The sequence below is a fragment of the Tubulanus polymorphus genome, chromosome 7 (assembly GCF_964204645.1).
Source record: "Tubulanus polymorphus chromosome 7, tnTubPoly1.2, whole genome shotgun sequence".
Lineage (NCBI taxonomy): Eukaryota > Metazoa > Nemertea > Palaeonemertea > Tubulaniformes > Tubulanidae > Tubulanus > Tubulanus polymorphus.
Window position 1 is genome coordinate 4,871,843 of NC_134031.1, and position 115,014 is coordinate 4,986,856.

General features: G+C 40.3%; 5 protein-coding genes and 3 non-coding genes across 10 annotated transcripts in view; 3 read left to right on the forward strand and 5 right to left on the reverse strand.

Annotated features, from left to right (window-relative positions):
* The first annotated feature begins 497 nt into the window (after nt 1-497).
* Nucleotides 498-23,393, forward strand: LOC141908535 (uncharacterized). The gene is made up of 8 exons (XM_074798630.1): nt 498-568; nt 13,992-15,291; nt 15,764-15,857; nt 19,646-19,795; nt 20,431-21,365; nt 21,489-21,624; nt 21,843-22,094; nt 22,203-23,393. Exons 1-8 carry the CDS (start codon nt 545-547, stop codon nt 22,669-22,671), a joined length of 3,360 nt encoding a protein of 1,119 aa, XP_074654731.1. The 5' UTR covers nt 498-544; the 3' UTR covers nt 22,672-23,393.
* Nucleotides 23,394-24,204: 811 nt separating this feature from the next.
* LOC141908769 (uncharacterized) lies at nt 24,205-27,979 on the reverse strand. Of its 2 annotated transcripts, XM_074798962.1 has the most exons (6): nt 27,799-27,979; nt 27,516-27,613; nt 26,180-26,249; nt 25,460-25,658; nt 25,137-25,252; nt 24,205-24,767 (listed from the first exon to the last, which is right to left on the reverse strand). In XM_074798962.1, exons 3-6 carry the CDS (start codon nt 26,247-26,249, stop codon nt 24,634-24,636), a joined length of 519 nt encoding a protein of 172 aa, XP_074655063.1. In that variant the 5' UTR covers nt 27,516-27,613; nt 27,799-27,979; the 3' UTR covers nt 24,205-24,633. The 2 variants fall into 2 exon arrangements, with proteins under 2 accessions (XP_074655063.1, XP_074655062.1); XM_074798961.1 differs by lacking the exon at nt 27,516-27,613.
* Nucleotides 27,980-28,557: 578 nt separating this feature from the next.
* On the reverse strand, nt 28,558-72,060 carry LOC141909383 (uncharacterized). Of its 2 annotated transcripts, none has more exons than XM_074799831.1 (34): nt 71,919-72,060; nt 70,248-70,565; nt 68,346-68,470; nt 67,771-68,083; nt 66,985-67,235; nt 66,057-66,319; nt 65,596-65,637; nt 65,314-65,506; nt 64,309-64,809; nt 63,393-63,593; nt 62,671-62,959; nt 61,667-62,039; nt 61,000-61,167; nt 59,472-59,674; nt 58,047-58,270; nt 57,404-57,477; nt 56,280-57,325; nt 55,588-55,750; nt 48,279-48,947; nt 47,843-47,955; nt 47,042-47,256; nt 46,368-46,614; nt 45,848-46,062; nt 45,326-45,457; nt 45,108-45,239; nt 44,328-44,566; nt 36,793-37,171; nt 35,861-36,133; nt 35,005-35,290; nt 34,193-34,406; nt 33,961-34,066; nt 33,692-33,886; nt 32,907-33,156; nt 28,558-32,395 (listed from the first exon to the last, which is right to left on the reverse strand). In XM_074799831.1, the coding sequence occupies exons 2-34, from the start codon at nt 70,504-70,506 to the stop codon at nt 31,854-31,856; spliced, it is 8,895 nt and encodes a 2,964-aa protein (XP_074655932.1). In that variant the 5' UTR covers nt 70,507-70,565; nt 71,919-72,060; the 3' UTR covers nt 28,558-31,853. The 2 variants fall into 2 exon arrangements, with proteins under 2 accessions (XP_074655932.1, XP_074655931.1); XM_074799830.1 differs by having other exon boundaries at nt 68,346-68,473.
* On the reverse strand, nt 33,242-33,315 carry LOC141909414 (small nucleolar RNA SNORD36). The gene has a single exon (XR_012619728.1). It is a non-coding gene; the product is annotated as a small nucleolar RNA SNORD36 (small nucleolar RNA).
* LOC141909412 (small nucleolar RNA SNORD36) lies at nt 34,779-34,853 on the reverse strand. Its single transcript, XR_012619726.1, has one exon. It is a non-coding gene; the product is annotated as a small nucleolar RNA SNORD36 (small nucleolar RNA).
* Nucleotides 61,305-61,374, reverse strand: LOC141909420 (small nucleolar RNA sn3071). The gene has a single exon (XR_012619733.1). It is a non-coding gene; the product is annotated as a small nucleolar RNA sn3071 (small nucleolar RNA).
* Nucleotides 72,061-75,339: 3,279 nt separating the features above from the next.
* Nucleotides 75,340-76,431, forward strand: LOC141908536 (uncharacterized). Its single transcript, XM_074798631.1, has one exon. The coding sequence runs from the start codon at nt 75,340-75,342 to the stop codon at nt 76,429-76,431; it is 1,092 nt and encodes a 363-aa protein (XP_074654732.1).
* Nucleotides 76,432-103,196: 26,765 nt separating this feature from the next.
* LOC141908539 (glutamate receptor 2-like) overlaps nt 103,197-115,014 on the forward strand; it is a 14,554-nt gene continuing 2,736 nt past the window's right edge. Inside the window, exons 1-14 of the mRNA XM_074798633.1 lie at nt 103,197-103,464; nt 105,131-105,287; nt 105,835-105,947; nt 106,145-106,282; nt 106,999-107,123; nt 107,879-108,034; nt 108,657-108,824; nt 109,211-109,315; nt 111,832-111,969; nt 112,053-112,265; nt 112,651-112,891; nt 113,303-113,374; nt 113,702-113,902; nt 114,166-114,376. Coding sequence (XP_074654734.1) covers nt 103,197-103,464; nt 105,131-105,287; nt 105,835-105,947; nt 106,145-106,282; nt 106,999-107,123; nt 107,879-108,034; nt 108,657-108,824; nt 109,211-109,315; nt 111,832-111,969; nt 112,053-112,265; nt 112,651-112,891; nt 113,303-113,374; nt 113,702-113,902; nt 114,166-114,376 — 2,306 coding nt within the window. The remainder of the gene's footprint in view (nt 103,465-105,130; nt 105,288-105,834; nt 105,948-106,144; nt 106,283-106,998; nt 107,124-107,878; nt 108,035-108,656; nt 108,825-109,210; nt 109,316-111,831; nt 111,970-112,052; nt 112,266-112,650; nt 112,892-113,302; nt 113,375-113,701; nt 113,903-114,165; nt 114,377-115,014) is intronic.

Below are 115,014 nucleotides of genomic sequence, written 5' to 3' on the forward strand. Positions count from 1 at the left end.
AATCGCAGGTTGATCCGATGAAAAGAAGTAGCGGAATTCTCATCGTGTAAACCACCTGTTCTGGGAGAATATATTATGTGTATTTTTTGAAATGAAGATACGGTCTCTCGATGCATCCAGGGTCGAGCAATCATAGAGAGACACAATTTAGTCACTAAATCAGAATCATGTCAGTGCGAAGGCGTTGCCTATGGTGACATCCTAAAAGGGTAATATCTTCGACTAATTCAGATGATTACTCCAAGATAATACGAACTGATATTTCAATACCATCTCCCTTAGTTATCACCTGCTATCTGACTGGATGGCTTTGGTAGGGATTATCTCTGCTCTTGGGATGGGTGTATTCTGGCCAATGTTTGAACAGGCTTTAGAAATTCTTTTGACAAGATTCATAAATCTGTGTCTTATGTTATCTTATCTTAGAGCTAGATTATAAGCGCTGTGTATATTAAAAACAAAGTTGATTGCCATTTGATCACAGTTGTACGAGCAAAATGTAGACACGAACAATGCCCGAAAACTGATTAAATCATGGAAGACGATGGATTCCATGGCAAAAACAGAGGTACGGAATTAAGTTATTTTGATAGTTGGTCGATGTGCTTGGTAACCGTCGAATTTGATATTATAATAATAAAATGATTAGTGATTAAACAGATAGTTGATCATTTTGGTGGCCATATGGCAACTAGCAGTTATCTAGCTGTCTACCTGTTAGTAACAGACAGTTAGAAGCCCGCAAATTACCCTCAATTTTTACACCCTCCATTCATAACTAATTATACGGCTCATTACATTCATAAATATTCCCCTTTGTCTAAGGCAATTACGCCTTTATTCCCTCGTTTAAACTAGGACAGTTTACTACCGTAGACGGTGCCACTTCATTGGTATAAGTGCGAGGTTGCCTGCTGTTCCGATGATTTCGGTGATTAGAAAATAGATGCCAAATAATTTGGGAACCGGTGAAAAGTATTATAATATAAGTAAGCATATGTCGAGGTCAAAACCACTGCTACTGTGGATACTGTAGGTCAGTTGAAGTTCGAATCAACACGTGGCTGATCTAGTCGTATATACGTGCGTTCCATCAGTGGATGCAGGTCACGCTTTTCTTGGATATTCTTGCGATGATTTTCAACATTGAAGTATTGAGGTGAGGCTTTTTTGTGTAATCATATCACCATGAAGGCAGGGATTTTTGTTTCTTTACAATTGTTTCTAAGTGGTTGGACACATTATGTGTACCGGACCAGGCTCGTATCAAGAGTTGTCAGGTTGTAGGTCTAGCCCTAGGTACTGTAAAAACGAGTATCTGTTTGCAAAAATGAAATGGTTTGTCCAGTACTATTTGGATCTGACACTTGTATTCAGCACCTTAATGTAATCATTGTCTTAAGAAAAGCATTTGAAATCTTAAGAGTATGTCACTCATATTATTAGGTCAAAGTTAGATTAGGGCAATCGAACAGTTATATCGTTGTGCATAAAATGGTGCTGGATGTTTATTTTCATCAGCAAATAACTCAGATTGACATGATCGCAAATTCAAAGTCTCTTCCAAGTACTCAATAGTTCTTGGATAGTTCTTCGTTTTTCCATTGAAACGTATATTTCAAAAATAGTCATTCATTGTTTCAAAGTCATGTTTTCTAGTCAGCTGTCACTTCATATTCCACCATAGACAGTTGGCCTATAAAAAATCGCAGACGTGCCATAAAAACTCCCAAGCTTTTTTAATGAACCTGGCGTTTTATAATACCCCTTTTGTGATCAGATTCACGAATACAAGACTACATATATTGCAGGTTTGTGGGGATTCAAAAGGGAAGTTTCAGTTCGATTGACAGGAAACTGGTATAATAATTATTGCATGGTTGGATTGAGCTAATTGCTATGTATTGAACAAACAATAAATGGCAAGTTGAAATCTGTGAAATGTTCTAAATCCTTGATTCAATCAAATTTTCACGAATGTAATCCCTAAATTGCATGTTTTAAGGTATCAGTTCACAGATTTTAGATCAAATTATCGAATAATTTGTAAGTTTGAAATAACCTGCGTAGATAGCATATATGATAATACAATGCTTCTTTCATTTGACCTCTGATTGCTTTCTGAGGCCTTTACACAAATCTACATTGCGAATGCAACTTAGTAAATAGGTTTCATAAATGATACAATCCCTCCTTTGTTTCTGAAAAATCCCTCGAACTTCTAATTCAGTTAAATCATATTCAATTTTAAGTTCGGATTTCAATTTCCCATCGAAAATTTAAACCATCTCAGAAGTGGAGATGTTATATCACTACACCATCTTGAGTAGCCCATTAAGATTTAGTGTTCACAGTTCGAGTGTTATTCTTCACAAATTATGGGCAGGTGAATTGTGGAAACTTCATGAACGATATGCTTACATGGGAAGGGCTTCTGTGTTTTTAGTGAAAGAATTATTATTATGATTGTCAAGTCCATGAGTTTATACAGAGACTGATGCTTCTGCAGATAAGGCAATAATTTCAATAATATCCTAAGGCAGTTTACATATGCAACCCGCAGTTGCTAGCATCATTTTCACCTATATATGGAAAGATGATGCTCAAGTGGGGTAATCATATTTTTATGATAAGGTCGAACAGGTATAACTTGCCACTGAGGTGAATGAGTATGTCCTGTGGCATGGTTGTACTGTTGCAAAATTGGATCTTATAATATTTTCTGTTATATTTATTAATATCTCTTGAAGAAAAAAAAAGCTATACTTTTTTCAGTCGAATGGTATGATATAAGCTTTCAATTATGTACAGTAAATGAAAATGAGCTCAATTGGTAGAGTTATTAAGTTTTATTCCATTTTCTACATATTCCAAATTAGGACGTTTATATCAACCTGGGGAATTTCATGAGTTAAATCCTGACATGACAGATCTTTCTAGAAATCTAGCAAATGATCGCTCGACATGATAACAAACCGCAAACATATTCTCACGGGATTGAGTAGGGGATTGAGTAGGGGATCCACGGAGATTATCTAGATTGTTACCTACTTCAGTTGGTTGAATAATCTGGTTTATAAATTACTCCACACTTTGAAGAGGCTCAGTGTTATCCATCTCATCTGCCAGCAGGTTCTGCCCCTCTGATCTCGAGTCTTTTGTGCGAATTAGTTCAGTTATCCAATTACGCTATTCAAAGCTATTCTACTAAGTTTTAATTTGTTAAAATAGATTTTGAATCGAGTGGTGTAAAGTTTTTTGCCCCCCTGACCAGGCTAACGATTCATCGAGCTTGTGGCCTCTTTTATTTGTTACCTAACTGTTGATAGTATCTTACAAACAGCCCCACCCATCTTTTTCCTGAATGACCAGCTAAGCTCCTTCTAGTCAGGAGCAAGTTGCTGTGGAAACTTTGAGCTATGAGTTCACGTTTTCAGTTATTTACTCAAAAGATAATTCATACAATTGGCAGACATAATAATGACTGTAGTGAAATTCTTCAGTTGAATGAAAATCTCCTAAAGTTGTTTAACCTTCTTTTGTTAAACAGTAGACTATTTATTGATAGATTAACAGATTATTCAGCAATGAATTTGAGCAAATCATTCTAATGAAAAGTTCTCTGCGTTCTGATTTATCATGTAATTCATTAATAAGAAAATAAGTCGAGGAAAGCAATTCTGGAAATATAGGGTAGGAATATTTAGTTAAAGATTATTTTGTTGTTGTCCATTTTTGATTGGTATATTTCAAAACGTGTAGGCAGGCAAGGCATCTTTTCTTTAACAAAAACGAATTATGAATGCATCATTTATTAGAATGACTTATTAGTTTATATTATTAGTTTCACTCTATCAATCATCCCTTCAGGTATAGGCCTAATGAGTAACTGATAATTAGCAGGCTTGGTATAGCTCCAGGCATTTCTTATTGAATACTGAGATATTTTCATGTTCTTGTGTACAAAATATTTTCATTTGACAATCAGAACGTATTGTTCTTAGTTCAAAAACCCATGTTCTTGTGTAATAAACATGGTCGCTCATAGTATGGATTCCTTTTTCTTTTTCAATTAGATGGGTTGTTATTGAAAATACATAGAACAACAAATCATTGACATTGATTATTCGTGTTTGTCAGTGGTGTATATCTACTAATCACATCTTTTCATTCCTGTCAATTTGTTGGGGCAAGAAAATGTAAAATGATCATGTTTTCTGGTGTTAAACAAGTTGATTTACAATGTAAGATGATTAGATATTGTACATCGAATAAAAGGAATCGAATGATTCGAGCTATAAAAATGACAGCAGAGGTCTTGTCTTGTTACATTTGAGGATCAGTTCCCGAGGATTTCACATGTTAGGTACTACAAAGTCTCGAGTCTCCGTTTTAAGGTAAATTGGCTTCCTACACTCTACTGTCATTTTTAAAGTCCCTTCATTTTTGTTTTCGTAGTGCATGGGCGTCAGTTCCTTACTTAGACAATCTTGGCTATTTCCATCACGTTTCTCGCATCGACGGAAATTAGATTTGATCTTTTTCTGACAACTTCGAACGAAGGCAATTTTCATGTCATTTCTAGTACCCTTATTCCATGCAGTGTCTTTTCTATGAAGTGTTATCTCATTCTCTTAGGCAGTAATTGATTGCCTGCGCGTGAAGGAGTCGAATTGGTAATTTCCATGTCACTCATTTTCATGTCACTTGGTTTCCTGTTATAACTTGTAGAACGTGTTTGGTATTTTAGTCTCAAGTGCATCAACTATTAAACACTTATCTCAAGAGGAGGGATTGGAATTGGAGGGGGCCTTTGACTTAAGATTTTGATTTAACTGTGTCCGGTGCGTCCAACCTTTAACTCTGAAATGACAGTCACATGGATTGAATAGGCAACTGTTTGGGGTCTTACAGTGATTGCGCTTAATTGCAGCACCAGGTATAAATTACCCTGTCTGCTATGATCGTCTGTTGTATTTTCCTGGCCTCAGACGAATAATTGATTGATTAGGTTAATTGGGTGATTAATCGTTTTGTGAGTGGACTGCAGGAATACAGCTCCGATCTGCTGAAAATATTTGAGAGTTTAAGTATAGAAATTTTTAAATCAAATGAAGTCTAATGAAGTAATTCATCAAATATTAAAACCGAACAGCCGTCGCTACGAGATAAACCAAATACTGTCCACTCAAAGTTCACTCGGGGACAGGAAGTTTGGGTTTTCTTGAGTTTTGACTTATGATTTAAGAATATTCGTCCCCAATTAATGAATTATGTGGGAGCATTATATATCAAGTTAGTTTGACTATTGTCCGACGATTAAGGATGGCACCAGCAGGTAACATATTTGATAATTAAGTTTTAATGGGCCCCTATATCGCACGTGTGTGTTAGGTTTTCAAAGTGCATAGGGGTCATTTTCCATCTGTTGACATTGCCGTCGAAATAGTCGGAATCCAAATAGCTATAGAATCCCGGGCAGAATTATCTAGATGTTGTCATAATTTTTGATGTTACATCTACGTTTTGCTAGATGGTTTGAAATGATGCCTGTAGTTTAAGCAGGTGTTCGGGTGTCATCGCGTTCTGCATTCGCGGCGTGTCACTTGTCAACAGATTTCGACGATTTCCAGATATTAATTACATCCCAATACTTCTTAGCACAAGTTGATGAAGCGGCTCTCCGCTGAGAAAATCTCTTTGGGCTTGTTGAAACAGGAAGAAATACTTCCACTGCGTGCCACATACCAAAGTTTGCCAAATTACCTGTCTTGCTATTTGTCTGGCTGGTGTTTAATGGGCTAATTTCTCAGTTGGGCTTTGTTTTGAGCCCATTAACCCACCATGTCTTACTATGTTATAGTCGCCTCATAGAGAGTTCACACTTTGCGTCTCTCAGAAATGACCATTGGCCCTGCACATCCTATTGTTTGCTTTGTATACCTGTGAAGCGCTTACAAGGCCCCATCGAACCATATGCTTTCTTGAAGGCACATCCTATTGTCATCTCTGATACTTGCATAAATAATCAGATAACAAGTGTTGAAATTATTGAACCGACTTCAAGATGTGGCCATTTGAGCGAAGACCTCATCATGAGTAACATGCATCTCCAGCTCTTGGTCAAACTTTAAGTGTTTCTGTTGATTTGATAGTTCCTGATTTGAAAATCGCTCGCTGGACCTACGGTTTTATGACTGTTTAACAACTCGCCATATGTTAAGTTGGCGATTCTGTTGTCGTTGTCGTTGTTGTTAAAGTGATTCGAACTTTTGAAATGGAAGTAATGGAAATGGAAGGCATCGAGACTGTTTATACTGTCGATCACAGCGGTACATCTCGAATCGGAATCTATTGTGGGATTAGTGTCGTTAGGGTAAGTAGGATAAGTTAGACGGGATAAGATAGGTTTTTGCATGGGTATGCTTACATTCTGGGGACATTTTTAGATTACCATACCATATTTATAAGTATTCCATTCAATATGGAGGCAATTACCTTGACCATTTTTTCCTTGGCCATTTTTTTCCTACAATCGGCTAATATCTGGTATATTAATTTTATTCTGGCTTGATATTTCATGGATGACTTCATCGTTTGTCTAGCTTTTTCTAGCGGTTTCTAAACTCAATTTCCTTAATCTCATTTTCACTATAATGTCTTGTTTGCTATAGGGTCTATAGAGTTAGATCAAGTGGCCAATATAAAACATCCTTTGATCAATTTCTAAATCTTACTGAAATGCTACAGAGGCAAATATCTCCTGGGCCTGTGGGTCATCAATATTTGTGTGGATATGTGCATTGTTTTGTTGTCATTTTCAAGCATCCATGATTTCATTATCGCAAGGTGCACCTAAATTGCACAAAGTTATCAGGTTATTGTGGACAGTGTAAGAACTACACAGGTGCCCCAGGCTGGACGATCTCTATGCATATTTGATGATCTTATATATATATATATATATGTTCGTGAAATTATTGCCACTTTCTGACTAGTACGTCTAGACAATTTGACAGCTTTTTATTATAGAATATGTCATACATATTGATATAACAATGACAGTTGCATCAGTTGAGAATTAAGTCAACTAGATATTGATATTCCTTCTTCAATGTTACAATTTTTAGCTTTTCAGATTTTAATTCTATTCCATTATTAAGAAAAAGATAAATATGAATTTTGAATAGAAATGTGAACAGCAAGTTTTTTGGCGTTTCATTACCCAACTCTGGCCAGGCCCATAAGTTCTTAGTTTCGCTACAGAACTAAGAGTCATAGACTGGTCTTGAGTGCGCCCTGTTGCTTAAGATGTTTTTAGTGTGATAAATAAAAGAGTTTTGAAATGTTTGTATAAGAAAACAACTTTTCAAAAGTCTCTTTTAGAAGTTTGAAAATGTGAATTGGCCTTTTCGTGACGTAGATGCTTTAACTTAAATGCCTTAGAAACCAGGGGCGTCATCAGTTTTACAACCTCCAAAAATTGAAAATCTCAGCTCAATTCAGGAAATCGGAATTAGTAAAGCAGGAAATTGCTTCCTTGTTCTGTGAATTAAGAGTTGACACTTGTAAGTTATATTGTAAATCAAGAGCTACAGGATGGAGTAAAGGATAATTTCTGTGAAACTCATTTCGGCCTCGGGCAACACAACATAGAGGACCTCCTAACATTAGAATCCCTTGAGTAAACGGAACGAACATCAATAACTGAATCAGGTGTAAAACACCTAAAATAAGAGACACAGGTCTTGATGTTGTTACCATGCACGAGAATGTAGAACATGATTTAGCTTCCTTATCCTCTATTCTATAAATAAAAACTTCCACTCCTGGAAGATTATAGAAAATGGAATTCATCCCTTTTTGATACAAATGTATTTTAGGTTATGGAACCATATTTGATATGATGGAAAAAAATGCTATATTAAGATTCAACCTATTCTAGTGAAAATCACAGTATCATAGTTTAGTAGTGGCTGATACCATAAATTGATTATCATATTTTTTGATCAAGCCAAAGACTAGAGGAAAGAAACTTAGCTATCGTATGTTGAGAACTGATTGAGATTTCAGTGTCACATTAAAATGGTTATTTTGTTTTCCGTTAGATTATAATGAAAGTTTTTGTGCAAAGAAATATGTTTTATGTGAAAAAATGCCAAGGCCATGTAAAGAATCTGAAAATTTTCCCTGGCAACCATTTCACTTGCAATTTTCATTGAACTGTTGTGAAAAATCTATCAAAGATTTGAATTGGTACAAATAGAGCGTATTGTCATCGAAAGTGATACGAAGGAAATTAGGTATTAACACTGAATGAGAGGCATTATCCTTCATGGGTTTCAATTCATAGGTCCATAAGATAAATAGTGTTTGAAACCGTTCATGTGTAAGATTAATGAACACAGGATTAACGGGCTACTAATCCTCGGGTTAATCCTGTCGTACACTGGTTTTACATCACATTCAGAGAATCAAATTGGTCCTAATATTTTCTTTCAATTTGCGATTGAGATTAAGAAAGTGTAAAAAATAATACCGAAGGCAATGGATTCTTTTTCGCGTTTCTTGACCTTCCAGTTGAAGCAGCTCAGTTCATATCTCATTTTCACTTTTGCTTTACGATTATAAAAGATGAACACAAAAAAATACAATTGTTTCATTAACAAAGTTAAAGCATTGATATGTACATGAATTTTCCACATAATATTCCCTTCAAAAAGCCATACTACTGCACTGTAGTATATAGACAGTATCTTTGATATTCTGGTTCTATTGATCAGCTTAATTGATAATGCTAATTAGTTAAGTGCATTTAGCAAATTAGTCAATTAGCAGGCTAGTCTATCAGACATTGGGTGTGTTGAAATGCTGACAAATTTATGCTTTGTAAGGATGATAAATGTTTGTAAACTTTTGACCAACATTTATTTAGTAAATATTGAATTTTCGTAATACGCATATTTTGCCAATTTATCAATTTATCCTAGGAAAATAGTGCTGTATTTTACGATGAAATCATGAAGTACTATTGCAGGGTTGATTAGTTAGGTTGTTAATTAGTCCGGGTCCATCATTAGTTAAGAGACTGGCTAATTACTTAGGGCTTGTATTACATCTAGACATATTTTACTGCCAGTCCAGTTATAGTCTACATTACTGAACAATGCATTTCTTAATTTGATTAAATTAATCAACAATACGCTGATAAACTTGTCTATCAAGAAATGACTGAAATTCGCTAATTACGGTAATTTTAAACGAAGCAATTAGGACAGACCAGGTAACTGTTCATCTTTCTGTCTGGACAGTTAGTAGGGTGAAAAAACCGGTGGCCAGTGTCTGAAGTGGTCAGACATAGCTCTGAAATTTCACACGAAAGTCGTTAGATTCCATTGAATTCATTGTCGGGTCGAAGAACTTGGCTAAGTTACAATGGCAGGAGGGTATATAACTGTAAGACCGAGGGCTGTTTCGTGTAATCTACTCCGTGTCACGGTCACGTCATCATCTACGTCTTCAAGGATTCTCTGTCATCAAAACAGATATACTCAGATATACAAAGTCATCATCATTCTGTTATTACTTATAAGGAATTTAATAAGGACTCGTCATTCAAATCGTTCAAACGCGTTCCTCTGCGACGAGAAATGATACTTCCGCTGCTGTTGTTGTGAGTATGAATTCAGCAACTATTCTTAGTTAACGATATCTTGTCATTTTCAGATTCTCCCTAAAGCGAAGATACTTAGTTTATTTACGCTGAATATCTATGCCATTTCATGCTAAACTATTTTCCACTTGGTTGCTACTATTTTTGTCGTAATATTTCCAAAAGTCTTTCATGTGGTAGGCAATTATTCAATACATTCTAAGCAGCTCGGATAATAATAGGGGCGATATTTTAGCAGCCCATTATGGCTATAATTGCTGTGATTTGTATTAATAATTTCTCAATGTTTTGGCATAACTTTTCTAGCTCGAGGGTAAATCATGTCTCCATGCGATATTTTTCCCACTTCTTTTCATCAGTAGATCAATTATTGCGAAATAAAGGTTATGCCTGACTGAAATGATTTCGTTTCACCTCAGCACACTTTTTAGCAAGTTAGATGTGTAGTCATGAGAACTTTTTAGTTTATTTTGAGGACATTCAATTACCAATACCTGCCACACTGATATAACGAGAAAGATGGAGTCCGAAAAGTTTCCTTTAAGCTAATAATTTGTTGATTTGACATTTCATCTATAACCTAATACAGTAATTATTGATCAATAACATATTAGCTTTAAAGAATCTTTTTGGACTTCATTTTTCTTGTTATATCAGTGTTGAATGTGCCTTATAAAAAATGTATGCTTGAGAATTAAGGGGCTGTAAATCTTTTTTTAGTTATCGGTGTAGAATTTTCCCATTTTATTTTAAATGAAAATTTTAATCAATTCGTTGTATCGAATTAGTGTTTATATAGGTAAACGTATTTAGTATCATAGTGGCAGACACCGAGTAAATTAGGCGTCTCACTTAGATAACTGTCACAGTCGCTTGTGATTATTACAGTACATTCATAACTGTAATGAACTAGTAATAAAGTTATTTATTCAAAAACCAACAACTGAACTTATCCCCTATAGAACTTGAACCCGGTGCTGACAGAAATCTATTTTAAAAAAGGCTTACTGAAAATCGTTTTAATGATTGTGGATTTCGACTAACATAGATTCTAGTTCTTCTCTAAAAGAAAAGTCTTCTCTAAAAGAAATATTCTAATTTCATCTGAAAATTAACTTTCGTTTGGATGAAGTGAAATCACTTGACACATTATCAGGCCTCCTCTTTCTAAAGTCCTTTTGAAATGATAGTTTACGGGTAGTTAGTTTGGCATAGAAACCTTTGATTAATAGACAGTTTAGCTTTGGGGTATTTTTCCTGGGCAAAGATGGAAGCTTTTTGAGGCTACCAACCTGTTGAGTGTTTAATCATTAATAAACATGATGACTTAGGCTTGTTCTCGTGTTTGTACAGCAACTTAAAACCCAATTGCATGGTTTTCATTAGCCGTATTTGTACAAGGTTAAATCCTAATGAATTACTCAGCTACCCTGATTTTCTATGACTTTTTTGTCTGGCGAGATGCTTTAAATTGTCGGTCGATGCGACGTTCTGGTCATAAGGCGAATGTCCAGCGAGCGAGTTCGACCGCTCGGCATCAGAAGTTTATAGCATCTAGAAACTTGAAAGCAGTCTTTTAAAGATATGATTATTTACGGAGAGATAGGTAAGAGAAATGAAAGTGTTTTTGCAGGATTCACCGTTCATCTTTTAAATTTCAATTGTTTGTATAAGACGTTCCTGAGAGTCTAGCGAGGGCTTGCAGTACCATTCATACGAAGGATTAACTTTAAGTACCGGTTGTTAATTAGCGTTTAACAAGTAGATTAGGTTAAAACCATTAATCAGATTGATAATTAGATTACCTAATTCGGTTATGCTGAAAAGTTAGTTCAATAAACGGAGGGAATTGATTTGTTATGAAAGTGAAACGTTTTACCGATATATAGAATACTAGAATACTAGGGAATATCGGGTGAACTCCCAGTAATCCGTCAAGTTCGTTTTACCGCTGCCTGCGTTTTGTCTGCGAAGCAGTTGCTACGGTTACGCGGCAAATGAAGCACCGGTGGAGAGTAACAATGCTATGATGGATGTAAACCGTGGCAAAACGGATAAGGTACTCTAGATATTTTTACTAGCCTTGAGATTCGTGTTCGGTGGTGACTGTTTTCTTTATGTATGGTAGTTATTTCAGTTGATTTCTAAGAAATTCATTTTTTTTCAAAGATTTTACTAACATTACGATAGATTATAAAAAGGGCTCTAAGAAAAATATCTAAATATTTGTCATGTTCGTGTACGTACTCGAGTTTGAAAGAATTTTAGGCGGTTGATTACCAGTTTTCGGTCGTTTGCCTTCTCGATGAACCGGGATACAAGCGATCGATCGGTATTTTAACTGGATCCGTGATTGGTTATTGATTATTGTTTTGATTGATGAAATGCTGAGTGAGTGTTACCAGCGCAGTCAGAGATAAACTGTAATCGGAAAATGATTAGCGCATAAAAAAGATTCCAAGGTTACTCCATGTATAAGCGCGATTCCCGTACATGTGTCCTCATATTTCAATCACAGCCTCATATTTCTATAACTGCCTGTATATAAATCTTCGGAATATTTTTTTTGTCCGATGTTCGAACGGGATTATGATCATTTTTATGGCCGATTATATAACATCTCGATTTTCTAAATTCGTATTGTCTAAATTTTCTGGCTGCTTGCACCTATTCTCTCGATGCGCTCATAATACATCGAGAAAAGGGATATCATATCTTACTATTAGTGCTAACTGTTTTTTAATTGGTCGGCTCCCACTGTCATAAATGCATGGTAACTTAGAGTGGGTGTTCTGTCTTTAATTCACCTGTCCTAGTCAGTTCATCCAACAATGGCTCTATGGTATCATTAGGCGCAATCAATTAAACTCATATCATTACTTCCTTGAGGGGTTCAACGAATATGTATATATATATATTTATTATATGATTGCTCATAACATATCTTTCCCTTATTTCGAAAATGATATTTCGAGTGGCAGTAGTGTCCTCGTCTGACTCAGTTATGGATATGGTTCGGACTAACTAGTAAGTTATTTTCATACAGTTTTGATCAATGATTATGTATAAGGATAACTGTAATCACATTAGTAATATATATGAAGGAAATGAGGAATGATTATTTCCTTCAAAACTTGTAAAACTTGTAAAAATGTCATGGCTAAAACGTGATCGGGCTGGACATGGCGTGCCTTGTTTTTCTACTGTTTATTTTATACTGGCTTACTTTTACTTGATAATCACTTCGTTCAATATTTCACTGTATACTGCCTTTTGCAGGCAAAACAACACAAATTTCTGTCAGTAGGATATTTTCGGGATTGACCAGACAAGCTAATGCATTGATTTTATGTTTATTCCAACTTGATTATTTCTAGGCTCTTAAAGCTGGATGCACGTTCTTTCCAAATTATTCTTTGTTTATCCTGATTACTTCATGATTTTAATTGACTAGTTTAATCGCACTTTGTTGTTTTGAACAAGTACTGTTATAGTGAAATATGATAACTCTTTCTGGCTGGTAATAATTATGGGAGTATAAAGTGTGATACATAGTTACATATCGCACCTGTCTTTATTTATTATCGTGCTGTATATTATTTGTATCAAAGTAATTAAAACAGAATTCAAGTTTTTAGTAACTGTTTTCATAATGTAGAAACAAAAGCTCTGCTCGCTAATGCCAAAACGCATCATTTCATTAACTTAGTTAGGAATTAACAAACTTTTCTGACCAGCGAAAATAAATGGTGCTAATAATATATCAGTCACAGATTTCACAGCCAGTCCTGCGATTGTTTTTAAGCAGCAAGGACATGTTCATTCCGTCTTCAGTGCTGATTGCAATTAAACCAACCACTATTGGATAATTATGCGAATGTTTACAAACATTTGCATTCTGGGGATATTCAAAATACCTTTTCTAATCCGTTCTACAGATTGCTGAACACTGGCTTAATTAAAGCTGTGTGTGGAATTATTAGTGTCTATAGCCAGTGTAGTGGGCAGTGTTTTGATATGGACAGTTCGGCCGCTACGTGAACTATAAACTTTTCTATCTTCTACCTGGCGTGTTGGTTTTAACATATTTTGCCTAGTATCTGCGAGGTTTTATTCTCAAAATGATTACTATATCGGAGTATGACGAGGTGGTCAGTATTTCTTGGTCATAGGATTTTTTATCAGGATTTTGAGTGTGTGGTATATGCAGAATTTCTGCTCAGACGACTAGAACTCCGACCAAAATTGGACCTCTCTCTCAGTTCTGAATTGATACATTAACATATCACTAATTATGTTGTATTTTTGTGTTTTTCAGATATCTCATGACAGTTCATTTTACCGCAGTGAACAGCTGGATAACGGCGACCTAAGTTCGATCGTCGAATATCCTCGTTTATCGTCTCCGTTCTTCGCCGAAATTCGCCGACGTTTTCCGCACGTTTTCAAACAAGTATCCGATACTGCGTCGTCGTCGGTAAACGAAGTATCTTCTGATACATTCACGAACTTCTTCGAACGCGCGAAATCGTCGGATACCACCGCATCGTCGTCGCTTCGACGTTATAGATCTTTAGAAAATTTCAGTGCGTCGGATTTGTTCGATAACGCTGAAACAATGGGTTACAAGAAGACCGTCAAACCGAGCAGGGAATCTCAACGACAGCCGTCGACTTTGCTGAAAATGGACTCGGCGCTTTCGTTGAAAGAACGCCTGCGTCACAATCAGGAACTGATGAAAAAACTGCTCGAAGAGGAATCGCCGTTTCGCAACCGCGGGAACGGAAAAACGATCAGCGGCCCGCTTCAGGTGCCCGACTCCCCTGAACGCGACGACGAAGTCAAATACGGCACGCTCGATAAGATCGTCGGACTGAAATACATGACGCGCAATCGAAGCGACGGCTTCTTCGCGTACAACGAAACAAAAGACTGTGCTATGATCATGCCGCCGTCGGGAACCCGGGTCGAGACGCCGGAAATTTCTGAACATTGCGAAACTGCCGTCGAGGACACGCCGAAAACGGCGCCGCCCATCGACTGGTACAAACGTCCGTCGAGTACTCAACGACCTCGTATGGGGCTCGCGATTACGCCGCGTAGTATGCATAGGGGGCGCCGTGACAAGCGACCGGCGTCGCTGCCCGGCGGCATTCTGAAATCTCAAAACGAATTCTGTGATAGTGACTCGAATAAAGAAAACGATATTCCATTCGGTGACGTTAAGATGGCGCTGAATTACGAGAAGGAAAGCGATTCGTCGACGTCCAGCGCGAAGTCGCTGTCGAACGTGCAATGCAGTCGTCGACGTCGGTCGTTGTGTACGCCGCGCGAATACTCCGCGCACGACTCGGACTTTCAGAACTTCGACTCGATCGAAATCGAAATGCTCGACTTGTCATCGTTGGAGAGCGAGCGACGCGATAAACTATCCCGCGATCAGGTCGTGCCCGATCTCGGCTCGACGGACGAGCGTAGCCTGTTGTTCGCGCTCGGTCAGGATTTGCTGGCGTCCAGCGATAGTGATGAAACTGCCTCCTCCGACGGTAGCTACGACAACAACGAACAATCGGTGAAAGCTAACGATTCTACCTTGAAAAATTCATCGATTCTCAAAGGTAAGAATATAAACTCCGCTCCGATAGTTACGGAGCTGCTCCGTGTTGATTTATGCAAATTACGATATGTTTTTTCTCGTCGATGGTTCGTATCAAATGGGGAATTTTCGTGACGTTATTACACATGACTGAAGCAGTTACCAATAGCAACTAATGAACATAATAGGGGCAATTAAGTCGCACAAAGGACTTCATCCACTGTATATCTATCGCATTCACTTGTTTTAGTACTTCAGTTCCCTATTACCATAAATTTTGAAATAACACTTGATACAAGTGAAAGGTATATCTACAGATACGTGTAAATATGTCATGTGTTGCTCTAATAACCTACAAATTATCAAAACTCGAATAAAAAAAAAAATTCCATTAGACTAGGTCTGCAACTTCAAATACTTAGAATTTAATCTACATTATTTAGGGAAAAAATTTGTTTCTAAATATGAAAATATAATCTTTCTATATTTTACAGATTCAGATGTTGATTCAGGGATCGCGCAGACTCCTCAGGAATCGTCCTCGTCCAACGAAGGTGCTGAATCTCGAAGCCTCACTAGATATTTACAGTAAGTGTGACACCATCTTCGCTCTTTTGAAATTAACGCGCTGCTTGTGCTGCCACATCTATGCAAATCTAGGAACTACGATACCAAAATTAATGACGATCTTCTCCAGTAGATGGCGACAAAATGTTTGTTTGGCACTGACATATGGCATGAATGCTTGTATTGTTAGAGGCTATGGGGTGTATCTATTATTGTTTGACAATTTGATTGGGACATCAGTGTCACTAATAGTCCTTCATTCTGGGCATCTAGTTTCAATAAAGTGTGCCACCCCCACTTCAGAAATTTAAACAATTTTAAATAATTCAGATTTTAATTAGTATCATAAAACTGGATTAAGATTTTCCAGTCAATTTCAGCAATAGAATAGAGAAAATTCAAAAAATCAGATCATTTCAGATCAGATCATTTTTCACAAATAATTCCTCATATATTATTGATATGCTCATCTTGTGATAAACTCAGGGCATTTGCTGACATGAAAAAACCAATCTACAGTTTAGCAATTATAATAGTTATTAACAGTTATTGAGTTGGATTAAGGCAGCACATTGCATTTGTTTGTGGCATTTGAGCAGTTATGAAAACAATTAGGCATTATACAACAGTGATTATAGCAATAAATAGTTGATCAGTTATGTTCATTGGTTACAACTCTGCTGGATTTGAATCTAACAATAAAACCAAAGACAGAAATAGGTGCTAAGGAAGAAAAGGCTTAATCCACCCAGCCGTTTATTTGTAAAGGAAGGTAATTTTCGTGATTTTGAATAACAGATTTCGTTTTAGCTTTTGTTATTGTATGTAAAAGTACTTCTGTAGCTATTTCTATTGAAAGTTTAGTTCAGATACATTTGCTTATTCCAATATTTTTGGATCGATAAAGTTGGTTTTTGCTAGAAAGGTCAGGTGAAAATAGGGAGCATTTTAGTCAAAATAACTGCAGGGCACTAGTATGGACCACTGATTTCACACCTGTCCACAAATTTTGGGTTCTCTCAGGGTCCTCACTCCATCCTCACTTCATGACAAAGTAAGGCACAAGCCACAAGCAGAAGAGCATCACGCCAAGAAAATAAACCAGCAATTATGCATAAGTAAGTTTTCAACTTAAATCCGCTATAGGCAGTGTACCTTATCTCAAAAAAATTTCTTAGGGAAAATATCTGCACGCTTTTCTCATTGGTTAGTTTAAAGTAGATGCTTCTTTTTGAATTTTTTGCTTTTAAAAATCCAGTTATCAAGAGACGCTATACAAACAAACTTGTGCGTTCTAGTTACGAATAAAGCAAGAGGAAGTGATCTCTTCATGAGACTTGTTTTTCGACGCACAAGAGCTTTAAAAAATTGGTTCAATAGAAATAGTAACTACATTATATGAGAAAACCAGCGCCTATAGCAGCTAACTATACCATCTCGCACACAGTCAGGTGTCTAGTAAAATGAGAGATCTGAAGCTTTAGAACGATGGATAATATTTCCTACGTAATTATCAGATCATATTTTCATGAGAGTTGAAAGAATGGATTCGGTGTGACAATCACGAGGGCAATTATAGCATTTAGTAACATATATTGTATCTACAGAGGTCTTTATAATCACACATAGCAACAAATATTGAAGATGCTATCTCAAAGAGTCTGAATTGGATATAGATGTATAATTAAGGGATGAAATATGATAGATAGATAACTAGATAACTTGTATCATTGTTTGTAAAACTTAGAGGTATCTCCTTGTGCCCGTGCTTGGAGACTGAATTTGACGAAATTCAAGTGTGATTCATCTAGGTACAGGATGACTCATTTGCCATTTGAATGGAAGCATCCTCTTCAAAAATTAGTTGACAAAATTAGCACCATAGTACGCCCTGATTGATTCAATTTTTTTGAAAAGATTGAAGTAAAGTGGCATGTTCAGATCAGAATTATTAGTGTCAAGTTGTGCTTACTGTGTCAAAACCGTATCGGGATGTATATACATAGCTTTAATAATTTAGAAATTTCTGAGGGCTTAAATGAATAGATAGCTATTGGGATGGATACCATGGTATGTAAAATTTGTTAGGACCTTGAGAGTGTGTTCCCACTATGGACACGTGTTTGAATTTTCAAATTTCAACTGGTATCGCCATTTTGAATTCCATTTGCTTTTGTGCCCATTCAAAAAATCATCAGGTGGACTTGTGCGCGGCAACTGGGTTAGTGAATGTGCATACATTTCATCTTTTGTCATTTCAAACGAGTTTTGGGACCTCATATTTTCTATATGCGGGCAACATCAATATTAGGAGCGCTAGTGAGAAAGAATTGTCCCATTTTCAATGAATAATTGGTGCAATTCGAAAGCAATATCTATCACAATATTATTGTCGGGAGTTCCTTGCACAATCGGAGAATGCGTTATCAGGCAATCAGCTGTATAGAGGGCAGGTCATTAGCATAAACTGATTGGGCTAATCGAAAGCACGGGAGGGAAGTTTGAATACGAACCGCGGTCGTCAGCAGCGGAATTCCTAACCTATAGCTGGTTATTCATAAAGCGAGGGAAAGTTTCCGGGATTCATAATAAGTGCCACTTATTTGAGATTTGAGAGTCTGACCCGTTAATTGTGTGTCAAGCTCAGCAGCTGTTTTGACAAACCGCATAGGAGGTTTAGGAAGTTTAATAGCACATCCGCCTGTCTGATATATATTTGCGACTTGAAAAAATGATGAACGCTAGACTAGTACGGGAGCCTAGGTAAGTGACGGGTATTCTAAGATAGATCTGAAATCTTTTTGATTATAGTATTTAATAGTGGATAATTGATGATGTAAAGTTAGGATTATGTATTATGAAACATTATTAAAGATTAGAGATTACTTATTTACAGGCTTAAGTAATTTTTCAGAGGGATTTATCTGAGAGTAGGTTGGAAACTGTAATTCAAACAGTCATATTATGTGATCAATGAAGATTCTATTGTTTATTGTATTAATTAACATTGATTAACAATGAGCATTATGTCTCTCATGCTGTTTCAATAATCCATATACTCAAGTCTCCCATGAAGTGTATTGTCTTTCTGCATGGCACCTTTATGTTGTTGGGCTGTGGGGAGACATATTAAAAGGTGATTACTTGCGGGGCACAGGGGGCCATCTGCTTCATAGATCGGTTTATAAACACGACTTGACATGTATGATTATCACTAATGTCACCAGTCTCTGAGCAGTTTACATCCGAGAAGGAACTTTTTTCGAAAGATTCAACTTGTTGTTAGATTGCGCAAATTCAAGGACTAATAGGAGCATAGTTTAATTGTGCGAATGTTTGCCGATTTTATTGGGATACACAAAATAGATCGAGTTTAGGAGCCTCATGAGCCACATACATCAACTGATTCTTGTATGGATTGTTTGATCAGTTGGACTTCCATTTCAAAAGTCATCAATGTCATGTTTAACTGTAGCCCTTTAGAAACATCTAACAACATTGCTCGGTGAATACATTCGCCTTATCGATTCATTTTGGGTCAAGCAATCGAGGTTGGAGTACCTGGAAAATTCGTGAGACTTGAGGAAGGGCAATATATCAGGGACATTGAAATGAAGTGGTATGAATTAGGTAGTGATAATTTTGTCTTAGTTGTGGCGAGTCCAAGCGCAATGATACGTAGGGAAAGCAAAGTAAAATTGCCTGATTCTGTCGAAGAAAGGTTTGTCATCATCTTGTTCATTTCAGGTAAAATTTTAATCATTTTCCATATTTCATGCTATAATTTTATGTTTCCTTATATTCTTCAGGTCGTCTAAACGAGCCCCGACCCCGAATACCCTAGAATATTTAAGAGGAGCTCAAATGAAGCGACGTCAACCCGTCGACTGTTCCGGTAAAAAGGGACCTCTGAAAGCCGATCATAGTTTGAAACCACTCAGCGGACCGAACAGCCAACGGTAAGTTTGTTTTAACCTCCGGCGAATTTCGAATTTGAAATTGAATCGCATTGTAGTTGATGATAGATTTGGAATCGACTTCGAGAAATTACGTAATAAAATTTTTACGACTCTGTTTATAGCGACAGAATCTTGAAAAATCCATTAAACTTCATGATTGCGGGTGTTACATTACGGTTAACAATGCGCACAATTCAAACTGCTTTTAACTTGTTGCAATCGTAGTGCAACGACTGAATTCCTCTATTAATGACACGTGGCTTGAATGCCGAGATACAATCTACTACAAGCCACATCTGTCTTTATGCTGCCGATTGTTGTTCATTCAAATTAGCAACTTTGAATAAGATATTCCCAAAATCTACAACAATCTACTGAATAAGAAGTCCCAAAATCTACAACAAATTTGTAATTTTTCTTACTGAACTTATCTAGCTACTCTGTTGACCAAATAAACAGCTGAAATATAATTTATGCGTTCTGTTCTCATTCTAATGTTGAACCATAAAAAAATCCACACAAGCGACCTGCCAAATATGACGGGCACTAAGCTTTGCTAGAAGTGGCATGGTTTAATCAGCTTCTTCCTTCCATAGAATTGATGTATAATCGTATTTTTTGTTTGTATTTTGCAGGCCAGTTTCCGTGGACGCCGAAGTAGCTAAGTGGAATTCACGCGGCGCTCGTCCGAAATTCTATCCGTCGCTCGACAAAGAAAATCAACCGCAATTACGCTCGAAACGGCGCGACTCTCCGTCCTCGCAACGCGTCCGATTCCAGGACGATAACTCCGATTCGTCGTGCAGCCAGAGATCGACGCCGGTCAGCTCCGATTCGGAGTCGAGTCGAAAATGTAAAACGCCTCGTTGTCTGGACGGCGGTGATAGTCGCGACAGCAAACGTTGTAAGATCGACGATATTCCGACGCAGGCCGAATTCGAGAACGGAATCGTGAAACATCGCGCGACGCCGGTTCTCGCGTTACCCACGCCGGACGTCGAGAAGAATCAATACGCCGAACAGTTACGACGTCAGTGGACGAAATTCGAGCGACAACAATCCGTTCAATCTCGACGCGGCAGCGATTGCGGCGCGAACTTCGAGAAGCGTTTAACGGCAGCCGATCGGTCGACGTCGGTTCCGTCCGCTTTGGATCGACGCATATCGTCGTGCGGTTACGTGAATCCGGTCACCGATAAACTGTTGAAAACGAAATTGAAACGCGCTCCGATGCCGCCGCGCGGGCCGATCGTCGCGGATCATAGCGTGGCCGTCAAAACGAGTTCCGAATCGGAGAATTATTCAACGGATGAACAGAACAATGAACGATCTAACGTAGACGATGAGAACGCAGATCAGAATGTATCCGAGCTGATAAGTGATTTCTCCGAGAAGTCTCACACATATTTACCGACAGGCGCGATAGACACTTATGCTTTGACCATGCCCAGTAATACGGCTGAGGCGCCCGCTAGTGGTAAACAAACCGAAGAAGAAAACACTACCCCAGTAGTCTCGAGTATCTCGCGTGAAAAGTCTGCCAGCGAAGAAAATATAAGCAACAAAACAAGTAAGATGAACACTTTTCTTTTGATAACTAAATCATTCTGATCATTATTGAAAGGAAACTCAACATTTGAAACTGTTATTATTACTTCGAAACTAATTTCTTTACTCTTTCTTGTATTTCCAGTTTGCAGTCCTCCACGTGTGCGGGCATCGTCCGTTAGTGAAGTGTCAACTCCGCAACAATGCATTATTAACAGAGATATCAGCGTGACTGAATTACCTTTCGATTCTCCCGATAGACGCACCTCTGGCTGTTTCAGGTATGTAGTGGAAAACTCGTTTTTAAAGGAATTCGAAATCATTCATGTCTTGACGGAAATTAGAAAGAAATACTAAAGTAGAATTATTTCATTCACTACTGGTTTTATACGCTACTGTATGATCCGGTAGTTCACTTCCTTATTGATCTGTTCATTACCTTACGAGATTTATATTCGGGATGATATTTTAAACCATGAATTTCAATCGTATTTTGCAGCAATTTACAGTCGACGAAGGGATTAAGCAGTTCTCGCACCTCGATCGGCGAGGCTATGGACAATATCAAATCGTCGGTGAAAAAGAAGTTCACGTCTCTACGCCGCGCGATGAGTGTCGACAGCATCGACCGTAAGAGCAAACAGAGCATCAAGTTCGAGGCAGATGGAAGCGTCAAGGTGAAAAAGGCGCCGTCCGTCACTTCGTTATTCAAGAAGAAGCACAAACGTGCCGGATCCGTTGACCCTAAGAGGTAAGCATTACGCCGAGTAACAATTAATTCAGTTCGATTGATTTAACTTGACTGCCTATTTTTTTGTCGAAAAAAAAAACTAAATATCATGTCGATTTTCTCTTGTAGACTGGAAGCTATGACTCAGGCTGTCTCTCAACAAGGAGCTATACAACACGCCGGATCGTACACATCGCTGAGCGATACGTTGTCCTATACTCCCGACGCGAAAACTACCAGCACCACGTCCGTCGATAATCCGCGTCATTTCCGACCGATCGGTACGCTGAAAGGACTCAATTCGGACGGCACGCAAATCGTCCAGCTACAGAAACCGCCTCACGGTCCGTTCGGTTTCTACGTGTCGCGCGGCAATGGAAAACTGAAAACTCACGTGTTCATTTCACGCATGAGCGACGGCTACCCGGAAAAATTCTTCGCCGGCCTACTGAGCATCGGCGACGAAATACTCGAGATCAACGGCAAACCGGCGAAGAAGATGTCCGTCGACGAAATCTACGACGTCATGGCGACGAACGATACCGTAATGCTGAAAACTCTACCGCTGATGTCTCGAGATTTATACACGAAGAAATAACTTTTATCGTGACTGAGAATATACGGGAATCTCATTGGTGCTTCAAATGACAGTTCGAAGAGTTTGAAACTCTTCTTCTCTGTATTTTATTTCTTTGTATGTATTTTAAACATTTATTGCGTCACAAAAGCCGAAAAAAACTTTCGATTACGAGGTATTCTGGCATAATTCGAATTGCTGGTTACGTGTGAATGTTGGGTTTGTGAATGTTGTTCGTTATGAATGAGTTTATAAGACTGTACTCTGTGCTATTCGATATAAATAGTCTTTCGTGTGAATGAAGATTAACCTGTACATATTGTAAATAGCAAGAATTTATCAGTATTCGCAGATAACGACTTCCAAAATCAAACGATTTGCATTTTAGCGGCTATAACGGCAAAAATTCAGTTTTTGAAAATAGTCACGCTAAATCATTATAACTAGAACGTTTCTTGTAAAGTTAATAGTTAACAAAGTTAATATTTTAGTGTAAATAGTGTAAATAGGTTATAGTGTACAGCTGTAAAACTTCAGGTGTGTGAAAAAACGATATTATTAATTTATTGTAGTGTAAATTAACAATGTTTGAAATTTAGTGAGAAATATTTGACAAAATTGTAGCAATAACCAGCATTTTCGATTATCTCCTTATGGCTTTCAATTGTTTTGCATCGTTGATGAGAATAGTAATACCGGTATTTTTTTTTAGTATGAAAATTTTTGTTGAATGTTCGGAAAATAACTTATTAATTTTTCGTTTCAAATTCTCATCTTTTCTGAATAATCAATCATAAGGAGATATAATAGGTTTTCAATAATTCAGTTCATCGAGTTAAAGTTAATAGCAATTCATTTTCTGTTCCAAAAATATGTAGAAATAACCAGCATTTTCGATTATCTCCTTATGGCTTTCAATTATTTTACATCTTCGATGAGAATAGTAATACCAGTATTTTATTTGTTTAGTATGAAAATTTTTAAAGAATTTTCCTAAAAATAACTTATTAATTTTTCGCTTCAAATTCTCATCTTTTCTGAATAATCAATCATCAGGAGATATTTATTTCAATTTTAAAAAAGTTTTCAATAATTTAGTTCATTGAGTTAAGAGCTTAATTTCCTAATTTAATAATACTAGAACCACTAAATTGTTATGCAATTAAAAGAATAGCCCCAATGGGTTCTTCGTTTACCAGACTACTCATTAATATAAGTTTATGAAAATATATATATATATATATATGCAATAAAATAATTGAAATCATCATATATCGAAATCTTGTCAAATTCCTAGTATATCTAAAGGTCTGTGCAGTCAGGACTTGACAGATGTCAAAATGCTGAATAGGGCTGGCCAAGGTTTGCACGCGATTTGGATGCTGAGACGATCAACAGGGGTGTCCTAGGTTCGAATCTAATAGATTACAAGAAGGCAACGATTTTAATGAACAGGGTGTCTCCGGTTCGAATCCAGTGCTGAATTTGCAGTGGTCCATCTCTGAGGAATTGATTAAAATGGGTTGTTAACAACAAACTATTGAAATACCATATGACTATATATTTTCCATTCGGATACATACATACAAAAATCAATCACAGAATTTAAAGAGACAATTAACTTCATAAATGAAAAATCACAGATTAATTTCAACAGTTAAACAAATTAAAGGATATTCTGGCTTAACATCTTTACCACTATTACAGGTAATGAACTTATCTGTTTAAGTGTATGGCCTCAGCATAGATGTTATAGAAATGCGTACATGTATAAACTTATAAAAACATGCAGTTCGGAAATATATATTTTACCATAGAAATGATATACACGGGCTATTATTCCACCAAACTTATCGCATGCTTTATCTATACATATATACAATTGCACCATTGAATACAATCCATCCATTTTGCAATACTGGACCACATCAGCACTTCAAAGACCATTCTCAGTTTCTGAGAGAAATGTTATCAGCCCAACATTCAAATCTCTTTAGGTTTTAGGCTACTGTAGCCAGTATTGCTTAATTTTTGAGTCCGCTCGGCTTCCCGTTCGGGAAAAAAGTCTATAAATGCTCTTTGTATCGCTGAAAATATGAAATATCCAATCGCGGACCCTGGAAAAATAAAAATACGCATTGTCAGAAGTAATTGCAATGAACAATTTCAGTGATGACTACATATCCAGCGGGTGCTGGAGACCTAGTTGATTATATCACTCGCGAGCATCTAAACTGAACACCATGCATTCAAATACCAGCGGTATTGATAATTGCTCTAACACGTGGTATATATACGGCACTAGCCGGTTATTAATGAAACGAGCCAGCCACAATTAAAACTAAGACTACAATTACACAGCTGTCGCCAACTGTAAACTGATGAAGATTGCAAATATTTAATCGTGTGGTGCAGGGTGGTCATATATATATTCCTCGTGTCAACTGACGATAAAGAAAGATTTCACCGGTTCGTATTCGGCTTACCTAGTACAATGCTGATAGCTATAGCCGCGTTATATGACATTATAGCCAACATAGCTAGGTATCCCATCAACAGCGTCAATACATTCACTAATGTTACAGCAATATGATAGTAAATCCTGGAAAAATACCAAAAAAATAGCTCTCAAGAAATGTATGCTGGTTTCAAAATACTAATAATAAACACTAGCAATATTGCTAACAAAGACAATAACATTTAGGTATTATTAATCTACTTGAAAAAACGTTTTTGACCGTAAACAGCACTTTTGAGTTAATGAATGTAAGGCCAGCGATTTGTCTATAAAAAGAAAAACAATTCTTACTTTCTGCGTTTAATATGATCGACGCTGGGTGGAATGATGAGAGGACGGAGTAGTTGAGAACGTTCGTTCACATTGTGTTCTGTTTTAGCGTATGTCAACGGGTTCAGGTCGGCTCTCATCTGCAGAAACGCCCGAAAAACTTTCAAAGCTTCCATCACAATTGCCAACGTAAAAAACACGGCGCACATCTTCATCAGATCTGTACGAATTGTGAATACCGGCATGAATGAATGGAATGAAATTTTCAACTGGATTGTTGATTTATGAAGATCAAGCCAGGGCCAAGATCTTTAGTTTTAAAATGATCCAAAGGTCATCTTGCAGGGACGGGTGCAAGCTATAAACCACTGTATTCCAGAATATAGTCAGAAAAATGTGACTAACATATTTTCTTGAAGTTACCTATAATCTTACAGATCTAAAATGCCGTAGATACAAGGAAAATGAGTTGCCTTTCAAAACTTGCTTTTGATGAGCTTCACCTTCAGCAGATCGTAAAGCAATAATTTCAAAAATATAGTCAAATCCTCCCACTGGCTCCGCCCCTGCTGGTTTTCTACCCTATTTCAACAACAGAAAACTAATCTCACGAGATATTAAGAGGGTATCGATATAAGACACTCTTGGTCACAGGTCTCGTTACCAGTAAATAACTGGCTTCATAGACCATTCTTTCAAAAGTTGTAAATCCAGAAATAACAAGCATCACATATTTCTTACCTCCAGTCGATGATGAATTCCATCCTTCAAATAAGAGATTGGTGACATTATCACCGATGTAGAAAGTCATCTGAAATTACAAAAACGTGCGTAACAAATTGCTGAAAAATTAGATCCGTTCGGGTAGAGAAACAACCATCCAAAAAGATATGTGACCTAACCTCGGCTTGAATTCAGCCAGCTGCACTGAAGCCTGAATGAACTAGAACTAATATATGAGCTCAAGCCGGTACCTAGTAATGATAGTCACGCGAACAGCTGTTTAGATGTTTCACATATCGACACACTTAAGGTTAAGCTTTCACATTACGATAGCTCTGTCGAAAACAATTTTATTCATTTATTCAATTTATACTCAAACCCTTTGCAAATACTTTCATGTAGGCATCAGAGGGACAACAAAGAATAACACAAAAATAGACCTGTTTAGACATGGACGTATAAACTAGATAATCATTATAGATCTAGGTCCAGTTCCACAGTTCTGAGTTAAGATTTGACCCTGGGTTAAAACACTGAAAATGAACTAACTTTAACTCAGAGTTAACTCTAACTCACAACTGTGGAACTGGGTCCTAGTTTATAAGTCCATGGTTTAAATAAATCAAGACCGAAGTTGGTAATGAGGGATATAGGCTATTCAGGCATACAAATAAACAATCCTGATCAGTTAAAATCCAGATTATGATCTAATCCAGATTATATTGACTGTCCATCATATAGATAAATGTATGTAAAATATGATATCTAAAAAAATAATCCAGATTTCTCATGAAACTAATTTATTCTATCGGCCCCCAAAGTATCCGAATTACACAGGTTATAATGTACACATACTATGGAAAAATACTAATGAATAGTGCACCAGAAATATTGTGACTCTCCATCATACGACAAAGTGATCCAATGAAAATTCTACATTTAACAAAACACAACCAGTCCTAATTGAACAAGTCCCACAAGAAGTCATTCGACTACCAACCAGTCCTCTCTAGGTAGGCCTACATATGCTGAGGTACATACGCCAATCTAGAGCTCACTTTCAAATCCCCTTCCCATTATTGTAGTATTATCATGAAGGTCTGCAATTAATTTAATACCTAATTGTTGGTGCTAAGCTTTTGTAATCGGATGGGCTTATATCAATGTGGATTAATATATTATCATACCAACGATTAGGTAACTAATAGTCTAGTACCTAGCCGTTGTTCCCAAACAACCGTTGTAGGGAACCCGTCACAACGACTGGTATTCAGACTAGGTAACTATATACTCTTACCTCTTACAGGCCTAACTAAATTCTATTGTACAGTGACTCGGTGTACTTCTTGCTTACCTACAACTTCAGTGCAGCGGATTTTGGTCTAATCCGGACAATATTTGCAGTCCATTTGTTCATTGATACACAAGAAAATTACTTTTGATCAGGATTTCCTGTAAACCAGATGAATTTTGTAGGTCTCAAATCATCCGAATTTTAACATAGGGCCTAATAAGCCAACAAGCAAGGATTCTACTGTGTGGGGGGTAGTCTAGTACCGTCGTTATTCAGACCTTGGAGTTGCGGGGATGTTCCCCGTGTGACCAGGTGACTGTGTATCAATTTCAAATTCACTTACATGCATCATTCTGGCATCTCAACATCAACATCCACGTTATCTATTTTCAATTGATTCACCGAGCCACCCTTCCTTTCACCACTTGCATGAATCAAACGTATACCCGATGATATTAAAGCAAGAAAACAGAGAAAAAATTTCTAAAATGTTCTAGATCTTTGACATCCGCCATTTTGCAGGGTCACATGACTCGCACTGGGAAATAGTGCTGCCACATGAGTGTAGCGAATACAGCCAGAACTAAGGCAACGTTTCATACGTCACGGTTATCTCTGCATACTAGCCTCCACTTCAACGGGTTCTAGGGTTATTTAGAGTGATTATCCTTGAAACTGGTTTTTTTTTCTGATACTGTGGAAACCTCTTCGATTAGACAGGGTGGTCATTTTCCACCATTTACAAGTTGCCTGGTTTTTTCCATATGATCACACAAAATTCCCTGTGGTCAGAGAAATTTTGCACGAAATGTTCGAATTCATTCATTTTTCATTGAATCACGTATTGATGACACGTGTTTCTTCATCAATAGTGATAATCGGCATTCCCTGAATTTTCCAGGTTTTGGTTAGTTTGTCGTAAGATTTTTTCAACATTTTTCTGATTTCCAGTTTTCCTGGTCAGTGGTCATCATCCTGTTGTAAGAAATACCCGCACACGGTTTGCTCGCTGCTGCAAAAATATCCTTCTGTCAAAAGGTCGATTGTCCTTCGAGTTCATTCCTTCTACCGCAAAGACATAGAAAACACTACGAACATGACATTTTTTTAAAACATATAAATAGTTTTATTCCTTCAGACTGAAGTGAACTGGTAAAATGAACAAGGAAAGAACGTTGACAAGGAGCTCTCTCGGCGGAGAGCGGAACCTGTGTATACGTTGCTTAATTACATGTAAAACCACGCATTTAAACTAAACATCAAAACTACACCAAGCCATGGACACAGTCACCATAGAATGACTACTTTTATATGACCAATCTTTTCTCATTCATTCAGTTTAGAACCTTTTTCTTTTCAATATTTGTTTTCTTTTTTCACCCACCACAAACAACGAGTCATTTCGGAAAACATTTTCTCTATAACAGAACTACACTTGCATTTCAATCATTCTCGTCAGTCAGTTTGATATTCGCGTTTGTTAGGGTCATCTCCCGCTCGTGTTTTGACAACAATATTATACTTTTTTTCGGTTTTACAGTCCAAAAATTACTACTGAAATTGGTTTCAGCTATAAATACTACATAGTCATTTTATTAAATAATTATACCTATAAAAGTGCGATGTCCAGGCGAAGGCACCTGCAGACTAAAGATAATATCGAATACACAAACTGCCCGCGTGAGTCTAGTCCGTTATCGAACCACCAGGGGGCATCGGCGGCTCGTAACGGACGTCGACCCACTATTCAAGTGGCAGACACTATAAACGCTTGAAATTCATCAGTTTGTTTAGTATGATTATGATTATTATATTTATTATTAAGAGTAAAATGCAGCCGCGGCCGGCGTTTGCGCGGGGCAATACGAAACGCCAGGCGTCGGCTGGAAATCGTTTTTTTGTTTTAAAGATTAATAATATGAGTTACAATTACATGGAGCCGATACATAATCGCGTGTGTAACTACGGAGCACATTATTTGACACGAATATACAATCAATATCCGGTCAGACACGACAACTCATCGTTTGATTCCGCGACCGTCCGAACTTCGGGGCAAAAGTATCGGACGGTCTCAAAAATTCATGTTAACTATCGCCGACTACTCAAAATATTCATATCCGTCGCGACCCTCTCGCGGGGCGACTAAATTCCTACATTTTACGCCGGTACAAAACCGCGCGTAAACAAAATCCTCTCGCTCTCTATCGAGATCAATCAGTGCTTCAGTTCTATGAGCAAAGCTTTTTTGTTTGTTTCGTCAATTTCTAATTCACGACCGTACGATACATTTTTCTTTCTTAAATCACTATACTTTTCAATGATGTAAACAGTTGCTAGCGAACGAATCACCCGAATCGCTATCAGTTAAATATAACATTCGTCAAGATTTTCACTAATACGTCAAAGACTTCGATACGTTTCGTAATGTTCGACACTCCTGTAGTACACGTTATATTCAGAGAAGTTACATATTCATGACATACAAGAAATCAAGTGTACAGAAAGTTATGTATCTGCTATATTAGTTCAGTAGTTGTCTCTGCCACTGCTCGACTGTTTTCTTCCGACAGGAAAAAAAAACAGGAGCAGTTGGAAATTGGGTTTCGGTCGCTTCTAGCGAGAACTTCGAGCTCATCGACGACTCAGCGGTTCGTTTCCGAGCGAAGCGTCTTCACCAGTTTCGTGAGGATCGGATCTACAGCCGATCGAGTTCATAAAAAACGTTATTCGAATAATTTTTCTAAACTCCGTCCGGCGTTTTTTTTCCCCGTCGAGTCATTACGCCGAGGCCTACCGCCACCTATCGATAGACAACCGACCGCGAGTAAAAACCGACGGACGGAGCCGAGCGTTTTAAAATCGCCAATTTTCCATTCGATCAATAGGTTTAACCATCTATCATCAGTATCATGCATGCTAAGCCGTATATATTTACAGCAATGAATATACGCTTTACCCGGTAATAAAAAATCGGCATGTGCAATACAACATATATATATATACACACACACACAAGCAGAACCAGCGATTATCTACAGAACAAATGTACAAACCATAACGCTCTAATGAGTGTATAATATCAATCGCGAACCTAAGAGATATAATTTTCGAAACCTACGCGTCGACGTAAGCACGGAGGCAACGTTATAACCGCTTAATAAGATCAGGGGAAGAGTGCTTCAAAATATCAAAGTATACCATTACGTAATACGAGATTTCTATGTACAATGTCATCATAAGACGTGCAGCCTGTATATATCTATATCTATATATATATATGTATATCTATGTACAATTTTATGCCAAGTACTCGCACAGGGACCAGTGTCTTGGGACACAGTTTGAAGTTTCCTTGAAACATAAAAATTCGCCTCACTTTTAGACCCGGTATTGTTTCCACTAAATAATAACGAACGTACATGACGACGACGACGACGAGTGACGATGATTTTAATTACAAAACGCGGCGATTTAGATTTTCGGATTCGGCGGTTCTCGATGATTATTTACAATGAATAACGAATTTCTCAAATTACACGCCAAATCTATTCTTCTAAGTCTAGATACGCTCATTATGTACACTCCGGACTACGTTTCATTCAATTGCTCGATAAATTCACGAAGTTACTACTAAACGCTCGCGATTAAATTTATTTTACGACTAGACCAGGCGTATTTACAGCGTATTCATGCCAAGGGTGGGGGTACTGGGGGGTACGGGTTGATCGCGAAACCGATCGGTGATATTTACAGAAACCTGAGGCATGTGGATTCGTTTCTTTTTTTTTCGATAACTATATGTATATGTATATATATATAGAGTACGATAAAAATGATTGGGCAGTGATTGAGCGAAATGATGAGATGACAACAAGGACTATGATGATAATATCAGTATTTACAACTAGGATGAATGAAGAGAGACACGCTAAGAGGAATCCAATAAGCCGCTACCGCTGCTGCTGCTGCTAACTCGAACATCAAATATGACATAAATTACACGCGTGTATAGATTTTGCATTCGAAACGCGCGCTAGCAGTATACAATACAGATCTCTATGTACAAACAACACCCGCGCGCGCGCGACTGAAACACTACTCAATTTCTCTCATCTCTCATACTAGAGTATAATACCATCTTATACACATATAATAACAGGTCATTCGATTTACTCATATCTAGTTGCGTATATACATGTATATATATATGTACACGATGTTGTAGATGGTCAACCGGTATTTACAGAATTATAGAATGGAAAATTGTCGACTTTTCGCCGAAAAACTTGCGCACATCGGACGCAATCGAGATACAGAATTTTGAAAGATAACATATCGACTTTTCATCAGTGTTTTTTTTCAAATGTCAATATCGAAGTGGCAATCGGCGATTGTCTAATCGTCGGGTTTTTCATCTTTTCCGTTATCGCCCGTTTTGTCGCCGATGACATCTTTATCGATGATACTGGCGATCGTTGTCGCCGTCGTCGTAGACGTCGTCGCCGTTTTACCGGTCATCGCGTCGGATTTCGTAATGTCCAAAATCGACGGCGCGATGGTTTGCTTCTCTTTCTTCTCCGGATTCAGGAAGTTCTGCGCGTGTTGCAGTAACTCTTGACGCTGTTTCGCTTGTTGCGCGCGAATCGACGCCATGTTTGGCGGTCCGGCAGACAGAGGGCGCTGCGGTTGACTCTGTTGTATGTGTTGTGATTGCTGCAATGATGTCGGTTGTTGCGGTTGTTGTATTTGCGATTGATGTTGTTGTTGTTGAATCGATTGCTGCGATTGTTGTTGCTGCTGCTGTTGCTGACGCGACAGCATCACGGGAACTCCAGCCTGCTGAATATTAGCTGCGTATCGACCCTGACCTGTGGGATGCGATCGCGGACCCAGAACGATGTTTCCGGCTAAAACGTGCGGATGACGAATCACGTTTCCTGAAATTCGTAAAACGAGACAAGATTAGCAAATTGTAAAATTGAACCGACCAATCAACATCCAATAGGGTCCCTACAGAAAAAACATTAATTTTCAAGGAGTTTTAAGGAGAAATTTCAAATTTCCAGAAAGCATCTGCATCTCTTTCATATCACAATTACTTTAGACATCTCCTAAATCAGTAAAGCTTATCTTGGTTTTGTTAGCGAATTCATATCCTGAATACTACCTAAACTCGGTTTTTAATTCGGTAACTGCCTGATTGGATTAAAACAAATCCCAACTGCACCGATTTAGGCGTTGTTTTTCACTGTATAACTAGACAAAATTTCGAATTTTCTATTTTTCAAAATTGAAGGAGTCCTAAAAGAGTTTCAGGCATTTCAAGATCAATCACCCTTGGAAGCAACTTTCGTTCAGAAGGAGTCGTAGGGACCCTGTCAATGGAAAAATATCTAGCGCGTTAACGATTTTAGCAGAAGTCGTGAGAAATATGAAATCAAATATTACCGGAATGAAGTGGCTGAGTCATATACGTAGTGTTCATTTTAGCGGCGAAAGCTTGCGGCGGCTGCTGCTGTTGGAGCTGATGCGTCGGTTTCATGATGTTCGCCTTCGTGTTGACGTTCGACGCATCTTTCTGCTGTTTCATATTCTGTCCCTGAGTCGGCGTGCCGATCGCCTGCTGGTACAGACCGGTGTTCGTCGACAGATTTTGTGGAGGCGAGCGAATCTGGAACGCCGGGATCGCCGCGTACTCCTGTTAAAAACAAACGACATTAGAAATTATATTATCGATGTACTTACTACGATTTCGCGAAGTAAGGATCGAACGAAAAAATATCGAGGCTCAGATTTAACAAGCTCGTTTTTCTTCTTCATTAGATTCAGGTGAAGAAATTCTAATTCATCATAGCCAATCAATCGTTTTATCAGATCACTTTTATCCACTTTTGCCAATGGGTTCCCGATGTTTGAAGAGAACAAGTAATTCTACTTGAAACACATGAAGCATGAACTAGAGGGGTCACTATTCCCAATATGCATGTTTTCCTTCATTTGATGCGCCAAGATTCAATCAATTCACACAGTCAAATACTTTAGACATAGACGAAAACTGTTTTTGCGTGCAATCTAGAAATCTGAATTAATTGCCTTAATTTTAAGCTTTCATACCAAATTCCCCATCTTTTAAACCAAAGAAAATTCAGGGTTTATCAGGTAAGTGGCCACCCTGATGGATTGTCGAAGTACAACAATTGCGCTTCATCGTTGAAATGTGTTCGTTGACCTACCTGCGAAGCACTTTGAGACGGTTTCTGAAGCGAGGCCTGTTGCATCGTGTCCTGTTGCCGATACGAGATCGTTTTGTTCACGAGATTCAGATGATTCTGACTGGTCGGCGGCTGTATGGGTATACCGATATTATGACCCTGATTGAATCCTTGCACGGAGAACTGAGTCGGAGAGGTCACCTGCTGCATACCGGTCTATAATAGAAATTACAATGTAAATACTAAGCCACAACTCGTTACATTGAAGGTAGTATCTAATTATATCTTACCTGAAGTCCGGAAGCCGTTTGCTGGTAAAAGCCAGTTTGTTGCAATGGTTGCTGCGGCTGAGAGAAGTATGAACTACCTTGAATCGTTTGAACATTCTGCACTTGTCTGCAACATCAAAATAAAGCCCTTATTATTATTTCATTGTGAATCTTTTTATTAAGAAAAAACCAAGTGAAGAGGACAGGTTTGTAATACTGATTGTAATACCATAATACTGTTTGTAATACTGACCTGGGCTGTTGAACGAGATGGGAACCAATCACTTGCGGTTGATTATTCTGCGCCTGACCGGTCTGACCCGTGCCGAGCAACTGGCTCGTACCTAACATCTGATTCGGGTCGAATTGTAAGAACAGCTGATTCGGTTGGATCGACGCGTTGCCGATCGTGGAACCGAAGTGCATCGAGTTACTGGGACCGGTCTTCTGAGTGGCGCCGGTCATACCTGTAAAATATAAAACAGTTCCCGGCTGAATGAGCGTTTGAGTAAACAAATCTCTTGAACAAATTTTACCAGTCATGCTAACAAAGAGCACACCAAGAAATTGTGACTATCGCTTATCATGTTTGCAGCAGGCTACAATATACTCGTACTTCCAGTTCCGCCATCATTGCTACTATGAATATATTTGTAGGCGGTCATTCCTATTTACAGTGAAGACATTTGCACTCCGGCACAAGGGGAAGAATGACACAGTTCCTGATTGGCTGGCAATGTTTAGTGCACTAAGTTAGTAATGGCAGTACCATCCACCAATTTGAAATACATGATCAAGGTGCTGACATTTCATTCAAATGATTTACGTTCAGTAAAGTTGAGGCTCAGATTTAAAAAGCTCGTTTTTTCTTCTTCATTAGATTCAGGTGAAGAAATTCTAATTCATCATAGCCGACCTGATTCACCACTAAGGGCGTTATAATATTAATGCGGGTTCCAAAACGTTTAGAGAAATCAAGAAATACCGTTTGCAAAACCTTAATATCGTAATTGGACCAATGGTCTTCAGCGTAATTTTTAAAGATATGATTGATGTTAATCTTACCGGTATAATCAGGGAATGAGCCCTGATTGTTGGGCTGTTTAATCGTCGCGGACATTAACGAAGAGGTAGTCGATGAAACCATTATCGTGTTCGGCTGATTTTGCAGGTACCGTTGACTGCTGTAAGGGTTTTGTATCTGCGGCGCGGCCGGCGTCGAACCGTAAAGATCCTGCTGCACGAACAAACTCGGCTGATTGTTGAACGACGTCTGCGACACCTGCGCTGCCGCAGGCGGTTGCTGTTGATTCAGCGAGTACGCGCTGTACGTGTGACTCTGAGATTGATACTGAAACGAGACGAAAATAAACATATTCAATAGCAGCTACAACAAGTGAACCGAACCCATTCAAAAATGGAAGTTTCTGAGTTTTCTTTTAAATCTTAAGATAGGTATTGACCCTGTTATTTATTTGATTGGTAGATTTTGTTTCGATATGTTTTGGTGTCCCTTACAATCTGAACACACCTCCAGGAATGAAACAGGGGGGCTCGATTTCGCAAAAAATTCAAGTACAAGTATAGTTGCTTGATCGGTGTTAGAATTTACAGAATTTCAGAATTTATGCGGATTACTCGGGTCTTCCTCATGACAAGTTATAAGCAAATAAATGAAATCCATATCTCTTATTTAAAGCACCTTACTATCTGATTTGCATTACTAGTCGATAAATTTGCCCGAATGCTGAATCAATGCATGTTTAGATTTCGTGATAGAAAGGCTTGAACGACGACATGGTTACTTCATGATTTGCATTACAAGTCGATAAATTTGCCCGAATACTGAATCAATGCATGTTTAGATTTCGTGATTGAAAGGCTTGAACGACGACGTGGTTTCGAACAATGCAATAATTACCTGTCTGTCAGGCGGCACGACCTGCGAAGAGCCGCCGATTTGAAACGACGCCGGCTGATAAAGCGCTTGCGAAGCTTGCATTATATTCGCCGGCGGACTCGACACGGCCGACAACGACGACATGCTGTTACTCGATAGATTCAACATGTTCAGAGATTGCTGCGAAGAGCTGCCGGTTATTGAACCGCCGAGCGAACCGGCGTTCATCGACGACGAGTTACTCATCGATTGATGCAGTAATTGTTGCTGCTGCTGTTGCAGCTGTGGTTTCACCTGAAAACCAAAAACGGCGTCGATATAAAACGAGAATTGATCGGAAAAATGAAAACGAATTATGTTTTGTATTTGAAAAGTGAAGGAAGAAGTGCGGAAGGGAGAATCATTAGAAAGAGCTTTCACCGCAATGCAATCATTAATTTGGCAAGAGATCTCAATCATAGACCAATTGATTTGAAGATGACAGAGAGGATGGCCACTATCATCATTTTTTCCAGACCTTTCCCTGACTTTTCAATGACATGCACATTGTTTTTCCCTGAATTGATCTGCTAATGATCCTATCAACTAACACAGTTATGTATGTAAGACATAGACTGAAGCTGTTTGGTTTACCAATCTCATTTCCCTGATTTTTAGTTTTTTTAAAAACAAAATCCCCCAACTATTCCTCGATTTCCAGATAAGTAGCTGCCCTGACGGACAAAGACGATTTCTTATTAAAAATCGTTTGGATGCAATCAATTCACGCAACCCCCTTAAATCAGCTCGGTAATTGTGGCTTTAGATTCGCACAGTTAAACGCTTGGAAATGAACCTTAATTCAACCCATATTAAACTGGGAAAGCTAAGCAAATCCACAGGAGAACAATTCTCAACATTCAAATTAATTTAATCGGGTGAAGTTAGAATAGAAGCCGTCACCATCTGCTCACCTTACATACATTACTCTGTTCTAATCCTGACTTGACGATGTACGTCGCGGCGACGGCGGCCGATGAAACGCCGCTGTCGTGGTGGTAACCGTGATTCGATTCCGATTGTTGCACGACCGAGTTGTAGCCGGAGTCGGACGCCAGGCCGGACATCGGGTCGAGATTCTCCTGCACGATCGAGTCGACGGCGTCCGAGTCGAGGTTAGCCACCGACACCGACGTGCTGCTCGTCAACGACGACGCGTTTGATGAGAACGGCATGTACGCGGCGGCGGTGGCCGACATGACCGACTTCGCGACGATGCTCTCCTTCGTTTCGGCGATGGTGAACGTACTGCTGCTCGGCAGACTACTCGCTAACGACGTACTACTAGACATTCTGTAATCAAAACACGCATAAACAATATTTTTGAATAGTTCTTCGAAGTAACAAATGATATCGATAGTATCACCGGGTATTGCGGGCAATTACCGTATACCTAGCCCAACTCGGACAAATTTGAATCAGCAAAATTGGTCCGAGTTAATCGAGCCATAGTCGGCCATGTCTGCGTGAAGTTGCAATTCAATTATTTCAGTACAAATGAAAATCAGCATTGAATGTTATTTTTCAGAACGCTGTGGGATTCATTTTGTCATCATCAATACAGTCAACAGTTATCTATGATAGTTTAATTTGTACTAGATTTTGACTAGATCATCAATTTAATCAACATTTATCTATGATAGTTTACTAGTTCAGTGATCTATGATAGTTTACTTTATACTAGATTCTTCAATGTAAATGATTAATAGTGTCATCAGGTAAGTGGGTGATGAGTTGGTCCTCAACGTACAACGTTTCAGAAAGGGTTATTCATATTCATCATTTGACACCAAAAAATTACAATTTTTGGAACTAAAATTTGTATTTCCGAGTAGTACTTACCCTTTCCTATGGTTTTTGCCAATATTTTCTAAATTTGGATTTATCGCCAATGGTTTTTCTATACGACCCGGCCCTGCGGTATTGCATTTAGCCACCGGCGAAATCCGCCATCTTTTTTCGTCATAGCAGACCAAAAAAAAACAGCTATGCGGGGCAGGTGGGCGGGATTCCCACCATAGGAAAGGGTAAGTACTACTCGGAAATACAAATTTTAGTTCCAAAAATTGTAATATTTCCGTCGAGTACTGTACCCTTTCCTATGGTTTTTGCTAGACTAGCCTAGCACAAGGATGGTGGGAAAGGTAGATAGAAAAACCACCGCTCAAACGCAAGGTAAGAGGGAAAAAGAGAGCACTTACCCAAGCACGGAATGGAGCACTGTAGCACAGGGAAGACCGGTTGGCCACAGTGAGTCCGTCCAGCTCAGGGGCCCCCCCCAGAATTTTGCGAAATTAATACTTGCAGATATGAGTCCAAACTATGTACAAGGATACACCCCCTATGATCCTGATAATGCTACATAAATATTCTACACTAAAGGGTCCGATCGGAAAGAACGGACACCTTGAGCCATGACAACAGGACCCAGTGAAGCTAATGAGCCTAACTGGCCTGAAACATCCCGTAAATAAAATGACGTGAATGTCGACGGTGAATTCCAAAAGGCGGCCCGACAGACTTCCTCCAACGGAGCACCCGAAAAGGCTGCGCAGGAAGTAGCCATAGACCTCACTTGATGAGAAACGACTCCCTCCGAGGAAAGATTCTCCTTCAATAAAATGTCCTTGATCATTGAAGAGACCCATCGGGCTACTGTGTCCCGCGAAATATCACCCTTTAGGTGATCCAGCAGCGGAATAAATAACCGCTCCCGTGAACCCCTCCGTGAAGCAGAGCGATCTAAATAGAAACACAACGCCCGCACAGGACATAAAGTCCTGTCCGGGATGCCCGGTTCCACTCGATGTTTTAGGGCTTCAATTCGCCATTGACGCCCAACCGAGCCTGGTCGTTGGTTCTTTGCCAAAAATTCCAAAGCAGGCCGCAGCGAAACAAATTCATTCGCTGGCCCAAAGACAATGTGACCTGGTCGGACTGAAAGCGCATGAATCTCAGAGCGACGGGCCGAGCAAGCCAAGAACAGCAAAAATACAGTCTTTTTTGACAAATTTGCAAAAGACGCTGCCGAAAGAGGTTCAAATGGAGCCTCCATTAACTTCTTCAAAATTACAGACAGATCCCATGGTGGAACTGTCCTTGTTACCCGAGGCCGGGAAATAGAAAACCCAGCAACCAGCTGGGATATCCGATGATCCCCTGCTACATTTGGCCATCCAGAAGCACGCAATGTATGAGAAATCGCGGAGCGGTAACCTTTAATAGTTATGACCTGTAAACCTTTTGCTACAAATAGGTGCAGTAAAAAATCTGCCAATTGAGCTACAGAGGGTGAGCATGGATCAATTTCCCCTGCAGCACACCAATCCGCAAAATGACTCCACTTGGCATCGTAAATGGTACTTGTTGATGGCCGCTTAGATCCTGCGATAAAGGAGGCAGCCTGTTCTGAAAAGCCTGAAGCTGACAAGGATCGCTGGACAATGGCCAGGCGAGCAGATTTAACCACTGGCTGTTTGGATGATGCCGAAAGATCCCCTGAGACAGAAGCGATGGGAAATTCGGAAGAATCCTGGGGTTGTCGCACAGTAGGTTGAGAAGTGGTAGGAACCATTTCTGAGCCGGCCAACATGGTGCTACCAGAACTATGTTGCAATTGACTGATCTCTCTATTTGATCCAGTAAGCGCGGCAGGACTGGTGTGGGCGGGAACGCATACGCATGCATCCCCGACCAGTCCAGAGAGAAGGCATCGACCCCCCACGCTTCCGCGTCTGGAAACGGGGACACAAACAGAGGACACCTCCGATTGTACCGGGTGGCAAACAGATCCAGCAGCGGATTGCCAAAAATGCCCCGAACCCGATCGGCTACTTCTTGGTGGAGAACCCATTCTGTCGCAATAGCCTGACCTCGACGAGACAGAGCATCGGCCATCACGTTCCTTTTCCCTGCTAAATGTGCCACAGTCAGGGACACGCCCTTTGTCTGGCACCAAAGAAGAATTTTGGCCGACAGACCTGTGAGGGTTTCTGAGTGAGTGCCCCCTTGGTTCTGAAGGTAAGCCCTCACTGTTGAATTGTCTGTGGCTAACCAAACGTGGTGGCCCTCCACTCTCCTGTGAAAGAACTTCAGGGCCTTCCACACGGCCAGCATTTCTAGGAAATTTATGTGGTTGGTGGCCTCGTAGCGAGACCATTTCCCGGCTTTGACTCGGTTCTCCAGATGTGCCCCCCAACCTTGGTGACTGGCATCCGTGAATACACGAACTGGAGCCTCTAACGGGGCTAGTGACACCCCGAGCCGAAGATTCGTAGTGGCCGCCCACCACTGAAGATCCGGACTTAGATCGGTTGGAGGTACGGGAATCAAGGCCTCCCAGTTGCCCTTCGACTGAGACCAGAAGACCTTCCAATATTGTTGCAAGCGCCTGCTTCTGAGGCGGCCTAAGGGCACCACCAGACCCATGGAGCTGATGGAGCCTAGAAGCCGTGACCAGTAACGAGCTGTTCTCGGGGTTGTGGACACTCCCGCTACAGCTTCTTGAAGTTTGGCCACTCGAACCATAGACGGAAAGACTTTGCCGATTCGGAGATCGAAGTCCATGCCGAGATAAGTGAACTGTTGGGCCGGCGTCAACTGAGATTTTTCCCTGTTTACGCGGAACCCTAGCTGATGGACTAAGTCCAAGACTGAGGTCATTGCCTCCCGACATTCCTGAGCCGAATTCGCGACTATTAACCAGTCGTCGAGGTAAACGAACAGTCGAACACCCCTTGACTGAAGTACCTTCTGAACTGACTTGACCAACTTGGTGAAAACCCACGGGGCCGTACTGAGGCCAAATGGAAGAGACCTGAATTGGAACTGGCGGCCTTTCCACTTTATCCTGAGAAATCGCCGAGATTTTGGGTGAATTGGAACCTGAAAGTAAGCATCTTTCAGGTCCAATGAAGCCGCCCATTGACCCGGACGGAGCCCTTGAATCACGTCCTTGGGCTTGGTCATCCGGAACCTTGGAATGTCTAGGTGCCGATTGAGGGATGACAGATCTATCACTGTTCGTTGACCCCCTGTGGCCTTTGGTACCATGAATATTCGAGAAAACCAGCCGGGAGAAGTTTCGTTGCAAACTGGTTCTATCGCTCCCTTCTCTGCCAGTTCCTTGAGAGCCGGAGAGATTAAGGCCTCCTGACCTGGTTTTGGCCGCATGTCGGGAGGTGACCTCATCAGGCGCGGTCGCCTTAGGAAACGGAGACGGTAGCCCCGAGAGACGACCCGGGAGGGCCAACCGTCTCCAAAGAGGTCGGACCAGTGGGTTGCTGCCTGCTGCAGACAACCTCCCACTGGTCCCAAGAATTCATTTCGAGTTTTTCCGAAAGGAAGAGCCCCTTTTTGGAGCCTTCCCCTTGCCTCGATACGAACCGGAACTGTTACGACCGGACGAGGCTTGACACGATTGTTGAAGTTGACCGCTAGTTCTCCAACCGGCATCCGAAGCCGCCTGAGAAAGCGCTGAAGTTTGAGATGGTCCTGTTTGCGTCCGTGCCGAACCTTGCGCCGCCGGCGTCGGACCAGAACGCTTTTTCCACGGAGTTCGGGGGTTGGACTTGGCCTGAACCTCCCGAATCTTCCTCAGCTCTGCGGAAACCGGAGCGCACCAACCGGAGAAGAGACGTGAAGACGTCCCCAATGGGGCTCTCAGCAAAGCATTGGACACCATATCCGGTAGACGAGTTTTGGCACTGGAGTCCATCACTGACTGACGGGAGGCTAACACCAGATTAGCCTGACCCCGAACCGACAACGGAATTACATGCGAAACAGACCGAGCCAAAGATTGGATAATCCGGTCCATTCCCTCCAGTTTTAGGGCAACTGACTCTGGGTCGGAGCCCGCATGAACGGCGGCGTGAGTCTCGCGAAGCTCACCCGTCAACACCTTAAGTGCCATATCTTGAAACGAACCAACCCTGGTAAGATTGTCCAGGATTGACGTCATGGCCACCAAACCGGACTTAGGCAAACGAATACCCGACTGTGCTGTAACAGTATCCGGGCTGATCAAAGTATAATCAGCATCCAGGCAGTTATGACTGTGATCCACAGCACCTGGAGTTGCGTAATACGCCGAGCGAAATGCGCCTATAGGTGGATCGGTTGAACTAAAATATTTCCCAGATTTCATACCCCGTTCTGGAGGGGGAAATGAAAAAGTTCCAGGCCGACATTCACCCCATAATTGCGTATCCAATCGAGCCCATTCTCTTGAAACCGCTGACGATTCCCGTAAAACGTTAAGATCGGAGTCCGGAGGGCGATAAGCTTCCATTGACTCACCGACCAGAGGAGCTGCTGTGGGCTTAGCGCGAGTTGCCCCGTGCTTGACAAAGAACTCACTTATCATCGCTCTAAATGGCATGTCCCCCGCTGGTTCGGATAAAACTGAACGGGACGGAGATACATTGCGAGCCAGGGAAGCCCCCATCGTCTGGGGCAACCCACAATTGCTTGCGACAGGAACGACCCCAGAAGGAATTGCCGCCTCTGGGACCGGATCCTCATTGAAATCAGACCCTACCGCAGCATCCAGGAATTCAGAGTCAGAATTCCGAAAAACTGAGTGGGCTGGCGAACTTCTAACCGGACAATCAGGAATAGGCTTACCTGTTGTAGAAGTTGCAGCGACTTGTTGCGACGAAGATAACAAGTTTAAAATTTTCTCCTCAAATACATGGAAATCCTTCTGAGTCAGGTATTTTCCAGTATCCCGACGATCATGCCGACTTCGGTGACGGTCCCTCGAACGGGATCGTGACCTACTAGAAGAATCGCTTTCATCGCTAACCGACGTCGACGAACGATGAGAAGACCGACGGCGAAACTTCCGACAATAACGATCGTAGTCCCTCTCGCGATCAAACCTTGATCTGCGAGAAGGAGATCTTGCTCGTTTATTACGCTCCCGGCGTCTAAATCTAGTGGGAGAGCGAGCTCTATCCCCGGAGCGACGATCAGAATCAGACGATGAACGTACCGGATGTTTTGTACCGGACGACGTCTGGACCGGACCGGTGGCCGAACCGGACCGAACCGGACCGATGCCCGACCCGGACCGGACCGGTACCGACCGAACCGGTGCGGGCCGTTCGCGACTACCGCGGCGCGCGCTCGGTTCCGCACATGTAGTCTGAACCGGCCGAACCGGCCGAACCGGTGAACGACCAGAGACCGGTGAATGACCGGAGACCGGTGCCGGTGAACCAGCGTTCTTCCCCGGTGAACGGAGTTGGGAAGCCGATCGTACCTGAACGACCGGCGACCGCTCCGCTTTACGATAAGAAACAGGATTAGAAACGTCGGTTGGCACATCGGCCGAAACCGACGAATCCCTGCTAACTCGACGACGATCTCTTAGTTTAAGAGCCTTATCGGCCCGAAGCCAAAGGTCCTCGGACCACACGACGCAAATATTGCAAGGATTGCTCCTTGCACATATTTGACCGGATTTGCGCCTGCACGACGCACATGAATCGTGGTTGTCCCAGGCGCCAAACAAATGCCCGCATCCCTCCCCGCCACGATGCTGACCCTTAGGAGGGGGTGGCATAATTATCCTGTTACAAATCAAAACAATTCAATTCAATCAAATTATATTTGTAAATAAAATTCTTACGGAAAAAAAGAAATCAGGGATAACCCCCAAACCGAACGGACTCACCGTTACGAGAGTGAAAAACTCCCTAATATCCTAATTCCCAGATTTTTACGGCGAAAAAATCCAACGCGTTCTACTGCGAGAACGCCAAGAAAAAAGATGGCGGATTTCGCCGGTGGCTAAATGCAATACCGCAGGGCCGGGTCGTATAGAAAAACCATTGGCGATAAATCCAAATTTAGAAAATATTGGCAAAAACCATAGGAAAGGGTACAGTACTCGACGGAAATACTATTCATCCTTGTCTAATATTTTTTTGCATGAATTCATTAATTTCAGTTCAAATGAAAATCAGCACTGAATGTTATTTTCAGAACGCTGTGGGATTCATTTTATCATCACTAATAAAGGCTTTCACCATTGAATAATGTCTCTTACAATTTTTTTTTAATGTTCTTGTATTCCAATGGTGTTTTAACAATTTTATAATCACATGCATTACTATTGTTAGGTGCTATGCTTATCCTATAGAACAGCGCTATATAAGCAAATAAATTAATATCATTACCATCATTAGCTTAATACCTTTCAAAGCAATTATCAGCGTTGATAGAATATTGATATCCATTCTGTTAGGGGCAGAAGATATTCTATAAAGGGTGGCTGATTTTCATAGGGGATGGATGTGAAAATGAAAGAGGTGGCGGCAAATTGCGTAGAACATAAAATAATTCTCCTCAGTTGAATGAAATCAGCATCGATTTCTCAGAACGCTGTGGGATTCATTCTATCATCATCAGAGCAGACGGAATCCGAATGAGCGACACTTACCCGGGTTCGAACACGTTGCCGATCGTCGGATAATCCCAGACGTTTTTAACCGACGCTATTTTCAAGTTGAGATCGGCGGCGGCCGGCGACGTCGGTGTCTGAATCCCGGGTATAATATCCACCTGTCCGTTCACCGAGTCGTTTCGATTCTCTTTGATTTCGCCCGACTTTTCTTCGGTCAATTTCGCCAACTCGGCGTCGAACGTAAAGTCCAATTTCATTTCCGATGTGTCATCTCCCTGAAATACGGCAACGGGAAATGTTTTTAACTCATAACCAACCAAAAAATCGAAACGTTAAACGACGAGTGACGACCAGTTCTTGGAACGGCAGTAGGAAAGACCTGGGGCCAGTCGCTCAAAAGTTGGTTAGAGTTAACCAGTGGATAGTTGGCATAGTGACAATTAAAAGTTCATTGTTACTATGGTATTTATCCGCCGGTCATCTTTAACCAACTTTTGAGCAACTGACCCCAGAGAGTTGTGATCATGAGACTTTATTTTAGTAGCCCAGAAAATATTCGAATTTCGGCTAGTGTATTTTTGAGGAATTTTGAAATTTACCACAACAAATGAAGATCGTCAAGTTAAGTTCCGATAACAAAGTATGGAGACCATATAACAACACGAATTTGCGATTTCTCTGTTTTCATAAATCATTGTCACCCTGTTCTAGCTAAACCCAACTCTTAGTAGAAGACCAAGTTTTATCAAGGCAGTTGTCTTTTCAATATCTCACTTGATAGAAATTGATAGTTTCATGACTTCCATGACTACATACCTTGAAGACCAAAGAATCCTTGAAGCTAGCCGGCAGTTGGATCGGATCTGGCTTTTTCGTCGGGGCAGCGATGACTTTCGCGTCTTCGATTTTATGCTGTTTAGCTATGATCGGTTTTTCGATCCTAGCCGGCTGCGAATATCAAAACAAATCTCAATTATAGATCATCGGATACTACAGAAGCCGATATTTCACCGGAGACGAAAATTTCTGAATACCTTCTGCTGTCGCTGAGGTTTCGGCGATGCTTCGTATCGGCTTTTGTTCAGATCGGTCTGTTTAACATTCACGGAAATGGCAGCGGCTGACGACGAGTGAGCTTCCGACATCTTCTGATCGTGGCCGGCGACCTGAACAAACACACGATTTAACAATGACGAAAAGTTTTGTTGACAAAGTGTCACTCAAAAGAACTCGGTGGTAACGTATATTTGACTTATTTTTCCCCCAGACTGTTCCCTGACATGTACATTGTTTTCCCAGACTCAATCTACTAAGAATCCAATCAATTAACACAGTCAAATAAGACAGAAACTGTTTGATTTAATGCACTTTCTAGCGATTTAAACATATTTCCTCAGGTTTTTCCCTGATTTCCACGTCTTAAAAAAATTCCCTATCTATTCCTCAACTTTCATAAAGGAAAGAAAATTCCCTAACTTTCCTCTCGATTCCAGGTAAGTGGCCACCCCTGACTTGAAAAAAACATCGTACGAAAGAATTGGGAAAGCGATATTTACCTTGGAGACGATACTATCGGGAACCTTCGCGTCGCTACTCGGCGAGCTTCTCGTCGACGATACGACAGAAGTCGGCGGTTCGCTGACGTCGATACCGCTGTCGTGTTGATCGGTCTTATCGAACTTTATATCGGCGACGGCCGCGGCGACCGGCGGAGCGAAATTAATCGGTTTCTCCCAGGCGTTCACCGTCGGCATCGGTGCCGGTACCGGTACTAGAAACATTAAATACAACGTCATAGATTGAATGCAACGAGAAATTATTTCATTTAATTGATTTTGACAAAGGCCCCAGACCCTACACCTTAATAAGGGACAGACCCTAACTAGGTGGCCCTAACTACCATTAAATACTTAGTTAAACCCAGTCGGAGAAAATTGAACTTCTTTGGCCGTTTTAACACAATAAGTGGTCTTTAGTCATTAGAGCCAAAGTAAACCTAGACTTCAATCTAGGCCTTGACCTTACAGGCTATTTATGAGCTGGTTCAACCAGTCTATGCTTTAATGGACAACTCACCACTGCTTTTATTACTAGGATCGATCATATTGCCAGTAGCTGTTGACTGTTGCTGTTGTTGCTGCTGCGACATTTCATTCATTGCCTCCGATGGAATCTGCTGGATGATGTTCGCCATTTCGTTGTCCCAATTCTCGATTTTCGGCATCATCATCTTCTGCGCTTCTTTCTCGCGTTCTTTTTGCTCTCGTTGTTTCGCCAGACGCGGCGGTAATTTGCTGAAACGCGACGACTTCTCTTTCTTCGTCTGAGATGAGAGAAAACAATATTTTACAGTAAATCCATTTGGATTCTGGAGAGTTGTCAAGAAGAAAATTTGAATTTCAAGGAAGTGTCTGCATCACTTTCATATCCTAATTACGGTAGACTCCTCCTTAATCAGTACTGCATATTTCGGTAAACCTTTAATTTGGTGGTTTTGTAAGCAAATTTTGTCCTTAAGACTACCATAACATGCTTTCTTATTTGGCAACTGTAAAAACCATCCAAACTGTATGGATTTAGTCTACTGCGCAACTACCTACAAATTTGACAAAAATTTCTAATGGCCTATTTCTCAAAATTGAAGGAGTTTTAAAGTAGTTTCGGGCGTTTCGCTCAAACTGAAGGAGTTTCCAGCACCTTTAAAAGCATTCTGTTTAAGATTTTTAAAGGAATCAATGAGTCGTAAATACCTTTTTAGCCAATTTATCGATTTTCTTCGACAGTTTATTCGAACCACTTCCGGACGAGTTGGTTATATTCTCTTCCAGCGGTCGCACTTCCGCGGCGGCCTTTTTGATTTTCATCATTTTCTTCGAAGTGACCTCTTGAAATCCTTCGTTCGTTTCAAATAAAAACGCCGGATCATCGATAGAAACTTCCGGCTGATCATCGATGACAACTACACCTGAAATTTGAAGGAATTTCAGATTGTAGAATTTTCCACTTCATCAGAATGTCTGATATGTAGGGACCCTTGAAAAATTTTTTTCCCCATTTAAAAGGATGATTGCCTCAGTCAATGCGTTGTCGTCATTCTTGAAGTCAAGAGTAGCAAATATTACGTAATAACATCATGGGCAGATAAATCAAAGCAAATGTAACTAAACTAAGAAAGGGTGACCCCAATAAACTTCTAAATTCCATGGGTTTCCCTGGTAAAAATAGAATTTCCCTACGTTCGGATCAACATCAGTAGGAAAGACCAGTAAGCTAGTCCAGTGAATATTTCAACTTTCAGCTGATATATTTTCATCGGAGTCTAATAAGCTTATGCACATAAATTGAAGATTTTAAAGTTATAATGTTCTGATGAGATATGAAGAACATGGGTCTAATTTGTGAAACGCAACATGTGGGGAAAGCGTTCGCACACAAAATAAGCACCTGTTCCTTGTGTTATTCAGCAAATTTTCTATTTTCCCTGAAAGTTCCCAGTTTTTTTCCAGAATCGTGGTCACCCCGAAAGATGCAACATTTCCTAGAACACTTACTAGCAATGTTGTTGATATCGATTTTTGAAAGAGCATCCGCTTTCTTTTCTTTCTCCGAACGCAGAGGTTTCGACACGTCGGACAAATCGGAATTCTTATTGCTGCTCTTATTCCTGAAAAGAGAAAATAAATACACATTATAACTAACGGTCGCATTTCGGGGCACAAAAAAATACACCGCATACGATGGGAGGGAGGTCACTTTACGCTAATTAACAAATAGCCTGCGTTTTCCATGTTATAACACAAAATCCCATCAAGAATTTCTTAGTTTCAAATATTTTACAGGTGTTGTTTTTTCCTTTTCTTTCTTTTTTTAAACAAAAAATCAGTAAAATTCCCCGAGTTTTCCCTAATTTTTTTCCGATACCCTGAGTCTCCGAGTTATCGAGGTCAGTGGCCAGCCTACGATAGTTTCTTTTTTCGAAATACTCACTTCTGATTGAGGCTATTGACAGCGTTTTGAATAGCGGTCGGGTCAGTGGGTACGATCTCGCTAACCGTATACACTGATTCGACGTGCTCTTTTCCTCCGCCGCGTTGAGCCGTGCCGTTATTGCGGTTATTCTGCCGTCCGCCGTCGCTGCGAGAATTCACCGCTCCGTTCGATGTCGTTGTTTTACTCGGATTCGGCGACGATTCCTTGCTGTGGCTGCGATCGTGTCGACGCGGCGCTTGCCCGGACGACGACGACAACTTATCCGCGCCGCCCGGTCGCTGACTCGAGAAACTCTTCTTGGCGCTCGAGTCGCGTTTGACATCGCGTTGCGGCGGCGCCGGCTTCTCCTTGTTCTCGTTCTCCTTGTTGTCGCCTTTGTCTTTCGAAGGCTCATTGCGTTCGAGATTGACGCTGCTGTCCGACGCCGTCTCCCACTCTTCGTTGCCGAGATCGGACGATCCCTGTTTCGTGAGAGTCGGTTTGTGAGACGCGATGCCCGGCCGCGGCGCGCCGGGTCGCGAGCCTCGCGCTCCTCGGCCACGGCCTCTACCACGTTCAGCGTAACGCCCGCGATCATTGTATCCACCACGACCAGAGCTGCCACCACCGATATTGCGAGCAGTGAAACGAGGAGGGGCACTTCTCTCTGGCCGTTTAAACTCGTTTCTGTAAAAGCAAAGTTTAGACGGGTTATTTCAATCAGGGTCCCTACAGATCAGTCGTTCCTGGATATAAGGAGGTTTCCAGGGAGTTTTAAAGGAGAAGATTTCAAATTTTCGAGAAGTGTCCGTGTCACTTTCATCTACATCCCAATTACTGTAGATTCCTCCTTAATCCCTATTGTTTATCTTAATAAACCATTAATTTAGCGATTTTTCATAAAGCAAAATCCGACCATTTCTAATTCGGCAATTGACTAATTGGGCCACACATCCTGGTCCTAACATATCCTATATCAGCTCTCATAATACATTTAGTCGTAACCACAGGGCTGCCAACCTCTGCAAAGCACTATCAGTAACAAGTTGAATTCTTTTCAGTAACGTTCCACTGAGGTACAAATGAAAATTACAATTTTTGGAACTAAAATTTGTATTTCCGAGTAGTACTTACCCTTTCCTATGGTTTTTGCCAATATTTTCTAAATTTGGATTTATCGCCAATGGTTTTTCTATACGACCCGGCCCTGCGGTATTGCATTTAGCCACCGGCGAAATCCGCCATCTTTTTTCGTCATAGCAGACCAAAAAAAAACAGCTATGCGGGGCAGGTGGGCGGGATTCCCACCATAGGAAAGGGTAAGTACTACTCGGAAATACAAATTTTAGTTCCAAAAATTGTAATATTTCCATCGAGTACTGTACCCTTTCCTATGGTTTTTGCTAGACTAGCCTAGCACAAGGATGGTGGGAAAGGTAGATAGAAAAACCACCGCTCAAACGCAAGGTAAGAGGGAAAAAGAGAGCACTTACCCAAGCACGGAATGGAGCACTGTAGCACAGGGAAGACCGGTTGGCCACAGTGAGTCCGTCCAGCTCAGGGGCCCCCCCCCAGAATTTTGCGAAATTAATACTTGCAGATATGAGCCCAAACTATGTACAAGGATACACCCCCTGTGATCCTGATAATGCTACATAAATATTCTACACTAAAGGGTCCGATCGGAAAGAACGGACACCTTGAGCCATGACAACAGGACCCAGTGAAGCTAATGAGCCTAACTGGCCTGAAACATCCCGTAAATAAAATGACGTGAATGTCGACGGTGAATTCCAAAAGGCGGCCCGACAGACTTCCTCCAACGGAGCACCCGAAAAGGCTGCGCAGGAAGTAGCCATAGACCTCACTTGATGAGAAACGACTCCCTCCGAGGAAAGATTCTCCTTCAATAAAATGTCCTTGATCATTGAAGAGACCCATCGGGCTACTGTGTCCCGCGAAATATCACCCTTTAGGTGATCCAGCAGCGGAATAAATAACCGCTCCCGTGAACCCCTCCGTGAAGCAGAGCGATCTAAATAGAAACACAACGCCCGCACAGGACATAAAGTCCTGTCCGGGATGCCCGGTTCCACTCGATGTTTTAGGGCTTCAATTCGCCATTGACGCCCAACCGAGCCTGGTCGTTGGTTCTTTGCCAAAAATTCCAAAGCAGGCCGCAGCGAAACAAATTCATTCGCTGGCCCAAAGACAATGTGACCTGGTCGGACTGAAAGCGCATGAATCTCAGAGCGACGGGCCGAGCAAGCCAAGAACAGCAAAAATACAGTCTTTTTTGACAAATTTGCAAAAGACGCTGCCGAAAGAGGTTCAAATGGAGCCTCCATTAACTTCTTCAAAATTACAGACAGATCCCATGGTGGAACTGTCCTTGTTACCCGAGGCCGGGAAATAGAAAACCCAGCAACCAGCTGGGATATCCGATGATCCCCTGCTACATTTGGCCATCCAGAAGCACGCAATGTATGAGAAATCGCGGAGCGGTAACCTTTAATAGTTATGACCTGTAAACCTTTTGCTACAAATAGGTGCAGTAAAAAATCTGCCAATTGAGCTACAGAGGGTGAGCATGGATCAATTTCCCCTGCAGCACACCAATCCGCAAAATGACTCCACTTGGCATCGTAAATGGTACTTGTTGATGGCCGCTTAGATCCTGCGATAAAGGAGGCAGCCTGTTCTGAAAAGCCTGAAGCTGACAAGGATCGCTGGACAATGGCCAGGCGAGCAGATTTAACCACTGGCTGTTTGGATGATGCCGAAAGATCCCCTGAGACAGAAGCGATGGGAAATTCGGAAGAATCCTGGGGTTGTCGCACAGTAGGTTGAGAAGTGGTAGGAACCATTTCTGAGCCGGCCAACATGGTGCTACCAGAACTATGTTGCAATTGACTGATCTCTCTATTTGATCCAGTAAGCGCGGCAGGACTGGTGTGGGCGGGAACGCATACGCATGCATCCCCGACCAGTCCAGAGAGAAGGCATCGACCCCCCACGCTTCCGCGTCTGGAAACGGGGACACAAACAGAGGACACCTCCGATTGAACCGGGTGGCAAACAGATCCAGCAGCGGATTGCCAAAAATGCCCCGAACCCGATCGGCTACTTCTTGGTGGAGAACCCATTCTGTCGCAATAGCCTGACCTCGACGAGACAGAGCATCGGCCATCACGTTCCTTTTCCCTGCTAAATGTGCCACAGTCAGGGACACGCCCTTTGTCTGGCACCAAAGAAGAATTTTGGCCGACAGACCTGTGAGGGTTTCTGAGTGAGTGCCCCCTTGGTTCTGAAGGTAAGCCCTCACTGTTGAATTGTCTGTGGCTAACCAAACGTGGTGGCCCTCCACTCTCCTGTGAAAGAACTTCAGGGCCTTCCACACGGCCAGCATTTCTAGGAAATTTATGTGGTTGGTGGCCTCGTAGCGAGACCATTTCCCGGCTTTGACTCGGTTCTCCAGATGTGCCCCCCAACCTTGGTGACTGGCATCCGTGAATACACGAACTGGAGCCTCTAACGGGGCTAGTGACACCCCGAGCCGAAGATTCGTAGTGGCCGCCCACCACTGAAGATCCGGACTTAGATCGGTTGGAGGTACGGGAATCAAGGCCTCCCAGTTGCCCTTCGACTGAGACCAGAAGACCTTCCAATATTGTTGCAAGCGCCTGCTTCTGAGGCGGCCTAAGGGCACCACCAGACCCATGGAGCTGATGGAGCCTAGTAGCCGTGACCAGTAACGAGCTGTTCTCGGGGTTGTGGACACTCCCGCTACAGCTTCTTGAAGTTTGGCCACTCGAACCATAGACGGAAGGACTTTGCCGATTCGGAGATCGAAGTCCATGCCGAGATAAGTGAACTGTTGGGCCGGCGTCAACTGAGATTTTTCCCTGTTTACGCGGAACCCTAGCTGATGGACTAAGTCCAAGACTGAGGTCATTGCCTCCCGACATTCCTGAGCCGAATTCGCGACTATTAACCAGTCGTCGAGGTAAACGAACAGTCGAACACCCCTTGACTGAAGTACCTTCTGAACTGACTTGACCAACTTGGTGAAAACCCACGGGGCCGTACTGAGGCCAAATGGAAGAGACCTGAATTGGAACTGGCGGCCTTTCCACTTTATCCTGAGAAATCGCCGAGATTTTGGGTGAATTGGAACCTGAAAGTAAGCATCTTTCAGGTCCAATGAAGCCGCCCATTGACCCGGACGGAGCCCTTGAATCACGTCCTTGGGCTTGGTCATCCGGAACCTTGGAATGTCTAGGTGCCGATTGAGGGATGACAGATCTATCACTGTCCGTTGACCCCCTGTGGCCTTTGGTACCATGAATATTCGAGAAAACCAGCCGGGAGAAGTTTCGTTGCAAACTGGTTCTATCGCTCCCTTCTCTGCCAGTTCCTTGAGAGCCGGAGAGATTAAGGCCTCCTGACCTGGTTTTGGCCGCATGTCGGGAGGTGACCTCATCAGGCGCGGTCGCCTTAGGAAACGGAGACGGTAGCCCCGAGAGACGACCCGGGAGGGCCAACCGTCTCCAAAGAGGTCGGACCAGTGGGTTGCTGCCTGCTGCAGACAACCTCCCACTGGTCCCAAGAATTCATATCGAGTTTTTCCGAAAGGAAGAGCCCCTTTTTGGAGCCTTCCCCTTGCCTCGATACGAACCGGAACTGTTACGACCGGACGAGGCTTGACACGATTGTTGAAGTTGCGCGCTAGTTCTCCAACCGGCATCCGAAGCCGCCTGAGAAAGCGCTGAAGTTTGAGATGGTCCTGTTTGCGTCCGTGCCGAGCCTTGCGCCGCCGGCGTCGGACCAGAACGCTTTTTCCACGGAGTTCGGGGGTTGGACTTGGCCTGAACCTCCCGAATCTTCCTCAGCTCTGCGGAAACCGGAGCGCACCAACCGGAGAAGAGACGTGAAGACGTCCCCAATGGGGCTCTCAGCAAAGCATTGGACACCATATCCGGTAGACGAGTTTTGGCACTGGAGTCCATCACTGACTGACGGGAGGCTAACACCAGATTAGCCTGACCCCGAACCGACAACGGAATTACATGCGAAACAGACCGAGCCAAAGATTGGATAATCCGGTCCATTCCCTCCAGTTTTAGGGCAACTGACTCTGGGTCGGAGCCCGCATGAACGGCGGCGTGAGTCTCGCGAAGCTCACCCGTCAACACCTTAAGTGCCATATCTTGAAACGAACCAACCCTGGTAAGATTGTCCAGGATTGACGTCATGGCCACCAAACCGGACTTAGGCAAACGAATACCCGACTGTGCTGTAACAGTATCCGGGCTGATCAAAGTATAATCAGCATCCAGGCAGTTATGACTGTGATCCACAGCACCTGGAGTTGCGTAATACGCCGAGCGAAATGCGCCTATAGGTGGATCGGTTGAACTAAAATATTTCCCAGATTTCATACCCCGTTCTGGAGGGGGAAATGAAAAAGTTCCAGGCCGACATTCACCCCATAATTGCGTATCCAATCGAGCCCATTCTCTTGAAACCGCTGACGATTCCCGTAAAACGTTAAGATCGGAGTCCGGAGGGCGATAAGCTTCCATTGACTCACCGACCAGAGGAGCTGCTGTGGGCTTAGCGCGAGTTGCCCCGTGCTTGACAAAGAACTCACTTATCATCGCTCTAAATGGCATGTCCCCCGCTGGTTCGGATAAAACTGAACGGGACGGAGATACATTGCGAGCCAGGGAAGCCCCCATCGTCTGGGGCAACCCACAATTGCTTGCGACAGGAACGACCCCAGAAGGAATTGCCGCCTCTGGGACCGGATCCTCATTGAAATCAGACCCTACCGCAGCATCCAGGAAATCAGAGTCAGAATTCCGAAAAACTGAGTGGGCTGGCGAACTTCTAACCGGACAATCAGGAATAGGCTTACCTGTTGTAGAAGTTGCAGCGACTTGTTGCGACGAAGATAACAAGTTTAAAATTTTCTCCTCAAATACATGGAAATCCTTCTGAGTCAGGTATTTTCCAGTATCCCGACGATCATGCCGACTTCGGTGACGGTCCCTCGAACGGGATCGTGACCTACTAGAAGAATCGCTTTCATCGCTAACCGACGTCGACGAACGATGAGAAGACCGACGGCGAAACTTCCGACAATAACGATCGTAGTCCCTCTCGCGATCAAACCTTGATCTGCGAGAAGGAGATCTTGCTCGTTTATTACGCTCCCGGCGTCTAAATCTAGTGGGAGAGCGAGCTCTATCCCCGGAGCGACGATCAGAATCAGACGATGAACGTACCGGATGTTTTGTACCGGACGACGTCTGGACCGGACCGGTGGCCGAACCGGACCCGGACCGGACCGGTACCGACCGAACCGGTGCGGGCCGTTCGCGACTACCGCGGCGCGCGCTCGGTTCCGAACATGTAGTCTGAACCGGCCGAACCGGCCGAACCGGTGAACGACCAGAGACCGGTGAATGACCGGAGACCGGTGCCGGTGAACCAGCGTTCTTCCCCGGTGAACGGAGTTGGGAAGCCGATCGTACCTGAACGACCGGCGACCGCTCCGCTTTACGATAAGAAACAGGATTAGAAACGTCGGTTGGCACATCGGCCGAAACCGACGAATCCCTGCTAACTCGACGACGATCTCTTAGTTTAAGAGCCTTATCGGCCCGAAGCCAAAGGTCCTCGGACCACACGACGCAAATATTGCAAGGATTGCTCCTTGCACATATTTGACCGGATTTGCGCCTGCACGACGCACATGAATCGTGGTTGTCCCAGGCGCCAAACAAATGCCCGCATCCCTCCCCGCCACGATGCTGACCCTTAGGAGGGGGTGGCATAATTATCCTGTTACAAATCAAAACAATTCAATTCAATTCAATCAAATTATATTTGTAAATAAAATTCTTACGGAAAAAAAGAAATCAGGGATAACCCCCAAACCGAACGGACTCACCGTTACGAGAGTGAAAAACTCCCTAATATCCTAATTCCCAGATTTTTACGGCGAAAAAATCCAACGCGTTCTACTGCGAGAACGCCAAGAAAAAAGATGGCGGATTTCGCCGGTGGCTAAATGCAATACCGCAGGGCCGGGTCGTATAGAAAAACCATTGGCGATAAATCCAAATTTAGAAAATATTGGCAAAAACCATAGGAAAGGGTACAGTACTCGATGGAAATATGTTCAAATTATCGGGACTAGATACTAACAAACTACTGAGTATCAGGAATAGTTGGCAGCTCTGTAACCACTATCTAATAGTAATAATACCAGACCAGTTTTGATAGGAGATACAATTTACGCTGAATCAGATTATCTTACTTTGGAAACGGTTTCGATTCATTGCTGTATTTAGTTTCGCCGTCATTAGGTATTTCGCCGTTACGATGATCGACTCGGTCTTTCCGCGGTGGAGCTGAATAGTACCGACCGCCGCCATCTCGATCCCGACCACCACCACCGCGACCACGTGAGTAAGAACCACCTATAAAACAAATAAACCCGCACTATTAACATGAGTAATAGTAAAATATCCGTGTAATGTGCCTTAATGCTCGAATGTTTTTCAAAATCCCTTCTGGATGGCCACTTCTCTTTTCCCTGACTATTCCCTGCCTCAATCTGCTCAGAATCCAATCAATTAACACAGCGGAATAGGCGGGGACAGATTGCATGTATAATCAAATGGTTTCATTCTAACTATCTCAACAAATTTTCCAGATTTTGAGCCTTTTCATATTTCTATATAAAATTCCCTGACTATTGTAAAGGAGAGACAATTCTCAAGTGGCCACCCTGCTGTTCAATAAACAGCACTCACTGGAATTAACGCAGTTAAATATGTAAAACATCAGACAGAAAATGTTTGATATTACGCGCAATTAAGCTATCTCTACATAATTCACTGCATTTCTTCAAGTTAAATAAATTCAAATTTTTTTAAAGTTTCCACCCTGCCGTTATCTCCAAACAGCCCCTCCATACAATATCAGATGTTGAAATATGAAACGTACCTCGTCCTCTGCGTGGTGGCTCATTCCTATGATGAGGACCCATACTGCTCGAGCTGCTACCTCGCGCACCGCGTCGATCGTGCGAATCTCGACGACGATCTTCGTTGCGTCTCTCATCTAATTTACCGTCGCTGCGACTATCGCCACCTTTACTCCAACCGTCGGTTTTATGATCGTCGTTCCACTCGTTCGGCTTCGAGCGCTCAGACTTAATGCCTTTCGCGGCGGCGTCGTCAGATTTTCCCGGTTTCCAGTCAGACTTGCCGACGTCCTCCGCTCCCCACTCCGGTTCGGGGTTCTTGATTACGTTTTTATGATTCCACGCTTTCGTTTTGCTGTCGCGTCGCTCTTTGTTGTACGAGTTTTTCGGCTTCTCGGGTTTTTCTTCCGCCTCGACGAATTTCTCCTCGTGCGGCGGGACGTCGTTCGCCGGTTCGTCGATGATCTCATTTTGCACGTCTTCGAACTCGTCGCTTTCCCGATCGCTCACTTCCTTTTCCGCCGACGACGGTTTTTCTGTCGCTTTTGGTGGTTGCGACGCCGGACGCTCGGAACGCGGTGCAGCGGTAAAACCGCTGCCACCCGAATCCCCTCGCGACTTGCCGCGATCGTTGGCGTTATACCTCGTCGGTCGATCCCACGACCGGTAGTCGCCGCCGCCACGACCTCGCGAACCTCCTCCGCCCATACCTCGGTAACTACCTCGCGGCGCGTAATCGCGTCCTCGCCCGCGACCTCGTATGAATTCCCGGCCGCCGCGACCGCGCGTGCTGTGAGATCGATCGCGATCATAGTCGCGTCTCCTCGACGGCGGAGCGCCTTCCGAGTCGTCGCGTCGATGATCATCTCTCATTCGTTTCGGAGGAGGACGATCGTTATCGTATCTCTTCGACGACGTCGACGAACTCTTATCGTCTCGTTCTTTCTTTCGGTCGTCTTTCTTCTTGTCGTCTTTCGCCGCCTCTTTCACGTCCGTCTTCGGTTTCTCTTTATCGGAAGGTTTGTCTTCTTTGACGTCCCGCGGTTTCGATTCGTCCTTTTTCGGCCTAATGAAACAAATCGATGAATTCATGAAACACAGTTCAGCAAAACCAAACCCCCGATAAACGCAATCGTAAACTTACTTATTTTCTTTGTCATCCTCTTCTTTGAATTTATCCATCTGTTTCGAATCGCGTCGCGTTTCTTTCAAGGACTCCTGCAAAATTTTAAATCAAATTCCGTTTTCCTGACCAAATAGAATTTCTCAAAAAGTAGAATAGATTTAGTCGAATCATTCTTTCTAGAATGTCTCAGGTTGTGTGAGCTATCGTCATTCAAACAGTCGAGAGTAGCAAATATAGATAAACATCATTGACACTGGTATAATATCCAGGACCCAGCTCAGTAGCTCTCGGTCAAAATTTGACTACCAAATTGATATCTTAACCACTCCACTTCCCTTATTTTTCCATCTTTTGACACATAACTCCCTGAATAATATGGCAGATGAATGGAGACGTTTCTTTGCTTGAAAATGTTAGCGTTAATAGTTTTTAATGAATCATGTATTGATAGAGAAATGCTTGGTCAATAACATTACCAAAATTCCCAGAGTTTACCAGGTTTTTCCAAAATTTGCCAAAAATGTTTTTCCTAATTCTTTTTTCTGGATCCCTGGGTTTTCCAGGTCAGTGGCGGCCACCCATGGGGTAAAACTTTGACCGAAATCTACAGGACTTTGTCCAACATTTAATCAGTCAACGAGTGAAATAACTAGTTACTTACTCTACTGCCTGTTTTCTGAATACGCGCCGTATCGGGTTTCGCCCAGGCCGAAGTGGTCGGCTCTTTCGGCGATTCTGTGCTTCGCTCGGACGACGGAGGAGTCGAGTTGTTGGAAAGCGTCGACGCCGTACGTTTCAACGACGTGTAATTACTACGCGGCGGAACGTTCTGTTGCGACTGGTGAGCCGGTATAGGAGGCGGAGCGTGGTGGAACTCGTTACGTCCTGTGGAAATAAATAATAAGTTACGTTCATCGGTTCAAAATTAATATGAAAATCGACGTCTAATTCTAAGAACACAATGTGGCATTCATTAATCATCATGAATATAGATACCAGTATGAATTTTAAACTACTAAGCAGGATCCAGTTCCACAGTTCTGAGTTAAGATTTGACTCCGAGTTAACTTATTGAAAATGAACTAATTTCAACTCGAGTTAAATCTAAGTTACAACTGTCGAACTGGCTCCAGTACGCTAGACGATACACTTAAAATCAGGTTGTCAAGTTTTTCAGTTCAAATGAAAATCAGCACCTTATTCTAAGAACGCTGTGGGATTCATTTATCATCATCAACAGTTGACAATTATCGATCTGATAATTAACTAGATTGTAAAATTGTTTCGTAGGATCATTAGGTAAATAAGTGATGAGTTGGTCGTCAGAGAGGGTCATTCATATTGATCATGTTAACAACCTATTTGATTATTCATTTGTTAACTTTTTCACATTATATAATTCAGCATATTTATCATTATTCAATTCAATTATTTCAGTTCAAATGAAAATCAGCATTGAACGTTATTTTTCAATTCATTATGTCATCATCAATTTAGTCAACATTTATCTATGATAATTTACTAGTTCAGTTATCTATGATAGTTATCTTTGTACTAGATTTTTAAATCTAAATAATTTATAGTGTCATCAGGTAAGTGGGTGATGAGTTGGTCTTCAACGTAGAACGTTTCAGAAAGGGTAATTCATATTCATCATTTGACACCAAAAAACCTTTTTCGCTTAAGAAAACTATTCATCCTTTTCTAATATGTTTTTTGCATAAATTCAGTAATTTCAGTTCAAATGAAAATCAGCAATGAATGTTATTTTCAGAACGCTGTGGGATTCATTTTATCATCACTAATATCTATCTTACATGTAACAATGATGACTAATTGAGTTTCATTTCCAGTACTTTTTTTTTCAAATCTAAAATGACGTTCTATTCTGAAAAGAACACTGTAACTTGATATGCATAAAGCCTATTGTACTTGATTTGAGGCAAGGGGCAGTGTTACATAACAGTATGTAAGTAGACTTCACTCTTAACCCGTTCAGTGCGGTGTATCAATCGGTGATGGGGTTTGCTAGTACGCCGCATCGATACCTATTGATGTTATTAGTAATTACTGCAAAATCACTTACTGTATTTGCCTCTCGTATCCCGGTCGTCGTACGAGCTTCTCGACCAACCGTCGCCGCCGCGACTCGGCGGCTTATCATCGCGCGAATGCGATCGAGGTTTCTCTTCCGCGTATTTCTTCTCTTCTTTCGCGTCGTCCGATTTAACGCTAGCCACCGGGCGATCTCTTTCTGACGAGACTTCACGATTGACCTTCCTCTTTTCGCTGAAGAGACGAAAGAAAATATTCGTTTTATTCTTTGAATGCCACCGTTAACACCGGTTGGGTGAGCCGCGAGCATTAGTGCATTTTTTAAATGTTGACAAATTCAACTTGGCTTTTCGTATTTCTTTTTCAAGACTACCACAGGTCAATATAATAATAACAAGAATCAGTATTCACATTTATCATTCAGTACGACTATGAAGACCGTCGTGAATGGAATATCATCATTTTCATCTTGAAAGTATTTCTAAAGCCTCTTATAACCACAAATTCAACTTAAAAACTATATACGCAATCTATCTTTAGTTACTAGTCACTATGAATCAGTTTTCACAGATATCATTCATCGCGTTTATGAAGACCGTCGTGAAAGAAATCTCATCATTTTCAACTGTATTTTTCAACCGACCCGAACAATGCCTAGGACTAAATCTACAAATTCAACTTAAACTTAATGGAGTACACAATATTTCTATATCTACTAGTTATCAAGAATCAGTTTTCACAGATATCATTCATCGCGTTTATGAAGACCGTCGTGAAAGAGATCTCATCATTTTCTACAATATTTTCTGGTCCGAATAACGCCGCTTAAAACTGCAAATTTAACGCAATATTTCTAAATATACTAGTTATCAAGAATCAGTTTTCACAGATATCATTCATCGCGTTTATGAAGACCGTCGTGAAAGAGATCTCATCATTTTCTACAATATTTTCTGGTCCGAATAATGCCGCTTAAAACTGCAAATTTAACTCAATAAATCTAAATATACTAGTTATCAAGAATCAGTTTTCACAGATATCATTCATCGCATTTATGAAGACCGTCGTGAAAGAAATCTCATCATTTTCTCGTCAACTTTAATTTCACTCGAGTCGTATCGAAACATCAATAGTTCTCCAATATCAAGGAATTCGTTAAATAAAATCGCGACAGCCCTGCTGCATCGACATGAATCAGTTTTCACAGTTATCGTTCAATATGTTTACGAAGACCGTCGTGAAAGAAATCTCATCATTTTCATGCATCGTTTCCATACTAACAATAGTAACAGGGTGGTTGCCACTTTAATACGACTTTCTTTCCCCCGAACTATTCCATTCCCGACATGCACATTGTTTTCCCACACTTGCACTGCTAAGAGTCCAATCAATTAACGCAGACAAATAATAAAAACATAGACGGTAACAAATTTCCTCAAGTTTTCCCCGATTTTTTTTAAACAAAATCCTCTATTTCCAGTGTTCCAAGAAAAGAAAATTCCGCAACTATTCCCTGATTTCCAGGAAAGTGGCCACTATGACAGAGAATCAATTCTCACCTATCGTGTTCCGAACGTTCGGCCGGGAATGAATCCCAACCCGAATCCTTCGCGGCTGAACTTTTCTTCTTGTCCTTACTGCCGGGTGCATCGTCGAACGGATCGCTCTGAACTACCGGTGGCCGTCGAGACTCGTGGTCTTCATCTCTATGAACCACTTCGGGCGATCTTAAAAAAATCAGATAAAACGATCTCATAAATGAATAATATTCAATTTCAAAAATATTTCTCAATAAAACATTAGTTTCCTGAGTTAAGTAAAAGTTCTTTTTTTTCTGGTTACAAATCACAAATTTGTAAACAATTTTCTCAGCTTCACGTTTTGTCAATCAGGGCATGAATATGAAGACCGTCGTGAAAATATCATCATCAAAAATAATTCCAGAAAACCATTTGCTCCGAAGTCGGGTATAGTAGGGATCCTTACACTGCTATATTATGGCAATGGCTTGGTTTCGAAGACCTAGGAATATTTGAAACCCTGGACCAAGTTCCACAGTACTGAGTTAGAGTTAAAATTGGTTCATTTTCAATGTCTTCACTCCGAGTCAAATCTTAACTCAGAACTGATGAACTGGATCCTGATTATAATTAATCAGGGTTGGTTCTGATCCTTTTTTTCTAGATTTTTCTGACGCCTGAGTTAGCTAGCACGTGTAACACGTACCTTCTATCTTTGACAGACGGCGGTCTCTCTGAACTGCGCGGAGAACGTTCGTGAGACGGCGGTCTCTCCGGACGACTGCGCTGCTGCTGCTGCTCCTCAGATTCCTCTGGCAGGTCGCGATCGTACTCGTACGTTGTCGTACGGTAACGCTGTTCGTCGCGGTCGTATTCGCGGCGATCGTAATCCTGCGGATAGCGAGGGTCGTAGTAATGCGGCGGAGGGTGCGCGCCTCGTCTCATATCTTCGTAGTGACCCTGGTAATAACTGCGCGGATCGACTTCGGGCGTTCGACGTTCGCCGTCGTGACTATCGGACCCGGAACCGTGGCTGTCGTGTCGACCTCTTCGCGGCATTCCAGGATGCATCGGCATTCCTACAACATAAGAAATGAAACGAGTAAGTGATCAATATCAACTGACACCGAAATGTATTGGAGTTTTTTTCCAAATATCCGAGTTATTTCAGTTCAAATGAAAATCAGCATCGAATGTAATTTTTCAGAACGCTGTGGGATTCATTTTGTCATCATCAATTTAATCAACATTTATCTATCATAGTTTACTAGTTCAGTTATCTATGATAGTTTACTTTATACTAGATTCTTCAATGTAAATGATTTATAGTGTCATCAGGTAAGTGGGTGATGAGTTGGTCCGCAACGTAGAACGTTTCAGAAAGGGTAATTCATATTCATCATTTGACACTTTGGCGTCCGGTCTACCAGGTATTAGCTATTAGCACTACAGCTTTAATAGTCGACGATAGTCAGCCGTAGCCTTAAGTACCGTAATATGGCATTAATACTGGCATGACACAAAACTGCATGACAAACTATTTGGGATAGAAAAGTCAATGCAAGCACTTAGTATACTCTTTCTTGAAATTTTAGTAAGAATTTTTAAAGGGGTTTAATTCATCTAAGGCACTTTTGAACACTTTGTATACTCGCTATGGACCCTGCAATAAGACCAGTCGGGCCAATATTTACGAGCGCGATCTTTTACCTGGCATTTGTTGGTAGCCCATAAAATGTGGCGGCGGTGGCGGCATACCCCACCTCGGGTCGTAATGGGGCGGCCACATCGGAGGCGGTTGACGCGCCAACTGAGCCTGCGGTGATGTCTGTTGTTGCTGCTGCTGCGGTTGCGATTGATTACTGTGTTGCGAACCGGTTGATCCCGGCGACGGCGGTTGACCTTGTTCTCGTTGATGACGCATCATTTGCTCTTGCGCCTGTTTCTGGAAACGCGGCGGAACGTTGCGCGCGAACTGCCTCGAGAACGTAGGTGCACCCTGCAACACGACACAATTTTCAAATTTCAAGAATGGATCAAGAAAGTGTGCAAATAGAGACCTGCTTAGTGCTAAAACCCTGGTGGCGACAGAGTTTCTTGGTCGAAAGTTCTTCACTGGTCTCTCCTCCATTGGGAAAAAGAAACATCAAACCCGCTTTTAATGCCCTGCATGGCGCTTAGCGGGTTGAGGGTGCTTAAAATTCAATCAATTAACTGTAACAGTCAAATATTTCAGGCATAGATGAAAACATTTTGATTGAACACGTGATCTAGCTATCTCCTAAAATTCCCCCACTTTTTTTTCTTCAAAATACCACGACTTTTCCTCGATTTCTAGGCAAGTAGCCACACTGTTTTCACACTTTAGAATCAATTGGTCTGCACGTATCGGGTTAGTATAGCTAACTGTGATGATATTAACTAAAACGTACCTGTCCTTCGCCGCGCTCTCTGTGCGCGTCGCGTTGATCGCGATATCCCGGTTTCTGATCGCGGTACTTCGCGCCGTCTTTGTCGCTGCTTTCGCTGATACTTCGACTTTTCATCGCCTCGTTGCGGAATTTATCTTTCGCCGTTTCTTTGTCGCTGCTCTCGCTGGCCGTGCGGCTGCGCGGGTCCTCGTGATCCGTATCCTGCAAACGCAAGAGAAAACCGTTCGCTCGATCAGTTTCATTTCAAATCACAGATCAACGATTTTTCGATTACCAAGGTAACTACTTATAAATTCAAAAACATTCGGCGCATAGCAGTGATTAAACTGAATATCATACCAGGGTTCTTACGAGGTTCATATTCCATAACTTTTCCATATAGCGAGATTATAAATTTTCCATACCCCCAAGCAACCAGTCACCAATCTTAAACGCGCAATGTAGGCCCATTCAAAGTAAAATTCAAGCGTCGACACCAACAACAATGTGTTCTCATTAAGTTAGTTATCATATGCAATGTGTAGTAAGGCATTCATTGAGGATTAAATTCAAAATAGAATAGAGACAATTTTGCTGATTTTCGATACCCTTTCCATAGGCGTAGAGAAAAAGATAAGCTTTTCAAGGGCCTGGAAAAAAATGCCCATCTTCCAAAATTTTCAAAAACCCATAAGAACCCTGCCATACGAAATAAAGTAAAAACACCTAAAAACAAAACCGGAAACAATAAAGACTAACTCTTCAAACCTAAGCAACATCAAACCACCATCCAGGTTTAAATAAATACATAAAACACCAGATACAGATATTCTAGTATATCTACTAGTCTTCCCCGAGGTGGATGATACACAAGTGCCAGTACACAACACCACAGGATTTACCGCATTAAAAAGCGCACCTTATTTCGACCACTCACTACTCTGTCCTCGAGCTGTTTAAGCTTTTCGTTCGCCGCCAATCGACGCTCCGTTTCGATCTTCTTCTCTTCCTCTTCGCGGCGTTGACGCGCTCGTTCGACGGCGGCGCTCATCTCCTCTCGCTGTAGACTACGTCGCTGGCGCCAGACATCATCGTCCTCGCCGTCGGGTTTACGCGCGCTCGCTGATGAAGTCGGTGGTGGCGGCGGCGGCGCCGGAGCAACCGCGGGCGCTTGACTAGACGGGGGCGGTTGAGGTACCGGCGGCGGAGGCGGTACGATCGGCTGACTGGCCGGTGGTGGCGGCTGCGGCGGAGGCTGCTGACCGGGCATCGGATGTCGCTGTCCCATATGTTGAGGTGGATACATATGAAACGGTGGCGGGTACGGCCCCGGTCGTCCGCGATGATCGAACGGCATACGTTGACCGGGATGGCCCCGGTACATCGGTGGAGGCGGCTGACCTTGCCAACCTTCACGTCCGGGCGGCATGCCTTCTTCCTACAATACATAACAAACATCAAATCATTCTCTTACGGTCAATCCCATTCAAGCCATAAGCCCTCCAGTTCTCATAATTGGGCTATATACAAGCCAGACGGGCAATGCCGACTACAAGATCATTGTTGAAGATTCCATTCAAAATGGATTCTGTTAGTTAAGTAATATTATCTCTAGTTGTAATAGTTTTCTCCGTAAAATTTACGAGTTATTTTACATCTAAAATGCTAATTTTGATTAAAACGCACTAGAAATTGTTCTGATTTTGTGGGTAGTTTGATATTTCAGGTAGTTGAGTTGTTAAAAAGAGTATCCGATGTTCTCCACAACTGATTTTAGAAGGGTGGCCATCTCTTTAATTTTTACATCCACACCCCTCTGAAAATCAACCATCCCTAATGAAATATCTTGCGCACCAACCCTACCAGATAACACCAAAATTGGAAAACCTTGCTAATCTTACGACAAATTAGCAAACTTTTCTAACAACCAATATTGACGTACCCGCTGCTGTCTGTCTGTATGTGTCGGTTTTCTGTCTCTATCGGTATCGATGTCTCTATTATCGTCGCTACGAGGAGCGCGACTCGTTTTACGCGGATCGACGTCGGACGATTTATCGCCGCGAGCGCTGTAATCGTCACGAGCGCCGCGCGGGGCGTCTCGACTCGAGTCTTTCTTCGGTCGATCGCGATCCCTGAAATAAACAATCGTCGACAACGCGTGAAACAATCGGCCAAATTAGAACGAATCGAGACGGCGACGGAAAAACTATCGGAAACTTACTTCGAAGAATCGTCTTCGTCGTCGCTGAACACAAGTTTTTCACTAAAAATAGAAAATTACGACGACATAGTTAACGATACAAAGGTCGAAAAAGATTGAAATTTTTTTTTTTCATAACGGTTTTCCCAATTCTATTTTCGGAAAATAAAATTGGGTAACCGTTTAGAAAAAAAAGAAGATTTCCATAACTTTTCACACCCTGATTACACAGTATTGCCAAACTAGAACAGGCAATGTAGGTCCATTCAAAGGAAATAAGTGCCAATTATCAATACCATTGACACTTTTTTCATAAAGTTTCTTATCAAATGTGTATTAAGACACATTTTAAATAATGATTATGCTAGAAGGAAAATTTCATTTTTGAGACCATGTCTTAATTTTCTGTAAAGGACAACATTACCACTATTTTCCAAAACTTTCCATAACCCGAAAGAACCATGTTTCCTTTGAATACTTACTTGTAGTCAATTTCTCCTTGAACTCCGGCCCAACCTTCATCTTCGCGGCCGAGAATATCGTCGAATCCTTTCAAATCTTGATCTTTAACGATGGCTGGCCTCTTACTGGCGTCGTCGTCACCGCCGCGACCAGCAGCGGCGCCAGGACGTTGTTGAGGGGGTGGTGGCGGAGGGCCGCGATAGCGCCCGTCCTGGTATCCGTACGGCAGGCGCGGCATTCCTGGATAATTAGGCGGATAAGCTCCGGGGAAACGACCATACATCTGTAAATATAAACATTTCCTGATGAATACACACAGCGAGGGCAGCCACTTCATGCCAATTTATAAATTCCCCCCATTTTCCCTGATTTTTCCACTTTTTAGCCGAAAATTCACGGGTAAATCAAAAGAATTTCTATAGGCTTGTAAGGTTACAATTCTATTCATTTGTTATGAATCTGGCAACTTCAAAACTGAGTTTTCCAGGGTTTTGATGAAATTTATCAAATTCCCCGAATATTTTTCTTCATTTTCTTTAGATTCCCTGAGTTTCCTCCAGGTCAGTGGCCACACTGTTAAACATTGATCACCTTGAAATCTCTGAACGGAAGAATATTTCATCTACTGGTATCTACTTAACAGGGTTCCTACTGATGAATCATACCAGATTTCAAGGAGTTTTATAAGAGAAGAAAATTTCAAATTTCAATCACTGTCGACTCCTAAATCGGTACAGTTCATCATTAGTGAAGCATTTATTTCGGTAGAATCTGTGTATATAATAACTAAGCCTAAAACCTAAACATTTTCTAATTGTCAATTTCTCAAAATTCAAGAGTTTTTAAGGACTTTTGTTGGGCATTTTGCTCTAATTCAAGGATATTCAAGGACCTTGATAATTTCTTTCGGTTTAGGATCTTTCAAGGAATCAAGTAGTAACTACTTACATAAGGTGGAGGCATCATCCCTCTGAACTGCGGTGGTATCGGACCCATCGGTCCCATTGGAGGCGCTCCGCCGGGAGGTCTAGGTGGGGGTGGCTGCTGGTGTACACCGGGCGGCTCTACTGCGGATGACGGCGGCGTGCCATTCGGCTGACGATTCGACTCGTCGGGCAATCGCTGCTGCGACTGCTGAAGCGGAGCAGGCGGCTGTTGCATAACACCACGACCTCCTCCTTCCCGCCAACTTGCAACATCTACAAAGAACGTTAATAATCAATTGTTTATTCTTCATCCTTCTTTTCTACTCCAGGGATATATGAACTAGTGGTCTTATTTTCATAAACAAAAATATACTTAAAACAGGGTTCCTACAAATCAAATCAGTCATTCCTTGATATGAATTTTAAGGAGAAAATTTCAAATTTCTATACAAGACTCCTTCTTAATCGCTACTGTTTATCTCGGTAAACAGTTAATTCTGCAGTTTAGTAAGTAAATTATTATCCTTGACACTACTTAACTCGGTTTCTAATTTGATAACAGCCTAATTGGATAAAGAAAATATCCTGGTCCCAACTGTATCCATTTAGGCTTAATTTACAGTTTAACTAAAAACATTTATTTCTTAATGGCTATTACTTAAAATAGAAGGTTTAAAGGAGTTATAGGCATTTTGCTCAAATTAAAGGAGTTTCAAGCACATCTAATAGCATTTTCTGTTTAGAATGAGTTCTTAAGGAAATCACCGAGAGTCATAGGGACCCCGTTAAATGACATTATCGAGCTTACTTTGTGGTCTGAGACTGGGACCGGGCCCATATTGTGAACCGGCGTCTTCTGGTTTCTTTGTTGGTTTGTCTGCGCTGGTAGATACCGCACCAGTTGCCCCACTGGTTGCAGATCCCGCGACAGAGGTCGCCACATCGGCTGTTAGTGATTTCTTGCCCCCGGCAAGCGTCGGAAACTCGTCCTGAAAATACGGTGATTGATGCCCCACATAATTGACCTGATCGCGTTCTCCGATTGTTACACTGCTCCATGATTTTGCGGCCCCCGCGTTGGCAGTCGATCCGGCTCCACTGGTGCCCCCAGGAGTCGGAATCTACAAAACACATTAACACCATACATCATTCCAGCGCTGGTAACCTCGATATTGATCGACTACCTTTTTTTTATACAATGCATTCATTCCACTATAAATCCAGGGAACAAAACAGCAGTTCCCAGAAAACCTCAATAATGCTACACAATACAATCATTTCCCCACGACAATATGTGAGTTATAAACCAACACAAACTGTGTCAGGTTAATCAACGAGTGACCTCCGGCAAGTGAATGTATATTGAAATAAATAAACTACTACCTGCTGTTGCTGTTGTAGATTGGTCTGTTGCTGCGGCTGTGATGTCGTAGTAACCTGCGATGGCGGCGCTGATTGCGGCGGACTGCTCGGCTCCGGTGATTTCTCCTTCGTAGAACTGACCCATCCTGCTGCAAATATAATCACAGGGATGAAAACGGCCCATATTGAAAAAGTCGGAAAATATTTTCAACAAAAAAAAAAAGAATCTTTTTGGGGGGAACAAAAATCAGTAACTTTTAGCCAAAAAACTTACTTCCTTTTAGTCAAAATGTTAATAGTTTGGGCCTGAATTAAAGCCGCTTTTTGAATGAGACGCCATATTGGTTTCTCCGACTCCACAGTTGTGCTAACAACTGCCGAAAACCGTCTTAAAGAGCACTCCTAACTACAGAGCGCTCCGATGTGACGCCCGCGATTTAGGTGATTAAAGCGATTGAGGTGATTTACACTGTTCTCAGGAATAAAGAAAATGTTAGAAAAGGTCAGAAATCCGTCTATGGTCGGAAGATTTACATCCCTGTAATCATCATTCACCGTGATTCAATTTCCAGGTTTAAATACACTCAACTCGAATAGTTTGAAATATCGGCCGACCTAGTTAAATCATAAGCAGCTGAAATATCTCTTCATTATTTTTTTTATCTGCGTTTTAATTTTTTCCCCCCAAAATTTATCCTTTAAAACCTTGGGAAAGTCTAATAATGTACCCGCGTGCTACTACTATGATCAACAATAGAGCTATTACTTGGTCATTCTTCACAATTGACCATTGTCCATAGGAGGATGAAGCAGTTTCTCGCACTGCCAGCCAATTAGAACAGTGTCAGAGCACTAAAGAATCAGCTACAAGATCTTTTTAGTGGCACATCTAGAAGCTAGAGCTATCCCATGTGTTAATAGAATAATCATTTAAAACGATAATTCATAATCAAGTAATAATCATCAGATATTTTCAGGCACACCCTTTGTTTCCAATTAACACTGTCTTTCTGAATCATCACAGAATATGTGACCATGTTAACTATGGAGTCATGTACGGAAAGTAGGACGTATTCCAAGAATTTTATAATATATCTAAAAGCTATATAATATCTAGATATCCGTCGGCAGATAACGAATTGAAATTACCAAAATCAATCACACGTTTAAAATGGGTTTGCTAAACGCCTACATTATCAAAGCCAGTCGCTTCGAACATTGATTTTTCCATGTAATAGAAATTAGTCCTGAAGCGTTAGAGTTCAAGTAACAGTCCAACCCCAATCACTGTCAGTTGATCATATAAAAATACATTACGAATCTATAGATCAATAACCTACTATAAATAACATACCGAGTACTTCATTATAATATTGCTGGAATCAACAAAATATAATTTTGTCACCAGCAGGTTGAAACTTACATCAGTAGAAAACACTGTTAAGGTTAGCCAGATTTTTTCTTTCGAAATCTTGAATAGTGTACATTCAATGATCAGATAAATTTCTACTGATGCGATACTTATGAGAAATTTCAGAGTATGGCGTAAAATAAAGTGGTTTTTTTGTTCTGAAGACATTTCAACTATCAATCTTTTACGGAAACCAGGAATGGGACACCTAGCATTCGAATGTTGGGGGCAGGAACAGAGATAAGGGCAGTGATAATGTTTCTTTCTTCTCACGTGCCCTAACATAGGACGATAACATATTGCTTCTTGGTCCCAAATGAAGGATTCTACATCGCAATAATATTTACAAAAGGGGCATTTTGCAAAAACATCGGCCCTGTTTAACTAGAAAACTAGTTAAGAAAAGCCCTAGAAAACTTTTCTCAGCCCTGGTGATATGCAGCCCACTTGAAGGACAACCGAGGATCTGAATTCAACCCGCTCCGATGTATAAACGCAAATTTGATATTTACCTGAACCTCCAGACGGTACTATAGTCACTGACGGATCGTTTCCACTGTTTTCGCTCTTCAAACTTGGTAAATTCGCTGGCGGTGGCATACGCCTCGTGCTTCCCACTTTACCCAAACTTTGTAGGCCATGTTGACGAGTGACTGCGGCTTTCTGAGTTTCGATACTCTTCCCTTTGTAAAGACTGTTGATGTTCAATGTTGAGAACTTATTCTTCGACTTGTCCCCCTTGCTACCTCCTAGCCCCGAAAGAGTGGACATGTTGTCGGAGCATTCATTGACGGTTTTCCTTTCTTTACCCGATGAACGGCCCGTTTAGCCTTAAAAAAAGAAGAAAGAAACGTTAAGCCGTGTAATACATGCTAGGGTCGGCTCAGTTCCGGTAAGGTCAGTTACGTTTCGTCTCCACGTTCACAAATAAGTTCGGACCCAACTACAGTTTGGGTCACAAGGGCGGATCTAGGATTCTTTGAAAGGGGTGGACCTTGAAATTCGAATGGGCACTTATTTTGAAAGGGCAGATTTGGCAATTCAGGGCTGCAAGCGAATCATTGGTAGGGGTTCTGGTGGTTGTCCCACAGAACATTTAGGACAATCGGAGGGGTTTTTCTTGTCTGATCAGACCCATTAGGATTTTTACCTATATCCGCCCTTGGGTCACCTCCCCAATATTCGGCGCTAGTGTTATGTTAAGGTTAGGTACACAACCATTAGGAACACCTGAAAGTGCAGTCGCTACGATCATACAGTTCAATTACAATCAATATGGTAACATCCATCAGTGTGAGTATATGTGTGTGGTGCGGTCATCCTAATTACCGAGATGATGTATTTTACCGAGATGAAATGAAATATAACATATTTATTTATTCCTTATCGATTTTAACAATTGACATCATATCATATCAGTAATAAATGCCTGCTGGAGTCATATTTTACATATTTTGTCAGATATTTTTGTAGAAAAATAACTTAACTTTACCGAGATGAGATCGTCGATCAATCAAATTCAATGAAATTTTATTGCTAACCGAGTTTACGTTTTTGAAGTCAAAATTTTTTTAAATAAAAAAATATGTAAAATATGACTTTAGAAGGTATTTATTACTGATATAACATGATTTCAAGTGTTAAAATCGATAAGGAATAAATAAATATGCTATATTTCATTTCATCTCTGTTCATCTCGGTAAAATACGTCATCTCGGTAATAAGGAGGATGACCCGTGTGGTGGAGTATTCTGCAATGCTACAGAAATATAGGCCTTCACAGCCATAAATGATTCCGAGGAAATTCATACCAATGGGAAGAATGAAACATCAGTTGACTGGGGTCAGCCATACAAACGAGACCCGGCTATGAAATATTACATAGTCGAGTCCCACAGTCCAGAGAATACACAGATACATAATAATACTGGCATCTTCCGCAGTAAATTTTTAGGGGGTGCGATTCACCGAAATGAGCTATTTCCAAACTGACTGCTTGAACAAAATCAGCCTCCTCAACACATAAAATACATTATGCAATCAAAAAAGCAGTATATACTATTTCCGATCATGCAAGCATTTCATGCGATTTTAATTTCGTAGAAAACGAAAGAATCGAACAAAATTGTTTGGTGGCCATTTTTGCCAAATATGCGAGCATTTCTATTCATCTAACTACTTACTTCGGTCCGTTCTACTGGGTGAACACAGTAGACAAAGTAAAAATATGTATATCGGTTTTATCCGAATGGATGGCGACAGATTTTCGCGGCTTCGTGGAGAATTCCGTACGCTTTCTCTCTTCCGCGTATCCAAAATGGCGTACTCGCGAGCACCTGCGATAAATTATGCAAATGAAGCTGACGTCATTCTCCAGATGTTGTCACAGTGGTCATTCATCCGCCAGGTGTCACCAGCTTATGACTAACAGTGAAAGGTGCCCGGGCGGGCGGGTTTCGCTTGACTCACAATGATATCCACAACGCCTAAATTGAATCACAAAATTAGAATGGATAGAGCGATTCCACGGTAACATAAGAAAAAAGCCTAAGATCTACACGATCATACATTAAATGGGATTTACAGACACTGAAATAAACAACCATACGGCATCGCATTGATGATACCTAGTCGGCAGTCAAACGACTCACTCATTGTGCCGGCGATTCAAATAAATTGTTTGTGGCCACTTATTCCCTCCACACAGCCGTGCCTTTAATATCTTTTACAAACTTAGTAAGGCTGGAAAATGTCAATAATACACGGCCAGCCCATCTATTTAGAAACCTCATAAATTCGCACTATTTTTCGAAAATTTATACCAACTTCTCAAAAGCCATAAAAGGATACCCAAAGATAAATAAATTTGAAAATCTAGAATAAAGAAAAATTGGATTTTTATTTTAGTAACCTTACGGGTGATTATTTCAAGGTCGTCGGCTGCCGAGGTCGCCATTTTAAATTTCACAACACCCTACTGTGTCGCCATCTACTTTCGTTCTTTTTTTATATTTCTATCATATTCCTTTTTGTTTTTTTATATTTTGTCTTTCTATAAATGTATATTCTTATTGAATTTAAAAGGCCTTATATGCTTTACATCGAGCATTAAAAATTTAGGTTCAAGCTGAAGGTCAGCAAGGTCGTGCCAAGGGCGTTGTGGAAACGAATGGTCACGGTGCGGTATTTGTAACCCGGCCGGCGAATCGGCAGTCATCCGTGTCTCTTTGGCAGGTTTTCGTCATGGTTGATTACCGTAATGTCGCGTGGCTGACCACACTATGCCTGGCACTATCCCCCGGTTACGTCATCAGTACAGACCCGTTAAATCTCGGTGAGCGGTGCCCTGTGCCGCGAAAAATGAATAGCATTATTTTTTACTTCGCATGACTTGACTTACTGGACAAATCGGGAGCGGTTAAATTAGACCGAGCCAAGCGAAGTCCTGGTTCAGAAAGTGAAAATATGATAGGAAGGGAAAATGATTTTGTCCTTCATCGTTGAGTTTGTCAATTATTTGATTGAGTTCACGTCATTGTGTTGCCCTGCCCTGCCCTGCCCTGCCCTGCCCTGGCACTGGCCTCCTTCCTGCTCCCACCTACCCCCCCCAGCCAGTCAGTCACCCGATCAGAAACCTCAAATTTTGATATCCAGGAAAAAATTTAGAATGCTTATGCTTAGTAGACAGACCGCAGGGGCAGGTCCAGCCAGGGACCAGTGTCGAAGGTAGCACAACTAAGGCCAAATAAAAAAAATTAGTTGTTTATCGTCCCCGCCCGACCCTACGAAAAATACCCGACCCAATTTTTTTTTTTTATTGTGTTCTATTTTGGTTCCAATCGAAAATATTTGCCATAGCTACCATTTCATGTCGATTGTAGGACAGTATAGCAGCAAACAAAACGATTTATCGATCGACGAAGTGCCTTCGCTGAATAACAATATTCGGTTATGGAGCGTACACAGCGTGGATTTCCGGTTGTGGAGCATATTTCGATCGATTTTAAAATCTAAGTTAATAAAGTTCTATGAATTGAATTGTATTTGTATCGCTTGTGGCGCCACACTTCCAGTCGATGGAAAACATGCTTTATTTTATCAATCGTATATCATTTACAACACTCGATCTAATATAAAAAATAGAAATAAAAACCTCCCGGCCGACCCAAGCTTTTTGAAAAAAAGGACGATAAACAACTAATTTTTTTTATTTGGCCTAATGTCAATGAACATTATTTTTCAATTGATTTTTAGGTGTAGTTTATGATTTGTCCGCTGCTGAGCAGATTGCTGCAGATTCGATCGTACAATTCGCGGTGGACACCATCAATAATGATTCGACTATACTACCTAATTATAACATCGAGGTCAAATCCAACTTTATCGAAACAAATTCGAGGTTTCAAGCTATGCAGGCAGGTAAGTTATGAGCAGGCTGGTAAGTTATTTGACTTTTCGCTCACACGCCGTTGTTTGGTTGATGTTGAATTAAGCATCATTTTCAAGGATGGATCCATATCCATGGGAACTTTTTGAAATATCTTGAAGAACATGGTGAGCATGCACTGTTGGTCTGTTCCCGGGGTCTGTTTAATACCTAGCTGTTGTTCCTGAAGCAGTTGTAGGAGAATCAGTACATCTTTTGGTATTCAGACTTTTATTGGTCAAATTTGAAATCAACAAGTCATTGAAATCAGTTGATTTTCGATGTTTTAATTCTTGTGTCAAAATTTTCACTCAGAACTATAATGGAGCTACTCCAAAGTGCAGGAAAACCTGCCTGCCGATGAGCCACTATTGGCTATATAAAGATTAAACTTTTTCTATGCCCCTACAAGGTATTGGTCCACACGCTTTTTGCCATATGCAGAAGCAATTAATGATACGATTCAATAAGAAAAGACAAACAATGAACTTATTGAATTTTTTCAGGATATTTTCCTTACTTATTTCTTTAACTCACAAATTGAGCGTACAAACCAAAGTAGACTTATTCAGTAGGCCTAGTGGTTAACTGATCTATTTCAAAAGCCTTCAATTTCCCCAGTATCCTTACCCCGTACCCTCGTGAAGTAGGCCTAAATGAATAAGTACAACCATCCATAGTGTTGTGAATTAATGTGGTTTTAAGTCATAAGAGTTAAAAAGATGAATTGCGATGAGCTGTAGGCCTAAACCAAATAGTGAGCGCCGTGCAGCATTTTCCGCTCTTTGGTAATTGATATAAACGCTAATGATGTAGAAAATATCTCTTGAAGTTAAAGTTAGATCGAATTTAATGAAAATTATATCTTTTTTTTCTGAATTGATAAGAAATGATTAATATTCGAGGTGTGAAAATCTAGAGGTCGTGGCATCGGTTTAGTTTGACTAAATAATTCACCAATTGCTGTTAATTTTTACGCGAGCTGACACTAAATTCGGTGCCAACATCATCTCCAAAATCATTTCGATGATTAGTTACGTTTAAAATTTTTTTCAAAAGTTGGTCTCTTAAGCTTCTGTCGCCTGCGGTGAAAACGTTTAATATTATAACCATTGGTCTCAGTGATAACCACGTTTATAACTACTGCAGCAGTTTTCAGACGTCACTCACAGTTAGAGATGAACGCAGCTTTCAGTGTGAATTTGACCGCAGTCGCTACGACGACCGTCAAAGGATTCAGACCACATTCTAGATGCAAATTCATCCATCATTCCGACTACAAATCGTTTAACTTGAACATGTTTTACCAGGTTAAGAACTGGGTCGTCGCTAGCGTCGCTGTGTTCGGCGTTATCGGAAACGTTTTGTCGTTCGTGATTCTGCGCAAAGAAATCTCGAAAAATACGAGTATTTTCTATCTGAAATATCTGGCTATTCTCGACGTGTGTATGTGTGCGTCTTATCTTGTATTTGATTTCCAGAATGAATTGTACAGTCACACGTTATTACTCGACCATACTTTACAATTCAACCACTTTATGAAGAGACTCTACCCGTACACGCAACAAATTAGGTTTTGTTTTTCGGGTGTCTCTGACATGTTAATTCTGGTGATCGCTGTGGACAGATTTATTGTAGTTCGGTGGCCTCTAAAAGCCAGCACACTGATTTCAATGAAACGAGCTCACATCAATGTAGTAGCTATAACTTTATTAGTTGAAGTGACGTGTGTGCAATTGTTTTTTAAACGATGGACTCGTAGGTCTATCAATCCTTGCACTGGATACGAAAGATGGACCACGAGGATAACTGCGTTCAGTAAAAACCTCTACTATCGTTATTACATGTTATTCGTACACGCCCCGATCTTTCATATGATTCCATCAGTGGCCATTTTCATGATTACCATAAATATAATTGTAATACTGAAATCTTCAAGCGATACCAGAAAACACATGACGTCATCAACAGTTCCTTCTAGGAATAAACAAGATCGAAGTTTGACGATTTCTTTAGTTATTATTTGCTCTATACATTTGATAAAACGCTCTCTACTTTTGTCTGGTGCGATAAGCAACTGGTTGGTGTATAAATACGGAAAGAAAGCTTTGCTGTTACCCGGTAAAGCACCTTATATGGACGGCGTAAAAGACTTGATGAGAAAAGTTTCGGCGTCCGCGAATTTCTTCATTTACGTCGCTATGAGAGAAAGTTTTCGTCACCGACTTCGCAAAATGTGTTTCGTTATCAGAACAAATGGCAGTGATTAGCAAGGATTAGCAGTGTTGCTGAAACCGTTAGGTACAGGCAGTTACTAGACAAGCAACCTAAAAACTCAGTTACCATCAGCATTCACACCTTATTACAGTTTCCAGTATTGCCATGTCTATGGGTTCCCGGTCGTTCAGCATTGTTGAATATTTTCTCTATTTTTCAATGAGGCTCGTCATTTAGTTCACATCTCTGGATTGGATTCAGAATGTTACTTGTATTCTGATTTCATTAGCACCCGCTGGTGAGTAATCGTCTCCGCGCGATCACGGCCTAGGTCTTACGAGAATGGTCGCTTACGTGTGTTGTGCTTCATGAATTCATCTATTTCATTAATAGGGGTAACTAGCCGATTTTACTTAAAGTTATCACTGAATCTTCGTGTTTTTTCACACACTGATAGCTATCTGTATGAACTGAAGCACGGCTATTTTTTTACTTGAAAACAATTACGTGGCTCTGAATAAACACTTAAAAACACTTGTCAAGCATCTGTCGCAATAGGGACTTATTACATTATAGCAAATAGTGAGAATCAAGTTGCAGTTACTTTCAACGCACGACTTATAAAAAAACACATATCCAAGGGAATTGTCTAGTTGAATGCCCGGATATTTACCTCTTTTATAATGTTACTCGTTTATATTTTCATGTCATCAACACGCGCTGATGAGGAGTGGTCTTCACGAATTCATCTATTCCATAAACGGCAGAGTTAGTAACAAGCTGATTATGGTCAGTTGTTACTGAATCACACCTGATTACTATCTGCGTGAACTGACGACTAATCTCGTTAGTTGAAAACAACAACGTGGACCCCGATAAAATCCTGTGGCTCAGTTTCACAAAAAAAGTTTAACTGAAACTTTTGGTGTATTATTATGAATCAATATTACAAAAGCAATGTCGGGCCGTAAACATCGAAAATTGGGCCCAATTCAATGAGGCGACATGTTTGCTGTGGGCTTCAAACAGTTAGTTTCTTTATCGGATATTTACTACGATAAATCATTAGAGTACCGAGTCGTATAGGCTCGCCATGGACGGCATTTTACCTCAACTGATGATCGGTCTCATTGCGACTAACTCCTAAAACGGAATGATTAACCGTGGCTCGGCTCGTGTTAATGACCATACGTTGCTTTATTAATACGTGATTCGTGAAAAATGAAGGAAATTCAACATTTTGAACCAAATAATTCTTCGGATTTACGCAGGGAAGTTAGTGTTATGATGATCGCTAGTTGATGATCGATATAAATTTTAATGATGTAAGAAATATTTCTACCAGGGAAAATGAGGATCATATTCGACGAGAGGAGATCTCTTTCCGATTTAATGAGGAATAATATTCATAACTACTGCAGCAGTTTTCAGACATCACTCACAGTTAGAGATGAACGCGACTTTCAGTGTGAATTTGACCGCAGTCGCTACGACGACCGTCAAAGGATTCAGACCGCATTGGAGATGCAAATTCATCCATCATTCTGACTACAAACCGTTTTACTTGAACCTGTTTTACCAGATTAGGAACTGGGTCATCGCTAGCGTCGCTGTGTTTGGCGTTATCGTAAACATTTTGTCATTCGTGATTCTATATAAAGAAAACCGGAAAAATACGAGTATTTTCTATCTGAAATATCTGGCTATTCTCGACGTGTGTATGTGTGCGTCTTATCTTGTATTTGATTTCCAGAATGAATTGTACAGTCACACGTTATTACTCGACCATACCTTACAATTCAACCACTTTATGAAAAGACTCTACCCGTACACGCAACAAGTAAGGTTCCGTTTTACTGGTGTGGCTGATTTGTCAATTCTGGTGATCGCTGTGGACAGATTGATCGTAGTTCGGTGGCCTCTAAAAGCCAGCACACTGATTTCAATGAGACGAGCTCGCATCAATGTAGTAGCTATAACTTTATTTTTTGCCTTGATGTCGGTGCAGTCATTTTTTCTTAGATGGACTAGTAGGTCTATCAATCCGTGCACTGGACACGAAAGATGGGCAATGAAATATACATCTTTCAGTAAAAACCTTTACTTTCGCTATTACATGTTATTCGTAAATGCTACGATCTTTCATATAATTCCATCCATGGCCATTTTCATGATAACCATAAATATAATTGTAATTCTGAAATGTACAAGATTAGCCAGAGAACACATTACGTCATCAACAGTTACTTCTAGGAATAAACAAGATCGAAGTTTGACGATTTCTTTAGTTATTATTTGCTGTATACATTTGATAAAACGCTCTCTATTTTTGTCCGGTTCGATCAACAACTTGTTGTTGTATTTATATGGAAAGAAAGCTTTGCTTTTCCCCGGTAAAGGGCCTTATATAGACGGCGTGAAAGACTTGTTGAGAAAAGTTTCAGCATCGGCAAATTTCTTCATTTACGTCGCGATGAGAGAAAGTTTTCGTCGCCGACTTAATGAGATGTTTTGTAATTGTAAATACTGAACTGCTTTATAAATGGGGTAGGATGCCGGCATAAAAACCTAGAAACTCGAGTGACCATCGGCATTCACACTGGATTACTGGGGAAGCCAATTGAGGAGGTGAAAGAAAGAAAAAAAATATCCAGGCAATGAGAACGAAGGTTTTGTACGCGGATCGCCAATTGTTGAACCTCGTTACAACAACTCGGACACAACGGTTCATGGGATGTTACAAATATAGAATTTCATCCTGAGTAAGACTAATAACTGGTTAATTTCATGCTGGATATAACCTTTCAGTTATAAGGAACATATTTTCTTGTCCCTTGAAGTTCGCTATATTAAGCAAGCTTATTCTCGTTAGGAAGATGAGCCTGATTGCCGTAGCACGATAATCACACAGTATGGAAATTTGTAGCAACTGAAAATATTAGTCCAATCAAACCATTTGAGTTGGGATATCTAAAACAACTTGCATTCAAAATTATTGGATATCATTGGATAATGAACATTTCTACCATAAATGAACAACGACTTATCCATGCAAAAACTTGGTGTATTTAGAATCAAATTTCACCTATTAAAATGGGTTATAACATTGAAAATATGGAATTTTAGTGAAACCCAGGTCGTGCGTGCGAGTTTAAACACGTCCCATTTCATTCAGGGCTGCCAACTGATTTTCTGTATTTGTTTATTCTATAATGCAAAATACGGATTTGATTTGTTTGATGCATACAGAGATATGAAAGATGTTAATGATGGTCTTACTCTTGATTACTGATTATTGATTACTGATTAATTTGAACATTTACTTTCATGTTTTAACAAAATGTTAATGAAAAAATTTCAACTTGTAACCGATAGCATTTTTCAGAGGTTGGCAGCCCTGTTCATTATATTTCAGTTGATTTTTGCACTAGAGATTCAAAGCATTCGAAAAACATCTCAAGACGTTCCTAAAGGATACAAATTGAAATATCAAATTCGTAGTAACTGATAATGAAATAAGTTTATTTTTTTCATAGCTCTTTTTCAACTGTCTTTTGCGAGGTAAAAATGTTTGTAAGAATATTTCAATAAAGGTAGATATTACATAAAACGTTCCGTTACGATTTCAGTTGCGCGCTCCATGTAAGAATTTTTTTAAAGACTTCACTGATCGATTGCAGATATAGACTAAAATTGAAGACGAAAAATCAAAAATTACAACGACATTCATTTAGCAATTGTCAATCTGCGATCAAATCCACCAAAACGCCAGCTACGTAGATATCGTAATTGATTCGAAGAAAATTTGATTATTTTGAGCGAGCTGTTTGTTTAAATCGCTAAAAACTTTGTACCTACCTCGGGGCCAGATCGAGATGGAGCCTGAGGAGCACGTGCACCCATCACTATTTTCCTATGCCCTTTTGAAAAATGGCAGCGATTTTTTTCAAGGAATTTTCCATCCATTATTAATGGAAAAGCAGCCAGGTGCCGTAGACTTAAGCTTGTATTCTCTTAAAAGTGCCTGGAGATTGCTTAAAAATGCTACGACAACCATCAAAGGATTCAGACCGCATTCTAGATGCAAATTCATCCATCATTCCGACTACAAACCGTTTAACTTGAACATGTTTTACCAGGTTAAGAACTGGGTCGTCGCTAGCGTCGCTGTGTTCGGGGTTATCGGAAACGTTTTGTCATTCGTGATTCTGCGCAAAGAAATCTCGAAAAATACAAGTATTTTCTATCTGAAATATCTGGCTATTCTCGACGTGTGTATGTGTGCGTCTTATCTTGTATTTGATTTCCAGAATGAATTGTACAGTCACACGTTATTACTCGACCATACCTTACAATTCAACCACTTGATGAAAAGACTCTACCCGTACACGCAGCAAATTAGGTTTTGTTTTTCGGGTGTCGCTGACATGTTAATTCTGGTGATCGCTGTGGACAGATTTATTGTAGTTCGGTGGCCTCTAAAAGCCAGCACACTGATTTCAATGAAACGAGCTCACATCAATGTAGTAGCTATAACTTCATTAGTTGAAGTGACGTGTGTGCAATTGTTTTTTAAACGATGGACTAGTAGGTCTATCAATCCTTGCACTTGATACGAAAGATGGACCACGAGGATAACTGCGTTCAGTAAAAACCTTTACTATCGTTATTACATGTTATTCGTACACGCCCCGATCTTTCATATGATTCCATCAGTGGCCATTTTCATGATTACCATGAATATAATTGTAATACTGAAATCTTCAAGCGATACCTGAAAACACATGATGTCATCAACAGTTCCTTCTAGGAATAAACGAGATCGAAGTTTGACAATTTCTTTAGTTATTATTTGCTGTATACATTTGATAAAACGCTCTCTACTTTTGTCTGGTGCGATCAACAACTTGTTATTGTATAAATACGGAAAGCAAGCTTTGCTGTTACCCGGTAAAGCACCTTATATGGACGGAGTAAAAGTCTTGATGAGAAAAGTTTCGGCGTCCGCGAATTTCTTCATTTACGTCGCTATGAGAGAAAGTTTTCGTCACCGACTTCGCAAAATGTGTTTCGTTATCAGAACAAATGGCAGTGATTAACCAGGATGAGCGGTGATGCTGAAACCGTTAGGTACAGGCAGTTACTAGACAAGCAACCTAGAGACTCAGTTACCATCAGCATTCACACATTGCAGTTTCCAGTATTGCCATGTCTATGGGTTCCCGGTCGTTCGGCAATGTTGAATATTTTGTCTGTCTCTTTTTTTCAATGAGGCTCGTCATTTAGTTCACATCTCTGGATTGGATTCAGAATGTTACTTGTATTCTGATTTCATTAGCACCCGCTGGTGAGTAATCGTCTCCGCGCGATCACGGCCTAGGTCTTACGAGAATGGTCGCTTACGTGTGTTGTGCTTCATGAATTCATCTATTTCATTAATAGGGGTAACTAGCCGATTTTACTTAAAGTTATCACTGAATCTTCGTGTTTTTTCACACACTGATAGCTATCTGTATGAACTGAAGGCACGGCTATTTCTTTACTTGAAAACAATTACGTGGCTCTGAATAAACACTTAAAAACACTTGTCAAGCATCTGTTGCAATAGGGACTTATTACATTATAGCAAATAGTGAGAATCAAGTTGCAGTTACTTTCAACGCACGACTTATAAAAAAACACGTATCCAAGGGAATTGTCTAGTTGAATGCCCGGATATTTACCTCTTATAATGTTACTCGTTTATATTTTCATTTCATCAACACGCGCTGATGAGGAGTGGTCTTCACGAATTCATCTATTCCATAAACGGCAGAGTTAGTAACAAGCTGATTTTGGTCAGTTGTTACTGAATCACACCTGATTACTATCTGCGTGAACTGACGACTAATCTCGTTAGTTGAAAACAACAACGTGGACCCCAATAAAATCCTGTGGCTCAGTTTCACAAAAAAGTTTAACTGAAATTTTTGGTGTATTATTATGAATCAAAGTTACAAAAGCACTGTCGGGCCGTAAACATCGAAACTTGGGCCCAATTCAATGAGGTGACATGTTTGCTGCGGGCTTCAAACAGTTAGTTTCTTTATCGGATATTTACTACGATGAATCATTAGAGTACCGAGTCGTATAGGCTCGCCATGGACGGCATTTTACCTCAACTGATGATCGATCTTATTGCGACTAACTCCTAAAACGGAATGATTAACCGTGGCTCGGCTCGTGTTAATGACCATACGTTGCTTTATTAATACGTGATTCGTGAAAAATGAAGGAATTTCAACATTTTGAACCAAATAATTCTTCGGATTTACGCAGGGAATTTAGTGTTATGATTATCGCTAGTTGATGATCGATATAAATTTTAATGATGTAAGAAATATTTCTACCGGAGAAAATGAGGATCATATTCGACGAGAGGAGATCTTTTTCCGATTTAATGAGGAATAATATTCATAACTACTGCAGCAGTTTTCAGATGTCACTCACAGTTAGAGATGAACGCGACTTTCAGTGTGAATTTGACTGCAGTCGCTACAACGACCGTCGAAGGATTCAGACCGCATTGGAGATGCAAATTCATCCATCATTCCGATTACAAACCATTTTACGTGAACCTGTTTTACCAGATTAAGAACTGGGTCATCGCTAGCCTCGCTGCGTTCGGGGTTATTGGAAACATTTTGTCATTCGTGATTCTGCGCACGGACAACCGGAAAAATACGAGTATTTTCTATCTGAAATATCTGGCTATCCTCGACGTGTGTATGTGTGCGTCTTATCTTGTATTTGATTTCCAGAATGAATTGTACAGTCACACGTTATTACTCGACCATACCTTACAATTCAACCACTTTATGAAGAGGCTCTACCCGTACACGCAACAAGTAAGGTTCCGTTTTTCTGGTGTGGCTGATTTGTTAATTCTGGTGATCGCTGTGGACAGATTGATCGTAGTTCGGTGGCCTCTAAAAGCCAGCACACTGATTTCAATGAAACGAGCTCGCATCAATGTAGTAGCTATAACTTTATTTATTGCCTTGATGTCGGTGCAGTCGTTTTTTCTTAGATGGACTAGTAGGTCTATCAATCCGTGCACTGGACACGAAAGATGGGCAATGAAATATACATCTTTCAGTAAAAACCTTTACTTTCGCTATTACATGTTATTCGTAAATGCTACGATCTTTCATATAATTCCATCCATGGCCATTTTCATGATTACCATAAATATAATTGTAATTCTGAAATGTACAAGATTAGCCAGAGAACACATTGCGTCATCAACAGTTACTTCTAGGAATAAACAAGATCGAAGTTTGACGATTTCTTTAGTTATTATTTGCTGTATACATTTGATAAAACGCTCTCTACTTTTGTCCGGTTCGATCAACAACTTGTTGTTGTATTTATATGGAAAGAAAGCTTTGCTTTTCCCCGGTAAAGGGCCTTATATAGACGGCGTGAAAGACTTGTTGAGAAAAGTTTCAGCATCTGCAAATTTCTTCATTTACGTCGCGATGAGAGAAAGTTTTCGTCGCCGACTTAATGAGATGTTTTGTAATTGTAAATACTGAACTGCTTTATAAATGGGGTAGGATGCCGGCATAAAAACCTAGAAACTCGAGTGACCATCGGCATTCACACTGGATTACTGGGGAAGCCAATTGAGGAGGTGAAAGAAAGAAAAAAAAATCTAGAAAATATCCAGGCAATGAGAACGAAGGTTTTGTACGCGGATCGCCAATTGTTGAACCTCGTTACAACAACTCGGACACAACGGTTCATGGGATGTTACAAATATAGAATTTCATCCTGAGTAAGACTAATTGATTAATTTCATGCTGGATATAACCTCTCTTATAACGAACATATTTTCTGGTCCCGTGAAGTTCGCTGTATCAAACGAGCTTATTCTCGTTAGGAAGATGAGCCTGATTGCCGTAGCACGATAATCACACAGTATAGAAATTTGTAGCAACTGAAAATATTAGTCCAATCAAACTATTTGAGTTGGGATATCTAAAACAACTTACATTCAAAATTATTGCATATCATTGGATAATGAACATTTCTACCATAAATGAACAACGACTTATCCATGCAAAAACTTGGCGTATTTAGAATCAAATTTCACCTATTAAAATGATTCCTGATGGAGTTATGACATTGAACGTATGGAATTTTAGTGAAACCCAGGTCGTGCGTGTAAGTTTAAATACGTCCCATTTCATTCAGGGCTGCCAACTGATTTTCTGTATTTGTTTATTCTATAACGCAAAATACGGATTTGATTTGTTTGATGTATACAGAGATATGAAAGATGTTACTGATGGTCTTACTCTTGATTACTGATTAATTTGAACATTTACTTTCATGTTTTAACAAAATGTTACTGACATTTACTTTCATGTTTTAACAAAATGTTACTGAAAAAAATTCAACTTGTAAGAGGTTGGCAGCCCTGTTAATTATATTTCAGTTGATTTTTTTGCACTAGAGATTCAAGCATTCGAAAACATCTCAAGACGTTCCTAAAGCATACAAATTGAAATAACAAATTCGTAGTAACTGATAATGAAATAAGTTTATTTTTTCATAGCTCTTTTTCAATTGTCTTTTGCGAAGTAAAAAAGTTTTTAAGAATGTTTCAATAAAGGTAGATATAACATAAAAAAACAACTCTTTCCGTTACGATTTCAGGTGCGCGCTCCATGTAGGAATTTTTTCAAGACTTCACTTAACGATCGCAGATATAGACTAAAATTGAAGACGAAAAATCAAAAATTACAACGACATTCATTTAGCAATTGTCAAGCAATATCTGCGATCAAATCCACAAAAAGGCCAGCTACGTAGATATTGTAATTGATTCGAAGAAAATTTGATTATTTTGAGCGAGCTGTTTGTTTTAATCGCTAAAAACTTTGTACCTACCTCGGGGCCAGATCGAGATGGAGCCCGAGGAGCACGTGCACCCGTCACCATTTTCCTATGCCCATGCCCATTTGAAAAATGGCAGCGATTTTGTTCAAGGAATTTTCCACCCATTATTAATGGAAAAGCAGCCAGGTGCCGTAGACTTAAGCTTGTATTCTCTTAAAAGTCAATCAAGTGCCTGGAGATTGCAGTGAAATTTTAAAATTTTCTAGCTAAATTTGGCGTCGACTTGCTTATTTAGTGGACGACCTGCCCTTTGTCCTTATGATGCCCTTTTCACTTCTTTGTGCTCCTGTCAGTCTGCAGCTAGATCAGCCCCCATAAACTATATTTTCATTTGGTTACCAGTGGCCTCTATGGGTCAGTACATTTTTGGTAGGTGATAGGTTATGAATTCCATGGACATAGGTTTCGATATTCCCACATGGTCTCCACTGGCATCCCTAAAACATTCTGAAATTCGGAAATGCTCCTACTAAATTCTAAGCCAATGAAGTGAAAAGCTTGAACTGCTGGACCAAAAACGCCATTCGTTTCCACAGGTTTTTCGCTTGTCGCAGATATGAATGTTGATGACGGCAGAAAAAATCCTAATGGGAAAATCGGCATCAGTTTAGATGTGAAATATATCTTTTTTCTGATTTAATTAGATGATATTTTTTCTGAGGTTGACACTTGATGCAAGGCCTATAAGCCTCTAGTTTAAAATGGATTTAGCTGTGTGCAATTAACTGAGTGTATTGGTATTAAGCATTACGAAGCACATCTCATGAATTGTTGATTAACGGTGGGTCTTGAATCAGTAAGCGAGGTAGCGCAAAATTCGGCGCGAAAATCCTTTCCAAAATTTCGCTGATTAGCCTTGGGAACTATATTGAAAATATATGAAAAATACAATCGCTAAAAGATTTGTTTTTTTTCGGAAAATTGGTCTCTCAACTTCTGTTGATTGTGATGAAAAGTGTTAATATTGTTAACCGTAGTTTTCTCAAAAATACTGCAGCAGTTTTCAAACGTCACTCACAGTTAGAGATGAACGTGACTTTCAGTGTGAATTTGACCGCAGTCGCTACGACGACCATCAAAGGATTCAGACCGCATTCTAGATGCAAATTCATCCATCATTCCGACTACAAACCGTTTAACTTGAACCTGTTTTACCAGATCAAGAACTGGGTCGTCGCTAGTGTCGCTGTGTTCGGCGTTATCGGAAACATTTTGTCGTTCGTGATTCTGCGCAAGGAAAACCGGAAAAATACGAGTATTTTCTATCTGAAATATCTGGCTATTCTCGACGCGTGCATGTGTGCGTCTTATCTTGTATTTGATTTCCAGAATGAATTGTACAGTCACACGTTATTACTCGACCATACCTTACAATTCAACCACTTTATGAAGAGACTCTACCCGTACACGCAACAAGTAAGGTTCCGTTTTTCTGGTGTGGCTGATTTGTTAATTCTGGTGATCGCTGTGGACAGATTGATCGTAGTTCGGTGGCCTCTAAAAGCCAGCACACTGATTTCAATGAGACGAGCTTGTATCAATGTAGTAGCTATAACTTTATTTATTGCCTTGATGTCGGTGCAGTCGTTTTTTCTTAAATGGACTCGTAGGTCTATCAATCCGTGCACTGGACACGAAAGATGGGCAATGAAGATAACTGCTTTCAGTAAAAACACTTACTATCGTTATTACATGTTATTCGTTTATGCACCAATTTTTCATATAATTCCTTCTGTGACCATTTCCATAATTACCATACGTATACTTGTAATACTGAAATCTTCAAGCGATACCAGAAAACACATGACGTCATCAACAGTTCCTTCTAGGAATAAACAAGATCGAAGTTTGACGATTTCTTTAGTTATTATTTGCTGTATACATTTGATAAAACGCTCTCTACTTTTGTCCGGTGCGATCAACAACTTGTTGTTGTATAAATACGGAAAGAAAGCTTTGTTGTTACCCAGTAAAGCACCTTATATGGACGGCGTAAAAGACTTGATGAGAAAAATTTCAGCGTCCGCGAATTTCTTCATTTACGTCGCTATGAGAGAAAGTTTTCGTCACCGACTTCTCAAAATGTGTTTCGTTATCAGAACAAATGGCAGTGATGAACCAGGATTAGCGGTGATGCTGAAACCGTTAGGTACAGGCAGTTACTAGACAAGCAACCTAGAGACTCAGTTACCATTAGCATTCACACCTTATTACAGTTTCCAGTATTGCCATGTCTGGGTTCCCGGTCGTTCGGCATTGTTGAATATTTTGTCTGTCTCTTTTTTGGTTTACCTTTGTCAGCGATATGATGTTGGCATTGAGCCAATTCATGTAAAATCGCGGTACGTTTTTTTATGTGAGCATTTGTTTCATTGGTTCTCGGCTTAAAAGACGTATAATCGATGCGATTGAAGACATGGCGAACCTCCGTCGATGACATGGTCAACTGAGTTAAAATTCTACGAAAAACTGTTTTTGGCGGGAAAATTCTTAGCTCTCGCGTATAAAATTGCAATGACCTCGATTGGGGGGCGTTGTCTCTACGAACAAATGGGATTGTTTTTTGGATATACGGGGAATTCCGGCGCTACTAAAATTATGGGAAAGCCATAGAATGGTGTACGTTTCATTGGACTAGGTGCCGTATACGTGCCGATTTCAAATGCTCATTGCTGGTGATCTGCCATAGGTATTGTTTCATTTTAATACCCGGTGATTGTTTTGATTGACATTGAGGTGTAAGCGAATATTCACTTACACGAGGCCTCCACATGCACGCGGAGTGCTACACCACACACACACACACACACACACACACACACACACACACACACACACACACACACACACACACACACACACACACACACACACACACACACACACACACACACACACACACACACACACACACACACACACACACACACACACACACACACACACACACACACACACACACACACACACACACACACACACACACACACACACACACACACACACACACACACACACACACACACACACACACACACACACACACACACACACACACACACACACACACACACACACACACACACACACACACACACACACACACACACACACACACACACACACACACACACACACACACACACACACACACACACACACACACACACACACACACACACACACACACACACACACACACACACACACACACACACACACACACACACACACACACACACACACACACACACACACACACACACACACACACACACACACACACACACACACACACACACACACACACACACACACACACACACACACACACACACACACACACACACACACACACACACACACACACACACACACACACACACACACACACACACACACACACACACACACACACACACACACACACACACACACACACACACACACACACACACACACACACACACACACACACACACACACACACACACACACACACACACACACACACACACACACACACACACACACACACACACACACACACACACACACACACACACACACACACACACACACACACACACACACACACACACACACACACACACACACACACACACACACACACACACACACACACACACACACACACACACACACACACACACACACACACACACACACACACACACACACACAAGCTCGTACAGTACACTACGGTGATGCTGTAACGCGTGAACGTTTGATATGAAAATAGGCTGAATAATCATAGCAGAAGATGAGCGCTGTGTTTTCTGTTCGATAGAATTTGTAATAAATTGTAATTTCTTGTGACCTGAAAATACTAAGCAGCAAACTAAAAGGTCTGTCGAGGTCTGAATATTGTAGTGGTAAATTCCAGGACTTAAAACGATCTAATAGCCGATTTCTTCTGTACCACCGATATTTTAGCTTCCGTGGCCAACATTGGAAGTGGTTTCCAAGACCCAATATTCAGCCACCCTCTGATATGTGATGAATTTTAGGCCATCCCAAAATAATGGTCTGTTTGCCGTAACCCGACCAACCTGACTTCAGAGGTACCGAGTGAAAACTTTTTTCTAGGATTCATTGAAATAAATTTTATTTTTGATAAAAACAGCCGACCGACTATGAGCTACGTATGTTTGAATTCTAGTGTGCATGGTGTGAAAACATGCCTTGACATGTGGCCTAGTTTAAGTTTCCAGGAAACTGGCAGTGTTCCAATAAGCTGCCATTCATTCTAATAGTGACTAAAGTGACTGAATAGCTGGTAACGTGAAAGCGCGCACATATTCAATGTACCGTTTCATTTTTAAGACAGAGATGACGCTCTGGACGAAGTTATAATTTTAGAATAATTCTTGAAATCTACGCTATTAGACAAATGTCCTGTGCACAACGTAGATGATTTTTTGCGATATTGTTTCCATGTAAAAAAGCCCAAAGGTGAAAAATTTGTTTTTTTTTTGCCCAAAAATTTTGCAAAAAAAAATTCTACCTACCTACCGACTCATCCTGAAAAGTTGAGTCGGTGTTGCAGCAAACAGACAATTATTTTGGGATGGCCTTATTTGAATATTTTTTCATATCATATTAAACATATTTTTTTGAAAATATAAAATAGTTTCCCTGCCGTGCCTACCTGTACCCTACAAACTTTTAGACGTGGACCGCAAACAAATGTATATCTTTGGTCTTATTTGACTACAAAATAATTCTTTAGGAAAGATAAAATACAATATAAACTGTGGATCTTTGAAGTCACGAATTAAAAAGATTTTTCAAGCAATGCCCTTACTCCAAACAACCTCTAGCTTTCAAGGTAAACCACACTTTGCCCATGGGCAATTTATTTCAATGAGGCTCGTCATTTAGTTCGCATCTCTGGATTGGATTCAGAATGTTACTTGTATTCTGATTTCATTAGCACCCGCTGGTGAGTAATCGTCTCCGCGCGATCACGGCCTAGGTCTTACGAGAATGGTCGCTTACGTGTGTTGTGCTTCATGAATTCATCTATTTCATTAATAGGGGTAATCAGCCGATTTTACTTAAAGTTATCACTGAATCTACGTGTTTTTTCACACACTGATAGCTATCTGTATGAACTGAAGGCACGGCTATTTCTTTACTTGAAAACAATTACGTGGCTCTGAATAAACACTTAAAAACACTTGTCAAGCATCTGTCGCAATAGGGACTTATTACATTATAGCAAATAGTGAGAATCAAGTTGCAGTTACTTTCAACGCACGACTTATAAAAAAACACGTATCCAAGGGATTTGTCTAGTTGAATGCCCGGATATTTACCTCTTTTATAATGTTACTCGTTTATATTTTCATTTCATCAACACGCGCTGATGAGGAGTGGTCTTCACGAATTCATCTATTCCATAAACGGCAGAGTTAGTAACAAGCTGATTTTGGTCAGTTGTTACTGAATCACACCTGATTACTATCTGCGTGAACTGACGACTAATCTCGTTAGTTGAAAACAACAACGTGGACCCCGATAAAATCCTGTGGCTCAGTTTCACAAAAAAAGTTTAACTTCAATGAGGCGACATGTTTGCTGCGGGCTTCAAAGAGTTAGTTTCTTTATCGGATATTTACTACGATAAATCATTAGAGTGCCGAGTCGTATAGGCTCGCCATGGACGGCATTTTACCTCAACTGATGATCGGTCTCATTGCGACTAACTCCTAAAACGGAATGATTAACCGTGGCTCGGCTCGTGTTAATGACCATACGTTGCTTTATTAATACGTGATTCGTGAAAAATGAAGGAAATTCGACATTTTGAACCAAATAATTCTTCGGATTTACGCAGGGAAAAGTTAGTGTTATGGTGATCGCTAGTTGATGATCGATATAAATTTTAATGATGTAAGAAATATTTCTATCAGGGAAAATGAGGATCATATTCGACGAGAGGAGATCTCTTTCCGATTTAATGAGGAATAATATTCATAACTACTGCAGCAGTTTTCAGACATCACTCACAGTTAGAGATGAACGCGACTTTCAGTGTGAATTTGACCGCAGTCGCTACGACGACCGTCAAAGGATTCAGACCGCATCCTAGATGCGAATTCATCCATCATTCCGACTACAAACCGTTTAACTTGAACATGTTTTACCAGGTTAAGAACTGGGTGGTCGCTAGCGTCGCTGTGTTTGGCGTTATCGGAAACATTTTGTCGTTCGTGATTCTGCACAAAGAAATCTCGAAAAATACGAGTATTTTCTATCTGAAATATCTGGCTATTCTCGACGTGTGTATGTGTGCGTCTTATCTTGTATTTGATTTCCAGAATGAATTGTACAGTCACACGTTATTACTCGACCATACCTTACAATTCAACCACTTTATGAAGAGGCTCTACCCGTACACGCAACAAGTAAGGTTCCGTTTTTCTGGTGTGGCTGATTTGTTAATTCTGGTGATCGCTGTGGACAGATTGATCGTAGTTCGGTGGCCTCTAAAAGCCAGCACACTGATTTCAATGAAACGAGCTCGCATCAATGTAGTAGCTATAACTTTATTTATTGCCTTCATGTCGGTGCAGTCGTTTTTTCTTAGATGGACTAGTAGGTCTATCAATCCGTGCACTGGACACGAAAGATGGGCAATGAAATATACATCTTTCAGTAAAAACCTTTACTTTCGCTATTACATGTTATTCGTAAATGCTACGATCTTTCATATAATTCCATCCATGGCCATTTTCATGATTACCATAAATATAATTGTAATTCTGAAATGTACAAGATTAGCCAGAGAACACATTGCGTCATCAACAGTTACTTCTAGGAATAAACAAGATCGAAGTTTGACGATTTCTTTAGTTATTATTTGCTGTATACATTTGATAAAACGCTCTCTACTTTTGTCCGGTTCGATCAACAACTTGTTGTTGTATTTATATGGAAAGAAAGCTTTGCTTTTCCCCGGTAAAGGGCCTTATATAGACGGCGTGAAAGACTTGTTGAGAAAAGTTTCAGCGTCTGCAAATTTCTTCATTTACGTCGCGATGAGAGAAAGTTTTCGTCGCCGACTTAATGAGATGTTTTGTAATTGTAAATACTGAACTGCTTTATAAATGGGGTAGGATGCCGGCATAGAAACCTAGAAACTCGAGTGACCATCGGCATTCACACTGGATTACTGGGGAAGCCAATTGAGGAGGTGAAAGAAAGAAAAAAAAATCTAGAAAATATCCAGGCAATGAGAACGAAGGTTTTGTACGCGGATCGCCAATTGTTGAACCTCGTTACAACAACTCGGACACAACGGTTCATGGGATGTTACAAATATAGAATTTTATCCTGAGTAAGACTAATTGATTAATTTCATGCTGGATATAACCTCTCTTATAACGAACATATTTTCTTGTCCCGTGAAGTTCGCTGTATCAAACGAGCTTATTCTCGTTAGGAAGATGAGCCTGATTGCCGTAGCACGATAATCACACAGTATGGAAATTTGTAGCAACTTAGTCCAATCAAACTATTTGAGTTGGGATATCTAAAACAACTTACATTCAAAATTATTGCATATCATTGGATAATGAACATTTCTACCATAAATGAACAACGACTTATCCATGCAAAAACTTGGCGTATTTAGAATCAAATTTCACCTATTAAAATGATTCCTGATGGAGTTATGACATTGAACGTATGGAATTTTAGTGAAACCCAGGTCGTGCGTGTAAGTTTAAATACGTCCCATTTCATTCAGGGCTGCCAACTGATTTTCTGTATTTGTTTATTCTATAATGCAAAATACGGATTTGATTTGTTTGACGCATACAGAGATATGAAAGATGTTACTGATGGTCTTACTCTTGATTACTGATTAATTTGAACATTTACTTTCATGTTTTAACAAAATGTTACTGAAAAAAATTCAACTTGTAAGAGGTTGGCAGCCCTGTTCGTTATATTTCAGTTGATTTTTGCACTATTCGAAAACATCTCAAGACGTTCCTAAAGGATACAAATTGAAATAACAAATTCGTAGTAACTGATAATGAAATAAGTTTATTTTTTCATAGCTCTTTTTCAATTGTCTTTTGCGAGGTAAAAATGTTTTTAAGAATGTTTCAATAAAGGTAGATAAAACATAAAAAACAACTCTTTCCGATACGATTTCAGGTGCGCGCTCCATGTAAGAATGTTTTCAAGACTTCACTGATCGATCGCAGATATAGACTAAAATTGAAGACGAAAAATCAAAAATTACAACGACATTCATTTAGCAATTGTCAAGCAATATCTGCGATCAAATCCACAAAAAGGCCAGCTACGTAGATATTGTAATTGATTCGAAGAAAATTTGATTATTTTGAGCGAGCTGTTTGTTTTAATCGCTAAAAACTTTGTACCTACCTCGGGGCCAGATCGAGATGGAGCCCGAGGAGCACGTGCTCCCGTCACCATTTTCCTATGCCCATTTGAAAAATGGCAGCGATTTTTTCAAGGAATCTTCCATCCATTATTAATGGAAAAGCAGCCAGGTGCCGTAGACTTAAGCTTGTATTCTCTTAAAATTCAATCAAGTACCTGGAGATTGCATTAAAATGCAGTGAAATTTTAAAATTTTCTAGCTAAATTTGGCGTCGACTTGCTTTTTTAGTGGACGATCTGCCCTTTGTCCTTATGATGCCTTTTTCACTTCTTTGTGCTCCTGTCAGTCTGCAGCTAGATCAGCCCCCAAAACTATATTTCATTTGGTGACCAGTGGCCTCTATGGGTCAGTACATTTTTGGTAGGTGATAGGTTATGAATTCCATGGACATAGGTTTCGATATTCCCACATGGTCTCCACTGGCATCGCTAAAACATTCTGAAATTTGGAAATGCTCCTACTAAATTCTAAGCCAATGAAGTGAAAAGCTTGAACTGCTGGACCAAAAACGCCATTCGTTTCCTCAGGTTTTTCGCTTGTCCCAGATATGAATGTTGATGATGGAAGAAAAAATTCTAATGGGAAAATCAGCATCAGTTTAGATGTGAAATATATCTTTTTTTCTGATTTAATTAGATGATATTTTTTTCTGATACTGACACTTGATGCAAGGCCTATAAGCCTCTAGTTGAAAAAATGGATTTAGCTGTGTGCAATTAACTGAGTGTATTGGTATTAAGCGTTACGAAGCACATCTCATAAATTGCATAAATTGTTGATTAACGGTGGGTCTTGAATCAGTTAGCGAGGTAGCGCAGAATTCGGCACGAAAATCCTTTCCAAAATCATTTCGCTGATTAGCCTCGGGAACTAAATTGAAAATATAGGAAATACAATCGCTAAAAGATTTGTTATTTTTTTCGGAAAATTGGTCTCTTAACTTCTGTTGATTGTGATGAAAAGTGTTAATATTGTTAATGGTAGTTTTCTCAGAAATACTGCAGCAGTTTTCAAACGTCACTCACAGTTAGAGATGAACGCGACTTTCATTGTTAATTGGACTGCAGTCGCTACGACAGCCATCAAAGGATTCAGACCGCATCCTAGATGCGAATTCATCCATCATTCCGACTACAAACCGTTTAACTTGAACCTGTTCTACCAGATTAGGAACTGGGTCATCGCTAGCTTCGCTGCGTTTGGTGTTATCGGAAACATTTTGTCGTTCGTGATTCTGCGCAAGGAAAACCGGAAAAATACGAGTATTTTCTATCTGAAATATCTGGCTATTCTCGACGTGTGTATGTGTGCGTCTTATCTTGTATTTGATTTCCAGAGTGAATTGTACAGTCACACGTTATTGCTCGACCATACTTTACAATTCAACCACTTTATGAAGAGACTCTACCCGTACACGCAACAAATAAGGTTCCGTTTTTCTGGTGTGGCTGATTTGTTAATTCTGGTAATCGCTGTGGACAGATTTATTGTAGTTCGGTGGCCTCTAAAAGCCAGCACACTGATTTCAATGAGACGAGCTCGCATCAATGTAGTAGCTATAACTTTATTTATTGCCTTGATGTCGGTGCAGTCGTTTTTTCTTAGATGGACTCGAAGGTCTATCAATCCGTGCACTGGACACGAAAGATGGACAATTAAACTGACAACTGTATACAAACACCCTTACTATCGTTATTACATGTTATTCGTTCATGCACCAATTTTTCATATGATTCCGTCTGTGGGCATTTTCATAATTACCATTAATATAATTGTAATACTGAAATCTTCAAGTGATACCAGAAAACACATGACGTCATCAACAGTTCCTTCTAGGAATAAACAAGATCGAAGTTTGACGATTTCTTTAGTTATTATTTGCTGTATACATTTGATAAAACGCTCTTTGCTTTTGTCCGGTGCGATAAGCAACTTGTTATTGTATAAATACGGAAAGAAAGCTTTACTGTTACCCGGTAAAGGGCCTTATATGGACGGCATAAAAGACTTGATGAGAAAAGTTTCAGCGTCCGCGAATTTCTTCATTTACGTCGCGATGAGAGAAAGTTTTCGTCACCGACTTCGCAAAATGTGTTTCGTTATCAGAAACAAGAAAATTTAATTTAATAAACAATTTGATGCCTGCGAAAAAAAAATGTAGAATTCGAGGGATAAGCTAATATGATATGATTTATTTGCATAAAAGATTGTTACAGAGTTTACAAATGAATACACAATATATGGAAAACAATGTACCAATAAATTATGCGAGGAATTAGGAGAAGCCAAAGTTGGCTTAATCTAGTCCTAACCCCTCGTCCATACACTCTCACATACACACAGACATATACACCAATTCACATTCATTTCTAGTTTACCAAACAAACCAAATATACATAATATACATAGACAATTGCAGATAAAGTAATGTGGCACGTTCAAAAAGATTACACAGATAATTAATAAGTGGAACGAAGATAACGCTGAAGCTGAATTTTGAAGTTGGATATCGAGTCTAGATATTTTAATTTCTCTGGTAAACCATTCCAGAATTTCGCTCCTTGAATTTTCATAGATGTATACTTGTATTTAGATTTAGCAAATTCTATTGATAAGGCCATAGGTCTGCGACTAGAACGTAGATTTTGGGTGTTCCTGAGAATGAAAAAATCTTTGAAAATGGTCGGTAATAAAAGGTTGATACTTAAGAAGGCAAGCGATCCAATTTGAAGTCTGTAAATGTCATCCAGTTTAAGAATTTCTAATTTCCTGAAAATCGGGGATGTATGTTCAAGCCCATCTGAACGAGTGATTATCCGAAGGGCTTTTTTCTGAAGGATGTATAATGGTTGCAAATAAATTTTACAGGCATTTCCCCAAATGAGATTGGCATAATGTAGGTGTGAGTGAACGAAACAATAGTAGATTTTAGAATATCTGAAGGTAAAATGTACTTTAATCTATTGATTATACCAATTCCACGAGATACTTTTTTACACGTAAAAGATATATGCTCCTTCCAGGTTAAATTGTGATCAAATATAACACCTAGAAACTTTGTAGAATCAACACGTTTGATAATTTGGTCGTCCAGACGAATGGTGAGTTTAATATGGTCTTTATTACCAAAAATGATATACTGGGTTTTTCCTACATTTACAGACAATCTATTAGCCCGAAACCATTACAGGAGGAAGGGCAGTCGTTGATATAAATCAAAAATAATAGCGGCCCTAGGATAGAGCCTTGAGGGACACCAGAATTAATGTAGAGAGTTGAGGATAAACAGTTATTGAACTTCACTGCTTGTTTTCTATTAGTTAGATAATTTTGGAACCAGAGATATGGTATGCCACGTATACCGTAATGTTCTAATTTTGAATTTAGGATTTTGTGATTAATTGTGTCAAATGCTTTTGATAAGTCTATGAAAACACCAGCGGTTATTAAACCATTATCTAGAGAGTTTGCTATTTTATCAGTAATGTACGTTAATGCAGAGGAAGTTGAGTACTTTTTTCTAAAACCAAACTGCCGGTCATTTAAGATTTTATATTTGTCAAGAAATTTTATCAACCGATTGTAAACAAGTTTTTCCAACACCTTTGAAATTGAGGGTAGAACAGAAATAGGGCGATAGTTACTAAAAGAAGACTTATCACCCATTTTGTAAATAGGGGTTATGTAAGCGATTTTGAAAATATTGGGAACTATACCTGTGACAAAGCTACAATTAAAGATATGAGTTAAGGGACTTGAAATAGCGCAAATAATAGATTTGAGTAATTTATTGCTGATATTGTCACATCCACACGATGGTTTACTTTGTAAGTTAGATACAATTTCCTCGACTTCTGAGGGGTATGTAGGTGAGAGAAAAAAGTTTTCTTCGTTTTTATCGCCAAGATATTGTTTAAAATCGTGAGTGGAATTTGGAATTTTAGACTCAAGAGATGAAGCAATATTTACAAAATAATCATTGAACTGGTTTGCAATTTCTAGTTCATCAGTAATAACCCTGTTATTGTGTAAAAACTCAGAATTACACTTCTTATTGGAGAGACGATTATGTAGGACCCGGTTTCCCGAGGCACATGCTTATCCAGAGCTGCCAACTGTTCTCTGGGCCCGGTTTTATAGACTGTATGGTAGTAACTTTAACCTGGACGTTAACTCAGTTCATTTTCAATTTAGTTAGCGCCTGGATTAAAGATAATACCAGTCTTCAAAACCCACCCCTGATGTTCAGTATTTTTTACTATTTGTTACAACCAATATACTGATTCTATTTGTTTGTTGCCTACAGAAATATGAAAGATGCAACTTATGGTCTTACTGGTGATTACTGATTAAGTTTCTTTCATATTTCAAGGAATGTTACTGAAAACAATTAAATTTGTTACTGATAGCACGTCTCAGAGGTTGGCAACCCTGCTTATCCGAATTCCCTCATGGTCTTCACAGGCACCACATACATTCGGCTCGTTCCAAATTTTTGGCCAATGGAATTGAGAAGTTTGAACTTCTGGGCTAAAAAACAACATTGGTATCGACAGGTTTTTACCTTATTGATAATTGATATGAATGTTGAAGATGTAGAAAAAATTCAATCAACCCAATTTTACCTAATTTCCACAGTACCCAGTGCTGCACATTTTTTGGTTTCAGGTTTTAGATCAGGAGTTGAAATTTGTTTGTATTCAACGTTTAGGTGCTCGAGCCAAATTTGTAATGAGACTGCGTGTATACCTATGTTAGGAAAACCTGCTTGTCACCAACTTTGCGAAATGTGTTTTTTGTTATGAGAAAAAATGGCCGTGATTGGCAGTTTAGTACTGAACCTGCTTGATTAGTGAGACAGTTACTAGGAGTGTGTTGCCAAATTAGCAACCTAGATTATGCAACTCTGTGACTGTTTTATTATGTTCTTGAGTTTTCCAGTGGTTATAACAGACGATTCAATTTATTTCATCATCTTACCTCAACTGATGCTCAGTCTCCGTAAGACTAAATCCTAAAACGGAATTGTCAGCCATGGCTCGGCTCGTGTTATTGACTGCACGTTGCTTTATCAATGAAAAGTGAAGAAATTTTATCATTTTGAACAAAGATATTCCTTGGATTTACTCAGGGAATTCAGTGTTATAACATGGAAAAATCAACTGAAAACATCTCAAGATTTTCCTAATTAGGGAAGAAAATAGGAAAGGTGACGAATTAGGGTTATATGTACAAAGTCTGTGGCTCACGAGAGACCAACTAGTAGTCATTACTAAGATTCCTCCTGGAGTTATGCGCTTATGTATGAACCTAACTCTGGAATTTCTTGATTTTACTATGGGATATAGAAGATTTTGCAATAGTGGTCTGAGCTCTCATGAAATGCTCCTGCGTACTACATTCTCGGCCAATGAATCGAAAAGTTTGAAAACGCCTTTGGTTTCCGCAGGTTTTTCGTTCGTTAGTAATTGATATGATTATTAATGATGTGAAAAAAATTCTAGCTGGATAATCAGCATCAGTATACGATCTTTTTCTGATTTAATTCGAATGATATTTTTTCTGACACTGACACTTTATGCAAAGCTTATGAGTCTGTAGATTAGAATGGAATTAGCCGTGTGCAATTAAGTAAGTGTAGATCAACATCTCATAAATTTTTGATTAATCGTGGGTCTTGAATCAGTATGCGGGGTCGCACAAAATTCGGAACGAAAATCCTTTCCAAAATCATTTTGCTGATAGCCTCGCAAACTAGATTGAAAATATATGTAATTCAATCATTGAAAGATGAGATTTTTTTGGGATATTTGGTCTCTCAACTTCTCTTGCCTCAGTTGAAAACAGTTAATATTATTAATCGTAGCTCAGAAATACTGCAGCAGTTTTCCAGATGTCACTCACAAGTTAAATATGAACGCGACTTTCAGTGTGAATTGGACGGCAGTCGCTACAACGACCGTCAAAGGATTCAGACCGCATCCTAGATGCAAATTCATCCATCATTCTGACTACAAACCATTTAACTTGAACCTGTTCTACCAGATTAGGAACTGGGTCATCGCTAGCGTCGCTGTGTTCGGTGTTATCGGAAACATTTTGTCGTTCGTGATTCTGCACAAAGAAATCTCGAAAAATACGAGTATTTTCTATCTGAAATATCTGGCTATTCTCGACGTGTGTATGTGTGCGTCTTATCTTGTATTTGATTTCCAGAATGAATTGTACAGTCACACGTTATTACTCGACCATACCTTACAATTCAACCACTTTATGAAAAGACTCTACCCGTACACGCAACAAGTAAGGTTCCGTTTTTCTGGTGTGGCTGATTTGTTAATTCTGGTGATCGCTGTGGACAGATTTATTGTAGTTCGGTGGCCTCTAAAAGCAAGCACATTGATTTCAATGAAACGAGCTCGCATCAATGTAGTAGCTATAACTTTATTTATTGCCTTGATGTCAGTGCAGTCGTTTTTTCTTAAATGGACTAGTAGATCTATCAATCCATGCACTGGACATGAAAGATGGACAATGAAGATAACTGCTTTCAGTAAAAACACTTACTATCGTTATTACATGTTATTCGTTCATGCACCAATTTTTCATATGATTCCTTCTGTGACCATTTCCATAATTACCATACGTATACTTGTAATACTGAAATCTTCAAGCGATACCAGAAAACACATGATGTCATCAACAGTTCCTTCTAGGAATAAACAAGATCGAAGTTTGACGATTTCTTTAGTTATTATTTGCTGTATACATTTGATAAAACGCTGTCTACTTTTGTCCGGTGTGATCAACAACTTGTTGGTGTATAAATACGGAAAGAAAGCATTGCTGTTACCCGGTAAAGCACTTTATATGAACGGCGTGAAAGACGTGATGAAAAATGTTTCAGCGTCTGCGAATTTCTTCATTTACGTCGCTATGAGAGAAAGTTTTCGTCACCGACTTCGCGAAATGTGTTTCGTTATCAGAAAAAATGGCAGTGATTAACCAGGATTAGCAGTGATGCTGAAACCGCTAAAAACAGTTACTAGAGACAGTAACTATCAGCATTGAAATCTTATTACAGTTTTGAGGCACCATTTTTTGGTCAATGTGCGCGGTTGGCATCGGTGAATTTTTTCTCTATTATTAGTGTTGTTGACTGAGGGAATTATTGATTGACAACACTATTAACTTGTGAATTCCATGTAACTAACTGAATATATCTTACTAAAATGTATAAGGTTTGATTTTATTCTCATGTTCAGAGGAAGGAATGATGACGGTGATACCTAGAAAGGTCGCTTATCCAATTGTTTAGCTAGAGAGAGTTGAATGACCATAAAGCCTGAATGAAAATGTATTGGTAAGAAGCGGTTCAAATCTAGAAACGAGAGAGAAAAGATGGTCCCATATTTTAATACACTTAGAATCGAATAGCGTCACTGACAATTAGGGTTTCTGCTGCTTTCACAGAAACCCTGTTGTTATTCCGTGGATTATTGTTATTAGGGTTATCTGACCTTCGTCACCTGTTCCTGAAATTCTGTTGATTATTATTATTATATATTTTCCACTTATTTTCACACATACAGTTCATCTATCAGATTCGACAACTAACAACAAAATATTGCATTCTGATATAAATATAACAGTCACTCTGAACTAGCGGATTCTATGTATGTACTGTCCATCATATTTTTAAACTTAGAATTACTTACTGCTAGACATGAAACAGCAGCGAAAATATACTACTAGACATCGGCAATCGGCATGTCCCTTCAGGTCTCCCATACTCCTGCTGGAATTCCTGAAGGCACATTTACCTGATAATACGTTAAAAAGAGGAATGCTCTGTGAATATCCAAATCTTCTCTGCCCCCGTTCGCTTCAGTGACACTTTTATTTTCTCCAGTTGTACGGTCTGAATACCCGGCAATTTTTTTTTCATTTCTGAAGATACCACATCAAGTTTGAATCCTGCAAATGAAATAATTTCATTTTCTATAATTCCTTTAATCTTAGACAGCATGACTGGTCAGAAAACCCATTATCGCTGCTTTGCAGCAATATTTATTATAATTTTTCTCTTTTTCACACTGGATCTTCTTTTTGGCCGAGTAACCTTGGTAATTTTCTCCCGAGACATTTGTTTAGAAAATTGTGAAATAGTGAGCATATTTCATTCCTCATTTCAACCAGGAGAGTGCTCAGCATACTAATATTAAGAATGCATCGAAGTTTTCGAAATTATCTGGGGGTACAACTGATGATTAGTGTCATTACAACTAACTCGTAAGAAACTGCAAATGATTTTAAAAACTGTGTGCATGACAAGACTGCTGGTATACGCAGTGGTCAACACCCACAAGCAATAATTGCTCGTAGTTAACACTAAACTGTAAGCTCGCATATTGTTTGAAACTTTAGAATAATTAGTAGGCCTATTTATAATGAAATCTTTATGAATAATAAATGGTCATAGGGGCTAAGAATTGACAAGGCAAACAAGATTTCTATTGAAAATTGCCACTTCAAAGTTGTGAACTGGATAAATATAGTAATCGTCATCCGATTTACTTTAAGTTTCAAAGAAAGATGGTCAGTATCTTTTTTGAAAATTCCATGTTGACGGGTGGCGTAGATTGCGAGTTATAAGCAGTTCGACTGGCCTACAGCCTACTTAGGGATCGTAAATTGTAGCCTGAGCAGGGCTAGAAATTTTCTAACAATTCTTTAGTAAATCGTCAGTAATTTCTCGTCAGTAATTGAATTCATTTTATGGACTTTCGCGTTAGTGCGCATTGGAGCCGGATTATCTGTATTAGTTTGTTCACTACGGAGAGATTTTTGCGCATCATATCGCATTATACACAGCATCAGAGCTGCCAACTGTTCCTGACTTCAGTATTTGTTACTATTTTATGAAAGATGTTAGGGTCTAACCGTATTCAGTAATAGATAACGCGCTCCAATGGAGCAGATCATGTTTTTCACTGCGTACAATCCCAAGACATACATCAACGAGACCTACTACAGTTGATTCGTCAAAAAGTAAAGCAAAAACGTATATTCGCATGATCGCTGGTTAAGCTTGAATGGCTTTTGGTTAAAAAGAAATATCCTATCTTGAAAGCTTTAAAAGCCATTGTCAGCTCTCAGCAAGTTTGTACCATAATCTTGTCCTATGTACTTAATTCTCGGCCCATGAATCGTAATTTTGAACTTCTGGGTAAAAACATGTATGACATTGCTACAGGTGTTTCGCTAGTTGATGATCGATATAAATTTTGATGATGTAAAAAAATATTTCTACCGGGGATAATGAGGATCATATTTAACGAGAGATCTCCCCGATTTTAATGAGGAGTAATATTCATAACTACTGCAGCAGTTTACAGACGTCATTCGCAGTAATTGATACTAGAGATGAACGTGACTTTCAGTTTGAATTCTGCTGCAGTAGCTACGACTACGGTTAAAGGATTCAGACCGCATTGGAGATGCGAATTCATCCATCATTCTGACTACAAATCGTTTAACTTGAACATGTTTTACCAGGTTAAGAACTGGGTCGTCGCTAGCGTCGCTGTGTTCGGCGTTATCGGAAACGTTTTGTCGTTCGTGATTCTGCACAAAGAAATCTCGAAAAATACGAGTATTTTCTATCTGAAATATCTGGCTATTCTCGACGTGTGTATGTGTGCGTCTTATCTTGTATTTGATTTCCAGAGTGAATTGTACAGTCACACGTTATTACTCGACCATACTTTACAATTCAACCACTTTATGAAAAGACTCTACCCGTACACGCAACAAATTAGGTTCTGTTTTTCAAGTTTGGCCGATTTGTTAATTCTTGTCATCGCTGTGGACAGATTGATTGTAGTTCGGTGGCCTCTAAAAGCCAGCACACTGATTTCAATGAAACGAGCTCGCATCAATGTAGTAGCTATAACCTCATTAGTTGCAGTGACATCCGTGCACTTGTTTTTTCGTAGATGGACTAGCAGGACTATCAATCCGTGCACCGGACACGAAAGATGGAGCATTAGGTTAACAACTCTATTCAAACACCCTTACTATCGTTATTACATGTTATTCGTTCATGCAACAGTTTTTCATATGATTCCATCCGTGACCATTTTCATAATAACCATGATAATAATTGTGATTCTGAAATCTTCAAGTAACGACAGAAAACACATGACGTCATCAACAGTCCCTTCTAAGAATAAACAAGATCGAAGTTTGACGATTTCTTTAGTTATTATTTGCTGTATACATTTGTTAAAGCGCTCTCTACTTTTGTCCGGTACGATTAACAACTTCATAGTGTTTATATACGGCAAGAACGTTCTGCTGTTACCCAATACAGGGCCTTATTTGGACGGCGTAAAAGACTTGATGAGGAAAATTTCAGCATCCGCGAATTTCTTTATTTATGTCGCAATGAGAAAAAGTTTTCGTCACCGACTTCGCGAAATGTTTTGTCATCAGAAGAAATGACAGCAATTAGCGGAAATACTGAAACTGCTTCATTACTTTAAGAGTTACTGGGGGGTGGCGTGCTGGAATAGCAACCCTGAAACTCAGTGACCAGCTGGGGGAGCCAATTGAGTCGGAGAAAGGTCAATTTTTAAAAAAAAGCTCAAATTAGTTGGATTTAATGGGAACAACGGTTTTGCACGAAGATTGTCAATCGCTCCATTCATTCTCATCAGAAAGATGAGTCTGCTTGACGTGGCAGGAAAATCGACAGTGTTTAAAAGTCAGTAGTAGCTGGTAATGCAGATGTGACCTGCATCACTATTCAAGAGTAGTTACTATTCTTTTAAGAGCTCGGTTACGACCAATGTTATCAACATGCTCACGAAGTCAGGGTAATTTCTAGTTAATTTTCAATTCAGCTACGATTTTCGATGTCTCATTGAGGTGAAAACTAAACACAAATTTGCGTGGTTGCATAACTATTTGCGCAGTGAATTGCAGAGGAAACGTGAAGCCTTAATGGCCATTTAGAAAAAACTATAGCAATATATATATACACAAACATTTTCATTTTAAAGCTTCATTCAAACTACGTTATTCTCAATGGTCTAAATTTGATCTGTTGGTACTCGTTAAAGTCCATTCTAAATTTGCCTGTTCCATTTTAGACTGTACTCATTTGCATGAACCTGAAAGATCCATCCGTCCGTTGTACATTTCCACTTCCACTTCCATGTGTGTGTCCGGTTCAAATGCGTGTGCCTGGTTCACGGCAGGCACACATTGACGATTGTTCTAGGCCAAGCCAAAAATGCTTTTGTGACCAAGACTTGTAATATTTGTCTTTAGAACTGTAAGATATTTTTTTGCAGTTTGTAGCCAGATAAAGCAAGGCGTGTATGCAATAATAGGTCCGGCGTATTCCGTTAATCTGAAGGCTGTTCATCCATTGAACTTTGGGTTTCATATACCGATAATTGCACCTTCAGCTTCCGATCCGCATCTGGCTATTTTCAATGAAATATATCGGTAAGCACAACAATCAACAATGGCTTCTAAATTCATGTACTTATTCTGCTCAAACGCCTGCAGTTAGTCAAAAAATGTTCGATGTTAAGGTCAATTAAAATGAAATTGATCAGGTTGATTTTAAGTTTTGACGAACTGGACCCATTTCATTTTATTCTAAATCGATATTTAAAATCCTATTTCTACATTAAAATCGATTGTAAACTAATTCCTATGCAGACATATAAAGTTCCTCTTTTATTCTGTGGAGCTCAGAATTTATACATGGTAACCCTGTGTTGAAATTTTAGCAATTCTAAAAGTTTCATTGATTTAATCGGTTGAGATTGTGATCAGTAACTCACATGTAAAAAAAATGTGTAAAATCTGGAAAATTATATTAAAAAATGTGAAGAGCCAATTTTTAGGATGTGAAAAATTCCTGGGTTCATCAATCAGACCTAGTATTCGTGCCTGTATTCGGAACGAGTATTAGTGTGTTGATTCCCTACTAGTCGTCCACATTGCTACCTTAAATTTAATTCACTTATTTTGATCGTTGATTCAGGTACATATTACGTTTAAGTCCAACCGATGCGTTGCAGAGTGTGGCCCTGGCTGATTTTGTCCACTATTTCCATTTCATGACGATGGTCTTGCTTACCGACGACACAGAATTTGGTACGTGTGCCGGTATTTAAATCGATTTTATTTCATATTTCATCTATTCAATGATTAATTTCATTAATTCAATAGGTTTTATGATTCGGTCCCGGTGTCATAGAAATTAAGAGATGGTTGGTCTTTTGAAGTTGTTTTGAAAAATGTGTCCTGGTAATTTTTTAGGTCTCATATAAAAGTGTTTCTTATTTTTCAAGGAATAAACGGATTGAGTGAGTTTCAAACTATAGCGGCGTCGAACAAGTGGAGAATTCTCAGTGCGCAGCGGGTGAACGTACCGAGCAATGTGTCGATGCTAAACGCGTCCGTTCAGCTGCAAAATATCAAACATACAGGTACATGTCAAGTCGTAGTCATATCATCGTTTTGGGGGATCTAGCATGAAATTTACTAGGGGTTCTTTTCATGAAATATGAGACTTGAGTGGCATTTTTGTTGCTGCGTGTATGGTTTGGCCATGTATCTAATGCAGCCAGGTCCTTCAGATAATCATGCAAATTAGATGCAAACGTCAGGAGTGATTTCACGGCTTTTGGAGTGAAAACGGAAGGAACTTTTGCTTCATTTTGCAGGCAGCTATTGAGTGTTAAAGGGTGACAGATCCATGGCCCATGGCGTATCAGTGGGGTACGGACCCCACTCAAATTTTGAGGTCCCTTAGTGCGAGGAGGAATTCGGGACATTTTTTCATTTGGAACTACGTGCCTGACAGTTGATCATGGTGACCACGATTGTGGAAAATTGGGAAAACACAGAGAACAACTGATTTCTCTCAGGGAAAATACTTTGATAAGTTGGGCATCTGTTTTATGCATAAGATTATACTAGATTATTATTACTGCTTGTATAATGGATGGATTGTGGTCACCTAAGTTGATGCATCTACAGTTTTAGTTGGTTTAGGAAGAGTTTATGTTTGTGATTTATGTACATGTCTTGCTTCATATATGCACATGCACATTACAGTTCATGGTAACTGTCGATGCACATGCATGTAAGTTAACAAGCAGTAGTACATCGGATCGATGATTGTAATGTATATATATTTCAGGAGCGCGCGTGGTTTTATTGCATACTCATGCCGATTACGCTGTGGAGATAATGAAACAAGCCAATCAGTTAGGAATGCTCGATGCTGGCTGGTTGTGGATTGGTTCGGCAGGCATTACGATTACGGTGCGTTACTCGTGTAACTTCGGACGAATAATCTATTTGATAATGATTATCTATTCATTTATAAAGTGCATTTCTATAAAACATAAACATTGCAAGATAAAAACCCACTATCTACAGATTAAAAGAATTTAAAAACAAGAATTTATTTATTTAATCTAAAATATATATAAGACACGACATTTCGATCTCACCCTAGAGATCATCGTCAGGTGTATTTTAGATTGAATAAATAAATTTTTGTTTTAAAATTCTTTTAATCTGTAGATAATGGGTTTTTATCTTATTATCCGTTCACCACGTTTGAGTGTGGTTATCGTTCCATAATCATTGCACTTCACATTATAAGAAGATAAGACACAAGCAGATTAGAACATCGATTGTACAGTTTCCTAGAATAGAAAGTTTTTAGTGTAACTTAAAACATGAAACAGTTGGACTTCCTCGAATTTCCTTCCGTAATACATTCTATGAAATTGGTGCCATCAAAGTAAAAGCATTACGTCCAGCTACACGACAGTAAATAGGGAAGCAGAGTTTTTTTCCAATGATTGTTGTATTTGTGAAATACTGACACATCCAATGCACTAATAATGGGAGGTGGCCACAAAAAAAGAGTTTACAATACACGAATACTCAATACTTGTACTTATAATCAATACATGGAAAAATAAGGAATTTAATGCAAAATTACAGTCATTGTAAACTTATTCAACCATTTTGCCTGTTGAAACCACATCGTCTGATTATTTTTGCAGGATACGTTCCGCTCGAATATGAATCAGTTTCCCGAGCTGAAAGGATTCGTGGCTATTCGCAAGAATTTGTCGCTCAGCGCGCAGTACGACGAGTTCTACTCGAAATGGCTCGGGTCCGATCCACTCGTCTATCCAGGCCCGAGGGATGACTCGGTGGTAAGTTTGTTTTTCGAAATGATGGATGTTCCCCCGTCACTCATACGACTTCTCTTTAGATCGTGTCTCGATCTAGACTGGAAGGTAGTGTTGTGTTGGTTGTCTCGCCTGGGATCTTACATGATCTTCGGTCCTAAGCTTCGGAAGTGAATTACGAATAAGTCTAACTACAATTGATGTTAAGATTGAGCTTAGCCGTAAGATCCTAGGCGGGATAGCCGATACAACACTACAATATTGGTGTTGTTCTTGTCAATCCCAAAATCTCCTAACAGGTATTTTTATTGATTTATACATAGAAATAGGTTGCCTTTTACTTTCTCGATCTAGATGAATAGGTTAAGATTTGACTTTCAGAAAGTTAAAACGCAAATCTCCTAACAGGTATTTTTATTGATTTATACATAGAAAAAGTTTGCCTGTTACTTTCTCGATCTAGATGAATAGGTTAAGATTTGACTTTCAGAAAGTTAAAACGCCGAACTCTCCAGGTGCCACTTGCTCAAAAGTTGGTTAGAGTTAACCAGTGGATAGTTGACATGGTGACAATTAAAAGTTCATTGTTACCATGGTATTTATCCAATCTCAAAAATATGTTTCTCGATTTTTGTGTGATTTGTAGAAGTTTTCGTTGATATATTATGACGCGGTATTGGCGTTCGCTAACGCCATGCACAACTTGCTGGAGGTGGATAACGTGACGGTGAACTCTGCATTGGGATTAGACTGTAAACAAATACCGGCCAGTCCCTGGTTGTCTGGAGAACAAGTTTATCAATACCTCAAACAGGTAACAGGTTTTATTCTTTACTCTCAGGCTCCAAGGTTTGAATGGATGCCTCTTTCAATGATTGTGCGTCCTCAAACTTCCTATTGGATTTTTTTTAAACATAGAACCCAATCAACCATGTATTGAACATAGGTCCCCGCTATGCTGGGAATTTCAAGTAAATATTTCCTAGTTTAGAAATACAATGTATTTGTCTAGACCTATGTGATAGATTTTCCTCCAGAAATGTCTGGAGCTCATTTTACACTTCATACAGCGATATTCTGGGAAGTCAATAACTTGCCCGAGGGCAATATTCTTCAGCAATTACTTCGTTCCTGAAAATCATCTATATATAGGGAAATATAGGATGTTCAGAGCTATGATTGTATACACTATTTTTCCAGGTAGATGTCGAGGGTTTGGTGCAGCATATTTCATTTGATGATTCTGGCGGCCCGAATAGGACATCATTCGAATTTGTTGTGCTTCAAGAATCTGGATGGACCGAGGTGAATTGACTTTAAAGGTCCATTTATGCAGCTCTTAATCTGCAACCTGGAATCCACTCTCCTTAAAGACAAATTTGGAAAGATTGGTCACTGTTTGAAAAATTGGCCATAAGATATTACTTGCATTTGTAGTTCATTTGTTTGTTCATTTTCAATTTAGAATATCTCAGGTGAGGTACTGATCCATAAAACTTTCATGCTGATAAAATGCTGATAATCATTATTGGGTGTCTGAAGGAGGTGGTGGGTTCAGGCAGCTGATTGATACCTGCGTTAAACTTCTTCACCAAAACGTTCATAAGTCTTAAGTTGTGTGAGTTGTTCTAAGGATAGTTCAACAATAATACAGTTGAAAAATTTGTGAATTTGATTAGGCTTTCCTTGATTTTGCATTTGTTTAACAACCAGTTTTTACGGTGAATATTAGCTTTCTACAGCAAACCTCGCCTTGGACAAACTGGTGTGTTTGTATGTGAAGTCCGAGTGAAGGATTGAAAAAATCAAGCTAGGGGCCTGATCGTAACGATTTGAGAAATTGCCCAAAGAATTTGCCCATGTGTGCCTGTTTCACGGCTGATATATTTGCTCGGCAGATCGCCTGATTCAAGCATGTCGCTTGATATTTTCCCTCTGCAATCAGTTCGCAGAAATTCTTGCCCATCTGCCTGTACGAGTGATCAATTTTTATAAGCCAATAGGATTCATTATTGATATCGATCATGTGATTTGTTAAAATGGCAGCCACTAAGGGGCGTACACTGTCAGAATGTCAACCCTTGATTGCTGTGTGAATTAGTCATTGCGATCATGTGTCCCTAGCTTAAGAAATAAAAATTGATTATTTTGTTTTTATGCGAATTATTCTTAATGTCCGCGTGGAGTTTGTCCGAGTTTGGTGAAGTTTACTGTACATGTGTTTAGTTTTTCCTGCAGCAAATTTTCGCGAGGAAATACGCGCGAATTTCCCGGCCCAATAGTATGTAAATGTAGAAATTCAGCGCGTAGTTGCAAACTTGCACGAGCGAAAATATATCCAAGAGGAACTCGGTAATTTTCGATCGACGCGAAAACACGGCGACCGTATTGGGCAGGGTGAAAACGATGAACGCGAACGAAATGGTAACGAGCATCAACGTCGTTCGTTTCGCTTTCGCCGTTTTATTATCGGACGACGCGACTTTCGGACTCCTCGACAACTGATAGATTATAATCGAATTCGACGTTACTATCAACAGCAACGGTAGAAAGTAATTCAACGAAACGAACAGCGCGAAAATTACGAACTGATCCCGGACGTCGTAGTAACATCCGTCGAGGCGGTCGGAAAATTGCATCATCTTCGTAACGATCGTGCAGACCAACGCCGTTTTCACGCCGATGAACAGGATCGCGCAGCGGGCGAACCGCGGCGTGCAGATCAAACGCGACGTGAACGGGAACAGCACGACGGCGGCGCGTTCCAGCGATATGGCGACAAGAAACCAAGCGCTGCTCGTCGACGAAAACGACGTGACGTGTTCGTATATCCGACAGCCGGTCAGCGAGCGCATCACGTACACGGACATCGCGTTCGAACGCAACAGAACGAACTGCAAAACGGGCATCAGAGTGAAATTCGTGCAGACGACGAAATCGCAAAACGACAAAACGATCAGATAGTTCGCGTAGGACAACACTCGGAAGCGGCGACTTATCATTATCAGGAACGACGCCGAATTTCCGAACGTGCCCATCAGAAACAACACGAGCAATACGACCACCGAAAATATGCGGTAGCTACCGGACTTGTTCGTCACGGACATCAGGATGATGTAGTAGTACGGACGACCGATTCGAATCCGAGTGAAATTCATGATTCTTGAATCCGTCTGCTGTCTCTATCTCTGGCTTTCAGAGAGTCTGTTGTTGTTATTCGCACGGCATCAAGAATTACGATTATTGAAAAGATGATTTGTACCAATTCTGTTTTGTAACTACTTTGTGAAATTCGAACGACTTCTCGAAAGTAGTTTCTTTAGTTCATTTATCGTCCGTGATGAATAGAATGAAAGGGAAAATATAGACATTCATCTTTGTAATGTGAAATTAGATTCTCGGTTCAAAAACTCGTCAAATTAATGAAAATACCAAGTTTCTGCGAAGAGACTTTTTCTTAACACAGCCGGAAGTCTCTTATGTATCTGCTGTATAACTTTAGAAATCAAAATTAGAAAGCAGGATCCAGTTCCACAGTTGTGAGTTGAATTTGACTCTAGAGTTAACTCATTGAAAATGAATTGATTTTAACTCAGAGTTAATTCTAACTCACAACTGTGGAACCGGGACCTGTAGCCCTATTCAGTTTGGTAGCCCTGGCCTCTTAGTTATTTAACACCAGACCTAGCTTGCAATTGATCCTGCTAGCCCTCAATGGGTGCTGGTCTCGCAAGATGAATCTTAAGATATGGGCAAATTTTTAGACTAGAAACCTGATTTGAAATGAGTTTAGTGTGCTACTTGTTAAATTGGTTTTTCAGTTCGGAAGTTGGATTCAGGACGAACGGATGGTGATCAATGCTTTAGACGTGAAGACGTTTAAGAACGTGCTCATACAAGATATCCGCGATCATATAATGAATTTCAGCGACCGTCCATTGAATATAGTGACCGTGCATGTACGTAAAACTCATCTACGTATTCTATGTTCTGTCTTATACAAAACGCTTCATTTATCGGCGTTTTTGGTCCGATTTTTCAGGAACCTCCGTTCGTCATTTATGACGATGAAGCGACGATGCCCGACGGCAGTCGTTGCGCCGGGTTGGACTGTTTTTCGGGACTAGTCATCGAACTGCTGCGCAAAGCAGCCAACGATTTGAAATTCGACGTGAATATTCGCTTGGTTTCACAATACGGCGTGCCGGATATACACGGCCAGTGGGACGGATTGATAAAGGAGTTGATTGATAAGGTAGGATGTATTTTAAAAAATTTTTGACGCTTCCAACATGACTTTCAGTACCGGTCATAACTCAGGCCTGTATCAATTAAGTATAGTATTCATCTGGTAGGCTGTGCATGTTCTATCTAAGTAACTGTCCTCGGGCATTGTTGTTCATGAAACATTTGATATATATATATATATATATATATATATATATATATATATATATATATATATATATATTATATATATATATATATATATATATATATATATATATATATGCCATAATACGTAATGTACTGGGTAAGATAGGCGGCTGGCCGGGTCAACTTTTAAGCTCAGCAGAAATGAGAAACATGTATCGATTTTTGAACCTTATACATCATCCGTCAGGATTGAATATTTTCAGACGGCTGATATCGCCGTCGGCCCGATTACTATCAACTCCGAGCGACAGAACGTCGTTTCGTTCACGAAGCCGTTCTTAGATCATCAGATGTCGATAGCGTTCGCGAAGGTCGGCTCGTACAGTCCGTGGGCGTTCAGTAAACCGCTGTCGATCTGGCTGTGGATGTGTATCGGATTGACGGCCATGTTCGTTCCCGTTCATATCTGTTTACTCGATAAACTCAGTCCGTACGGTCATCACGGTACGTTGCGTGTTAAGTTGTCAAACATCATCATCGAAGAAACAAAAATTAAGAAAATGATGATGATGCATCAGTATTTTCAAAAAATGTTCCTGGTATTGAGTATAATTTACAAATTACTTAAAAGGCATAGCATAGTTTTCCTATAAATCGTTTAGTTATGATGTTGTTTACTGTACCTATTTCAAGATTCCATAATGAATTAACTGCAAATCTTATCTCAGATATACAGTCAACCCTTGATTATCCGCCAGCTTAACATAAAAGTCCATACAGTGCAGGATAATCATTTTCAACTATGTGAAAATTGAAAATTCAATGTGAAAATTCCACTATACACCAATCTAGAAAATCTATTTAAACATCATCAATCGTGAGTTCACTAATCAACATGTTCTGATTGTTTTCTAGGGTCTAAAGCTCAATTGGACAAACGCGAGCGACGTAGTCAACTTCTTCATAAGAGTTTCATGTCCCTAAGCAGTAAATACTTTAAATAGCTTACCAATCCTTTTTCGATTCGGGACTGGGCTTAGTGTTGGACGATAGAGATCCTATTCAGGGGGCCAAAATGAAAAAAATCTAGAAAAATCAGGGAAATTCAGGAAACTTGACAAATCTTGCAAAAAACTTAGAAAACACAGGGAACTCAGATATGATTCTATCACCCATTTGTTTAACATTTGAACACCACAAAATTTCTCAAATTCAGTCAGCGAATTTTGTGTTGTAACATAAAAAACTCAGAGAATTTGTATATGAGCCACCCTGCTATTGATGAAACTTTTTTGATTTTCTTTCTTTTGCTAGAGGTGCAGTCTCATCGCTCGCACGTGGCGACTTCGTATCGACGTGTCAGCAGCGTGCCAGCCGAGGATACCGACATCGATATGTGGGATCTAGAAGAATGGGAGGACGAGAAAGCCGCTTTCAGCGTGACGGACGGACTCTTCTGGTCGTTCGGATGCTTGCTCGGAGCAGGAGGAGCCCCGCATCCATCAGCCTGGTGTGGTATGTATACATTTCTTGCCAAATTATGGGAGAAATGAAGAAAAAAACGAACTTTTGGCCAAATCATTGGATTGAAAATTAAGACGGAAATATAGAGAAAAGCGTTTTTGAAATCATGATAACAACACAACGGAAGGCTAACGGAAGGCTAAAACAGATTTTTTTTCATAACCCCTGTATGTTTTTTTTTTGCATAATTCCGGGTGGTGGATCTGTACTCAAGTTAAAGAAAAAGAAAAGTCTAACAACTTATTTTCGTGTAGGTCGTATAGCTGCGTTGACCTGGTGGTTGGGCTGTATGATTATTGTAGCTACGTACACGGCGAATCTGGCCGCGTTTCTGACTATCAAGCAGTCGACGATGACCGTGAATTCGATTGAAGATTTAGCCGTACAGACGGACATCAGTTTCGGCGTGGTCACAAACTCTTCCGCGCATTCGCTGTTTCAGCACGCGACTATCGACCCTTATCAGTGAGTAAAATTCTTATTGAAAATACAACCGTGTGTGTCAAGTGACACTCGGTATCAATACCCTTAGCCTATCTGTATTACTTTTAATTCTCGTTAGTGCTCTACACACTTCAAATGATTTTCTTGTGATGGGCTCGTTCAATGGAATTGAAAATCTTTTTACTCGCTCTTTCAAAATGGACGCCATAACTATTAACATACCAGGGGGGACATATTCATGCTGTGTTCCGTCACTTTCTAGTTACCTTAAGCCTGTATCTGCAACTGTGTATCAGTCATCTCTCCCTGGTGAGAAGTGCTATTGGTATTATTACCCCTAGTCTATATATATCTGTAACTGTGTATCAGTCATCTCTCCCTGGTGAGAAGTGATATTGGTATTATTACCCCATCTAGCCATCTGTTAGGCAAGGTAGCCTGGTTTTTAGCCCACTTGGGACTTTAGTCCCAGCGGGCTATTGCGTTCACTTTTCGTCCGTGTCAGATTCAAGATGGCCGACTGGCAGCCATTGTTGTTCGCCAAAATCAGCACTTTTTACACATTTTTGAACTTTTTGAGGGAAATTTTGAAGAAGCTTTGATCAATTACCTTGATCTTTCGGATATATGTGAATTCCCCCCAGGGCCCATCAGCATAA

What these genes read in the sequence shown, in the direction of transcription:
- LOC141908535 (XM_074798630.1), top strand. Translation starts at nt 545, where the DNA reads ATGGATTCCATGGCAAAAACAGAG. An exon ending in AGCCTCACTAGATATTTACA is followed by an intron (nt 15,858 to 19,645) that starts GTAAGTGTGACA and finishes TATATTCTTCAG; the next exon opens with GTCGTCTAAACGAGCCCCGA. An exon ending in AGCGGACCGAACAGCCAACG is followed by an intron (nt 19,796 to 20,430) that starts GTAAGTTTGTTT and finishes TGTATTTTGCAG; the next exon opens with GCCAGTTTCCGTGGACGCCG.
- LOC141908769 (XM_074798961.1), bottom strand. An exon ending in GATCATATTAAACGCAGAAA is followed by an intron (nt 25,253 to 25,459) that starts GTAAGAATTGTT and finishes GTATTTTTCCAG; the next exon opens with GATTTACTATCATATTGCTG. An exon ending in AGCTATCAGCATTGTACTAG is followed by an intron (nt 24,768 to 25,136) that starts GTAAGCCGAATA and finishes TTATTTTTCCAG; the next exon opens with GGTCCGCGATTGGATATTTC.
- LOC141909383 (XM_074799830.1), bottom strand. Translation starts at nt 70,506, where the DNA reads ATGTCCACTCTTTCGGGGCTAGGAGGTAGCAAGGGGGACAAGTCGAAG. An exon ending in CAAGGAGAAATTGACTACAA is followed by an intron (nt 65,638 to 66,056) that starts GTAAGTATTCAA and finishes TTCTATTTTTAG; the next exon opens with TGAAAAACTTGTGTTCAGCG. An exon ending in CATCTCGTTCAACAGCCCAG is followed by an intron (nt 34,067 to 34,192) that starts GTCAGTATTACA and finishes TTGATGTTGCAG; the next exon opens with ACAAGTGCAGAATGTTCAAA.
- LOC141908536 (XM_074798631.1), top strand. Translation starts at nt 75,340, where the DNA reads ATGAACGCAGCTTTCAGTGTGAATTTGACCGCAGTCGCTACGACGACC.